A 144,179-nucleotide genomic window follows, 5' to 3' on the forward strand; every position below is an offset into this window, starting at 1 on the left:
GCGTGACCATAAAACAAAGGTGTGAACTATTACTTGGGGTGTACCGTTGCACCCTTAGCGATTAAACATGTACAGGGTTCCACTGTTAAAACTGCCCCCTGAGAGAACCCATAAATAGAACATAACTGCTTGTGCTGAAAGCAAGTTTGACGCCCCCTGCATGAAACTACTGAAAGTCACCATTTAACGCACAGCCCCGCTTCATACTCTACCAACCATTAGATCAAAAACTTCAACATTTATCACTTTGTGTTTGACCAGGTTAGCAGTTCAAACATTTATTACACCAAAATACAATATAGATTCAGCATCACATAGAATATAAAAGTTTGTTGTATTGCTACCAAGCGCCTAACATGAAAGTGTTTTTTTCTTAATCATATAATGAATTAAAATGTTATTTTCTGTACAGTAAATCTAAGGGCTATACTGTATATGGACATTTCTATACATGCATAAATAAGACAATGACACAAGAGAGATAAAAATATCCTATTGTTTAAATAAAGACCACAGGCTTTAAGCACTCTCAGTCAAATACTTTACTCTATGAGCTAGTTTCTTGCTGAGCTTTTAATATATTACAATATAGTGTATATTATGACAAATTATCCAAATGACAAGTTTGCTTGGTCGCTGCAAGACAATGCACACAATACTTGATTGACGAGTAAAATTCACTTATTCAGACATAGGTACACCAAAAGCCACAATATTAAGTACACCAGCACGGTTTCTAATATTCCAAGATTCCAATTGGCAATATTAGCAAGACCTTTTTGTGCAGGTCTTGCAAAGCACAAAAATAAATATACATAAAAGTAAATTATGTCAAATTATGACCATTGCAAAATCATTCTTTTTTAAAATTTATTTTCAAGCTATTCTACTGGAGATCTGTGAAGGTGTACCTAATGTTGTAGCCGCTTGGTATATTTGACTAATCTATTGAGTAGCAGTGATGAGATTATTTTTGAGCACTTAAACATTTTTTCCCCAACATGCAAGGGACTCGAGGACAACATCATCTTTTATATTATCATAATACAAGATCTTAAAATTGTTCCACATACTTGCACAAATGTTTACAGCATCCTCTTAAGCCACCATCTTCACGCTGAAAAATTTATATTAAAAAATACACCATATGGATGAATTAGACAACATTATTTAGTCATTTCATCACAATTATTATAACGATGTGTATAACGAATGGATCATAGTGGTTTTCATGCATAATACAGATAGTCTGTCTGTACAAATGATGGTCACAAGAGGGCGACCTTTGTTCACAGCTCAGTTTCTGACAGCCAGTCAAGTCGTAGCGGGAGGATAAACTGCAGGAGGGAGGGAGGGGGGGGGGGGGGCATGCATAGGGCAAACATTGCACTCAATCAAGTCTATTGCTTTTCAAAGAATGTGCATTTGTCCATCAGGGAGCGTCTCCTCCACAAAAACGCATACAATGCCCATCAGAAAGAGAAATGTGTGCCTTCTATCTTCCTCTGTTTACTTCTCCCTCCATCCTCCATCTTCATTTCAGGCATCAAGCTAAAGTCTCCGGATCTTCCTTTTGTCCTCCTCACTTCCTTCCTCGCTCTCTTGCACCTGCCTCACTTTTCATTTCTTCACTCCCTCCTCCTCTTCCTCCTCTCTGCAGGGCAGCCAGCGAGGGAGACTGGCATTTCTCTAACAGCGGGAGGGCAAATCTGTACCCAGCATTACTTCACGCAGTGAAAAGATGGGTGGGTGTGGCAAAATGAATTGCGTGTGTATACATGTATGTGTGTGTAAAAGTGTTTATTGGTAAGAACTGGATATTTGTGCATGCCAGACAACCGTTTACTAGTTCTATTTGATTCAATTGAATTATTATTATAATTTTCAATCCCACCCCACCCCCCAAAAAATAAAAAAATAACTTAAATAAATAAAAATAAGTGACCAAAGAAATTCATTAATTGAGGACTATATATTGCAGCATATCATAGAAAACTAGATAAATATGCTCTCCAGTGGATTTCAGCAAATGGCAATGCCAAGACCATTACTACCACATCCTGGCTTTTATTTTATGTCTTAGAAATGAATACAACGCAAAGTAGTTGTTAATTTTTGTTCACTTGTGAGAGCCAGTGACTTCACTGTTGGTCCTGGAGATGTGTCAAAAAGGAGGGCAGAGTTTTGGGTGGAGCGAGGCGGAGACGAGCGAGATCGCTTGGAGCGGTTACGGAGTCGGGGAGGAAGTGATGCCTGGCAGCGGTTCAATTCCTCGACTCTTCATGAAGGACAACAGTTGGTCGGGGATCTCGGCGAGGACGTCCTTGGCCAGCCGCGCCATACTGAGGACTTGGTTTCCAGATCTGTCCACGTAGTCTCGGAATGGAACAAACTGGAGTGGCGGGGAACAAAAGTCAACCAAGTTCAATTACTTGTTTGGATAATTAGGATTAAACAATGCTGCTGCACTTGCTTGTCTTTTTGATTAATAGACCAATTTAAGTGACAAGAGACACGATCAATCAACGACATCTCATCAATGCGTGACATGTCCCCCATAATCTATTTTAATCTTTAGGAAGTTTACACAATAATAATAATAAAAAAAGCTTCCTTCCTGACTTCAATCGCTTGCTTATGAATCCTGTTCCGCATGTACAGTACTTTCCCATAGAAGCTGATCTTTGTTCTGACGTTCTCTTTTATGAAGTCATTGAACTATACTATATTATTTATCAGTTATTGATTTGTCCTTCTCTGCTCAGAGCCAAAAATAGAAAAACAAAGTCGGTAAATAATCCAAGAATCACAGACTCAGGCACAACTTTTATCACCGATACCTGACTTCTAGTGACATTTCGAAATCTCATCAAAAACTTAAAGCTGCTTCAATTTATGGCTCATTGTTGCCAATCTTGGTTGCCTTATCCAGAAATAACCAAGATAGCCATCAAAATCGTCAAACTAATTTCTCAGGTTTTTTTAAACTCATTCACTGCCATTGACGGCTATAGACATCAAAAATTCATTTAAACTATTTCTATTAGTTTAACATTTTTTCCACTTTTGTTAACAAGAGTAATAAAACCTAGATTTTTTTTATTGTATATTTAGAACAAATATAAAATTTGTGATTAATCGTGAGTTTACTATTGAAATCATGCGATTAATTACAATTCAAAGTTTTAACCGCCTGACGCGATTGATCAATTAAAAATTAGGGGCGTCAGGCGATTAAAATTTCTAATCGTAATTAATCGCATGACTTCACTAGTCAAAATTTTGTATCTGTTCTAAATGAACAATAAAAAAAATCTAGGTTTTTATACTCTTGTTAACAAAAGTGGAAAAAAATGTTAAACTAACAGAAATAGTTCAAATGAATTTTTGACGTCTATAGCCGTCAATGGCAGTGAATGAGTTAATGTTGGGTAGCATGGCTCAAGTGGTAGACTGGTTGTAGGTTCGATCCTCCGCCCTTGTGACCATGTTGACGTGTCCTTGAGCAAGATACGGACCCCCCCAGGTGTTCCTGATGCTGCTTCATCAGGAGGTGAATGAGGAGGCAGAGTTGAAGCGTTTCGACTACTTTGAAGGTAGAAAAGCGCAATACAAGTGAAAGCCAATTTACCGGCTGATATTCAAAGAACACGTCCAGCTGAAATTAGACTTATCACTGTGCTTTTTTTCCATCATGAAAGTGCAAGCAAGGTAACGTGAAATGGATAGAACACTGTTTGTGGACTCAATGTTTGCTGGAACATGGAAAGTGCTGTATTGCTACAATGAAGTAGTTTCATACTGTATATACAGTTGTGCTTTTTTTTGTGTCATTAAGCAACGTTGATCTGATGTACATTTACAGTTGTGCTCATAAGTTTACATATGCCAAGGGTCTGTAAACTTTTAAGCACAACTGTCTGTAATCACCCACAGATGGCAATGAACTTTGAAAGCGGATGTAAAGGTTATAAGGAGTATACGCAGGTAGTGTATTTTGGACTGGCTACTGCAGTCTCACTTTAAAGGCATAAGGCAAGGTCTACTTTCTGCCAACCTACTTTCCAACCAACTGTTTTGTTGTTCCTGTAAACAAAATGCTTCCCACTGGTGCCATGTAGGAGAACCCTGGCCACAACATGACTGTTCTTCTCATGAGAACCATGTGACTTAGGGTGGGTGGGAATGTCAGCATTGCTGCCATGCAAAATAAACAACATTTTGGATCAATAACGCGTAGGCTGCAGTGAATGTGGAATGATCGATTGGTGTCACCCTCCTTCTCCACAATGTGTTTAAACTTCCTTATAGACTTATTGTCATTAAAAGGTGAAAGGTAATTGGAGGTTTACAGCATGCATGCAAATGTAGTTGTAAAACAAACTGCGGGCAGTAATGTAGAAGGGCGCCGATGCTAAAGCATGATGGCAATATCAATACAGCTTTGGCCTGAGAGCAGAAATCATGCAGTCAATAAGCAAGCATTAGATCAATGTAAATTGTCTTAGAATGTTTAGCAAACTCTATATCTGTGCAAGTGTTGGGTATAGGTCAGCAAGACTTTTACTAGTAGCCATACAAAATGACCTTTAATGTCTTTTTTTTCTTCTGGAGAGCTCAGTATTGTTCATTCGGTAATTTTATCGATTTGACATGTCATGACCTTTAATGTCTAATCTGATGCTAGATTAGCATTCTTTTTTTCATGCGTAGGCCTACGCCTCCTATCTTTACACTGTTTTAGTGTCTCACAGTTGTTCGTGCTATATAGCACGAACACTCCTAAACAATATTCTTTTAAAATTCACATACCTCATATAAATATTAATTACAGCAAAGAAGATGGTGCTATTTGTGATATATGTATGAATTTGTGTCAGAACAATTGCATGTCTTTAACGTTATTATATAAAAACAAGAGTGTAATGGATTTATTGAGTAGTTAGAGATAAGTGCATTTTATTATATCGGTAGAATTTGAAAGGCAAAACTGTCCGTCCGTCCGTCCGTCCATCTATCATTAATGTTTGTGTGCATGTAAATCAATAAAGTACACTTTTTGGAGATTGAGTTGATGTAAACATGTACACTACAAAAGGTACTTTTCCCCCCATTTCTTAGTATGTCCTTAAAAAGTTCATAAAGTGCAGATGAGTTAAGTTCAAGTGGAAGAAAGCAACCATTTTAGAGCCGGATAGAGACCTTTCATTATGCACTTCTGTGTTACTACTAAAATCTACCCAACCAAGTTGAATGGAATGGTGATGAGTACCTGCACAATGTCTCTCTCAGCGAGGCGCCCTCTGGAGGATACTCTCACCTCATCTCCATCCAGCTCTTCCATTGCTAAAAGCAGTGGAGAAAGAGTGAAAGAATGACTCAATAATAGGGCCACTGAGGGGGAAAATGAAAATGATTATTGTAATTACTGAAATGGAACGGCATGGGGAGAGAGGTATTGAGTGGACGTGGATAGAACATTTTATGTAACAAAAAATGTCATGGCTCCAGCAAAGATGATACAAATTTAAATCACAGGTCAGAAAATTGAGAAGCCAAATTGTTTAAATGTGAAGCTGCGGGAGAGCTGCAGAAGACATTTATGCTAACAATAAATAGGCACTTGTTGGAGAAATGTGTTTAGAAATCCTCATCTGCAGCATCACCAGTCATCACATATTTAATCTATTCTAGGAAACACCACATTGGAAATATGTCAAAGGTCATATACAGTTGTGCTCATAAGTTTGTACAACTGTACCCCTAAACTTATGAGCACAACTGTATGTGTCACCACTCACCACTACTACAACAGTTGTGCTGATAAGTTTACATACCCTACGACATAGGTGTCAAACTCGGGTTCTGGAGGGCCGTAGTCCTGCAAGTTTTGGATCTTTCCGTTCTCCATCACAGCTGATATATGATCAGCTCATAAGCAAGCTCTGCATAAGCCTGATAACGATCCTGATTATGCTGATTGGAATCAGCTTGTGTTGGAAGAGGGAAGCCTCCAAAACCTGCAGGATTGCGGCCCTCGAGGACCGGAGTTTGACACCTATGCCCTACGAGTACCCTAGGGTATGTAAACTTTTGAGCACCACTGTATGGCCATCGGCCACAACATTAGGTACACCCCAAAGAGCCACTTAACTCTTTCACTGCCATGGGCGTTAAAAGACGTCAAGTAAAAACCTACGGAGGGCTGCCAATGACGTTAAAAGACGTCATCCAATTTTTATTTTTTTTTTTTGAAACGGGTGGAGGAAAGCCTTGGCCAGCTGTGGTGAAAGTTTCAAGCAGATCTAGTTAGCCTAATGACTATTTTTGGCCCCTAGATGGCAGCAATGACTCTCTTTTGACAAGATTGGGTAGGCGTCAGTAGAAGACGTGAGGCGGAGCTAGAGGGGACAATGGCTGGGGAAGGGAAGAGAACATGGCGACCGGTTGCAAGCGGCTCACGCTTGAGCAGTTTTTTTCAAAGACGAAAAGCATCGACCAACGCTAAAGAGCACATTGATGATGATGATGATGGTGACTCCGAGGTTGGAAGCATTGACGCGGCAGTAGAAGACGTGAGGCGGAGCTAGATGGCCGAAGAAGCGAACAATGGCGACCAGTTGCAAGCAGCTCACACTTGGGAATTTTTTTCAAAGACGAAAGGCATCGACCAATGCTAAAGAGCACATTGATGACGACAATGATCATCATCGATGATGATGATGATGATGGTGACTCCGAGGTTGACGCCGAAGTTGGAAGCGCTGACGCGGCGGCTATGACGACGTCATAAAGGTTCACGGGCTAGCGATGCTAACACCGGAAAACGCGGAGCACAACCGAGCACGCTCAGGCGGACATTAAATCGGACGACGAAGAGTGCCCCGAGTCCAATGCATATTCATCGGAGTATTGGGTACAGTCTGCTACTTGCTATTCCCCGGAAAAAAAGGCCGTCAAGAAAGTGTAACGTCTGCACGCGAAACGGACAATCGAAGTGAAACGTATCTGTTGTGCAAATCCTGCTCCGTCTCCTTGCACGGCAGTGTTACAAAAAGAAAAACTGTATAAACATCCACATAATTGTAAATAGTACCACAGTTGCACACATTTGTAAATAGTTTGCGAAATTGTTTTGTCAAATTGTTACACTGTTGAATGGAAATAAACGTATTTTGCAATCTAAAAACACTTTTTCATTGTTGGTGAAAGCGTTTTACAGAAGTAAAGCACTATTTAGGTGTTTGTGGCATCATTCATGGACAAAAAGAAGTGTAGAAATCACTAGAGTGCATGAAATAACATCGTTTCACAAAAAGCTCTTTTTCTCCGCTTTCAAAACAGAGCATTTCGGTGAAACTAACCATTTTCTATTGTTGATTACTGAAGAACGGAATAAGGTAGAAACAAACTTTTTATTCTGATGAAAGATGAGAGTTCAATCTTTCATTTGGTAGTATGTGTGTTTCCATAGTCCAAACACAACATTTTCTGTGGACCTTGAAAGATCAGTCAAAATGCTTAAATCGGCTGGCACTGGCGACATCCCGTTTCTGAAAACGTCTGGCAGTCAAAGAGTTAATGCCTCTTTTGTCATGTTTTGTCTTACCAGTCAAAGGTTTGGTTTCTCCCGCAATAGAAGTTGAAAATGTCTCCAAACTTTTGACTGGTGTGTATTTGGTCCTGGTCTCGCACAGTGTATTGACATCCAATAATAATAATAATAATAATAATAATAATAATAATAATAATAATTTTATTCTGCCATTTATTTATGATTTATACTCTTGAAGTATGGTTGTTGTTTATTTCGACTTACGTTGACCCTAAATAGTAGTGTTTTTTTGTTGTTAAAATTTGAGACATTGTGAGTAAATATCTTCATCTACTTGCACATGTGTAATCAGTATTTTTTTTTATTACTTAACATTTTCCAGCTGACATTAACACTAAAAGAATAAGAAAGAAATGAACTCTATCAATTGCCTTGTTCTTTCTTGTCGACCGCGGATTGCAGAATCTGCTGTTCGTCACAATGTGCTACGACCAACAAACAAAACCATGGAAGAGCGCTAGAGGCGGTAGTTCTCATGCAATTGGAATTCAGTCCATTATGTAATAGGTAATTTGAAGTACAGTATATGACTATTGAAATAATATTTGTCGAGACGCGCACACACATGTGACCTTCAAACATGACTGATTGCATTCAATATTAATCCTGACATTGGATTTTGGAATTAGAAGAATGTAAAGGACAATCCAACCCAGGATGATCTTTAAATTGTCATGCATCCCTGAAGCAGAGCATCAGCTAAAGATTCAGAGCTGTTGGCAGACTGTGACATTAAACTACACTGGCTCAAGGCCGCTGGCAGGAATAAATTCAGCATGCGACTACCATATCAAGTGATGCCACCCTTGATTACAAATAAATGTATCGACATTGTCTGAAAATAAAACCTAGGTGAACCATGGAAAGGAATTTCTGGAGAAAGCCAACTCACCACGAAAAAAATAAAAATTACATTCCTCCCTTTTCTCTCTGACAAGATTGCCAATTATATCTTAGCAACCGTGACTAATCACTTCAGGTCAGTCCAGCATTGGATTCTTTTCTTCTGCTGTGGAATTTTACATGGATCGAGAGTGTGAAATGTTATCTTTTCTCTTCCGTTATCACCATTCTCAACACCGATTATCCTGGTTAGTGTTGTTGAGAGCTGGAGCCTATCCCGACTGACTTTGGATGAAAGGCAGGGTACCCTTTATATTGTTAAATGCAGTTACAGTATAAACCATTTACTCCATTTACTGAAACTAAACTAGTGACTGAAAAAAAGGTTCAGACATAAAAACACACTCTTGCTAGAAATCATGATTAGGAATTAACATGTAATTAATACAAAGCTATTGGACATATATTCAAAAAGAGATTATGGAGAGAAAAACAATGTGTCATATGTGTATATATAGTTTGATTTGATGTCATCCCATTACTGCACACCAATGACTGCATATTTAGTTCTGGAGATTGTTACGATACTAACCAGTAGATTAGTTCTTTTTTAAATAGCTACAAAAGTAGAAACAGAAATACATTTCAAAATGAATCGTTATTTGTCGTTCATTAGTTTTTGCCCAAACATATCCCAACCTAAAAAAATACAACTCACCATCAAACTCAGCGGGCCCGACACCTACGATGATTATAGACAGCGGAAGTGATGCTCCCTGTGCAGGAGACAAAAGAAAGAAGACGTAAACATTCAGAGCAGTGACAGCAGACAGACACATACATTGTGGCATAGTGAAAAGCATACTTGCAGGCCAAAATGCAAACAAAATTGATTTTTTTTCCCACTTCAACAGGGTGAAGCAATTAATCCGCGTTTGGAAATGCAGGCTAAGGTCAAATGAAGGACAAGACACTTTTGCTGCATGTAGACCAAGCAAGAAACGGACACCATAAGTGTCTTTCTCACTGATTATAAGGCAGTAGAAACAACGATAAAAAAACCTGAACGCTGCGATGAACGGGTCTTCACACCGTTGTCTAGGCAAATCCTCAAAATGATCACACTTTGACACTGTTCTCTATCCGTTAATTGGCATAGGCCTAAAACCGTGGAAATTTAGCATTTCCCATCTGTCTCGATAGGATATCTGGGGGATATTTCACAAAGCAGGTTTAGTGAGATCTCTGGGTCAAGAAACCCTGAAATGTGGGAAACTGCGTTTTCCATTTCAGAAAGGGAGGTATCTGAAACCAAAGAAAAAGAGGTAACTCTAGCCTGTTTCATAAAAAGAGGTCATTTAAGCTCTCGGTCAGTTACCATAGCAACATTAGCTGTGTTTCAATGACAGTTTTTGCCAAAAATAAAAGCGATATTGTACTATTTCGATAAAATATCATTTCGACTTGTCGGTGTTTCCATTTAAAGAGTGTTCTGAGGCGCAATTCTCGTAATGTCCCGTCTCGCGGGATCTCGCAGTTCTGTAGGAGGTGCTCACGATGTTTTAATATTACTTTAAAATTGTGCAGGTTCGGCCATTTGGTGTTGGTGTGTGTGCGCGCGCTTATAACTGGTGTTATGGTGCGGACGAATGGATTTTAACGACGACGTGCGCCGTATGTCGCTCGTTTGCTCGTTGCCAGGGGCAACAGCCATTTCTCATGCAACGATATGGGACGTGCGTTGAACGGCGGCGATAACTGAATCTCTTTGTGCTTAAAAAGACTTGTTATCCCCTCCGGAGGCAGCTTTGACACGAAAGCGAGTGGCCCCGTACTTCCTACTTCCTTTCCTCCGTGACCGGGCGGGGGTCACATGACTACAGGGAATGCGCAAAAAGTGTTACCATTACACTTTTGCGAAATACTTTTATTTTTCCACACGTCTCAAAAAACACCTTATGAGAGCGTAAAAACCTTTTGGCGATATTTGAGTTTTTTCGAAAATCATGTGTTTCCATTACCAGCTTGCTTTTACGCAACTTGCCTTTTGCGCAAAACTGAGGGTAATGGAAACGCACTTATTGTCCATGAATTAAACTTGGTCGGTTCACAATTAACCTCAAGGTTTTCTCTATCCCCACCTTCTTTCAGCAACACACATTTCATTTCCCCTAATAAAGTGAGCTGCGGCAAATTTTTGCGTAAATACGCCTATCGTCTATAACGTTAAGTCCACTTTTGTCACGAACATTGCCTATGCTTTTGACAATGACCCTATTGATGAAGGTGCCCCAATATTGCACAGGGAATTAAATATTCGTCGCAAGATTGTTATCAGATCACGCCTAGATATTCTGCCACCGAAACATGCTGTTTTCGTTCGTCCCTGCCAGGCTAAAACGGAACTCTGGGACCGAAACTAAAAAGGCCAAAAAAAGGCCGGCAGGTCGACTCCCAGGCCGTGAGGCTCCTCTGCAGACCCTGATGAACTCTCTCTCTCTCTCTCTCTCTCTCTCTCTCTCTCTCTCTCTCTCTCTCTAACTCTCTCCTGAACTGAACCTGTTTCATCAACGGCTTGGTGAACCTCCAATCCAGGACGCCGCTTCTTGGGCCAAACTGAGACCATCTGTCAGTGCAACTTTGCAAACATCAACCAGATTGTACAACTTGGTGCCTCCAAATGGGTTAAGCAATTAGGTTAAATGTTGGGTCCCATGTTGGCTTGATTAGAAAGTTCCATTACCTCTTTTATTGTTTGTTTGTTTTTCTGTGATTATTTTATCATTTTAGTTCTTGTTTTTATTTCCTATCACAGTAGTTAGAGTTTTGCATCTTTTAAGTTCCAAGTAAATTTTCCCAAATAGATTAGAAATTAAACGTGCACAAAACCGAAACCTGTTTGTGCACTGTGTGTGTTTTATCAATTTATATTAAACTTTAGGCTGAACAAAGAACTCACAAAATTGTTAAAGAGTACATATAACCTTCATTTTAATGACTGATTCAACGAGGTTCTCATCTGTTATCCTGATAAAATTATTAAAAATAGATGTGGTGCTCCGCAGATGCTCTCAAAATGTATTTAAATATTAAGTTTGAGTCTCCTTCAATTAATGAGTCAATTGATTATTAATTTAATAATTAACAATTATTAATTTAATAATTAATTGAACCGATTTACCCTACTAGGTTATCCTGAATGTATCAGAAAACGGAATTTTGTGATTCACCCAAATATTGATGACAGGTAAACGTAGTCTGTGGTAGCATTTAGTTTATGCAGCAGCAAGAGAGTGCCTGATTAAGAGCGGGTAGCATTGAGCGAATAATGGAGAAAAACTGAAGAAAAATTATATATGTATATGTATTTTATACATAAAATACAAATCTGAGTTCTTGAAAAAAAAAAAACACCACTTTCTTGTACGCTCAAAACATTCTAATGAAAGTTGATGCCAAAATCCCCAAGATGCCAAGCAGCATTATTTAAGTAGTTGCTAAGAGTTATTTTTTGTGTGTGTTAATATTAGATGATTCAGTTTATAATTATTATTGGTAGTAATAGGAGCATTTTGTTCATCCACCAATTTTATTGATTTATATTGTTCACTCACTGTTGGTGTATTAAATTTAGCACTATGACTCTCTTTTGTACTTAAAGTCAGTTGTATAAATGTCTGGCCAGACAGCACTGACTACTGTAAGCACAAGTTGAAGTGAGGCACATCTTTACCTGCTTTTGAGTTCAAGCGCTATATAAAAAGCCGTCCAGTCAAGTCCAGTCAAATCTCGCTAGCTTGTGCCTACCATTGCATATTTAACTAAAAATATAATATGCATTATTAAGTCAGGGGGGACCTAGTTCATTCATCATGAAGGTGTGGGGGACGTGTCCCCCCCCATGCCATCTGCGCCCATTCTATAAGGGTTTGATCAAGCTAAATATTGCGTATGGGATTGACATGGCTTGAATGATCAGTCATGTACGACCAATCTGTTGGAATTTATGCAAACTTAAGAAATATGTTGGAAACATGCCTGTGCTAACATGTGTGTTTACTCACATTGACCACGGCCTCTTTGGTTTGGACCATGTCAGATATGACTCCATCTGTGATCATCAACAGGACAAAGTACTGCGAGCCATCTGTTATCTCTGATGCACAGCTGGGACGCACACACACGCACACACACACATTTGGCTAAATGTAGACTATAAAGGAACATTGCACACAAGTCTACAATATTTCCACTGTCTTCAACAGTATTACATACATATGATCTAGGGTTTATTACAGAAACAACAAGCATTTGTCCTCTGCTTGTAATTTAGCCAACTGAATTTAATAGAGTTCAGATGAAGATTAACAAATGCAATTGCCGTTGTATTAAAAATGCAATTTATTCCCAAAGCCTTGACAAACACTCACTTTGCCACTTTGTTTATAACAGGTGCAAAGTTGGTAGGTCCATACAGCTGCACAGTTCTTAGGCTCTGGAAGTAGGCCTCCATGACCCCGTCAATGCCCACACAGTTTGGATTGTCACTGTTGCCACCCTGCAAAACAATGCAATGCATTATGACAGGCTGGCACTTGTTTAAATAACTAACTTTTTTTTTTTTTGGTTTAAATTCATCATTCCTCAACCCCCACATTCATATGTATTTTAAAGTTTTGCTCTCAAGCTGATGGCATCTTAAAAACGCAAACACATGTTAAGCATCTATAATAAATGCAAATTGTGTCTGTACACAAAAAACAAAAGTTATAGTCATCATTGTGACGGTCTATAATTGGGATTGCAAATTTGTGCACCATCCAGATTATTCTTAAACTGGTACTTTATAGTGCATGACACAAAGGCAGTAAAATTGTGAATTTGAGTAACATTTTCAGGAGAGAACAAGGACTTCAGCAATTCATCAGCGCAGTGGGCATCTAAAGCACACGTGTAAAACTCAAGGCCAGGGGACCAGTTTCAGCCTGCCACATCATTTTACAATATGTGGCCCACTAAAGCAAAAACAGCATGTCGACTTTATACTTCTTGATAAATCGATTTGTTCTTTTCTTTTTGGTAATAAATATCTTGTAAAATTGCTGTTTTTACTCTAACAATTTTGCAACTATATATTGTTAACAAACATTCAAATTAAATTTGTTGTTAAAAAAAGAAAACAATCAAAAGCAGAGACAATTGTGCAGATGTATGTAAGAAAAGATGAGGGGATTTTTGATTTATATGCTTTACACAGTCATACTGACCCTTTGTGATGTGGTCCGCAGGAAAATCGAGTTTGGCATCCCCGAATTGTAAAACATTAACTGTGTATGTGATGATGACTGGCAACCTGAATCCTGGAATGGAACTTCCTTACTACATATTGGGCCAAATCAACTAAGAATGCATTGTGTCAACATAAATTGCGCTTCATTCGCAACCGCGGTTTGCTCCCTCTTAACATCCTATTCACATTGCATATTGTTCTAATCATATATTAGCGCAAACACGCCCATAGTTTGCACCTGATTTACCACGCATGCCAGTGCTGGATAATAGAATAATAGCAGTTAGGAGATAGATTAAATTATCGGAACGTAAACTTGGACCGAGGAGGTGCGAATGGGACAGTTACAAAACAGTTCATAGACATAAGCGTTTTGCTTTGGAATGTCATGCCTTTAAAATCACCAGATATATGCATATTACCTCATATAAATACACACAAAAATCTCCGGTGCACATCTGGTTGGCAGCACAGTTAGTTATGAATTTCCCCATTTGTGTGTGCTTTGTGGATTAGACGCTCCTGGATTGCACATTTGCGCCATTTATACCGGTTAGCGGCGAGCAAAAGCCACGCAAACCATCAGCGGATTTGTCCCATTACCACTCCAGAAGAAAAAAAAAAAAAGATTTGGCCCATTGTTTCATATCTAGTCATGTATCCAGCTCGGTTTTATTTCCTGTTTGCCATATTATTTTCTGTCCACTCCACCCCAAAAGGTTATTCATGTATACATATAGATAAATCATACACTATAGGCAAAAGGCATTTTGGTGACAAAGTGGGGGCTGTCTGGAGAGCTGAGCGGAAGGACGCAAGTTGCAAGGTGGAGGGATGCTGGGAGATTCCTGCTGGCAAGCAGATGAGCACAACTTCTTTGCCAGCTGTTGTCGCAGCAACAACTCCTGGTCCTAACCACATCCTGCTACGGGTCTTCTGTGTGTGTGAGTGAGTGTGTATACGTGTGTGTTTGTCCTCCGCAGGTGATATGAAACGTCGGTGTGTTTCTTACCAGTGGGAACGCGTGGGAGATTTTGCCATCAGGGGGCAGCTTAGCGCCGAAGCCATAGGCAGGAAAGAGCTTGTCGCTGTCATAGTCTTGGATAATCTCACCCACTGCTTTCAGGGCCATGGCATATGCATTCATCTGGTAGGGACTCATATAGTGGAGTGAGGTTGGCTGAGATGGATTACCTTGCATGGAGGCAAACAAAGTAAAATAAAGGCAAAATGTACCCCCTGCCTTCTCACTCGCTGTTCTATACGAGGTAACTTTGCAAACGCATGGTTAATATGATATGATGTTTCTTATGTCTTATGTAGGTAATTAATGGATGTAGGCCAATTTTGAAACGCAAACTCCAAACCATTGGGGGGCACCACAACACCCCCTGCTGAAAAAACTTACACATGCAGTAATAACCAGATCATATAAAATATTAAAACTGAAATCATCACGCTCTAGTTAGCCAGTTCAACAGGGATGCTAGTTTACTGATGGAAGTCCATTCATGAGGGTGATCAATCACCGGGTACTCCGGTTTCCTCCCACATTCCAAAGACATGCATGGCAGGTTAATGGAACACTCCAAATTGTCCCTAGGTGTGATTGTGAGTGTGGTTGTTCGTCTCTGTGTGCCCTGCGATTGGCTGGCAACCAGTTCAGGGTGTACCCCGCCTACTGCCCGAAGCCAGCTGGGATAGGCTCCAGCACCCCCGCGACCCTTGTGAGGAAAAGCGGCCAAGAAAATGGATGGATGGATGGACTTTTAGAGGTTATTAAATATAAACAAACTGCACACTATTCACCCAGAACAGAAAGTAATTGAATTCACTTCTGGCAATCTATGCCCTATTTTAACTGATCAAAACTGCATAGACAGAAAAGGGACGGTGGTGGCATGGTTCAAGCTTGGTGGGAAAATAGCCCGGTGCCTTTACGTCCAAAGAAAGTGGTATGCAACTTGGAATAAGTATTCAACAAAAAGCACTGGCTTTGCTTCTAATAAGAAGGGCGGGATCTGGGGGCCTTTAGGCTCACCCATGAGCTACAGCTCCATATAGGCTACTTTGAGGTGTACTTCAGGGAACAGTTTCTTGCCTTCATCCTTTTTTCCTCTCCTTTTTTTTTTTTAACATCCTCAGCCTTGTGTTCCAGAGCTTTGGATAAGGTTCTTCAGATTCCTCCTTTTTTTCCTCCTATTTGACTGTAACAGTACCCCAAAATCTATTTTTATTTTACTGTGATATTACTCCACCACCATCTCTCTTATTGGTTGCACCAAAAAAATTGTCATAGCACGCTCACCAAAATGGATTATTTCTCAACTTTCAGCCTCCACTGCATGGCCCTGCACCCTCGCAACAAAGCAGCACACACACACAATGAATGGGTTGGTGCTAGGGGCAATGCGAAAGAAGAAGAATCTTACCATTTGATGCTGTAAAGTCTATGGCAACAGTGAAGTTTAGCTGCGTCCTGGTTTGCAAGAAATTCGCCCCAAAATTGAAAACAAAAAACATAAGTCAGTGTGCAGATGTGAAAATTCATAGATAACAATAATCATTACAGTATGTTTTAGCATTATAAATAAGATTTGGAAATAGAACCAGTAAAAATGAATGTATTAATTAATTAATAAACAGGTAACCGTGTTGTTATTTCAACCATTTGTGGCCTTACATTGGATTGTGGTCTAATAAAATTGCTAAGCATTGTAATTTAAGTAGTGCTGTCAAATTTTTTAACTAATTAATCTCACAATTTTCTTGAGTAAATGCGATTAATCACACTTTTCTACTTTTGCTTCTGCTTTTTTCTTCAAAGCTTGTAACAGATATTTACTTGAGTAAAATCTTGAAATTAATGTAAAATCATCAAATAGAAAGCATATTTAGAATCAAAGACTGTTCTAATAGCTTTTTAATAGCTCATCCTTGAATAGAATACTTTTAGATTTACGAGGCGATGCTATTTGAATTTGTTTTTGGAAAGTACACACATTTCTTGAGATTTCTCCAACAATCTTCAAGAAACACTGAAAATAAAACTATATAGTCAGTTTTTGTCCATCTTCGTGCCAGTGGCTAAGTATGGTTGCAGCTTATAGGTCATAGCAGGAAGTAAATAAAAATGAGTTAACTGAGTAAATTTTTTTAACGCTTCAAAGATTTTTAAATTAATCACCAGAGTTAACGCTTAAATTTTTCCAGCCCTAATATTAAGACAATACGATAGGCTGTGATGAAATCAGACTTAAGTTCACAAATTATTTAGCCTGGAAACCAGACTCCTCGCTGTAACCAGCGGACGAGTCTGGCCACTTTCCGCATCAAGTACATTTCCAATCAGCCAAGACTGGATATGACGTCATAAAAGCGGGACATATGTGTGGAAGGGTAGTGAATACATGGATGTACATATGAAATATATAATAGTCATTTGTAAATCCGTAAGTAAACAGCAGCGGTGCGGAAACTGAGAAAATTCACCATGGCTGGTCGAAGAGAGACAGTAGTGACTTAAGTCGTTGTTGCGGTAAAAACTTGATGATTTGTGTGATGATCCACTCCCGGCGCCAAAGAGCAACTTTGCTCACGATGAATACGTCACAGCAAATAAACAAATTTGATTTGCCCGCCCATTTCGAGCCAGGCCAAGTCGCAGCCAATGGCAGCCTTTCCAGACCCACTTCCTGTCTTTCAAGAAAGTGGGTGTGGCTTGCCAGGCTACTAATTAGTATGCTTTGGCAATATTCATGCTACCACTTTCTATTTAAGCAAAACAAATAAAATACTCAATTATAAGCGAATAAACTGAATACATACAGGTGTGTACATATGAGATTTAGCAGTGCAAAATTTCTCAGGTGCAATATTGTCAAAGTCAATAAGAATTCTGATGCTCACAAAGCCTTTGGAGTGTCAAAGCACACACAAGCATGCACGCATGCACACATACACACGCACACGGACACATGTGTACGCAACTGGGTGGCATTGACACAGTGAGAGCAGACTAATCATTATTCCACTCACCCTCCTCGGATGAAATCCACAAAGGTGTACTCGGAGTCCACTTTGAAGGACAGCAGAGTTACCTTGAGTTTGCACACACACGCACACACACGCACACACACGCACACACACGCACACACGCGTAGAGGTAAACAGCAAAGTGGAAGTGGAAAGGGAGCCAAATTCATGCCAATGGGAAGGGACAAAGACATACAGGTTGCCAGACGGCACAGCAGACATTGGGAGAGAAAGGCATAAGACATAATTGGCGTAGGTAACAACATTAAATACTAATAGGAAGCCAATAATTTAATTTCAATTTATTCTGCTTATTATAATGCCACGGGGTAAAATTCAACTTATGCTCTGCTGTGTATTTTTGTATCATACACAACACTCATAACCAAATCACACATGCAGGAAGGCAAGGAGAGATCCAGAATTTAAGATGTGTGCAATCAGCACTGCCCCAATTGAGCTTGGGTGGTGGTGAGGTTGCCCTGCTCAAGGGAATCTCAATAGCAAACCGACATCTCTCCAACAACTACTGTAGTTGCCATTACGTATTCTGTTTTTTACAAAAGCCGTAGCTTCAAAGCCCAAGTCCTCACAGAAGAGCGTCTGCAACCCCCAAAACAGGAACGTGTAGGGAAAGTGGAAAGACTCACCGTTCCTGAATTGACATACTTCTTCTTTTTGCCCTTTTTCTTGGGATTTAAAACCTGTCGGTGATGGGAGAAAGGAGTATATGAGGTGACTGTACACGAGTATCACACACTGCAAAATGATTTGAAATGAAAATGAATGCAGCAATCATCATTGTGACTGTCTATGAATGTAAACTGGAAGGATATCAATAGAGTTGATGAAGATGATTCATTTGTGGTATGCGTTAATAGTATCATCATCCATCATCAGCATTTTTTTTTTCTTAACGACATGCTGTAATTTAATCTATAGGGTAGACAAAAAAAGTAAGTGGACATTTACATTTTTTGTTGTTGTTGCATGAAACAAAAAACATGATTTTTCCAGCATTTCCAGATTGTGTCGCAGCATGTTACTAATTACTACTATAATGATTGTTAGTATGTCTTGCACTGGAAAATTGGAAATTGTGTTATTCCGCTAACATTTGAACATCATTGTTTTGGGTTTCACCTCATAGACGTTGAACTGGTTCTGTCCCCGTGACAGCTCTCTGTAGCTCGTGGTGAACTCGCCAATGAAGTCATGGCTGAAGACACACACCCACACATGAATCCAAATGTCATCATCCGAGACAAGCCTAGTGTCAAGCCTATTCACATCTCCTTCTGTGGGTCTGACAGATTAACAACAATGCCTTTGCTGCATTGTCACGGTGTGAGTTTTATGTTCCAGTCATAAGTACACACAAATACAAATTTGATAGGTTGGAATGAAAGTTTTAAAAGTTTAGAAGCTGAGATGTTGTGGGAATAGAAAACAGTTGCCCAAGTAATCACTAAATGCGCTAAATAAACACATCACCTTAAATGAATGCTGCCTTTTCTCGTTCAGAGGCGGCTGTTATTAGCTTACAGCATAGCGATACACTGTAACTAATGCCAACAAATTTCATTGCCACAATACACGCCACCCGCACAGCAGACATGGCATCTGTAAAATGGAGTTTAAAGAGAGGGTGCTGCTATATGAAACATTCTGGAACAAACGCTGATATAAAAAAAAAAAGGAGGCTTTGGAAGGGGAAAAAAAAGAAGCCTACGATCAAAAGCATATTCTCTACACTTTGCATAGGCAAGGTGGAAAAAGAGGAAAGTTCAAATGCTAATGAATGGCCTGTCTGCCGGCAGCCATGAATTGTTTCTAAATAGAAAATTAATGATTACGGTGACCTTTTGAAAAACACAAAATGCATGAAATTGTCTGGAGGGCAAAATTACAGCAGTGACGATTCATAACGCCTTTCATTTATGACATAAATAAAATAATTCTCATTCAGGACCAGGAAGCACACACATGTAGTCCCAGCAATAAATTACTGGAAATGATCTCAAATATAAAACAACTGTCACAATTTAAAACTGTTACAGGGCAAAGAGGTTGTTTTTTTAATAGCAAAGATACGTGACATTAACTTCTATTTGTTATGTTGTGCAATGAAAAATGACCTTTTAAAAAAAATCCCTCATCAATAACTCACACTGAAGTAACATGCCTTTACCTTCCATCTCGATCCCAGTCATAGACGTCTATTTTTACAGTCCTGAAATACAGAACATATTATTTATGAGAGTGACAGTGCAATTCAATGATTCAACAATGTTTTCCCCTGCCAGCAGAAATAAGGTTAAATATGAATTGCAACACTGTTAAATTTTAAAAAATGCAGCACCTGCTGGCACTACAAAGCAAACCGAGTGCTTCATTGAAATCTACTACAACACGACTGGCAGTGCAGAAAAATGGCTGCAACAATGCATTGTGAAAACAGTTGCTTTTTAATTTGTTTTAAATATTTTATCTTCAGAGATGTTTTGGCGCTCTCAGAAGAATCTGGGTGCAGGGAATGGGGATGATTTTTTATTTTATTGTATTTTTTTTTTATACAAAAATACAAAAAGGGAATGCACTGCACGCAGCAGCGACAGACAGAAGAGAAATCAAGTGGGAAAGAGCAGGTTACCACAGATGCTCTTATAAACACTGACTACAGGATGGAAATAAAGATGGAATTCATCAGGAGCACGGATGATGAAATAGAGCTCAGCATACAAAGGGCTCTCACATATTGTCGGTGGTGCAAAGAGAAAGTGACAATGACAATTCAGTGACAATTCAGTCTCCATTTTCATGAACACTTGTTAGTGTCATTGATGATCTAATTTTTGGGATATATTGGCATGTTCTGACTCCCACTCACTTCTTATAGGCAGCCGAATGGTACAGCTGTAATTTATGAAGGTGTTTTGAGTCCAGTACTCATCTTCGGGAGACATCCTGAGCCCAATATTTATCCTCTGGTGATATTTTGCTGTTGTGCGCCTCGATGTATTGTTTTCATTTCGGGTTATAAATGTTCTCATGCACTCCCTGCAGAAATATAGCCGAAAAACCACTGTAGTTCAAAACTTGACAGGGGGAGCATTCCAAAGGACACGTTTACATTTTCTTGTACACTGTGATGGCGCTGGGGTGAAACATCACCAGTCGCACTTCAATTGCAAAATGAATGTACCGGTACACACATACCTTTGGGGTATGTAAACTTTCAAGCACAACCGTAAAAACTAAAGGTCGTTTAATGACTCAAAATATGCGATGAATCTCTACTCATGTCAACTTCAACCTCTGAACATATCAAAACCATGTCCATAGTATTTCGGATTTTATGGGCATTAAACCCGTGTGCTCATACTTTCAAGCACAACTGTATAATGACATTCATGATCCTTATACATTTGGGTTTGAAGTTGTTTCTGGTGTCCTTGCGGAATTTGCCCTCTCTTTCATGTGTGGGGCAGTGCCTATGTTGCCTAGCAACTTGCGGCCAGGCAACCGTGTGAAAAAAAATGGGAGCCATTTTTGCTGCTGCTGCTGCTGCTAGCTACATGCATAGTTCAGCTGTATTAAATCACGCAGACTATTTGTTGTCCATTCCATTTAGGTGTCCATTTTTTACTGAATATGATAGACTTACCCAGCTCACCTATTAACATTCAATTTTATTCCCGCATGGAAAGCAGTGGTGTCTCATGAGGACACCAAATGTAAAATTATGCTGGTAATAGCCCCCAGTCATTCTGCTACTCACTGCTTTCATAGTTATAGCGGCTAGGGAAAAAAAGGCCAGCGTGATATCTGCACCCGGTTTATGTCACACGTTGAAAGATTTGCATCATCTGAGGATTGCTGTTTCATTTGACTGGTGCTGAGGAAAATCTCAAATGCCATGAAGCTTAATCCAATGTTCACACTTTTAGGTGTGTAATACTATGATTTTATTCCCACAAGGACACGTGCAGCTAGACAGGAGCCGTGAAAGGTTTTAAGTATATCCAGAGTGCACCTGGCTGCAAGTGGCTATCACATCTCCTCGGCACAGTCGGAATGTCAATGTAATGCAGAGTGCGCTGTGGAAACCAAAGCGATCTCAATAACACCAGCGCTGGTCCCCGGGACAAAATGACCGACTGCTGGCATTATTCTGACCGCCCCGGCAACAGGCGATGTCATCTACTCCCAAAGTCCGCCTCCGGTGTATTCAGGGTTCCTACATCGGTTTATATAGGGGGAATGGTTCACGCATAAAATGCATGCATGATCAAAACAGCCACCATTTTACGCTGCAGTTTTTGCATGCATTTATGTATGAATGTGGCAGCTGTTTTCTGACCTGTCATAGTCGCCGTTGCAGAGAGCTCGGACAGGGATGGTGAAGGGCTGCCACACCGGGTTCAGCGTGTTCTTGATCACCTCTGTTTTATGGCAGATGGTGAATCTGCCAGGAAAATGGCACAGACTTTGAGAAACAAAGAGACGGAACAAAACACGAGTTTGTTTGCTTTCTTGATGAGAATCACAAAGCATTTTATTTTCCGTATTGCCATGTGACTACGTCAGGATGTCTGGGGGACATGAGCAGATGGAGTTTTGCTCGGGCAAAGACGTTTGAGTTCAGTCTCGATGGCTTATTTGAATCAGAATTACAAACAAGTGAAACCGCATGGAATGGAAGTAATGTGAAAATTGTTTATACACACAGTTTTTCTTCATCACCAGAGTCCTCAGAGAATTTCTACAGGCTTTCTTTTGAGGATTTATGTATAATATTTTACTGATGATTATTTATTTAGATAGCGACAGATTTTTGTTAGTCACGAAAAAGCTAACTTTAAAATACCTCAACTCCACAATTTTAGCTTCCGTAAATAAAAATGTAAATTTTGCTTGCTTACACCAGAAACCTTGCTAAGCCTGATTTTGTAAGAGAAACGCTTAAAGCTGGCAGGAATTTCTGAAATTATGACTATTGTATGTTATTATATGACTTTTGTTAACGATACTTAAACCTAGTCTTACAAAAAGGCACAATCTTGAAATAAGGTTTTAACAAATACAAAAAAATACAACAAAAATAAATAATAAATAATAAATAATAAATAGTGTTCACAGTAGCTAAAAAAACGCAAGTCTTATTAGATGAATCAGATCTAAAATATCAAAATTAACAATCAGCATTAAAAATAACATAATGTTGCTGATAGATTGGATAGTTACAACACAGACAATATTTCAGGTTTCTTTTTTGTGCAATGTACTTGTACATTACTTGTTGTACTTGTACATTGCTCTATTTCCTGTATTCACTATTAACGTCTGCGGTGACGTTCCAACTTTATTTCCGGCCTTCCTCCATAAGCCCGGGGGATGTGTGTCAACTCTACATTATTTTCTTCCCGGTTGATTACTAAGTTGCTGTTCAAAGTTAGTTATTCGCCGCTATGACAAGTGCACTGCCAGAACAGTCTGGCGTCCCGCCAGGCCTATAAAGTACTAGGGGAAACCATGGTTACCATAAGTGGTTGTGATATAATGTGTGGCTCTCCATTACAACAAAATACATGAAAAAAATAGACTCGCACCAGTCGGAGGACAACAACGACGCACTACCAAGCAATGTTTTCTTACATTGTTGGGTCACTCATTATGCTAATAAAATGATCACAATTATTCGTAATTATTTATGAGATGAGCAAAAACTAAGAAAAAGCCCATTAGCCTACCTTCAATTTGACCTTCCTAGTTTACTGGAAGATATTCCAGACCGCCTACCTCTGGTCCAGAATGTATACAATATTTTTAATGGTCATCTTTTTGTACACACATTTTGTTCAAATATGAAACTGCAGGTTAAACTTGCTATGATTCTCCTACATTTCTGAATTAAATCTGTTCATGTGACTTTGAATGGTATACTCAAAGTCAAGATTACAACAACCGTTCCAAATCCCAGTGAATGAATAATCAAGTTCTTACACTGCTTAAAAATAAGGGACCATTTAAATAACACATCACACATCTCAACAAATGGTATAATGATTAATATAGACCCAAATTATTTGTTTTCATAGGCTGAAAGTAGCCTTTGAGGTTTCTCAGACTCACGTTCCATCTTCATTGCTGCGGTAGAAAACCAGGAAGGGGTCTGACTTGCCAAAAAAGTCTTTCTTATCCAGCTTGTTGGCACACAACTGCATAGTAGCAATATCCTGTGAGAGAAGATAAATAAGGCTGGATGAAAATCATTTCTAATCATTTATTAAGATAATTTGATTTCAAAGTCAGCAACCTGCTGTGTTGCACAACTTATTTTTCGAGACTACAGCTTTTTGCGACACAGACACAGCAATTTATAACTCAATGCCCCACCCGAATGCAAAGCAATTGTCGGAGTTAAACTTGTATAATGGAGATGCGAAATCCCAAGTCGGCAAGCAGTCGAACCACATCTTCATAATGACTGCATATATTACGCTGTGAATTCGACCCAGTGTTTCATTTGAAGTATACATTTTATCGGTGGGAAAAACATTTTTTTTTTTTATCACGGATCATCTGTAATATAGTCAAGCAGGAATGGGGAATAGCCTCATACATATTTATGAGTGGTTACGCCCATTAATGAGACACTGTTTTGTTAAGGCTGTTGTTTTCAGACGCTTGGTAGGCTTAGTAGAAGGATAGTTGGATAGATTGTCCTTGATGAAACCTCGTATTCATCGCATCCAGTAGTATTGCATCATTGGAAACTTATGAATTTGTCAGTGTGCACATATTAAATGGAACAGAACAGGTTTCATGTCACTTTCCACCTTTGTCACATGCAGTGCGTTTCATTGACAGAATATTTGCCACAAGCCCGCTTACACTGCAGTCACATTTATCAGATTTATGTTTATTGTTCAACCTTGTATGGTTGAGATGACATGTTTTTGGTCATGCGTTCAGTGTCATGACACACAAGGACAATGTAGTGCAAATCGAGCTTTATTCAAGTTTTATTACAGATGCAGAATTGAGTATCTATAATTAGTTGACAATGGTGGACGTTACAATACGAAAGTGTTTCATGGTTGGAAATAACACAAAAAATCATCAAAAGGCTTTTTGAAGTCATATTACAGATGTCCATGTTTTATACAGTATTTGGATTGTTATTTATTTACTTATTAATGTAATTATTATCATTATGGTTATTTTAATAATTATAGTAGTATCAGGAGATCATTCATGCCGTGTATCAACAGTATGCATGCACGTAAGTAAAAGTAAGTGTAAGTGGAGCAACACCATTGGGGATTGAACATTTATATTCCCATCATCGCGGGGGAAAGAAATATATACTTGAGCTCAGACTCAGTGATTCACATGCGGAACTCCAGCTCATTTGTCACATTTCATGCTCTCTTATAAAAAGTTGGACCATCATTAAAACTTTTCTGGAGTTGTGTGTGTACATCCTATTATTGGGGCACAGCTTACGTGTGTGCATATGGGTGTGTGAGCGGCGAGCGCTTGGCTACTGACCCTGCAGTTACTGAGCTCCTCAGCAGTTAAGATAATGACCCCACACTTCTTTCCTGGAATTCCGCTGCAAAAAAGATGATTGATGCATGAAATTAGTCATATAGTTGCATGTAGATATGTGGTACTCTATTCATAAATATCGTACTACTTTCTGTTTTATAGTGTTAGTCCATGTGCATGCTTTCTCTCCATTTCACCTTTATGCAAACACATTTTACTCTGGTTAATGCAAATCTCTGTCCACATCAACTTGCTAAGTTGTTAACCAACCAATAACCAAAAGAAAGCCATTTTGGTTAATCAAAATAATAAAGATGAATGTGGACTGATCACAAAATGTGGCATGCCAATAAATGGCTCTTATTTTACATTTTACACCACCTCATAAAAAGATTTAAAAAATGAATGGATGCTGACATAATAGTGATCTTGACTCATTTGACTCCCAAATTAACTTAATCGATGTTAAATGCAGGCCTGAAAGCTGATATACTCTCGGGAAGCCAGAATATATTCTGTGGTGTGAATAGCAACAGGCGGGCACGTTTATTGAACCATCTGCAGTCTAATAGTCGAGTGTTCAATTGTTCTGCCTCTGTCACCATATACTACTGGCATAGAGGGATAAACAAAAATATATTTGAAATACAATTCTTTTGGACAAATTAAATGTAATTGGATCATTTCCTGTGATACTTCTGATGATAATGCTGTATCTAATGGCAAGCAAGGGCCACCGGAACCCTGGTTGGGATTTACATCAGTCCTTGTTTAAAATGCATCTGAAGTCGAACCTTACAGTATATTACCGTTTTCCCCAGTTTGAAAGACCCATTTGCATGAAAACCTTTTAGAGGTCAAGCGTACAAACGATTTATTGAACTGTCGCAAGGGAGGGAGAAAAAAAAGTGAATAAAAATGAGAGTGGGAATGAGAGAGTTGATAGGTAAATTAGTGACAGGCGGTGCACAAAAAGGGCAAAGCGTTTTGCTGTTTGATCGATCAGTTTCCAAATTATGGGAAACAGCGCTGAAACATTAAATGAGGGAAAAGCTACGGCAGGGAGATGAGAAATCCTAATAGTCTTTGCTCATCCAAAAGCCAACCATATCCTAATTCAAGGTTTGTCACAGTATTACACCCAGGCGTGGGGAGTAACGGAATACATGTACCGCCGTTGCGTAATCAGATTGCTTTTTTCTTTTTCTTTTTTTACTGTATTCCATTACAGTTAGAGGGAAAAACGTGTAATCAGATTACAGGTACATTTATTAAAAATGGGGATTACTTTGAGGGATTACAATTTCTATGATGAGAGAGCGTGCAAAGGAGAGAGAGAGAGAAGGACAGAGAGAGAGAGAGAGCGCGACTGGGACCGTTGCCACATGTCGGGAAGGTGGGAACGAACAAACTGACTAGTCGTGTCCTCCAAACACGGGCAGTTTGAAAAAGCTTCACGGACGGGAGGAGGAAATGACGACTGGTATTCACTGGAACTTACTCGGAGCGAAAGTTTGAGCTAAAAGCTTCTTGCTAGCTAGCCCGCTAGCTACAACCATAATGTGAGTTACACCTTCCAAACAAATCTTCCTCCCACCAATTCACTATTTAAACATCATACCCAACATATACACAGCTAAACTTGTGACTGGGATAAAAGTGCTTTTAGCAGTTGATGTCACACATCGTTATTCTCATTGGATGACTATCTACTGTATGTATGTATGTATGTATGTATGTATGTATGTATGTATGTATGTATCTATCTATCTATCTATCTATCTATCTATCTATCTATCTATCAAACTGTGAGGTGTGGTTGCTTTCAGTGACAGTTCGAAAACAGCATTTGGCCTTCAATCAATCAATCAATCTATCTATCTATCAATCAATCAATCAATCAATCTATCAAATAGCAGGGGCACATTGTATAGAATATATATTGTGGTGATATTTATTTTTATTTTGTCTTCATGAGCATACTCAATATTGGAGTAATCCAAAAGTAATCCAGTTACATTACTTTAATATTATGGTACTTGGATTACGTTACTAACCACACTTTTTAGCAGGTAACTTGTAACTGTGATGGATTACATTTTAAAAGTAACCCTCAAGTCTAACCAACCCTGATTACACTATCTATATTGAATACTGTGTCGCACCTACTGTGTCCTTTACCTGCTTAGGAGAGGGGGAAATTATGTTCTAGCCTCAATACAGATAATTGATGTGACTTGAGTCACAACAATTTCAATAAAGCACTGTGACAATCCATCTGCTTTTAAATTTGCTATTGCAACATCAATGAGACAGCAAATTAATAAACATACAAATTCAATTTTAGGAGGCAACATGCGTGTAATGAGTACTGAGCTCAAAGTAGAAGCATTTAGACCTTTGAACGTGGAACAACATAACTGCATACTGTGATGTTCAAAGAAGGGATCTGTACACTGGAATACAGAATGAGAAGGACATCCTATCAGCCACACCACGCTATTTCCAAGGACTCAAGCTCTGGATGAAAAGGTTCAGCAGCAATATGATCTTTCCAAGCCTCATCTATACCTACCTTTATATGGCACATGTTATTGACTGTTAAGTAGCCTAATGTCCAGTTCTATAGTGCTAAAATACAACATTTTGACTTGTTCACTGTCACAATAACCAAGATACTGTTGACTCAATAAACATTACTATTGTGTATTCAACCAGTATTTAAGCAGGGTAGCATCAGATAGACAAGAAGAAACTGTAGCAGATTGCTTGAACGGAGCAATTGGACATGATCAGAAAACCTCTACAGAAGCATTGTGAGAATACCACCACCCTTAGAGCGTGACAATGATGACTACTCCTCCTCAACCTATTTTGAGAGGTCTGAGTTCTATAGAGTACCGCGAAGGCTTGAGGCCAGCGAGCCTGCGATGAACTCATTTCTTGCACCTGAGATCTTGCGCTTTCTGAGATGAAACAAGAACATTTGTTTTAATTGTGCCTTGAGGGGAAATTCCGTTTTTCAAAAGGTGCAGGTCATTACCCAAGGCTCATGACCAGGTGAGTGTTGAAATGTAAAGTGACTTGTAAATTGAAAGCTTTGCCTTTTGGATTCGCTGCACATGAAACTTGTGGTGAGAACAATGTAAAAAGTCAAGTGTTTCAAATTCTTTTGAATGTAGTCATGGTGATAAACGAAATAATGCCTTGCAGCACAATGCTAGCCATCTCTGTTTGACTCTGATGTTGTGTCACTATCAGCCATGTCAAGAAGTTATACTACTGTATTGATTATGTATGAATAAAAACTAAATGTAGCATACCTAAGACTTTTTGTTTCACAGGTGACTCACTGAGGTCACAGGGAGTCTGGGTGAAGGTTTGTTTAAAAAAATAAAATAAATCAAGCACTTATGTTTGAAAGTTGCATAAATATGTGTAGTGGTAGTTGTCGTTTTTTTTCTTTTTCTTAAACCTTTTGCACAGTTCACAGCCCCATTGAAATTAGACTTCAATGTATTTCATGGTGTATTTGAGCCTCAATACCGGTTTTCGGTTTTGAAACTCCCTGCTCTTAAGAATGCAGAGCCAAGATGGGCGAAAAGGACAGTGCATATTCTAGTTGAAGATACCATGTTCTGATGCTTTTTTAAATTTATTTATATATAACATTTTATATTAATGGGCATTTAACATGTAAATTATACCACGGTTATAGCCCCTAGCTAGCTTCTATCTGTAGTTCCTTGGCAGGTTGATGCAACATTTTGAGCAAAAATACAATAGCAGTATCGTACAAAAAGTACACACAACATACATCATCCATTCATTTAGCGGTATAGGCGACTAACAGAATAAGTGTGCAGTGCACAAGAATGATATGCTTTTTCAAGGAAAAGTCGACAAATGTGACACAGCTGTATTGCATTGTGGGTCAGCAGGCAAAGGAACCACATGAATGAGCCACCACATGCTCTCTGTGTGTGCAATGAGCATCGCTTGGTGTTTAATAACTGTGGGCGGGGGAGGTGGGGAGCAAGGGACTGTAGGAGTTGTATACAGTCTCCCCATTACTCTAGCGGGGACGCATGCAGTGAAGTGGGAGAAAATCGTACAGCGTCCTTGTGAAGTGTAAGAGCATACTTCATAAAGTGCATTTGTGTACCAGGATGTACAAATGAGTAGAATAACTACAAGTTAATATAAAAACTAAGTAAAATACAACTGCAAATACATTTTTACACACATAAAATAAAGAAGAAGAAAAAGAGGCATAGCTGTCGACCATGCATTTTCTTTATGTTGAGCTACGTGCCACCGGCTGGACCCAAAAGTGATTTTTCAGAAATAAGGACCTGAGACAGAGCCACTGTCCACAGACCATAAATATTTTATTAGAGCTCAGCTGTTGGATTTCATGATGAAGCAGCTTGCATAATAACAATCCTGTCACACTTTCCAGCTGCATTGGCTTTTTATTTGATAACCAAAAAGGAATAGGTGATCTGACAGAAGATGAAAATGAGTTCAAGGACACCCGGGGAAGAGCGTGAGGGCAACGAAAGAATACAAATTGGAATGTGAACATTACGATAGCAGTAGTAGCCCTTCATAAGTCCACATAAATCTACAATCGTGCAGCTGCTGATACATCATTTACAATATGCAGCCCCCCTACAGCAAGCACTGTGGATTATTATTTTTTTAATTGATCTGGTTGCAAAACTGCCAGGTGGGTCTCTTATGTACAGAATAATATATTCTGGTTCTAATAATATGTCCCTCAGTGACTGCTGGATAATAATAACTGGCTGTTCCATTGCATTTTTTTTAAACTTAGATATATAGCTATATTGCAGTTGGTCTATTTTCTTTTTTTAAGATAAAGCAGTCATCATGTTAGGTTAAGTATTTGAGTCTCTTGACATAATGCTGGTTGGTCTTAAGGGGCACTGGTGTTTTATGGTTGGCCAGTTACAGATACCTGGGACTCCGAGTTGGAAATGGTCTGTCAACAGCGGTTGTCTCTTTGTCAATATCAATAGAGACTTTTTACATTTGTGCTGGTCGCTAATTAAACTACAAGAATTGGGATGACTATCAATTGCATAAACAGGAGACACAGAAGAGCTAACGCAAGATGGGTGACAATTCCATCAACCAACGGACATGGATTATTACGTCAAGTCATCCGTATAAAACGTCAGCAAGTATTACTTGGCAAAAGTAACTGTCAGATGTTTTCAAACTCTGCAAATCTCAGAGTTTGCACATACTCTTGCTTCCTCCCACATGTCCAAAACAAGCCCTGTACAAAATACCTGACAGCAACACTGAGTAAAATGACAAGTATCTTAAATAAAAATAATTTGGTTAGTCACCTTAAATACTATTTGAGAGAAAGTCTTTAAGTAGTCTGGTCTGACATTTACTGTGCCAAAGTATCAAAGGCAATTTAAATAAATTAAATGTACTTACAGTTGTGCTTGAAAGTTTACATTACATTCCACTAGGGGTAAGGACTTGTTGATGTAAACTTATGAGCACTTGTGAGAAAAAGGCTTCATGCCCATAAAATATGAAGCTTCCACCAAAAAGTATTTATTTGGTTGAGAGTAGTTGAACGTGTATCCAAAACGTACTTCTGCATTTGTTAGCCATTTGCAAGTACAGTATCTAATTCCTTCATTATGGTCTTTAGATATTTCATACCAATGATTAAAAAACATAATTTTCACAGGTCTGGTAAATGACTTGCAAAGGGGAATTATATTGAGCTGACAAAGATACTCGTTCCCTCAAAATCTTTCATATTGGTGCTTGTCAGGGAGAGCCTTGGGGTTTTAATTAGCACCTCAAAATATGTTTCAACTATTTCAGCTTTGGGGTTATGTTCTCTTTAAAAAGCAATATGTGTTCAAAGAAACCTGGATGCATATGCATTCAAGTTGTTGCTGTTTAACTGCTGTAGTGGCTGACTGTGTCTTAAGAGAATCGAACTTGAAGCTAAAATAAACCCTATTTTTTGTGTGGGTGAGTTATTACATTTTTCAGCCCAAACACTTCTAAGTTCAGAAATATTGGACTTTTCCTGCAATGAGTTGGAAGGCAAGATAATTGCCAGGAAGAAATGATGCTGCAACGATATGAGGGAATTTCCTCAAAGCAATTATTAAGTGTACAGTATGATTGCTCTGTGATCCTTGTATTGCTCATGGTCTCTCTGGGGTATATTTGATTTTTTATCAGGGATATTACAGTACTGTTTGTGTTCCATTTATTACGATATGCTGTGAATCGCACAGAACAGTGGTACAGTGGTAGTTGGAGTGCTCCACTTTAAGAGTTTCTCCAGATATGAACCATTGCTTGACTGATTTTTTTGCCTTGACTTGAGTTACAAGTGAGATTTAGACTCTCCACAGCTTGAATAGATTAAAAAAAAAATTGGAGCAATTAATATGGAACCTCTTAACGGAACCTTGGTTCACTATTATGAAGTCAGTTTACAAACAATTTTAACATAAACATTATTGGCACCACGTGTCAGGTATTTGTTGTCTTTCCTAAGAAAGTGGAACGTGAAAGTGCCATTGAGCAATACTGAGGAGTGTTTGCGGCGCTCGCTGAGTTCTTGCTGGTTAGGTAGGCCCTCCTCTGTCCCGGCTGCCATGCAGCAGGGGGGAAAGAGAGAAATTATTATTATTAAAAGTTTATTTCTTATCTTTCTCATTATATGTTTTTATATTGATATTTTACAATATAGTGCCTTTTGTGGTGCTTTTTTGTGGGTGGGGTGACTGTAAAGGATTAATGGCATTTCCATTCATGCGGAACAAATGATAGTTTGAGTTTTACTAAGAACTGCCAATTCTGGGTCACAATTCTTATCTTCATGGACAAGCACACGCACACACACAATATAATGACAGTTATCAGAGAACATGTCTAAGGGGGTGTTGTTACACTTATTTTAAAGCTTTTGTGATTGAGAACATCAAACATGAACTTGAAGTTGCCTCTCTGACTCCAAGTACTGCTTCATAGTAGAGGTCCCAGATGGAGGTCATGTTATTGGCTGAGTTATTATGTTGGCCTGACGTTGGTACACATGAAACCATGGCAGGATAACAGCAAACAAAATTGCTCAGTTGGCCGCCCACAGATTGCAAAGTCATACCTCATGGAAGAAATCTAAGCCTGCCTTATCAGTATAATTTGTCTCGATGACTCTGAGCCTTTCGGTGGGAAACGCAAACACTTGTAGGCTTACATTTATAACTTTGCATTCCAATTGAGTCCAGTTGCACCTTGCAGCCATTTCACATTAATCAGTAATAGCTCCCATGCTCAGCACTGAACTCATTCCAATGATTTTGCTCCAACTAATCATTCAGACCCCAAGCATGAAAAATAGTTCATAAATCCAAATCAATATAAATAGAGCCAGACTAATATCCACTACTATTGTGCAGAAAATACTGTAGAATCAAACGGGTGATTTAGTATGAAAATTAAAATATACAAGAAACACACACAGTATATTGTAATAATAATAATAATGATAATATATGAGCAATTTTTTGTCCACTTTTTCCAAAAGTTAAACTACATCAGGTTTTACTAAGACTAAACTTCAAAGTTAAAGGCAACAAGTTATCAAATGAATGAATCCCCAGTCCCTAATTGGAACTGTTCCAATCTACATTCAAATTACAACAAGTAATGACATCGCCATTAAGAGTCTTTGCAAAGTCATTTTGCCTGCTATCACCGACCAACTAATGAAGCTTTGAAAGACACATCAGGAGTCAGGTCACCTTGGGAAACCTGCACTTGTGTTTAAATCGCTGCACTGTGCATAGACCATTTGTGTTTGTATCATCCGGTCACTAAGCAAAGTGCTGTAACATTCAATTAAGGTTATGTCTCTGTTTGCCTCTGTCTCCTCTACAACACTTTTAAGATGACACCATGCATCTCTTAGTTGTTACAATGCAAGTTCATCATGTACCCCAAAAACACAGTTTTTTCCCAGTTGTGTTTATTCATCTATCTTGTCCAAGAAATCGATACAGTTGTGTATTTCCTATTTCTTTTCCTTTGTTTATTTACCACAAAGGTGATGTTTTATGCCTTGTTTACTGAGGCCTGGTTTAATAATCAATAATCAGTAATAATCAATATGTGCTGTTTGCTACAATTTTAAAATGAAACTGTCTTCACTTTTAGAAAATGTGCAATGTTTCTATATATGAGTGATCTATTATGTTATGTTATGTTATCTGTTATATTTGATTACACCTTTTGGATATCAAACTGTCCCTGAATCTGGATAAAACATTACTTCCTGCCAATTAAGATTATTGACCATTAATCTTTTTTCACAGTTTTTTAATTGTTTGTTACCAATCAATCAGTGTCCCTTTGCTGCTTTTCCCCCCTTCTGTATTTTTGACCTATGCATCTTCTCTTCACCATCTGTGTATCAGGTAAAAGGTTCCATCTTCCGTCTGCTGGCTCTGTTGGACCACCCACCCTCACCACCTGCATATGGTCTCTAGTGGATTCCACCTAACCTCCAACTTCCTGGGGCCTACGTCAAATGAGGACACATTTTGTTGACAAAGTCTTCCAAGGTTACCTCTTTAATCCAAAGCTTTGCATTTTGTGCGCTATTTGTTTCACTCAATATCTTCTCTTTTAATATCACTTTATTTTTATTTTTTTACCCCAGTGTACCAATTTTCCAAACAAAACCAGATGTTAACAAAATATTTTCTATACTAAAATTAGCTAGCATGGGCAAACATCCCACCACACAACACAATGTATGCAATTAAATGCTATAATTGGATTTCCCCTTGTCTTTTTCCTTGCCTTGATTCATTCATCAAAAGCTAATTAATCTATCCTTGAGTCATACCAAAGCGAGACACAGAATGTCAAAGAAGACCTCGCACAACATTTTTAGTTATGTGATCTTGATCCATATTCTGAATCCAAATAATCTAAAACCAAACGATTTTACTCTAGGTCAGACTAATGCAATACACCGAATTTCATTGTGACCCATTTACAAACTACAGTACAACGACAATACAATGACAAAAATAACTTTCTCCATATAGGCAGGTGTCTTATATTATCTTCTTGGAACCCTAGTTGTGTGAACGTAAAGTATTATGGTACAAACATCCAGAAAAAGCATAAGAACAAACAACAAAAAAGATTATGACAAGATAACAAAATATTACCTACAACTAGATGAAAAGCAACCTATAAAAAAAAAAATGGGCCAAATGGGGGTGGGGAAGCAAAGTGGTTGTTAAATCAACAATGCTATGTCTCGTGCTTGGCCACAAGCAAACTTGAGGTGGAATGATGAGCTGGGACAGAGAAGCCAGAGGGCGAAACATCACCTTAACCTCAATCTCACTCATAAGGTCTACACGGTTCACTGTTACCTTTTGCCACTGCCAGTCGTGTTTTGTGCTTAGGCCTAGAGCGAATGGCTAGCTGAGCGATGCTCAGATGGTACATCTTGAGAAAAGCCTTTTAAAAACTCATTTTACATGGTTCAAGCAAGACAAACCAAGGACATTGACAACCCTGGTGGAAAATGGTGGCGTGAGCAGGATAAAGAATATGAGCTAGTAGCTACAACAAGCTTTCCATTGTTGCGTTATATGACGAATCACAAATTACTTTTATTTTCAGATAATGGATGGATTATTTAACACTGCCACTGTAATAGAACAGATGAAACAGTAGATTATACCTATTAAAACTATTTTTGTTTTTAGATACAGTACTGCCTTTTATTTATTTATTCATTTATTAAATTTCTGTAATTTCATTCAAGGTAGACACTCAAAAAAATTGAATTAAAAAAATAACAATAAAATAAAATAAAAAATGACAAATAAAAAATTAAAATAAATACATAAATAAATTAATAAATATAATTAACATCTTATTGAGACACTTTGAGCATTGTCATACAAGAGCGCCAATGTGCCTACCATGTGCATCTCTGCGCAAAACAACAACGATGCAACCTGCCTAGAATTGAAAGTTCAGTTGCAGTTGTTTTGTTTTACATACATTTTTAAGACCATAAAACAATTACACAAACTCTACAATTACATAATCATTTTTATATAGAATAAGAAAAACCCAAGACTAAACTACAGTGCTGTGAAAAAATGTAAATATCAGATAAAGGTAACCCAATTAAATTTAAAATTATTTGTTTAAGTGGTGATTAAGCTTAGAACTGGGGGTGTGCCCTCCGTATTTTTTGGTTAAGAGCAGAATTCAAGGTTCCATTGGTCAAAACAAGCTGTCCAGGTCTGGAAGGAGTAAAGCAGACCCTATAATGTTCTTTTCACTTTGGTCTAGTCAGCCATACTCCCAAACGTCAATCTATTTCATTTTTTTAAGTAAGAAGTGTGTTTATGTTCTTTTTGGACACCTGAGGCAAGGGAGGCCTGCAGTTCTTTAGATGTTGCCCTGGGTTCCTTTGTGGCCTCCTGGAAGATTTGTTGCTGTGCTCTTAGGGTATTTTTTTGGAGTGGAAAGGTTCACCACTGTTCCACATTTTCCCCATCTGTGAATAATGGCTCTCGCTGTGTTTCGGTGGAGTACCAAAGCTTGAGGAGCAGCTTTGTAACTTTGTAACTTTCCAGACTGATACATGTCAATTACTTTACTTACTGTATCATCCTTTGTTGAATTTATTTGGATCGTGGCATTTTCTTGCAACTTTTTTAACAAAAAAAAAAACAACCTCATTGACGGCTATAGACGTCAAAAATTAATTTCTTAGTTTCAATTTTTTTTCACTTTTGTTGACAAGAGTATATAAACCTAGATTTTTTTTTGTACGTTTAGAACAGATATAAAATTTGTCATGTGATTAATTACAATTAAAAATTAATCTCCCGACACCCCCAATAAAAAAAAAGAATAGATTATTAAAAATTTGGGGCGCCAGACGATTACATTTTTTTATTGTAATTAATCACAATTTTTTTGTTCGTTTGTTTGATATTAAACCTTAAAGTGTAAACAATGCAAAAAAAGTATGAATTTGAGAAGAGGCGAGTATGGTTTTTCAGAGGCATCAAAATTTGTTTCCCCAAAACACACATTTAAGGGAGAAGGTATGACGGGCCATTAGCTCTACCCTCAGCAGACCAGTAAATGTTGCCTTTAAATAAGTGCAAATATGATTTTGTTCCAACAAATATTAAACAAGGCCTTTGGAGAATGGTCTAAAAACTCTACACGTTATTAGTTATTTATAACATTAGCTTAATAAGTTTTGTGTTTTCATTGTGCCTTTTGAGGATAATAACTGAAAACTGTTCAAATGTGTGTTTGCTTCTCAATTGGTTTTACATTGAAGTAACTGTAGTAGAGGCCTTAGGGGTCACTGTATTGAACCACCTGTTATTTTGGCATGAGCTTGACCCCCCAAAAAGTGGAATGATTTTGAAAGAGCATCTTTAGTGGTTTTTGCGTGTAGAATGCATTTTATTACAAATCCCTTGTTGGTTCAACAAGTGGTGTGGTTGACAGATTAAGAGTGTCACAGAACAACACTGTCACATTATTTGCCAAGAAGCTTGAAGCTGGCAAGAAGGAATCACTAATTTCCACATTAAAGCGTGCCAACTGCTGACAGATCTGTGCTTTGCAAGCTAACAAATCATTCTTGCCAGTTGGAAAATACAAAAATGCATTACTTATTCTTATTCTGATTCTTCTGCTATGCAATATAAGTTTGGTCTTTGCGCAAATGTGGAAGTGAAAGACAGCTGGAATCATTGCTTTCGATTTACTCAGCAATAAGACTGCACACAGCACGCGGCAACAGTTTGGCATAGAGTAGATGATTTTTTTCTTTATAGATCTGCAACAGGTGTAAGATTAAAAGTCACTTATTTGCAATTTGTGTTAAACTGATCTAACAGGCTCATCAGAAGCCGCAAATGGTTTGTCTTCTGGCTCGTCTTAGCAGAGTAGGCCAGATGAGACCTCAACGACTGCACCAGCTGCCAGGTGATGCTTTGCTAGGGCATTGACCACAGGGGAGGGAAGTGTGTGTGTGTGTGTGTGTGTGTGTGTTTGTAAGCGGGTAGGTAGCTGGTTGCAGGGACCAATAAATGACTGAGTGTTAGTGTTCAGAGTGGCACAAAATGGAAACACTGCTGGGATTTCAGTCTTTATTTTTATTGGCTAGCTGGATAATAGATTGCTTCATTTGGAAACCAATAAATCATCAAAATTCTAATCAATTAGTGTGATTAAACATTGTTCTCGCTTTTGCTTCAAAGATCTTCCTACGGATAAATTACTTTCAACCCATTGTAGAAAATCCAAATGGGCAACCTTGGGACGCATGCATTTGCTATCGGATGGTTTCAAAACAAATGATTTAGGTTCATTTTGACATATCAATGGACCGGCACAGTGGCGCCGCACGTCTTGCCAGTGCAGCCTCCCATTTTTTTTCAGACACCTACTAATTGCTATGCCCCTCCTGCACAGTAGGTGCCGCTATGTACCACTATATGTAATATTATATTCAGATAGAATGTTTTGAACGGACATCAATAAGTTAACGTTGTTTTGCACAAGCTAAAAATAAATGCATGAGCTCTATGACGAACGAAGACGTGAAACAGGAAACAGAAGTACGGAGCGGCCTTCCAAATTAAAATCATAGATTTCAAAATAAGAGATTTAAACATCACACAAAACAGCTTGAAGAATACAGCTTATCACTTACTCACTTAGTATATATGCCCTAACGTTTTTAGTCTAGAAGTGGGGGCTTTAATAGCAGGATTTAATAACATTATTGTTAAATAATAACATTAGTAACACGATGCGGTTGTAAATAAAGTGCTAGGAGTAACACATTTCCTATTTTTTTTCATAAGGTGTGTGGAAAATTAAACAAGAAATTATAACTAGTTCCTTAAACGAAACAAATTTCTATTTTCAAACAAATTGCAACACTGTTAATTGTTCGATGTTTGAATATTGTACATTTTGTCCAGCACATTATGGGCAAAAATCTCCTGCGTGCTAGAATCCATCCATGCATTTCCTGAACCGTTTTCATGTGCTGTAATATGTACTTAAATATATTTCAACATTTAGAGACTGCGTTTGAAATTAATTGTTTATAAAACAAAAGTATTTGGCATAATCTTTGGATACGCATACTAAGTATCTTGGCCCCTCCCTGGCCCCGCCATTTATAAAAGTCTGGCTCCCCCACTGGCAAAACACTGAACGTTTATTTGCTTCCAGTGAGACCTGGCAGCGCCGTGCATGGCGGCAGTCGATCACTGGTTTATGAATGTGTGTATGAAAGGGTGAATGTGATGCACTGTAAAGATAGAATAAATTAGCGAATGATGTTTCCCTTGCCATAGACATGCCAATTCTGCTTTGTAGAAGACACACTGCACTTTATATTTGGTTTTTCAGTGGCAAATGATTCCAAACTTGGGATATTCTTTTATTTATTTATTTCTAACTGGGCTGTATTAACATCTGCACTAACATTAGCCTGTTTAAAAAAAAATTATCGCAAAGATGAAGCGAAAAAAAACAAAACACGATACAGAAAAAAATCTGCAATCTGAAATTAGATACAGTGAGAACAAGTTACATACAGTTAGGAAAAAAGGTCAAGAAGTGAATGATGACTTAAAATTTAAGACAAGATCTAAAGTTACAGAATTCCAACCTTACTCTAATGTATCATACATTCTGACAAAATCCACATTGGATAAAGGAATCTATTAAGTATTAAAAATGTACCAAGGACAATATGATTTATATATCAATTAATTTACAAAAACATTTACAGAATGATCAAAAGCTAAAGAAGCCAAGACAATGAATGTATGCATCTAACTAAAGTACAACCAATTAATCTAGCATGGAACCCCCCCCCCCCCCCAAAAAAAAAAACATCTGCCATGGCTAACTTTCATGGCGTTAGTGAGGGCTCTATTACTGGTCAATACTAATGTGATGGATAGATACTGTAGATGGATGACAGGAAGAAGCAAAATGGCAAAAATATTTCAGCTTTTAAATGGCTTCATTGGCAGGACTGATTAAATTTGAACTTCACCTTGACATTCAATGTTAGCTTAAGGAACCTTTGGCACCCTCCCAGAGATAATGAGAACTGGTCATTTTCCAATTCAGTGACAATTATAATCTTCAAACGTGGGAAATGGGGAAAAAAATGTAGGGCACTCTTGAGAGTTGTGTGATATATAATAAGATATTATAATTGAGAAAAAGGAGGATAAAACATGCAAGAAACTACTCAGCACTTGCTGCCAATGGTTCTTGACTATAGTGCAAATGTTTTACCATCAAAGCTTGGAGTGACCAAAGGAATGCAAACGAGGCGAGATTAGATGTCTTCTTAAGGGATTTTTTTGGTCTCTAGTGGAAAATCTCCAGACAAATTTTGAAATGCAATACTGTAGTTTAATACGAGGGATGTTGTAAAATTAACTTCCAAATGACATTGAAATGCTCATGATGACTTTTTTTTTTTCAACTCATTCACTGCCATTGACGGCTATAAACGTCAAAAATTCATTTAACTATTTTTATTAATTAAACATGTTGTTAACAATAGTATGAAAACCTAGAATCTTTTTTATTGTACACTTAGAACAGATATTAAATTTGTGATTAATCGTGAGTTAACTAATGAAGTCATGCGATTAATTACGATTAAAAACTTTAATCGCCTGACGCCCCGAATCTTGTAATAATCTTTTCTTCTTTCTTTTTTTTAATTGATTCACTGCCATTGACGGCTAGAAACGTCAAAAAATAATTTGAACTATTTCTATTAGTTTAACATCCCCCCCCTTTTGTTAACAAGACTATGAAAACCTAGATATTTTTTTCATTGTACATTTAGAACAGATGTAAAATTTTCGATTAATCGTGAGTTAACTAGTGAAGTCATGCGATTAATTACAATTAAAACATTAATCGCCTCTTGCCCCTAAATTTTAATAATCTTTTTTTAAAAATGAATTTATGGCAGTATTAATGAAACTTTAAACATGTGAAACCATCTGTCAGGTGAGTTTGTAATTTGTATGATATATTAACCAATAAATAATGTGTGGTGTGCTTTCTAGGGCTAGGCGATAAACCAGTGTAAAGGATATATTTTTGGGGGGTTATATTTATTTTTGTTACCAAAAAATAAAAATCATTGTTAACTCTTTTACTGCCAAAGACGTTAAATGACGTTCTGCAAAAACCTACGGAGGAGCGCCAAAGACGTTAAAAGACGTCCTCCCATTTTTTTTTTTTTTTTTTTTGAAACGGGTGCTGGGAAGGCTTGCGGAGCTCTCCTGAAAATTTTAAGCAGGTCTCGTGAGCCTAATGACTATTTTTGGCCCCTAGAGGGCAGCGATGACTCTCTTTTGACAAGATCGGGTGGGCGTCAGTAGAGGCGGAGCTAGAGCGTTGAGCAGGAGATCAGAATGGAAAACAAAGGAAAAATGGTGGCCGGTCGCGAGGAGCTAATGCCAGAGCCGTTTTTTTCAAAGACCAAAAGCATCGCTAAAAAAGCACATTGTTGATGACGATGATCATCATCGATGATGAAGATGATGGTGACTCCGTGGTTGGAAGTAGAAGACGTTAGATGGAGCTAGATGGAGGAGGGAACGGGCAATGGCGAGCGTTTGCAAGCAGCTCTACACTTACAAGACAAAAACCATCGACCAACGCTAAAAGAGTACATTGATGATGATGATGATGAAGGTAAATCCGAGCTTGACGGCGAAATTGGAACCGCTGATGCGGCGGCTATGACGGACGGTGTCGTAACGCGGAGCGCAACCGAGCACGCACAGGCGGACGTTCGATCGGACGACGGAGAGTGCCCCGAGTCCAATGCATATTCATCGGAGGAGTGTGTACAGTCTGCTACTTGCTTTTTATTCCCCGGAAAAAAAGGCCGTCAAGAAAGTGTAACGTTTGCACGCAAAACGGACCAATGTGAAAGTGAAAGTAAACTGTTGTGCGAGTCCTGGCGTCTCCTTGCACGCAGGAGAGCGTTACAAAAAGAAAAACTGTATTTGAAACATCCACATAATTGTAAGTAGTACCACAGTTGCACACATTTGTAAATAGTTTGTGAAATTGTTTTGTCAAATTGTTACACTGTTGAATGGAAATAAACGCATTTTGCAATCAAAAAACACTTTTTCATTGTTGGTGAAAGCGTTTTACAGAAGTAAAGCACTATTTAGGTGTTTGTGGCATCATTCATGGACAAAAAGAAGTGTAGAATTCACTAGAGTGCATGAAATAACATTGTTTCACAAAAAGCTCTTTTTCTCCGTTTTTTTGTTTCAAAACAGAGAATTTCGGTGAAAGTAACCATTTTCTATTGTTGATTACTGAAGAACGGAATAAGGTAGAAACAAACTTTTTTTTTCTGATGAAAGATGAGAGTCCAATCTTTCATTTGGTCGGATGTGTGTTTCCATAGTCCAAACACAACATTTTCTGTGGACCTTGAAAGATCACTCAAAATGCTTAAATCGGCTGGCACTGGCGACAACCCGTTTTTGAAAACGTCTGGCAGTCAAAGAGTTAAGAGGCTTTCATAGTGTTCTGATGCGCACTGTCTACACTGAAGATGTCATGATCTTTGTTTGTGTCCCTCTTTTCATGTCATGGCTACTCGTGTTTTCATTTCCACCTGTTCTTGTTAGCGCTACCGATCTGCTTCCTCCAGCCACTTAATTTATTGATGCGTAATTTGTCGAACATTTAACACTTTTATTGAACTGTATTAAAGGTGCCGTTTAAAATGGTAATATTAAAGCTTTTTCTACATCATGCATGCTCCACCAATGCCCATATGTATTGCACACGCACCATGAACGAGTCTGACACAGATGCTGCAGTTACGCTGTGTGCCAGAGGTGGCAATCACGAGTAAAAAAGTTACAAACTTCACAAAGATCCTTTAAGGTTTGTGTTTAACTCTTTTATCGCCCAAAACGTCAATTGACGTCAACTACGTTTTTTTTTCTCTCTCAATGGGCAGTGCAACGACTTGTGCAGCGCTCCTTTTGTGAACGGGTGCAAAAATCACAGAACAGCCACTAACTATGTCCAGCAGATGGCAGCATTGTATCTCTTTTCAATGGGCTCCCGGTAGTAACAAATTACATGGTGGATCTTAGGAAATAGAACATTTTCAAGGATCACGTGAATGATCAAAGCCTTTGTCACATTAAATCTAATTCACAGAGCGTCTCTAAACAAAAAAATAAAATAAAATCAAAGTCACTGTTGTGCAGAAAATGTGTATTTTCTCAAAAAGCTTGTTTTCTCCTTATGTTTTCCATTTTTGTTAGATGTCCCTCAAATTACCTATTTTCAAATGGTGATTACTAAAGAAAGTAATAAGGTAGAAACATACTTTTTTTTCTAATGAAAGAATGTAATGTGATTTTTCATGTGGTAGCCTATCCACCATGTTTATGTAGTCATAATATTCTGTTTGCCTTGGAGTGAACTGTCGGTTGGGATTGTTTTTTGGATAATATTTGGCAGTAAAAGAGTTAACGGGCCACTTCTATGGTACTTTTGAATAATGTCATTATTATTTGCTTTTTTTATGTTATGGAAGGAGAAAAAAATCATTTAAATAAATCAGAAATTCTATATTTTGGGGATAAAATGTGGATTGCATATTAAGTCCATATCACCCAGCCCTTTTGATTTATTTTTTTTTTCTGTATTGCTGCATGTACTTTATAGATGATAAACACTCCTCTGCATGAATCAACCCGGTAAAATCTATTTTTGGCCTGTCAAAGTGGTGAAAATATGGTACTTTTCCACGGCTGACAAAGTTATATTGCCCAGTGATTCTGGCATTTGTGCATTGGGTCACAGATCTGAAGTCATTCCACCAGCTGCCCACAATTACACACTCTGCCCTCCATCAACACACTTCGCCAACAGACTGACCAGCAGCTCATGTGCAGAATCCTGACTGTCATTGCTGCATGACACAGTCAGTTCGCCATCGCTATCTCACCAGAGGATGGGAACTTTTATAAACGCTTTTCATTCAACCTGCCTGTTTTGAACAAAACAAATAGCTCACACAATTACTGTTAAATGGAGTGGAGTGGGCGCCTTCCTGCTGAGTGTCTTCTCACATAAACATATGTCATACAAAAAAGTATGAGCTTAAGTGAATTTATTGGTAGAAAGTTGATTTTTAATTACTGTAATTAATATGAAGAGATATTAGGCTATAACATTCTAACTTTATATTAGAAGTAGGGCAAAATATACATACAGTATGTTTGTTATTTTTTACATTATATTAAAATACTTAATTTTCTTACGTTTTTTGGGTTAACAAAATGCATGCTCTCGCTTTATTTAATTGGAATGTATTAATTAAAATTGAATACACAACATTGACATAACTGGTCCCCACAGTAGATCATTGCATCCCTGCATATATGACTTAGAGTTATGGTGTCATATGCTTTTAATGGTGCATTGATTAAAAAAAACATTTTCCTGGCAAACAAGGTGTTACGGTGATGCATTTTTGGGCTGTCCACTAGAATCTTTCTCCCAGTGGAGTTGGGTTCTAGGAGAAGAGGGGAGGGGGGTGGGGGTGGGGGTATCATTTCATTATACATTCCAGATAGTCCACCCAAGATTTGGGGCTCCCACATCTATCTTGAAATTGGATTATGAGACAAAAATGTATCAGTGTATTGCAGAGACAAAGGCAATTTTCTAAAGTTAAATTGGAGTCAGGCTGCGAGAAGAGGAACGCCATTTTTCAAGGGGACAATACAAGGAGGCATAAAAGGAAAAACATTCATTTTAAACATTGCCGCACAATATTTTCAAAAGGCATTTAACGATCTATATAAGATTGTCATCTCATCGCTCCACGTTGATGGCCAGTGTTGTTCATTAAACTGACAGGATGTTTGGTTTTTGATCAATCTTTTGCTCTTTATTTCTACCTCAGGGCGGGTTCGGAGAAATGGGTCACACTTCAGTAACCTCCAAAGAAGGTTATTTCTTTCTAATGAGAAAAATATGTCTAGTGTGAGTGCCACAACTGGCTTCTGGGCAAGAAAAAAAGACCCTTCCTGTCTAATCCCAATCCACAAAGAGCTTGGCAGACAGTGGGATTATTAATAGATCGGCCTCATTTTTCCACCCTTACAAACGGGCAATTTCTTTTTCTTTTTCTTGCTTTTTCCTCACTTTTTAAAAATGTCAACGTTTCATATCATACTTGGCCCTGCCAAATCCTCATGTTAAAAAACCTAAACGGTGTGTGTCAGTGTGTGAGCATTCTTACAAGCACTTTCAGTTTAAAAATAACCTCTGGTATCTGCTGCTCCCACAGCACAGTATGCATATCCACACTGCACAGTATATCCCACGAAACCCCACATTTATCTGTTCAAAAGGGAGTGCATTTTGAATCATTATTATACATTTGCCGCCTCCGCTGATACCCCATATTTTGGTCACCATAGCAACACACAGGTAAGTGGAAAGTAGTGCTTAGCTTGCCACGCAGCATGGAGTCCGTTTCTAAAAGTGGTGACCCTTTAAAAGCAAACACCCACTGACATGAGGAGGCAACCAGAGCCATACATAATTTGGAAGTGCAGGGGAAAATCCGATAAATGTTGTACATTGTGGATTTTTATACGTTTTTGTTGTGTGTAGGCACCTGAAGTGCAGTCTTCTAACACAGCACATATAGCGAGGAGGAATCGGCTCAATCGGCCTTTCTGTTTCTCCCTCCTCTGCCTCTCATCCTCCTCTTCTATCAATTGCTTGTATCTCAGCATTGATATCCTCCCCCTCTCTCTGCTCTACTGGGTTGTCAACTTTCACACGCCTTCCCTTTCGTGCCTCTCTTCATGCCTACCTTGTTTCTTCCCCCGGGCTTTACTGCGTCTGGTTTACAAGAGACTCCTGACAGCTGTCTATCCCCTGCAGGTCGCCATCAGAGACACTGGCCGTATGGAAAGAATAGTAATCGTGATCGTTTGGCCTCCAAAAAGCAGAACAAAACAAAAAAGTCTGTTGCTTCAGGCTGCTCGGTTTGAATTCTTTCATTTGCTTTCCCCAATGCTCAGATTGTGGCGGAAAGGGGAATTTAATATCAAAGCCATCAAAATAAGGTGTGTTGTGGAATAAGCATCAGGGAAATAATACGACACTTTGATATTCTTTGGTATTCACTTGCTCGTTAGTGTGTATTGGCAGGATTACACACACACACACACAAAAACAGGATCCTGGCGTGATTGCAGGAATACATCAATCATGCTTTGTTGGCCTTGATTTGTTTAGCAGTTAGCAAATCAATTGGAATGCACATTACTGCCTCCTATGGGACTGGAGTAGAACACAATTAACTGCAACTCTCCACTAAATGCTCTGAGAACCAACAAGTATTGGATGTATTTCTTTTAAAATAACTACTTCTCTCTTTTTTAAGTGAGCTCTGGAAGAAGCATGCAACATTTTCTTTAAGTCTAATAATGACGTCAAACAGTCTCCATAAAAATATACACCATCCTAAAGACACACTGACAAATGCTTTCTTGCCAGTTTCAAATTTCCTTCATGACTACTTCTAGACGTTACCCCAAAAAAAAAGAAGAAGAAAAAAGTAAATGCTGTGAAAGTACATCTGTTTCTTCATTTACATACCATCTGTTTACACAACAACATTTCAGCATCTTTACCGGTAGTCACAAGTGTATACAAGCAAGTCAAACCTTGTTACAAAGCATTAAGCAAGACTATTGAATGGGATTGCTCTCATATTTATGATACAGGGCCAGAAACTATTAAAAAAAAAAACTTATATCAGATAGAATATTTTGTGGTTATTTAACTAAATAAATAAATTGGTAAATGACTACTGCAACGTTACAAAGGAGTCGCGTTCTTACAGTATCTGTGATGGGAAGATATAGCCTGTGAGAAAGGGACAGAACAAATAACAAATTGGACAGGACGGGGAGGACAGGCCAGGCTTAGTGAGACAGGCCGTGCTAAATGTGGTTGGAGGGAGTAGCTATATGCAGTGCTTAATCACCTCTGGGGACTTTAGAGCGCCAAAGAGAGAATAGTGCAGTTGACGTAATAATATAGGTTGTATGATTGTGAGTGGCCTGCCTACTGCCCAAAGCCAGCTGGGATAGGCTCCAGCAACCCCGCCACCCTTGTGAGGAATAAGCGGTTCAGGAAATGGATGGATGGATTGTGAGTGGCTCCTCATCAAGCAACTGAATGAGTGTCCACAGAGATACAGTACAATGGTGAATTAACACCATCAAACATGCATGCCATCTGGTTGTGTACAGCTACTGCTAGCAACAGCAAACGGCAGATTAGACTTGAACTTGGAGGGAAAACCTAGGCCACAGTGTGTGGTAGATGGCAAAATTGTGAGCAATAAATGCATCAAATTAACACAGCTCAAACAGCATCTACAACCAAGTACAAAACAATTTTAAGAAAATGTGATGGGTTTCCTTTTTTAATAGTTAAAACCAGTTTAAATGTTTAAACTGCCCAATATTTTACATTTTTTAATCCAGTAAAGTTTTTATTTTTTTTCTTATCATGCACAGTAGCACGGCAGGCTAAAATACAGTATAGTGTTGTAATTTTTTTTTTTAAAGTGATGTTCAGCTGAGTCAAACTTTTTAGCACACACATTTGCAGAGGTGGGTACTAGTAACGAGTTACATTTACTCCATTACATTTACTTGAGCAACTTTTTGAAAAAAGGGGCTCTCGAGGACCGAATTTGGGCACCACTGTGATAGAGTAACTCACAATAGTAAACGTACATTTTTAGGAAAAAACAAACAAACATTTGTCACGTTTTTGATGAACACTTACATGATGGTGGTACTTGAAGAACTTTTTTTGGTAGGTTGTTCCATGGAGTAAAAAAGTTTGAGGACCAATGTTATTTGCTAGACCAGGGGTGCTCAAGCTCGGTCCTCGAGAGCCCCTATCCAGCCTGTTTTCGATGTTTCTCCCCTCTAACACACCTGATTCATGATCAGGATCGTTATCAGGCTTCTGCAAAGCTTGCTGGTTAGCTAAACATTAGATTCAGCTGTGCTGCAGGAGGGAAACAGGCTGGATAGGGGCTCTCGAGGACCGAACTTGAGCACCCCTGTGCTAGACCTTCCACCGCTGTGTCATTTGTCCCAAGGTGTTATTTAAAAGTAAAGGTGCGCAAGCTAAGACACTGAACAGACTGTTATGAAGCACACAGCACAAGTTTTCTCATTTTACAAAAAAAACAGCTCATCAATATTTCATTTTACATCTGTTGGACCCAAAGGATATGAAGAGGGAATAAAGTAAAGCTGACTGTACACACCAATTTTGTTTTGTATTTCTAATGGAAGTCTACCTTCAAAGGACTCATGGCCTGAATTTCAAAAGGCGATTGACTGAAATGGGTTTGAGTGAGCATTCATTGTGTTCCTTATCATATGAACTATGTATAAGATAACGAAGGTTTGATAAAAACACCAGGTATGAGCATAGTTATTTATTTTTTTAGTAGGTGGTTCAGATAATGGATGAATTACACTTGTCACATATCATGACATCAACTTTGTCCAAATCTCTTAGCATTCAATTGAAGTAAAATCAGAGGCTTGTGTTTGCATTGTATTATGTTCTATTTCTGAGTTGGTAATAGTATGCGACTTTTCAACTATTCTATTATTATTCAGTATTCTCACATGAGGCCTTTATTTCGTTCACTTGCAAATTACAAAGATGTTTCAGCATGATCTTGCCTCTGACATTGTGATCTAATTGTTGAGGCGAAACACACTTCATCACCGAGATGGATTTTGCAGCTTAGATTTCATCAGGGGCCGGTCATCAATATTCATGAGCATACATTTTATTATCATTGAACACAATAGCAGAAATTGGGAATTAATTTGTCTTGAGTGATTATATTAGTATAAACAAGATTATGTTGCACGACTTACGAGAGCGATTTCTCCAGCCGCCCTCCCGTAGAACCGATGATTTCTCCAAGGGTGCAAAACGTCTGGCCCAAAAAATCCTGGGAAAAAAAAGAAGATAAAAATGCATGGCAGACGAAAGACATAATGGTGGAGCTGCAGTCAAGGCAATTCCGGAACACGAGTCGACCAGATAAAAAAAAAAAGTGTTTAAATCTCTAAAGGGTCAAACTGTCGCCATAATAAAAATGTGTATTATTATATATTATGCATTCAGCCATCGTCTACAGTGCTTACCCTCAACAGGTCTGCAGATGTGCTGTACCCTATCCTACTGATTTAATAGGAGGGCACATATAGACAAACAAACAACCATTCATACCTTAGGACAATTTAGAGATTTCAAATGACTTTCACAAAAATGTACATGCAAACTCCATATGGAAGGTCGGGTCCCAGATTCACACCCTAACCTCAGAACCATGTGTCAGATACGCTAAACATTTTACCACTGTGTGACATTTTATGTATCAATTGCATTCTAAGTTCAATTTTGAACAAAAAATTGTATTTTAACTCAAAAATTCCTATGAAAAAGTTACCAACTGTTAACAGTATTCCGTAACAGCAACACACGTCAATGCAATGACAATAAAAAAAATATCCTATTTTCAAAATTCTAAAATCTAGATTAAGAGAAATTATTGTTTCCTTCCGCGTGGGAATATTGAATTATTTGCATTTCTTGCAACTTGCTACTGAACAAGAACATGCACATAGAAATAAACGATGCACATTACAGTGGACATGTATTAATGGAAAGATGTCAGAGTGAGGTGGCAACACACAAACAACACTATTGGAAGTTGACGGATCTTTCACAAGGTGAATCAGGTCTAATATGTATGAATTTCAACTTGCATTTCATGATGGATAATGTAACTAATGGTGACAGGGTAAGGTTTAAATAACTTAGAACTTCTTGCTACTGCTTTTCACACAGGCAGTACACGGTGTTTCAGTATGGGATAATTGTATTGCTGAAGCCTACAGAACATTTTAATGCATGTTCAAAGTAAAAAGCTTAATCAGTCAATTGAAGGCAAAGGGTGGTCTAATGGCTAGTCATTCACAGGGCATTTGTGAATAGCAGATTGAGTGGGAATGGATCTCACGCCAGCTGTGTGACAACTAGCTACTGTATGTAATAGCCCAGCAAGCTAGCAACCAGTACTGATTTCTATACTTCGGTCTAATTGAATGGTCACTTATCATGCCCAATCCTTAAAGAGTAACAATTCTTCAAGTAAATTGTGACACACACTGTATTTTTGAGGGGTTTGTTATAGTTCTTATATGCATTTTATCACTGGACGGCCTTTTTCCCCCCTATTTATTTTATTTTTTTTAAGTTTACAACTTGCACCACTACTACCACTAAAATGTCTGAAAAAACAGCAGACAAGATGAAACATTACACATCGTGTGTTTTGTATGTTGTTTATGTGTAGGGACGATACTAGATGTGTTCAGCACCTGTAAATGTCCGGCTGACACAATATGGTGTAGCCTCAAACAACAACAGCTGCGTGTACATTTGAAGTCCAGCTGCAGAGAGACAACAGGAGGAAGGGGGCAAACTCTCCGTCTTGGAGCTGTTTGTCCTTGATGAAATGAGATGAAAGAATGGGACACAAAAAAGCAATGAAGCGGACCATTTGAGAACATAAATCATGGAATGAGTGAAAGAGGATGAGCGCAACAATCAAACGTAGTTTCATCATAAACCACTCACCTTCTGCGCTCCGGCAGGATTGATAGTTTGGTGAATAAAAAAAAGGAACAGTTGTCAATAGGAAGGCTCATGCTACATTGAGTTCTGAATGACACTTTATGCCCACTGAGTCACAACATGGCTGTTTTTTCCACTCTAACACTGCAAATGAGTTTACACTGCAAATGAGAGCTATCAGCACTGAGTCAAAACTGCCAGTTGACAATGACATACTGTACTTACGTGTTTGGAAATGTTACAGCTTCTGGAGTCTACATTATACCTGGCAGAAACAAAGATGTGATAAGATTGCATCAAAGCCTGTTGAGATTTACATTTTTGTTGCAAGGATCAATTGCAGCTGATTAGCAGTGATGTGTCGTTTACTAACAATGTGATCAGTTTTATTTCTTCGCTTCATTTTGACTAACTCCAATTACTCAAGAAAGAGGATGTTCCTCTTGTAAAATTTTATTTACGGTTGTTGGCCAATTTAATTTAGTGAGCTTTTAATTAAAACACCACTGTGAAAACACTGCAACCAATCTTCTCTTTTCATCATCACATCTACTCTCTAACTGTTATCAACAGTCAAGTTGTTTTTAGCAGTATTTACGCAGACCAATATGTTGGAGTACAGGTGACCAGAATGAATACTGAAGTTTTTTGGAACTGAAGACAATTTCTCAGAATCAGACTGAACTGTTTTTTTGCTGTTTAAACTGACAGCTACTACTTGGATATTGATTAATACGAAAGGCCTGCAATGAGATACACACTTCTGAAATCACACATTTTTCCAAATTATTTCAAAGGAAATCATTTCATCATAGTTATGCCGGTTGTTTCTTTCCACAAATACTATGGGTTGGACATGCGTTACAAGTATTGACCTTTGAACTTTAATTAGTGTTTTCTTTTAAATATGGTCATTTCTAATTTATACCAATCCGAGTGTGATTTGAAAAGAATAGCAACAAATTATAGGTGCAATTATCTGCAGTGTGTTTACTGTTTTTTTTTTTTGTTAAATAGAGACACAAAACACAGACGCATCTCACTTGTGAGATATTTTTAGAACAGTCCCGGGGGGTTACTAATGTGGTCCTTGTGGGCTACCTGCAGCCCGTGAGCACCATGTTGGTGGTCTCTGACACAGAAGGATTATCTCCACAAGTGTATTTTCATGTTTAGAACAGAGAAGAATGTTGTTAATATATATATATATACATATATATATATATATATATATATATATATATATATATATATATATATATATATATATATATATATAATTGTTATGACCTAATAAACTAAACTATATTTTGCATATATAGTGGGATGATGCAATGGTAAAGTTTAGGGTTTAGTTAATACACCCTTTTACTTATCTATTAGTTAGCCACTAAAGAGAAATTGTTCCTCTTTGTGTGTTAGTATTGCTTCTTGTGTGTAACAATAAAATCAATTCAACTTCATATGTGTCTAATTTCCATCACTACTTCAAAAAAGTCCACACACATGCCCCATTGACCTCCATTCATTATGTCTACAAACGTAGAAAGAATGTTGATTTTTTTTTTAAGGTTGATTTCTGAGAAATATACAAGTTCCCTCTCAGGGTAAACATAATAAATGAACTTTGATGACCCAAGAGAATATACTACTCTTAAAAACTGTACTGTATTCTACATTTCCCAGTGAACTTTGGACAATTAGTACACTAAAAATATCACTTTTTTTTTAATTCGCAAAAGTTTGTGTTCTTGGTGGCACCCCTAAATTTCAATAGATTTCTTCAAAATTTGGTTTTAGACATTTTTTGATAATTGGAACAAAATGCAATGCCAGCCAAATTCACATTTTCACATAAAAAAAATTACCATTCAAATTTGATGCACCCTCAAAATTAGTTTTGCTCAAAACTAATGGCAAAACCTAAAAGAGATATAATAAGAGATACAAAAATGTCTACCCTAGTCTTCAATGGAATTGGAATAGAATCGTAAAAGTTAATAAACAGTTAATTGTGTCCAATCATTTCATTGTTCTCATGTGGCAACACTTCTGCAAAATGCAACCACAATGATAAACATTAAAAACATTAATATTGCACTTTTTAGATAAGGCTTTTGTAATGGATCTAATTAAGTTGTTCAAGACTGAGCGTACAGCAAATAATATGAACATTTATGCGGTCCAATTTACTCACGTCACTATCTTCAGTTTAGTCAAGCAATTGGCACAATAATTACACATCTCATACACTGCAGATAAAGCTAAAGTGGAATGCGAGTGACCTTTGATATCTATTGATTAAGGATAAAATGGTAAGTGAAGTTAAGTGGGTATAAAAAAAATCTAATTTAATCAGTGAGGGCACCAAGTGACTCGAAGAGTGATTGAATTGAATTTGACATGAATGAGCCAGGTGATTGCTGTACCCGAGTGAATAAAGATTTGTTTTCACCAAATTGAGTTGTGATGCAACAGAGTCACCTGAGATTCATCTGGGGAATTTGAATAAAACATCAAGTTACTTACACGTCAAACCTTAGATTTTGTTTTTCCTCAAAGAAGAAATCCAAGACGAACTTTCGGACAAAATCAGGATTCCGGGTGTTATCGATCACCTCTGTCCGGCCAGACTACAACAATGGAAAAGTATATCAATACATGTAATTAAGCTTTCTCAAAAACAAAATAAAAAAACAACTGAACATCAGAGACTAGAACAGAGACTCTCTACCCCACCAAGTCCAGGTCCCAACCTTCTTTCTGGGCCAAGCCATCTTTTCATCTCCCTGACAATCACACCACCGCTAATTCCCCCAGCGGACTACCAACTTCGCCTCCGTGGTCTGGCCCGAAAGCACCATGTAATGAGCTATTGATTTCGGCACTGCCTTGCCATAGCTACAATACCTTGACTCGTGTCTTTAGTGCCCTGGACACATAGGCGATGCTATCAAGTGTGTCCTCACCCTATTCATTACCAAGGACTCGCACGGAAGTGCCCTGGACCTTAGAGTCCACCTGCCGCATCGACCCCACAGCAAATCCCTACTGGTTTCAAATTTCAATCGGTTGTGATTTTTTTTTTATAGCCACATTGTGAGGGAAACCTTTTTTTTTTTTAAATGACCTAAATAAATGATGTTTCACAATTTTGACATTTGCTATAAGAATCAAATCTAACAAAACATTACTTTATTGTCATAATGATTTTGACTGATTCTGACCTTTGTCACTGATTGGCTAAGAGAAACCACAGGATTCTACTGCCTTACAATTACGCATGTGTTTAAAACCAAAAATAGCTCAATAAAGGGGTACAGTACACTCTAAAAACACTTGGGTCAAAAATAACCCAAATATGGGTCAAAAATGGACCGATCCTCTACTTGGGTCAATTTTACCCAACTGTGAGTCAAGAAATGGGTCTTTTAGTGTAAATCAACTTGTAAATATTGATCACATCCTTTACTTGGGTAAAATTGGGTCATTTTGTCTAAAACAACCCAAAAAGTTGGGTCAAATTGACCCATAAAATGGATCGTATCATTTTTTGATCCATAATTGAGTTACCTTTTGACCCAACTGTTTTTAGAGTGTACATGCTTTTTCAAAGGGAAAATCACAATTGTGCATGTTTTTTTAATGGATCTTGAAATTATAATGTAAAGGGGGACCTGAACTTCATAAGATTTTTTATTTTTTTTTTAATGCTATTTTGATTAGGAATGGTGAGTACCAATACCAGGTACCGGTATCAGTTTCAAGTTATCAGTACTCACCATTGTGGATGATTTGCCATCTAAAAATTGAAAATGAGAACAACAGGAAAAGGAAAAATGCTGTATTGTGATACTTGGATCTTTCTTAAAATTATCTGTCATTGTTTTTTTTTTTGGGTGTTGGAAATTTGTATCAAAATACTAGTGATATCGGTACTTAATATTGGTATTGGTGACTACTTAAAAGTTGAGTTTCCGTACTTGTATCGGTCTGGAAAAAAAGTGTCATCAAACATTCTGAGATTGTATTCTTGTACTTACATTCAATAGTTCTTAGAATGAAAGGTAGTGATATTTCATCTCTGTACAAGACAACTATGTCACGGTCAAATCTTCGTGCTCTAATGGCTCACTGGCTTTTCTTCCCATCAAACTCAGACACGTTGACCTTTCAGCCCATCAATTTTGTTCTTGTCAGGTTTAAAAGTGTTTTCTCTTCGTCCGATGTCAGCTGTCATCATGGCACTGGGAAAAATCACTTCAACTGCATAGATCCTGCCACCAGAAACCCACTCTATGGACTGAATTTTCTTGTTGTGAAAGTGATGCAACCATCACCACGAGTTTCCAGGTTCCGGGAAAGAAGGTCACACACAGTGTTGCTTTTTCAATCAAATTTGTTTCTCGATTGGAAATGTCATTTCAAAAGCAAACAGGATTTGTCTGCTTTCAATTCATGCATGGTCATCTGCTCCTGGCATCAAAAATGTGTGCGCACTATTTGATGACTGTGTGTGTTTACTCTGTAGATTGCAATGCCTTCCAGTCCCTATATGACTAAATCCTGACACAAGTAATATGATCATTTCTGATGGCTGAAAGTTTATGCCAACCAAAGGTGGTCATTAAACATTGATTAGATTTTTTTTTTTTAAGAAAGTTTTTTTTGACCATGTGGAATCCCATTAGTCAAACATTCTGAATTATTAATGGTTATGTAACATTTCAGATTTTGGCAAGTTGGTATATGTAAATATGGGCTTGACTCATTTGCAAGTCACACAGCGGAAAGTGAGTTTTGGCGCAGACAAAGCAGGCCCATATTCCATTAAATATATATATATTTTTTATACATCTACAACTTAATGGTAACTTGGATCATCAGTGCAACATCTAGTATTTAGGGAGTTGGTGTTCTCAGTTGCTGGACTGAGTATCCCCAGGCTGTTAAAGTGTGATATACTTGGTATGTTTCATCAACATGAAGTGATGAGAGCAGCAAAATGAACTCATTGGGCCACAGAACATTTTTGATGTTTGATCAAATCAGATCATGAAGCTCTACTGTGTTGCAAAGTCATTTGTAAGTGACCAGGTCATACATATTTCATCCACATATCAGACCTCTACTGACCTGTCTGCATGCGTTGCGATGGTAACAAGGTAGGGTTCAGGATGTGCACTGGCAATGCCATGCCATATACAACCATGAAGTATGAGCAGTAAAAAGAAAAACAACTTTAAAACCATGACAACAAGTTCTACACTTGTTTTTACAGTTTATTGTAACACTTGCTGGGCATTGTGAACCCTTTTAATTAACCTGGATTTTTGTGGTTCTCCTGTAAACTGCAAAAATGGTGACTGCAAGAACGTAGCAAACATGTTCAACGAAGTGAAGAGAAATCCAAGTGTGTCGGCTGAGCCTGAAGACCAACAGAAATCTCTGGCAATGGTGACATCTCTGTTGATAAATTTATTATAAGTAAAACATTAAATAAGAGGGGATGTCATTAGAGGGCTGTCCGACAAAAACATTGCTGAAGGTTTAAACTTGGCAAAAGAGTGCCACTGGAAAATTATATTGTGCTGTCAGATGATACCAAAGTTGAATCATTTGGAACAATGGTTTAGTCCAGGGTATACACGGGTATACGGCGTATACCCACTTCTTTCCTTCCTTCTTTTCTTCTTTCCTGGATGTGCAGTTTTTTCGCACCATTCAGTCATGACCCACCCTCTGCTGCTTCTAAATGGCTGGCCTGCAATCGCTCTAAAGGCATGAAGACCGATGGCCAATCAGAGAATGAGTAGGGCGGGTCATGCTGAGGACTTTATTGCTAACGCGTGCGTGGGTGCCAACGCCACTCCAGTTGATTGACAGGTTGCTTCGTCTCCTGCCCGATGATCGTAAATGTGATCGAAGCAGAAATAAATAAACGTCTTTAAAGTTAAGTAAAGGTAAGTTTTAAAGTTGTTTCCAACTAAACCATTGTTTTAAACTAGTGGCAATATCACTGTACAGAGGAGGTTTTTGTCGCCAATACATTGTAGTTAAATTGTGCGTTTTGGCTAGGCTAATGTTATCAAATGTAACGTTATACTAATGTTAGCAATTTAGCCCTAAGCTAGCTAGATTAGGATCATGTAGGGCAGTTGTTCTCAACCTTTTTTCAGTGATGTACCCACTGTGAATTTTTTTTCAGCGCAAAACATTTTGGATGAACAAAGCAAAACAAAACAGTCCCACTATGTATCGGTGAAGAAAAAAAACAAAGAAGTAATTATTTTAAGGGTAAATAAATAATTGTGCAATATACATCAACATATCATGTCCTCCTTTGGGATCCTGGTACATGTTGGTTTACAAAACAAATAATTAACTGAAAAAAAATCCAGATGGTTTCTTGCATGTATGCTACTTTTTAAATATATTTTAAAATACATACCCCAATTTGAGAACCACTGATGTACGGAACCCACATAATTGTTTCAGTAATTGCATAAATAACCCAGTTTGCAAAGACTGTTATGCCAGACTGCAATGTTAGATGAATGGAACTGTAATAAATGCCTAGACCAGCGATTATCTCAGTGTCTGTGAAGCTTTCCCTCCCTCTCCTATTTTTGGTCTAAATAACGTTAACCACATTATTGTATACAATAACTTAAAGTATTATTTATAGCCCTAACTAACGTATGTGATGTAGTTTAATTTTTATAGTACATAACATATTATTCATGTTTACCTCACAACAAATACATTTTACATTACAAATTGCTCCTAATTGATTCATGATCATTGTATTATTGTTACAAATGACGGCTTTTCCCTCACGTCACCATTTTCTAGAAGCAAAAATATTAATAATATAATAATAAAAATGTATACCAACTGTATTGTGGAGGGGGCATCATGGTTTGTGACTACTTTGCTCCCTCAATGATTGGACACTTTGCTATCACTGATGGAAAGATGAATTCCCATGTTTTTAAATACATTTCAAGACCATCTATTGGGCAACTGAAGCTTAACACAGTGATGCAATAGTATAACGAACCAAAGGGCAGAAGTAAATCATCAACTGAATGGCTTCAACAGAAGGAAATACACCTTGTGGAGTGGCCCAGTCAGAGTCTTGACCTCATGCAATTGAGATACAGTTGAGAGCAATTGACACCAGACACCCCAAGAACATTGCTGAACTTAAACAGCTTTGTAAAGTGGAAAGGTCCAAATTCCTCTGAATGTTTGGTTGAGGTTATTGCTGGCAAAGGAGTTTAAAAAATGATTAAATCCAAAGGTTCACTTTTTTCACACTGCACTGTGATGTTTATGTTATGTTCAGTAAAGCGGTTAAGAAAACTGCCGAGTTAGAAAAGGATCAAACCATGTTTCTGACTAATTTATGCGGAAACCCAGGTCAGTCCAAATGGTTCACATACTTTTTCTAGCAACTATATATACATAGCGGTAGTTGTATATGTGTTTTGTGTGATGTGGCAACAATTTGATTGATTTTGATGTTTTGGGGTTTATTTGAGCAAGAAGTAGGGTTTACTTTGCGACATCCACAAAGTGGCATCAACAGGCTGTAAAACTGGTGCTGCTTTCTTACTTCTATGTCAATGTCATTAAAGTTGTTGTTAATCACCGTGGATGAGCTGAAGGTTTTTCTCCTTAATCTCTTTGTTGTTGTGCAACTGAGCAAACACCGCTCTACTATCACATTTGAGAGACCAGAGCTTCCACACTTCCCCCCAGGTTGTTTGGTGGTGTTTTGGGGATCCATTTTACTCCAGTCGAATTTCTTTTCATTTTTTATTTATTTTATTTTTGAGAGCTCAGTATTGTTCATTTGGAAATTTTACAGATTTGACATGTCATCATCATTGCTCTCTTTTTTTATTTATTTTTTATTTTGTATGTGCATGAGTGTGTGCATGTGCGTGTGTATGTGTGTGTGTGTGTGTGTGCACGTGTGCGTGCGTGTGAGTGTGTACTCATTAATTCACCTAAAACCTATTAAAAATCCCCGACCGTTCACCTAAACCGAATACTTCAGAATCCAGTCGAATTTCTAAAGATTTTTGTGGTTCAAGCCTTAATAAAGTCAAGACAGATCACACATCGATCTGGCAGAAATTGTCAAACGGTTAAGAAAATGGATGGATAGATGGATGAACGGATTTGGGGCTGACATTTAGAACGAGGTTTTTGTCTGTCATTTTAAAGAAAGATGCCACTAAAACGACCCAAAACACACAGCCAAAATAATATAGTTTTTGATTGGCAATAAGTGGAAGGTTTTAAAGTGACCAAATCAACCTCCAAGTACTGTTTCGAGCACCTACTATAAGGAAATCCCGAAAGGAGTAACCCACTAAAACAAACAATAACCAAAAGAGTTTGTTGTGAAAGCCTCACAGAAGAAGAAGGCTAATATTTGGTTGGTTACAATGGGTCATATGCTTGATGTAGTTAATGCCAGAAAAAGTGATTTTCAACTAAATAGGCCTACTATATTGAGTTTTATTTTTATTTAATCCAGGGGTAGGGAATCCTGGTCCTCCAGAGCCACTGTCTTGCCTGTTTTCGCTGTCGCCACTGAAAAAAAGTGATCCTTCTGACTAAACAAAAAAAAATGCTGTAATTTGTTACAACTATTTTTTTTTTTTGGTAGTTTTTCTCATTATATTAATGATTTGGTTGAAAATATAATTTTCAATTCAATATCCAATACATTTATTTTTTCCCAAGCCAAATAATTTTTTTTTTTACTTTGGAATAAACTAATTAAAGTCAATTTGAGCACTTTATCCCAAATGGAATTTCTGATTCAGTATGAACATTTACAAGGGTATTACCTGAGCTGGTTGCCAGACAACTGTATAAACAAATAAATAAACAAATAGAAAACACAACCACATGAAGGGACAATTTAGTGTTCAATTAACATATGTAGGCACAGGGAGAACATGGACACTTCAGAAAGGAAGGCTGGAGACTGTATTTGAACCCTGGACAACTGAACTGTGAGGCGGATGAGCTTAGCAGTGGGCCACCAAGCCTGCTAAGGTAACTAAAAGAAAACAAAAACGTATTTGCAGTCAAATAAACTGCCATTAAAAGAAAAAAATCCTTATAAAAAGTTAAGTTATTTTTATATATATAAAATATATATATATATATATATATATATATATATATATATATATATATATAAAAATTATATATATATATATATATATATATTAAAAAAAAATATATATATATATATATATATATATTTAAAAAAAAATATATATATATATATATATATATATAAAGAGCTAGAACTGTAAAAATGTATCAGTTTTTTCTTGGTAGTTTCTTTTTCGAATTATCATATGTATTAGTTAAAAATGTCAAATTTTACACACAAAGGGGAGCTAAAGGAAAAAAAATATGTCTGCAAAAAATGTGTTGTATGTGCCCCCACAGAGAGAGAAAAAAACAAAAACAGTGATTCATGTAATTTTACAAAAGATTGCACAAGTTTGCAAAATACTCACAATAAACAAGATCTTTAAGGGACAGTTTTCCTTCTGGCATTTTGTTATTTGAATAAAAATATGTTTTTGCTTTCGCTACTAACATAGTCAGCTTGATGGCCCACTGGTAAGTATGCCTACCTCACAACTCAGCAGTCCAGGGTTCAAATCAAACCTCCAGCCTTCCCGCGTGGAACCTCGATGTTCTACAGGTCCCTGCGTGGGCATTCTCCAGGTATTCCAGTCTTCTCCCAAATCTCAAAAACATGCATGGTCGGTTCAACAAGTCCCCCTGATGTGTATGTTTGTTCACCTATGTGTGCCCTACAATTGGCTGGCTGGTTGAAACCCCCAAATTTTGTTCATACTGAATCAGAAATTCGATTTGAGGTAAAGTAATGAAAGTTTATTCCAAAGTAAAAAGTTACTTGATTGTAACTTTATTATTTGGCTTGGGAAAAATAAAAATATTTGATTTATATTAAATTGAAAAAGATGCTTTTAACTTTTTTTAGTTTAGTCCAACGAATCACTTTTTACAGTGACCTGATTCAACGAACATGGCTTCTACAGAGCTTGCTGATGAGCTTATCATTTGAGTCAGCTGTGTTGATTCCCTGCATTTGGGTCCACCTTCCCTCAACCACTCCGTGAAATGTAACACACCTAATTTAATCTATTGTATGTTTTACTGTTCCAATACTTTTGCTTTCATGAAAAACATGTGGGTTCAAACAAAAGGTTCTGTCTTTAAATTGTGTACCAGAGACAGAAATAAACCCCTCAAAAAAAGAACTGAGATTTTGGTCTTGTCTGGTCTTTTGATGCCAAAAGGAATGTTTTCAGTCCACAGTTACTTACTTTCAAAAGGGAGTGTAAGAACGGGTCTTTCATCAAACAAGCCAATCAAAGCAAGATTAATCTAAGCATTAACAAAAACTGAAGCAAACTTATAAAGGGTACTGTACTTCTTAGAACATCCATTCTTATATAAAATTGCCCATTAAACATAAAAGTTGACTTGGAATTTTGAATTCATTATCAGCTGACAATGTCATGGCAGGGATGCGTGAGTTGTTGGATGCCATCGTACTTCTCATCTTTCACCTCTTGGGAAAAGGCAATGAATGCAACGTCATGTTCCTGCCATAACTAGTAAAGACAGAGAGCAATATACCAGGAGGAGTAGTGTAGTGCATATTTAATGAGAAACGATTAATCTCCCTTGTGCCTCTTCTTGTCCTCAGTCATGACTGGATGTTCTGTTTTTAATGTTGTTGTTTTTTTTGTTTGTTTGTTTTTTCACAGCTTGAGTAGTACTGTATTTTTTCAGACTGTGGTTACACTTTGGACCCGTGAAGAGGTTGACATTTTTTTTAATTTGTGTGCTGGCACTTTGTAAAGTCCCTCACACCCATTGTAAAAACAAAGATATTGGATGCTGGGTAGTAATAAAAAGGAATGTTTTTCTTACCTCTCTCCACTCTTTGGTTCCTATAGCCTGCAAATACAGAACCACCACTGAAAAGAAAAGAGTTGAACAATAATTAATTTTGACACAAAAATCATTGATTGAAAAAGGAACAAGGGGTGCAAAGACCTTTGCCAAACAAAGAGCTGTACTTTATACTTTAAATCTAAATCTTAAACTTTTCTCAACCCTCTCATGTACAATATTTACTAAATTTGACCACACAGTAACTTTTGTAATGTGTAAAGTACTCTTCGGACTGCAAATGAGTTCAAACTGAATCGACAACCTATCTACTAGGGGTGTGCCAAAAAATTGATTCTCATAAGAATCGCGATTCTCATTTGGTACGATTCTGAATCGATTTTAAATGTCCCCATTTAGAGAGACGCATGCGCGAGAGAGACGCATGTGCGAGAGAGACGCATGCGCGAGATGCTGTGATTATCGCGAGACCTACAGCGAGACCGGGACACCCCAACATGGCAGCGCCCTGCTGCTAAGATAGAACTAGCTCTATTATGCTAAACTAATTCGAGTTTAACCATCATATATCTTGGCTTTTCTCTTTTCTCTTTCATCCGACAGATTTGGAATACCATCCAACGTGGAGGACCTCGAACGCTTCATTGACGGTTATTTTTACAACTGCGCGATGGAGGACTCTTCCGTCGAGAAACCGTCTAAGAAACCCTCTAAAAAGAGAAAGAATGACTCAGCGACGGACACGGACGACCTAACCACTACGGAGGTCTCGGTCAGTATGCTGGAGTCCATAAATAAAAAATTAGAGGTCCTCTCCCTAATCTGCGAGGAGGTGAAAGGATTTAAGGTAAGTATGGAATTCCTCAGCCAACAAATAAATGATCTCCAACGCAACAATGCCGAGATACACGCTACACTCGTGACTGTTTCAGCCGAGTTAGAAACCATTAAAAAGGAAAATAAAATGCTAAAAGAAACTATTCTGGATGTTCAATCCCGTAGCATGCAGGATAATTGAATATTCTTAGGTATATCCGAGAACACCTCTGACAATCCAGAGGTTGAGATAAAAAAAATTATGACGACATCGTTAAAAATTCCTCAGGAGACGGTAAATAACATCTCCTTTCACCGGGTACATCGGCTTGGAGCCCGTAGGGGCAACAGACCCCGTCCTATTATCGCCAAATTTGAGCATTTTAAACAGAAAGTATTTGTTAAAAGTAAAGGACGGGAGCTTAAAGGGACCTCATTTGGAATGAATGACCAATTTCCTAGAGAGATTAATGAGCGGCGAAAGGTACTGTTTCCTATAATGAAACAAAATAGGCAGGAGGGTAAATGGACTATGATGGTCGTTGATAAACTATACATCGATGGCCAACTATTCCGGAACCCCAACTCCACTCCCTGGCTGTTCTAATTAGCATCGATGGAACTAAACTTTGTTTGATTATTAGATGTATACATATACATATAATGTATATGTGGTTATAAAACCTAAAATATGAATACTCATTATGTTTACGCTATATTATAAATATAATAATAATACATAACTATATCTAAAAGTAGATTTAAAAAAAATAATAATAATAATCTCGCTTGGGTTACCAGTTACTGGTGTATTATAATGTTGTTTAAATCCCCACTAACTTCCTTCACTTTCACATCCCTACCCGTTTTTTCACTGTTATATTTACTTACACATTTCCTTATATTTTACACAAATTATATAAATCACCTAACTACTTTGATTCTATCCTATAACATGCCAGTATTGACAAATGGCCTATGCAGATATTTACACAGGACTGAGCCTATATTGTTTGTATGCATAAATTAGTTCTGGTTTCCTGGAATGTTTGTGGCGCTCGCTCACAGGCAAAAAGAATAAAAACTTTAGACCATCTCTTAAAATTAAAAGCAGATATTTGCCTCCTGCAAGAAACCCACCTACAAAAATCTGAAGAAAAATGACTTATTGATAAGAATTTTAGCCAAGCATACTCTGCCCCTTATAACAGCAGACAAAGAGGAGTCTGTATACTCATACATAAGAATTTACTCTTTACTCTAAATAATATAATAACAGACCCAGAGGGCCGATACATTATTATTCAGGTAACTATATTTAATAAAATATATACATTTGGCAATTTATATGCCCCTAATAATGATGATACGGCCTTTCTCCATTAATTTTTCTCTCAGCTGTTTGATTTAGCAGCGAACTCTACTATTATTATTGGAGGAGACTTTAACACCGTCTTAAATCCATTAATAGACCGTTCTAATAACACAACATGTATAAGGCGATTACAATCTACTAAAGTAATAGGGGAATATATGGATGATTTTGGCCTCGTCGACAGCTGGAGACTTAAAAACCCAAATAAGAAGGAATTTACCTTATTTTCCGCTGTACACCAGTCTTTTTCAAGAATTGATTATTTTCTTACAAATAACTCTATTGCTGATAAAACTGTTACAAAAATACATCCTATTATTATTAGCGACCATGCACCAGTCTCACTTTCCCTACAAGTTGATTATACCTTTAAACCACCACCAACATGGCGTTTTAACATCTCACTGCTAAACGATGCAGAGTTTGATAAAATTATAAGGAAAGAGTGGGCAGACTTTTTGGAAATAAATGACTCTCCAGGCCTATCGCCATCTCTTCTCTGGGAAGCTGGGAAAGCAGTAATTAGAGGTAAAATTATATCATATTCATCTTATAAAAAGAAACAGGATCAAAAATTTGAAAATGACTTGGAAGATAAAATTAAACAACTGACGGATGAGTACGCAATAAACCCAAATGACCAAATATGGACTGACTTACAAAATACAAAAATACAGTTAGACGATATGCTAACTAAAAAGACAGAGTTTATAATACAACAATTGAGATACAACAACTTTGAATATAATAACAAATCAGGTAAATTTCTTGCAAACCAACTTCAACGCAATCGGGAAAAATCTCTTATAACGGCTATTAAAGGGACAACTGGTGAATGTACACAATCACCAGAAGAAATTAATCAAATTTTTTTATAACTATTATCGCAACCTATACTCAGAAACTAACAAACCTAACCCTGAGCATATTGAGGTATTCCTCAGTAGCTTAAATATGCCTCAGTTAACTACTGAATATAAAGATATGTTAGAAGCGCCACTTACTATAAACGAGTTGTACAGTGCTCTAGATAGTATGCCTAATGGCAAGGCACCTGGCCCAGATGGTTATCCGGCTATATTTTTTAAGCACTACTGGTTAATGCTTGCTCCGCTATTCTTAAGAGTAGTAACAGAAATTAAAACTAATGGTTACATACGTCCACACATGAATACAGCAGCAATTAAACTTTTATTAAAGCCAGAAAAAGACCCCACCCTTCCATCAAGTTACCGTCCGATTTCACTAATTAACACTGATATCAAAATCATTACTAAGGCTTTCACATCTAGACTAGAAACAGTAATCTCGACAATTATTCATAGCGACCAAACAGGCTTTATTAAAGATCGTCACTCTACTAATAATATTAGGAGGCTCTTTAACCTTATTAGCATGTCACAGCGGCATGATAAGAAGGCAGTTATTATATCGTTGGATGCAGAAAAAGCTTTTGACAAAGTTAACTGGTCCTTCCTCTTTGCTGTTTTAAATAAATTTGGCTTTGGGAAATCATTTATCCACTGGGTGTCAGTATTATATGATTCTCCCAAAGCTACAGTTACTACTAACGGGATTATATCTAAGAGCTTTATTTTACAGAGAGGCACAAGACAGGGATGCCCACTATCCCCTTTATTATTTGCAATATTTATCGAGCCACTTGCAATAGCCATACGCCAGGAAAGAAGGATTCAAGGAATTCACTCTGGGGTAACAGAACATAAAATTAATCTATATGCCGATGATATTTTACTTTATTTAGAAAACCCGGCGATTTCGTTAGGGGAAGTATTTAATTTAATAACTAAATTCTCACAGTTGTCAGATTATTCTATTAACTGGACAAAATCAACACTTCTACCTATTACAGAAAATTCATGGAACCCTGCAAGCCAGGACCCACACTACTCATTTCCTATAGGTAACTTAAAATACTTAGGCATAAAAATCTCACCTAAATTAACTGATTTAATTCATTTAAACTTTTCTCCACTTCTGGATAACATTCATAGTGACTTGGAACGCTGGAATAATCTTCCTATTTCTTTAATAGGACGAATAGCCACCGTTAAAATGAAAGTTTTACCTAAAATAAACTATTTTTTCTCAATGATTCCATTTAAACCTACGGCTAAATGGTTCCAGTTGTTGGACTCAAAAATTACAAAATTTTACTGGAAAAAAAAAAGAAGCAAAGATTAGTCTATCTACTCTTCAGAAAAGTAAATCCAAAGGTGGTCTAGAGGCACCAAATTTTATGTACTACTATATACGTAGCTAACCAGCTACAATATATCGTTCTATGGGCACAACCCAACAGAGATACTAACTGTTGGCTGGAACTAGAACAGAAGGATTGTAATAACCTCAGACTTCTAGATTTACTCTTTATTACAACATCGATTAAGCGACATAATTGTTTTAAAAACCCAATGATTTCCGCCACCCTGACTGCTTGGTGGAAGGCATTAGAAATTACAAAAGCCCAAATGGAGCCCTGTGGGCTTTCTCCCCTATGGCATAACCCTGACTTTCGAATTAACAACCAAACGTTTTATTTAGGTGTGTGGGAGCAGAAAGGAATCACACATCTCCACCATCTCTTCTCAGATAATATGTTTATATCATATACATCTTTGCTCCAAAAATACAAAATAACAAACGGAAATTTTTTACATTATCTGCAAGTTAAAAATATGATAAAGAAACAAATTCCAACACTTCAGGGTACGCTCCAACCGCCTGGCTTAGCTAAAGATATTACCAAGCTTTCTCCGACAACAACAAAAAAACTTTCAAAAATATATAAGTTACTTTCATATACGGATAAAATGTCTTTACCCATCTTAAAATGGGAGACAGACTTGTCTATAGCTCCGGAATCTAACTTTTGGATTCAAGTTTGTGAAGATGCATTTAAAATGACAAAACACACAAATTTACAACTTATCCAATACAAAATTATCCATAGAACATACATTACTCAATATATGATGAAGAAAATGGGGCTCTCCAACTCCGACATTTGTCTCCAGTGTTTACAAAACACTACAGACACTTATTTTCATGCTTTATGGTTATGCACTCCGGTTATGTATTTCTGGACTAAAGTCTTAGAAAAACTTTCCGCTATCTTGGACTATAGGATACCTTTATCTCCCCCCCATTAATTTCTTTTAATGCACCACATACGCTCATTGACATGCCTGAGGGGCGGGTGGATCGGAGCAGGGGGGGATATCATTTCCCTCTGCTCCGGTTCACCTGCCCCCAATTTTAATGCACCACACACACACACTTATGTATATACACTGGGTGGGGTCACACTCACGGTTTAGGGGTAGAGTTCGCCAGTCGGCGAGCTGGCGAACTTAGTAACAGGGTTAGTTTTTCACTTAGATCGTTGGGGTGACGACCGGGGCCTCTCCCCGCTGGGCCTGGGGTTCGGGGATGCCGCGCGTCCTCCGGTGCCCCCATCTCCCCTTCTGCCCCTGGTGTTCCGTCCCTCCGCGTGGTGGGGTGGGCGCGGGTGCCCTCTCCGCTCCGCTGCCCGGCCCCCTCTTCGGCGCAGATGCCTGGGTGCGGTGTGTCCCCGGGGTCTGGAGTCGGGGTCTGGGGGGCTGTCGGTTGGTGGGGGTGGGGGCGGGGGCGACTTGGTTGGTGGGGGGGTGGTGGTGGTAGTGCCGGGGTGGGGGGTGCTGGGGTGGGGAGGGTGTCTGGGGATTTGGGGACCTGGGGGCGGTTGGGGCTGGGTTGGGGTGGGTGGCAGGGGTGGGGGGTCGTGGGGGAGCGGGGGTTGTGGGCCGGTGGGGTGCCTGGTGGGCCTGCAGTGCCCCGTCCTGCTGCGTTGGGTTGGGGGCGCGGGCCGCGTTGGGGTGGGGGGCGCTCCGGCTCCGGGGTTTGCTCTCCGGCCGGTGGCCCCTGCGGGGCCCGGGGGTCGTCCTTTGGCGCGGCCGCGGCCTGGGGGGCCCTGAGGTGTTGCGCTTGCTCTGTCCTGGCGGGGGTCGACGGCTCCCCTCTTTGGTGGAGATTTTCATGCATGCTAGATCCACCACACCAGCATCTATCGAGACTCAGACACAATTTGTTTCTCCCTCAGGTCATTGATTCGGTGGAGGCTAGTGTCTGTGGATCTCACTCTGCTTCGTCTGTCCTTTCTACCTTTCCTCAGTTTCTCCTTTGGGCCCTTGAGGTTTCCCTGATTTGTTGGAGTTTAGATGTCTCTGGGGTTGGTGAAGGTTAGTGGCCCGGTGGGTGGTGTCTGGTCGGTGCTGGGCTTCGCTTTTCTTTCTTTTCTTTGGTCCCTCTTCGGGTCTCCTGGCGGCCCCACGACTCTGGCTGGATTTTGAAGTGTTCGGTTTAGGTGAACGGTATGGGAATTCTTATTTTTGTTTCTTTTTCACGCACGCACGCACGCACACACACACGCACGCATACACACACGCACAAACACACATACAAAAAAAAAAAAAAAAATGTCCCCATTTTATTTCAATTATTTTATACTGTCTTGCCTTTGTCTGTGTGTGCCTTTATTTGGAGCGCTGTTCATGTTGTACCCGGTCTGGCCACTGAGGGGCAGAGTGGATCCATGCGGTCCACTGTTAAATTGTAGCCACATTAGAGAGTAGAAGGAAAAAGTCACGATCAAGTTATTCCAATAAAAGTATTTTTTTCAGTGTTTTTTTCTTTTGAGTGATAAAAGTGCCGCGAGTAGCGGGCTAATTAGCATTAGCAAGTCAGACTGGAGTAGATCATTACAATTCCTTGCACATCTATAGATTGAAGCAAAAAATCATTGTCAATCAAATACTTTTGAATAAAAAATCGATCTTAACTCTTTGACCGCCAAAAACGTTTAAAAACGTTTAGTAAAATCCAAATGAGGGGACAATGGCTGGGGAAGGGAAGAGAACATGGCGACCGGTTGCAAGCAGCTCACGCTTGAGCATTTTTTTCAAAGACGAAAAGCATCGACCAATGCTAAAGAGCACATTGATGATGATGATGGTGACTCCGAGGTTGACGCCGAAGTTGGAAGCGTTGACGCGGCGGCTTCGATCCCGTCGTAAAGCCTCACCGGCTAGCGATGCTAAAGCCGGAAAGCGTGGTGCACAACCGAGCACTTCTTCACAGGCGGACGTTCAATCGGACGATGACGAGTAACCCGAGTCCAATGCATATTCATCGGAGGAGTGGGTACAGTCTGATCACGGAGAAGACACTGGTTCTGGACTACGATGCCACAATGAATGGAGTGGATAAGATGGATCAGAACATCTCTTGCCACCAGGTATAGGAACTGAAGGACATGAGGAAGCCAGACGTAACACCACCGTAACGTCACCGTATCATGATCCTGAGAGTAGACTTGATGACAACATGGCCAAACACACACTGCAGTATATACCTGCTACTCCCTGGAAAAAAAGGCCGGCAAGAAAGTGTAGGGTCTGCACGCGAAGGGGCAATCGCAGTGAAACTAATCTGTGGCGCAAATCCTGTTGTGTCCCCTTGCACGCAGGGGAGTGTTACACAATATACCACAGAAAAAGAAAAACTGTGTAGTTGAAACATCCACACAATTGTAAATAGTACCACAGTTGCACACATTTGTAAATAGTTTGCCAAATTGTTTTGTCAAATTGTTACACTGTTGAATGTAAATAAATGTATTTTGCTATAAAAAAACACATTTTTTATTGTTGGTGGTAGTGTTTTACAGAAGTAAAGCACTGTTTAGGTGTTTGTGGCATCATTCATGGAAAAAAAAGGTGTCAAATTCAACAGAGTGCATGAAATAACATCGTTTCATAAAAAGCTTTATTTCTCCGCATTTTGGTCCAAAACAGAGCATTTAGGTGAAACTAACCTATTTTCTATTGTTGATTACTGAAAAACTGAATAAAGTAGAAACAAACTTTTTTTTTCCGATGAAAGATGAGAGTTCAATCTTTCATTTGGTAGTATCTGTGTTTCCATAGTCTAAACACAACATTTTCTGTGGAACTTGAAAGATCAGTCAAAATGCTTAAATCAGCTGGCACCCACATGTTCTCTTTTCTGAAAATGCTTGGCAGTCAAATAGTTAATCAAAAATCGATTCTGAATCAAATCGCAGACCCAAAAATCGGAATCAAATCCAATCGTGAGATATTCAAAGATTCCTACCCCTACTATCTACTGGCTAACCCTAAGTAGTTCTAACACAATAAATCAACTATCAAGTCCACATTTTCAATTAAAAAACAACAAAAAAGGCATTTGAGGACTAAACATTTCAAAACATTTAGCAAGCAATTAACAAAATATTTCATTTTGTTTTTCATTGTTTGTATGTTTTTAATCCCTCTGGTATTCATATAAAGACACATCCGACTTGGAATTGACCATCATAATACCTGTTTATTGTATGAATACACCCACCCTGTATACTGTAAATATAGAAAGTATTAAAGTATGGTTTCCTTACACACCAGAGCTTTTGTTTCTGAGCTGCATTGAGCACAACTGCATAAATAAGCAATAATTCAGCAGCAAGCAAATTATAAACCCACAAATTTTTCACTTTGTCATGATAACATTAAACACAAAACACAAATGTGCTTGCCTAAGCATACAAACAACACTCACTAGAGGCTCTAATTGGACGTTTTAATAATCGGTCAAGTGTTGCTTTTTGTTTCTCGATGGGAACAATCAGCCACTGCATGTTTCTCTGAAATTCATTAGCTGGAATGAACTTCAGACAGTTTTGAACCAGCACACGATTAAAACCACATTTTCTCTCCTAATGAGCAATTAACTGAGGGGAGATAACGGAGAAAGAGCAGAAGGCAGAGAGCCTTTAGAGTAATGCATCTTTGGCGATAATCCTTCCTTTGTTAGATTGTTAGCCATATTTTTGTTTCCAATGAGTTTTGTTAAAGTATCATGAATGAACAAGAGGAAGAAGACATTGGAAGCAAAGAACATACTCAGGAGATTCAACCCTTAAATTGCATCCTGATTCCATCTCTTCTCCAACATGTGAAGTAATGATGTCCAAGCGACCAAAAGCATTTTGCCTGTAATCAAAGTCAGGGGACCTTCGTATCTCCCCAAGGTTGCAGAGTAACAGCACCAAAGCACGGCGGCGACATCACACTAATCCAATGGAGTGTCAGCCAAAGAACCTGACTGATTACCTCTTTTATGGAAAGTGACTGAGAGAGGAAAGTGCCCATCTGGTCAGCCTCAGAGCACCCAAATCACAAGGCTATTCATTGCCAGCACTCCAAGGCCTACTTCTAAATACGACTCCTGACAATATACTACAAGACGGGGCCCAAAAGACTCAAGTTGGGTGAAAGCACAAATCACATTAAGGTCTCGTGTATATGCAGTGCAACATAGTCAAGCAGTGGCACAGCAGAGGATGTCAGGAGAAATCACCTTTCAAACCGTTGCCCCTTTGGCTGGAAATGACTTCTTTCAGCTTTTCCAATTAGCACAATTAGAGTTGCTTGAAAAGAGGTGTGAACAAGATTGTATTTATTTTTTTGATGCAGCAACAATTTGCCCCTGAAACGGATTACGGTCTTGCCTTGACATACGAGTGTGTTAACGTGTACGTTTTTTTTTTTTAATACGAGCTGACACTTGACCAATTTGTAAAATTGTGTGTTTCAGACCCCCACCAATAGATGGCAGCAGCACACTTCATAACAGCCAGCCATCATCAATTCACATTGGGTTCCTCGAAGTGGCAGGACAATAACACATCTGTACGGGTAGATCATGACTGAACTAGAAATGAGCCTTTTTTTTTTTTAGGGGTAGCAGCGTCACTTTTAGAAATAGAAGGCCGATTTATTTTTATAGCGCATTTCATACGCAAGGTAACTCAATGTTATTTACTGCAGTGTACATGATTAAAAGTACAACATAACAACAAAGAGCAAAGAACATTTAAAAACAACAGAGAGAAAAAACCTTTTGTGAAAATAACCGGCTAAAATGATTTATAATGCTTTAAAAGAGCTCAATCACAAGCATGAAAAAGAAAAGGTTTTAACCTGGATTTAAAAATGCTCGCAGTTGGGGCTGACTTCATTTCGGTTGGGACCTCATTCAGTTTGTGTGTAGCATATGCTTGCTGCTTTACCATGGTTTGTTTGAACTCTCTAATTGAACAGAGTCTGCAAATCTCACAGCCTACTGGATTTATATTCATGAGCATTTCTTCAACCCAAAAATATATCTTTACTGTCGTATGTTCTATACGTGTACGCAGCCCCACGAGTCTGATCACGGTATTTGTAGAACATGAACATGAATTAAACAGCAAAATCCACCCGTTTTTTATCCATGTCAGGGGACGGCCATTTTGCCACTTGCTGTCGACTGAAAATGACGTTGTTGCTCAAGGCTCCAGTAACGACAAATTGCAGTTTGACCAAATTTAGAACAGGTGAGCTGTGATTGATCATTACCTGATCCCTGAGCAACTGTGATGTCATTTTCAGGCGACAGCAGTGAGATGGATGAAAATGGGCTGCTTCATTTATATTCCACAAACACAATTTTCATCAGAATGTTTTGTTTAGACCAGGGGGAGCGCATAGAACATATATAGAAAAGAAAATTTGGGGGTTGACTTCCCCTTTATTTCATGTATTCAGCACCTAAACCTAGTAGAACTTTAAAGTCTGTTCCATAGCTGACTGGGAACCAGTGATGTTAAAAAGACTTGGGAAAAAGTTGAAGTAAAATGCTGAGATTGCTTTGTTGTCAGAAACTAAGCTATAGCGTTCTGAATGAGAGGCAGCTGTTTTATGCTCTTTTGGGAGATTCCAGTCAGAAATTGTTGAGAAAATAAAAGCATGAATGAGGTTCTCCTGGTCTCCTTGGAACTCGAAACCCTTCAATCTGGATATGTTTTTCAAATGGTTAGAAGGCTATTTTATTATTAATGTCATATGAACATGACATTGGGCTTGGTTTTTAAGGACAGTGACTCCAGGTATTCACTAACAACAACCCTCTTGACTTTTTTTGTGGTATAACTGATCGGAAACGTTTGTTCACCACTACAGTTACACAATACCACCATTGAACTGTAGTCATCAATGGACATTGTAACTGTGGGTTACCTGCAAAGCTGCAATAATTAACATTAATATTTTGCAGACTTTGACCCAAAGGGATTCAAAACCTGATACGAAGAGCTCGATCAAGGAACAGAGAACAAAGTGCTTAACATAAATGAATACGGTGCACTCCAGCAAATATGTATTTATTCATTTATTCATCGATTTATTTATTCATTCATTCATTCATTTATTTATCTATCTATCTATTTATTTATTTATTTTACACAACCTTGAGATTCATTTATGCGGCATACTATGCATTAAAATACTCCCGCTAATATGGGCCATTGCTCTCAAATGAGTTCTGGCAATGTGTCCATGCAAACGTTTAATTTGTCGAACAAACAATTGCTCAATCGTGTTTTAAAAAAATTGGGTAAACATCTAAGAAGATGCATCAGCGTTCATTTTTAGATGAAAACATTCACAGGTGAGCCTAATCATCGTCAAAAGTTTAAACATTGATCTCACTGATCAATGGATAAAAGGTTTACTAAAAAGGCTGTACTCCTTTATGTTGAGCACAGTTTAGTTGAGAGTATACTCAGCCTCATCTGGTTTCAAAAGACTATCTCATATAGCATTATCTCTGAAGAAAATAACAGACATTTGCTTTTCCTTTAACTCAATCGCTTCATCGAGGTACTGCGGTTTCAAACGGAGAAGACTTCACAGGCTTGGGGAAACACACAAAGCCTTGTGTGACTCCTCAAGGGCAGCGACAAAGTAGTTGAGGTCATGCATGCCTGGAATATGTAAAAACCTCAACAAGATGGGACTAAATATGACCGTGTTAGACAGGTCAACACTGGTGTCTTACTACCAGCAAGAAAAAATGAGGGCATCTTCTTTAAAACACTGACTGACAGCATACATTTCAACAAGCCTTCATGAATAGAAAATGGCTTCATATGCCCTTGCAAAAAAGGATCTGAAATGCATTTGTGGTTTATTTGAATACCGATACTACTCGCTATGGCTCTTCTTATTCATGTTATTCAGATGTATTATTGATTATACATATACAGCGGAGACTAAAACATAATAAGTCAGCTGTCTTTTGAGGCATTTGAATGAAGATAAATAAATGAACAGTCAGATGACTTCTTTATTTTTGCATGAGATAGCTATCATTTTTATAAATCTAATGAAAATAGTAACTAACCACTTTTTCCTCCAATTTTACATGTAATCATCACTTAGTTACATTCAACAGCTGCAGGCAAACTGTAGTCTAGTGTTAAAAATTCCTAAAGGTGCTCATTTAATACCGTAAGACTACTGTAATATCAACGCAAACGTTAAACTGCAACTGAATTTGTTGTTGAACACTAACAAAATGACTAGTAACAAATTATACATTATCGGTTATTTGACTAATCCAAACATTCTTTCAAATGTTTGGCTAACTATTGTACTTTCTTCTTTACAAAGACAGCAAAGAACCAAGTAGCCGTGAGCCAGTCCCAGTGGCTTAACCCTTACATATGCAGCATGGCTGCATAATTGATTTGAACGTATAGTAAGAATTTTAATAATGCATAATGTGAAAAGTCATAGATATTATCTCCAAGAGCCAAGTACCCTTTCAAAAAATATTGCACAGATCGCCACCAAAATAAGAAAATATCTACGACTGAGTTATTGAAACTCTGATTTATTTTATTTTAATTTCATATTTTAACCTTTATGTAACTAGGTAAGGTGAGGTGAGAAAACATTCTCATTTGCAATGCCGACGTGGCTTCAAACCCCCTGAGTAAAAAAGAGACTTGGAACTAAAATAAATTACCTTAAGATAGTGTATGAAATTGCCTCCTCTATCAAAAATGTGATTCTCACGCTTTATCCCACATATTAGCTCAAAATAAACAAAATAATCAAATTTATGTATATCAAACAATGAACACCTAGCACACTAGCAAACAATAGTTAAAAAATAGATGGTCAGAGACAATGAGAATTTATGCCATATACTGTAATGGCAATATTATATACTGTAGGTGAATAGAGAATAGAATACAATAGAATAGAATCGTCATTTGCTAGTAGAGTACCATAAAAGTCGTTGAAAGAAACCCTTACTACCCAGTAAGGTTCTAAATGACACACTTCTGAATGAACCTATCTTCTCACTTCTACAAAATCGATGAAAGATAACATTTTTAGTCCATGATTACATTTCAAGCATGTACTGTTAGGAACTCACAAAACTTGAATATGAGCCAACTACAGCGATGACCTTTGTTCTGCACACAGAAAAATCTCTGGGCCAGGTTCTGCCAAAGGGAAACAACAAAGCAATTTAATTTGCTTGCAATATAAATTTCAAAGGAAACTAACAATAATTACCATTTAGATGAGACTACAGATAGTTTGAAAGGACAGAAGAACAGAAATAGCGAGGGGGAAAAAAAGTCTTGGGTATGTTGGACAACTTGAAGGGTAAATTTATAAACCGTACCAGCCCTGAAATTGAAGAGGTGATTGCTTCCTCCAACATCCCGTGCTTCCATTTATTGATATATGTCTTACTGTCTAAAGTCATCCAAGAAAAAAAAAACATCACTCTTCACTGGCAAGTTTCCTTGATCTTGCCTGCAGATGGAGAAACGAACATTGATCACACAGTTACTCCTCCATGTGTGGGCAAACACATGCAGGCATCAAGTAATTTGGTGGCGGAGAAGCACAAACTCTAATTTAATTTACACGATGACCAGGCAACGCGCTGTAACATCTCCAAGGACAAACTCTAAGTCATCAATAAATTAGATAAGGAGAGAGGTACTTTGCAGACTTTCTTTGCCATCTTGACATTTTGTTCTGCGAAACATCATTGCTCAAAATGGCTTTAAAAAAAACTGTCCATTTGCCAATGCATTCAGATTCAAGGATTCACTTATTCAAAAACGAAGTGCTAAATATCTTCTGCTGTATTATAGCACAGTTTAGCTCAATGAATTGCGACTCAACTATGAATAAATTGTGTCACTCATTTGGGCTGAGAAAACTATGACTTGACTCGTGCTGTCTTGAATGGGCCTCAAAGTTCACTGCTTTTCAAGAGAGACTTTGGGAGACAGTATCTCATCTCTTGATTTCAACCCAGTATAGACTACAAAGTGAGTAGATGGCAATCACTACATTTTCAATGGTCCATGTGCTCATTTCTAGACTCCTTCAATATCAAAGTATTTACCTAGCCTTACCTAAAAGGGACGGATAGGTGGTATTTTGGCTAGGTGACAAGTTCAGCATTCACCTGAATGTACCACAGTGACTTCAATAATCAAATAAAGGCGTCGACCACATTGCTAGCTTGATGAGCAGCAAGTGCCTCATGCTAAAGACAGCTGGGAAAAGAGTTATGTTATGAGTTATGAGTCATGTTTTCCAATTCTGATAAAACTACTGCTCTTCACTTATGGTGTCCATATTTTGATTTGCGAAAAAGAGGACACTTGGCCTGGTGTAACAGGACAGATTAACCCTCCCGACACTTTAACTAGAGGGTTAAAACGTCCTAGGACAGATTAATCCCCGGGGGTTAAGGAGTCCTATAGGACAGGTTTTACCCACTGTCAAATCGAGTCTAAAATCGTCAAATTCATGACTCGAGTCCGACTCGAGTCACAAGTCACATAACTTGAGTTCACACCTCTGCAGAGCGCAATCAGTGAGTTAAAGCTCTGTGCTGATCCAGCTCAGGACGTTATTTGAATGCTTGGGAAGTGAGCTATGCAAAATGCTAGCCTACTAAATCCCTAGGGATGCCCGGAAAGGATGTAAAAAAAAAAAAAGTAGGCATGTATGGGCAAAATGGGACGTTTGGTCACCCTATTTGCTGTCACTTTCATGACAAGTAAACCATCTGGCACTCACTATTTTGTGCCCACCACAATAGTATGTGGCTTGAGGCTTGGCAAGATGGCTTTGTGAAATTGTAGCGCGCATTCTCGCGATTCCATCTGCCTCACAATGCTAGCATCTGACTGCCTTGGGAGAGACAAAATAGTGATTCAACCCTGCATCGAAATAAGAGCGACTTTCTGTGGCTGGATTATGGGTATCATAAAGTATCATCTCATATGGAGAGCCATCAAAGTGTGGAAGCCTTTGAATCCTGACTCTGATGTTCCGTCCCCTTTGCCCGTGTGTGCGTATGAGTCAGCCACCCTCCTGAGCTCCTGTACAGAGGTACGGTCGAGTGTGTTATTATCGCTTCCCCCTGTTAAGTAGGTGGCACATCATTCACTTGAATGTCTCAAAAATCTTGAGAATTGCACGTTAAGTTTAGAAAACACTCCTCAGACTTTTGGTGTTGCATTTGATTCTGCATCTTACACTGATCTAGAGGAGATATGCTAATTGAGTTGAGGTCTGGATCAGTGAGTTCTTGGAATTGGAATAACCTTACCAAAGTACTTGAAATGCTTAACAGAATAACAAGGTGCCTAGAAAAAAGACTATTTCAGTTTATCAAGGTATCGCAAATTAACAAGGAAATTCACAGTGGAAGGGAATATCTTTAAAATGGCAAGCAAGAAAAGTGTACAGTAGAAGTTGTTATTAAAATCAGGAAAATATGGAGGTGCTACTTCTTGATTGATAAAAATTGATGGGAAAAAATAAAAATGAAATAAGATCTTCTTGGAAAGGTTATTACAAAAAAAAAAAAAGATTAACCAATCTCAAAGAGCAGAGCTGAGCAGAAATGCAATTCACAAACAACTATGGTGACGAACTGAATTATGTGCAATTCAAATTTTGTAGCCAACTCTAATTATTTAGTCTATCCTTCTACACCTTGAATTTTTTATCCCATTACTGTAATTTTTTCCCCCATTACTGTATATCTTTAAAAAGCAGCTGTGGTGCAGACATATTAAGGGCATACAGTGTATTTGGATCTTGCAAAACACAGTGCTAGGTTAAATGAGGAAATTATGAAAATCAGGCACGATTGATTTTTCTTTGTCACCTTGCTTGTTTCTAAAATTCCTTATAACATTCCCTGATAATTAATAATTCCCTAAAACACTCATATGATTCCACCTGGTTGTGCAAATTAAAAGTATGTCAGTTTACTGTATGTGGCATGTATATTGTGCACCTGAAAAAATTTAAAGTAAGAAATATATTTTTGTCACCATGGATTTCAACGTTGTCAAGGGTTATGAGTCAGATGATGAGGCAGTAGTTTCAGACTTAGTATCTCACTGACCCAGTTACTAATTGACGCTGATTAGCTCTGAATGATATGAATGAGCAGAAAAATGTAACCCTATATTTAGCATTTTACACAATCAGCGGTCTACAGGGATTACTTGTATCCCTGATTATGGCTGTGTGATTTAATTAAACCATTTACATCCCGTCAATCTCCTCTCTCCTGTATGGTGCCCACTCTGTTAATTACGTCTATCCTGTCACCTAAATTGCGCTCATATTAGTGTCATGGCATTTTAGTCTTATGCATAATTCCTGCCAAATAGCCACCAGATGAGACCGATGCAGAGTGTGCTTATGAAGGTAAATAGAGTGGTTGACTATGGTCATAAAAGAGGAATGGAATTATGTGGAAGCTATCATCCAATAAGGATCTGTTGGCACTATTATAAAAAGAGAGAAAAAAGCATGTCTCACTTCTAAGGTGATCTTACTGTTATGATGTACCACATCAACTGTGGTGTTTTTCACCTTTTTCAAAGAAACAAGAATCTGATCATTCTATCATCGTCGGTTCAAATCTGACACAGACTGCAGCAATGATTATTCAATAGGACCACCCATGTTGGGGCCCCGCTGTTATTGCATTTCCATGAAAGCGGTGAACATTTTGTGATTTAGGAGCAATTTTTCATACAAGCCAACTTTGATTGCTTCTTTAAAAAGGGAAGGGACGGTTATGCTGTAGGTGAAATCAGCAGTCATCTAGTCTTTAAGTTGAAAAATGAAATAGGATTCACATTTCTCAAATGTGTCCTTTGAGTATTTCATGTGTGAATTTTTTACAAGAAAAGGAAATGAAAGGAATGCTTTTAGCATGAGCTGTTGTTTGAGATTTGGTAAGGGGCAATAGAATTCACGACCAGCATCTAGAGCTGCCCACTTGTTTGGTTCAGAATTGCTTAACCAACAACATTGCACCTCTCCACCACCACCCACACGAAAAGGTCAGGTCAAATTAAGGACACCTGGACAGCCTTTCATACTGACCACGTCTCCCAGGAAACTCACAAATTAAAATAAAATCTTCCAACATTCTCCTAAGCACAAATAACGAGTCAGATTAGATTTTTTAGCATGCTAAATTACATTTTGGCATTCATGGCACAACGCAAAATGAATAACAGATTAACAAACTTCGTAACATGCTGTAAGGTGGACACGCTCCTGCAAGGAAAGATGTTTCTAGGATATTAAAATTTCCAACCACCTCATAAGTAATCAATCATTTTTGGTGTTTCCTGAAAAATCTGAAAAAAAATGACAAAGGCGATTATTTTAAGAAGGTATCGATATTTTTAAACTAGGGAGTTACTTTTCTATCATTTTGTAAAATGATAATCCTTAGGTTGTTTTCACTCTAGCACTTTTAATTTATTTATTTAGCATTACTTTGTTTTCCCCTTTGTTGTAGTTTGTTTGGCCAGACTGACCAATTCAACTGATATGATCTAAAAGTAGTAGTCTGGTAGATTATTGACCTTTTTATTGTTATTAATTGGTTGAAGAGCCCACTCAGTCTTCCATCACCAAGTGGCTGATTGGGGTTATTACTTGAGCATTGTAAGCAGAGAGTAAAGAGTCAGATGAAATGTGTACACTTTATTTAGAACTAAATGCTCTGTCCTGACAGTAACTCTGACATTGCTGTTGAACAAAGTTCCACGCATGTTTTAACCGTAAAGGCAAAACTTTAATGTATTATATTATAATCCAAATTCGGTAACACTGCAGTTAAAACTACCAGATGCAGCAATGATGCGCGCCCATGTAATTTTCTTTGAAAGGCCCTTTGGTCCTTTTTTGAGAGAACAAATGAGCCCACTTTGGGTTCCAAATAAAACACTATTCTGGGCTCTTTCAATGGCCTTGTCACTTTGATTATGTTCACAGACCATTTTTGTTTACTTATATTGGACACAGAGTCGATGAAACAAAACTTTGATAGTCACTCTGATCCTTCATACTGTCTCCCATCTCATTTAAAATAAGACAATTTTGTGCTTATTTTTGCTTTATAATGTGTCTAGTAGGAGCATTAACAAAAGGTAGACATGCACCAGGATTTGTTTAAATGGACATCTCTCATTCATCCTACAATGTAAAAGATAAAAAGCACGTTTGTCAGTGCCTTCTAAAAGCTGACCTTATCATTATTTAACTGTCCGATTAAATCAGGCCAACATGAAGTGGGTGCGGGTGAGATTGTAAAAATGGAAGCAAGAACACAACAATAGCTTCAGGACTTCACAATGACTTGAAGACTAGATTGCTGACCCTGAGAAATATATCTTGTTTTGGCTAGTGTGAACACTCTGCACTTTCAAAATTACAATTCTCCAGGTACTCACAAAATATTTGCGGCGTCTGGGTAAACGATAAACAAACCAGAGAGCAAGCGTGATATCACTGGATACACTTGGTGTCATTCCCAGTACATTTATTCACCCTCTTATCCTTTATCGTAAGCCCAAACCTTCAAACTGATGCTATCCCAGCAGCAAAATGGGAATATCATTATACTGTGCGAACACAGACGTACAGTGGCTACAGAAGAGGGAATTTTGGTCTAAAATCATCAGTTCTAAGCTCTATGGCACATATTCTTGTTATAAGGAGAATGGTCAATAAATTGCATCATTGTCATGGCAACCATGGGTAATCTATTTTAGTAATCTATAATATTTGTGGACCAGCTGAGACCTTCTAATGTTACTTTTGTACTTACGTTAACGTGTTCAGTTATTGCTTGTACCAACTTTGCTAAACATCATGCCTTGAAAACTACTTAATCACATTTTCAACGTATCTGCTCAGCATTGCTCTTTTGCAAATTGTTTCCTGGACTAATGATGTCACACAAAATAACTATTCACAGGTCTTACCAAGACTTGCCTGCACTGAATATGTATACTTTCATACATGCGCACAATGGATAATTGCAATAACCTAAGGTTCATTTAGTGAACTTGATATTAAAGTCATTTCTGAGAAGACAAGAAATTGCAATGCCAAATTTATGCGCATCTAGTCTGAAAGTTTATATATATACAGTATTTAACCCGTGGGCAGTATTTTATTTTGAAATGGCTTGGTCAGAACCAACAAAAAGCCAAAAAATGGTCACAATAACGCCTAGGGGATATATATATATATATAATGCTCTATTTTGGGCTTCATGTGTGCTGTACGACCGATGTCAGAGTCTGGTCCGCATTGCCGGCAGTAAGTCGAATTTGTTTCCGGTGAGGGTTGGACTCCGCCAAGGTTGCCCTTTGTCACCGATTCTGTTCATAACTTTTATGGACAGAATTTCTAGGCGTAGCCGAGGCGTTGAGGGGGTCCGGTTTGGTGGCCTCAGCATTGCATCTCTGCTTTTTGCAGATGATGTGGTGCTGTTGGCTTCTTCAAGCCGTGACCTCCAGCTCTCACTGGAGCGGTTCGCAGCCGAGTGTGAAGCGGTTGGGATGAGGATCAGCACCTCCAAATCCGAGACCATGGTCCTCAGTCGGAAAAGGGTGGAGTGCCCTCTCCGGGTCGGGGAGGAGGTCCTGCCCCAAGTGGAGGAGTTCAAGTATCTTGGGGTCTTGTTCACGAGTGAGGGTAGGTTAGAGCGGGAGATCGACAGGCGGATCGGTGCAGCGTCTGCAGTGATGCGGACGCTGTATCGGTCCGTTGTGGTGAAGAAGGAGCTGAGCCGAAAGGCAAAGCTCTCGATTTACCGGTCGATCTACGTTCCTACCCTCACCTATGGTCACGAGCTGTGGGTCGTGACCGAAAGAACAAGATCCCGGATACAAGCGGCCGAAATGAGTTTCCTCCGCAGGGTAGCCGGGCTCTCCCTTAGAGATAGGGTGAGAAGCTCGGTAATCCGAGAGGGACTCAGCGTCGAGTCGCTGCTCCTCCACGTTGAGAGGAACCAGTTGAGGTGGCTCGGGCATCTGGTTCGGATGCCTCCTGGACGCCTCCCTGGGGAGGTGTTCCGGGCATGTCCTACCGGCAGGAGGCCCCGGGGACGACCCAGGACACGCTGGAGAGACTATGTCTCTCGGCTGTCCTGGGAACGCCTTGGGGTCCCGTCGGATGAGCTGGCTGAAGTGGCTGGGGAGAGGGAAGTCTGGGCTTCCCTGCTAAAGCTGCTGCCCCCGCGACCCGACCCCGGATAAGCGGAAGAAGACGGACGGACGGACGGTGTGCTATTTTCTCACAATGAATGGCCTGATTGAGTCATGATGCACAGGCAATAATTTCAGGTATCTTCCAATTCTTGGGCTTTCGATGCGCTTGTGTATACATGTCCACACACTAATGGGATCTTAGGGTGACTATATTATGTCAGCTTGTCACTTTGACAAGAACATCTAGCAATCATTTTTGCATGCTTAGTGCAGTCCCTGCAACACATCTCATATCGCTGTAACGTTTCTGAGAAAAAAAATGACAAAAGGCTAAAGGTGAATTAAAACATTGGTGACATATTATGAGGGGCTTACTGCATAACATCAATACTGCAGCCGAAATACCAAAAATTGCTCATGCTCCCTTGAGTCTTAATTAACGAAAGAAGGGCCGCATGTTTTTATGGAATTTTTGATTAGGGTATCCAGGGAACATGCACTTTCATACCAAGGCGTTTTACTCTTCACAATATTATCCAACAATGACACTCATATATATGCCCTTTGTTTTTTTGGGGGGGATTTTTTTTTTGGACCTGTCGCTTTCGTTTGGTTCCACACTGCCGGTATCTTGACCTTCCTTCAACATTGACTCTATAATTCTGCTGTAAGGTTTTATTGTCCCCTGCATCGGCTGTGTGATGAACCACCATTAGCACTGACCTTTTTGGCTTGTTTACTAGTTTAAGAATAAAACTAATATATTGCCCTTTTTGGCATGGATGTGATGCAATGCTCCAGTCTTATTTTTGTCAGGTGTGAAATAAATCATACATACCAGGATCAGACTTGGAGAATGTATCCACATCCAGAAGATTCCTGTGGGGGGTTAAATGCAGTGAAAACAAATCTCTTCCATTACATTCTTTTCCATGCCTTGCAATTGCTTAAAGAACATATTGTATTCTGTATAATACAAGTTGTACTTTTTCTATCAAGACACCTATCTTAGACATCAGACAAATTATTATTTTTTTCAAAACAAGAACCCAAATTATTTTGTAGAATGTCTGATTCATGTTGGTTGCATGCTACAGTGTCTTAGGCGCAGCACCCAGTCAGCTTGCTATACGTTTTGGGACTCTGAAATTGCCATTTGACAAAGTCTCATTGGTGTACTGTTGGAAAAATAAACAATCAGTTAATTGATTGATTATTTCTACAGTATTACTGTCTTTGAATGTCTTTCAATGGAAAAATAAACAATCAGTTAATTAATTGATTATTTCGCCAGTAGTACTGTCTTTGAATGTCTTTCAAAGTATGAATCAATTATCTCGTTTGTATGTAAACATCTTTAAAATGTAACCATGTCCTTAGCTTTGAGGCAGAATGGCACTCCGCTAATTAAGCATTGCATTTTGGCGCAAATCCAGATAATGGGGTAGGTTTTTTTTTGTTTTGTTCTTTTCCACTTTTTATCAGTTTAATCTTGGACTGACTTCCTCATTCTGGTTTCTGATAGTATCTATAATATGAACCGCAGTGAACATATTACATGGGAATTTAGAAAGTCGGATGCCCTTATGGTGTTAATATTCCGATAATTCATTCCTAATTTTCAAATGTGACTTGAACAAACTTGAGTTAGATCTTTGTCACTGAAGTTAGATGGAGGGCTCTATTTTTGCGCCCAGTGCAATCTGGTGCAACTAGACCTGGTTCTGGTATTTTCACAGACACACGCAGCTGCGGGCAGTTGAAAATGTGCATTTTGTGCCGTTGTGAGTGTGAACACAGCTGGCTTCTCTCATACCCTTTAAAATTGGTTTGTGAGAGGCAAAGTCCTTGACATGTCAGAAGATGGAACTGATTTGCTCGAGTCCATGCAGGAGGTCAAAGTGTGCAAAGTACATTTATAAGGAGCTGCAATCAGAACTCCACGGGTGGATAATATAAAGTTGGCCAGGGCAATTGCGGATCTGCACTGTAAAGTGTACACTTGAAGACCGCCTGCCACAGCAATGATTGATGTCCGTGCGTTGACGCCCCAGCCGCCCGCATAGCTGTGCCACGGCCAGAGGTTTTTAAAAAATATATAATAAAGATGTTAATATTAATAATTAGTTTGATTAATTAATTTTGACAATGCTTCAGGGGGTTCGATGCACGTCATTCTGAATTAAATGTAACCAGAAACTGAATCTGTCTTCCTGTGGCCCGATCAAATTCATCAAAACCGCGTTAGACTATTTATGCCAATAGGTAGACGTGGTTCCAGTAGGCGTAAAGTTTAGACGACTATTATAGCAGAAAGCAGTTTTACAGCATTTGACTAGCAAACAGCTCAAGGTGTCAAATTGTCTGGGATGGCACCAGCTCACCTGTGACCCTAATGAAGACAAGCACTGTAGAAATTGAATGGATGGATAAGTTTTACCCTGGAACAAGTTTTTCCATTTTATTATTTCTTTGAGAATGTTATTTATTTATTCATTTATTTTTAAATATTTGCGAAATCTGAGGTCAATTAGTTTACTGTTATGAATGAACATCCGAATTCTGTTCATTTTTAGGCTACATTTAAGACATAGTTGAAGTTGGTTGTAACAAACGTTTTTGTTTCATGGGACTGAACCAAAATTCAAAGCCTATGTCCACTGAGATGTGTCACTATCGCAAGCAGGGCTGATCACAGGAGGGACTACACAGGAGCACCAGCCATTCATTATTCATTATTCAGGAGTGGACTGTAGAGACATTTAGCACACGCTAGGCTGATGGGTGCAACAAGGCTGATGAGGTTTTACAGCTCGGTTTAGTCGGCCTATGAGGTGACCTACCATTTATTCAGATGAGCCAGAATGGCACTAAACAGGATGCTAAGAGAAATTCCATTGTGTTTTTTTTTTTTATTATTATTTTTTTTTTATAATGGCCATGATAAGATATTTTCTGGCAGCGGGTCTCCCTTTCTGTGCCGAAATGCATCTTAATGCAAAAAAACCATAGGAAGAATCATAACATCAGGAAGGACTGTGAATATCAATGCTTATCTTCAAAGTCATGGCTGGAGCAGTATAGACTTTATAGAATGTCTTTAATAGCTCAAATGCAGGCACCTGCTGCTCAGATCAACCATTTCCCTGAGAGCAGGGGAATCAAAAGGTCACTGATTTGGTGGGGATGGGGGGAATGGGGGGTGGCGGAAATAAAAATAATTACAGTATGCACACAGGGGTCTGCTAAAGGCTTGTCAGTCCTAATGTTGTTATTGTAACACTAGATTTCAATGAGTACCATAGGAGACTGATGAATTGCAATTATAGATAGATAGATAGATAGATAGATAGATAGATTGATAGATAGATAGATAGATAGATAGATAGATAGCTAGATAGATAGATAGATAGATAGATAGATAGATAGATAGATAGATAGATAGATAGATAGATAGATAGATAGATAGATAGACAGTCAGAAATAAACTTTAGTAGATAATGGCAAATTATGTTTTACATATGTTCACTGTTAATGCTAACAACATGGGCACGTGGATGCGGAAGAGTTTGACCTTACCGGCACGAGACGGTAACTTCTATTTTAGTTGCGGGGACTCTCGTGTTGAGTGGGTCGAATTCCCCGATGGTTGCCATGATGCGCACACTGGAGGAGAAGCGACGCTAAACACCATCCGAGTAGAAAGAGAAAAATCTGACCATCTCAACTGGCTGATGACTACCGCTGTAAGTCCATGGTGGAGAACCTTCTTCGTCTTTTCCTGAGAGCCTGTGGAGGGACCGTGAAAGGAGCGCGCGCGGGAGTGAGAGAGAAAGAGAGAGAGAGAGAGAGAGAGAGAGAGCGAGAGCGAGAGAGAGAGAGAGAGCGCAGGTTGGGAACATGACCGACTAAACTTTACAGTTATTTCTTTATTCACGGTGCTCCCTTTTGTGTAGTAATTGAGATGCGTCAGCATGGAGTTGATTTATGAAAAAATAAAATGTTTACTGAAGCGGAGTAGTTTTTAGCTGTAAGAACAGTGTTCACCACTAGATGACAGACACCGCACAAGAACACAATCCCAAGACTGTGTGTTAGCTCCAAAGCTTTTGTAGTGTAATTGACCGTGGGTCTTTTATATTTGGGCATTAAAATATGTTAAGATTCTCTTCCGTACATTTGTTTAATTACAAAAAAAAAATGGTCATTGGTCTTTTTTTTTTTAATAGCATTTTTGTCGTAGCATTAACAAAAAATTAGGGCCCCTCCATTGTTGTTTAAGTTGCTCATCCCTGGTTTATACTGAAAAGAAGAAAACAATTGCATTGCATACAGTATGTCATGTCAATTGTTGCTTTTTTATAAACCAAGAGCTAGCTAGCATTGGCTCGCCTTTTATGCTTTCAAGACAACATGTTTGTATTTCTAACAGAAAAACAAATAGTACTTAAACTAGCTATTGATAACAACTGAAACAATATACTGTATTTACCTGCTTGTGTATAGTGATTAAAAAAATATATAACCTTAAGAAACTGGTGGTATTAAGGCTGGCACAAGACACAACACAATCACCATTAATCATTTGTAGTTGACAGCATCAAACATATTTCTTAAGTAAGGTTATGGACAGAGAATATCTTGCTTTTCTGAATCTGTTGTGTCATTGCTATTAATGCTCCCTGGATCACATTTCTGCATGACATGATTTCATACACAGTTGACTTAATTTACAGCTCTTTAATTACCAGTACAACTTTTTATATTATGTTGTTGTCATCTGCAGATGTTGAAAATGTAATGAGCCTATTTGAGTAGAAAGTACAGATATATGTTTTGATTTTATTTTTTTATAAGAAACAAATTATAAGCTGTTTGGGAAATGCATGGATGGATGAACTTAGCTGAAAAATAAACACCTAAGTACAGTTACAAAAGGAACAGTTATGTTGAGTGACTAACTACCATTGGGGTTGCAACACTACTTTTTGGGCCATCCATAAATAACTGATGAGCTCTGTGCAATTTTTTCCACCCATAAGCCCCATTTTCCAAAATAACTGATCTGTGATCATTCATCCAGTTTGCCAGGCATAGACCTTTCAGCCCATACCAACCAGTTAGTTGCATTCAGTGTCCAGAAAGGGTACCAATTTCAGTGCTTTGTAATGAATGACAGTCTGGCAAACTCTTGATGGGGGTACGAACGTTATGATAAACAAAACTTGGAGATAGTTTTACTGCAACACATGAGCTGAAAGTGTTTTTTCCCTAAACAAAATGTTTTTTGTTCTATTGAGCCACATCTGAGGGGCAATTACTGTTGTCCTTATTACTGTTATTGTGTTGTATAAACTGTATTATGCTCCTCTGCTAATTTTACAGCTGTTTTGCCAAATTAAAAATTAAAGATAGCAATCATCAAGGGATACAATCACTTTCTTATACAACATGCAAACGAATATAGTTTTTAGGTACTGAAAAATACCAGCATACACTTGTATTACAAAAAGTTGAAGCATCGTCTGCAGAGAGCAGAAGCTCTAACAACATTACTGTGATATTTTAAATGTTAAACATATCTGCTTCCAAATTTAATGAGCTCTTCCATGGCCCATGTTCCACCACTCTAGAATGCAGCTTTTGTGTAATCACACAGAAAGAGGTGCACTTACGAAGCACACACTGCACCTCAAACAAATCCAGCATTAAGAAATATAAATTTTTTATCGGCCCAGAATCAAATGGGCTCATCTATGGCAGAAAAGCAAAAAAAAGTATTTTTGGTTTAATTGTTGGTGCCTCTCAAATAAATTTCAATAAACAATTCACAGTTAACTGCACCATAATGCTTGATGATTCATGATGAGAATCTTTGTTTATAATTGGGTACCGACAAATGTTTTTTTAGTCAGACAAAAATGCAAAAAAAAAAATCACTTACATAACATCCTAGTCCTAACACGAACTATAATGGAAAATGAATGTTCCCATGCTTCCCCGGCAGTTATAGTCATAGCGATAAATAATGAAGACAGAAGCATTTCACAAAATGCTATTGGGTAGAACCAGTTCAGGGTGTACCCCATCGATTGCCCGAAGCCAGCTGGGATAGGCTCCAGCACCCCCCGCGACCCTTGTAAGGAAGCGGTTAGAAAATGGATGGATGGATGGATGGCTATTGGATAGTGTGTAATTGCTCTCTTAAAATCTTTATGGGAGGATATTCTGATATTCTGAACTTTGTAATAATGCTACCGAGATCATTTGTGCTATAGGAAGTCTGCATGGGTGTAGCTCAAAAATCCCATAGCCAATGTCATGTTTGTTTAGACAACAAATTATTTAGGATTGAATCAACAGCACCTATGCTGGTTGTGGCCAAGCAGTGAGTTTTTAGCCTCAATCACACCAAAACATAGTCAAAAGCAAACATCATCATCATCATCAACAACAATTCACTTGTTATAGAGTAAATTAATTGTACATAGTACAGGCCAAAAGTTTGGACTCACCTGCTCATTCAATACATTTGCTTTATTTTCATGACTATGACTATTCTCATTGAATGCATCAAAACTATGACATCTATGACAACTAACAAACACATGTGGAGTTATGTACTTAACAAAAAAAAAGGTGAAAATATATATATTTTTAAATACATACATAAATATTCACCCTTTTCTCTGATGACTTTTTTGCACATTCTTGGCATTCTCTCGATTAGCTTCAAAAGGTAGTCACCTGAAAGGTTTTTCCAACAGTCCTTAAGGAGGCAGGTAAGAATGCCAAGAGAAGGCTATGCAAAAAAGTAACCATAGCAAAGGATGGCTATTTGGAAGAATGTATACTATAAAACATGTTTTCAGTTATTTCACCTTTTTTTTTGTGTTAAGAACATAACTTCACATCAGTTCATACATTGTTTTGATGCCTTCAGTGAGAATCTACAAAGTAAACAGTCATGAGAATAAAGCAAAAGCAAATGGGTATATATATATATATATATATATATATATATATATATATCGGGGGGGGGAAAGCGAGAGAGTATCCTGAACTATCACGGTTAATGTGGTTGTACAAAAACTGTACACCATTTAAGCCAATGCACTATAATTCTTATATGATGTTTCTTTTTATTATGTCAAAACTACAATCTACTGTTTGGATGTGCAGTTAAGCCCATAATGTCATGTGCATGCATATTAGATTTGCATGTGACCGGCCTCACAGGCGTATGTGGGGGAGCAAGAGCAAGTGTCTCCCCAGCAGCCCCCTAAAAGTTTAATGTAGTCATGACAACATGGCAAGACGCAGGAAGCGCATTAAAATGATTGCCTGCTCTTTATTTGAGCACATCCAGAACTTTTACTTGAATCTTTGATTTTCTTATTCATGATTGCATCACAAAGTGTGTCATCTTTTCAGTGGAGCACTTAATCAAACTGCTCGTACAAGCGTGATCATTTATAGCTTAGAATGAGAGCAACAACTTGTCTTATTCGTCACCTCATGAGTGAGAGAACCTGTATGAAAGTATTGAAACAAAAATAACAAAAGGCCCTAATGAATACTTAAGCTGATGGATCGAACACATATTTGAATCATTATGAGTGTGAATAGACTTCTCCATGATTCGGTTCACTACTTATAGGCGGTAAAAGTGATTAGAGGATACTTTTTTTTTTATAACAGCCATTGTGCAAAAATTGATAAAAGAAAAATGGTGGCAGAATAGTAGACGAATAGAGTCTGTACCGGAGGACAAGATACAACTCTAGCTATTTTACCCTCTAAGTTTCTTTTGATCTATAATTTGAAATGGGATAATAAAGAGGACAGCGAAGATCAGAGTGGGAGAGTGTGGTTGTGGATTGACAGCTAATTATCCAAGGAGGAGAAATCCTGTTTGGTTTCCATTCAACTGTGTAGAAAATCAGTTACTGAAAGGTGGCTGTTTGAGCTTCTCCCTCCCATTATACATGGAACACAGTTCAATCCCATAAATAGCTGCCTGCAGTCTTTGGAATAATTATCTCGTTTGATTTATAGAGATTGATTGCTTTGGAAAATGCAGTAGAATCTTGAAAGAGGAAGGCCCCAAAAGTTATTTAAAAAAAACTTTTCAGGGAAAATGGGCCTCAAAAGCCGTACGAAGTGGCGTTACCGCCTCACAACAGCTTAGCACAGCCAATATCAAAACTCATTCACTGCCATTGACGGCTATAGACGTCAAAAATTAATTTCTTAGTTTCACATTTTTTCCCACTTTTGTTAACAAGAGTATGAAAAAATTATTGTAAGTTTAGAACAGATATAAAATTTGTGATTAGTCTTGAGTTAACTAGTGAAGTCATATGATTAATTACAATTAAAAAATTTAATCGCCTGATGCCCCTAATTAAAAAAAGAAAATATTATTAAAAATGAGGGGCGTCAGACAATTAAATGTTTTTATTGTAATTAATCACATAACTTCAATAGTTAACTCACAATTAATCACAAATGTTATATCTGTACAATAAAACATTCTAGGTTTTCATACTCTAGTTAACAAAAGTAGAGAAAAATGTGAAACTAATAGAAATAGTATTAATATTGAATTTTTGACGTCAATGGCAGTGAATGAGTTAAAGGTGGGGTCTTAAGTTTTCACTCAGAAATAAACACTTCATAAACACTGGATTTATACACATCAAATCTTTCTCAATCAACACCTCTGGGCTTCTCTTAGGGTTAGGTGATTGTGTGAGTGGTGATTTTGTCATCAACCAGTGGCCACCACCACCACCAGCCTGTTTTGCCATAAGAGGGACATTTCTGGGCAGAAAGTCAAGGTTTACCCCTTCAGCCAATCACAGAGCGGGGGGCATGTCGCTAAGGGCAGGCGCAATGTTGTCGAAAAGTGCGGGGTTAGGCCATGAAGGAGTCCATTTTGTTTACAAACACAAATGGTCAAAACTTAAGACCCCACCTTTAAAAGCATTAGCTGAAAACAGTAGCTGCCAGTGTGGGTGGTGTAGCGGTAATGCACACCAAATGTTGTGTGTTAACCGCTACTTAATGAGTTGAATGTACTGTACAGCATTATAGAAAATTTAAGTAATGATGAAACGTGAAAGCAGGAGTTCAGCGTTGGTAGCCACAGGTACGAGTGGACATTATCCAGAGAGTGGGGTGAACTGCTAACTGTTAGCCCATTGTGCTCGTTACCGGTAATCAACCTGCTGCTAGTTGTAAATCAAATATTTCTAGCAAAATTAGGGTGACCAAACGTCCTGTAATGGTGTCCGGTGTTTTTATAAACTAACTAATAGGAGGTGGACGGCATGATTTCGAGGCCGGGCCGAGTGCCCTCTTTTTTGGGATTTGAAAATATGGTCACCCTAAGCAAAATGTTTTATTGGTTTTATATTTTAAAGTCCAACATTTACACTTGTGTGGCAATTCGTGGACAAAGATTTCATAATATCTTTGCCATTAAGGTTAATGGAGAAACATTATGGGAAATGACTTGCTTGAGTTGAGTTTTTGTGAGACTAAACAATCCTTCTTAAACAGACAGTTACTTCTGTGGATAAATTGTGAACCTTGAGGTTGGAAAACGTCCAATATTAAAACATTATGAACTTAATAATGAGTGCAACCAATGGAATAATGAATATACAGTATTAGTATGGTGGATAAACAATGCAATTCTGAATACAGTGTACACTTAGTTGAGTCCCAGGAGTGCCTAACCACCGATCAATCAAACATACACAACCAGGTTAACTGCCTTTTTATGAAAATGTGTCTGTGAGACAGCCTTTAAGATCTGCCCACCGGACAAACAGCTACCATACTCCACGGAAGCACTAGTATGTCAAAGCCAAAAGGTAAGCAGAGCTGTGTTGTCACAAATTAGACTTAGCTATCAGCACTATCAACCACTATTTTGCTGCAGAAAGCTTCATGCACCACATAGACAGATCAGTAATTGGCAGCTTGGTGTGGAAGTGCTGCCTCAATTGAGTGGAAGTAAATACAATTTTTGAATGTAGCACTTTGACTTGCCTCGCAACACCCTTGCTCAGCCCCTGGTTGTCAAGGTAATGAAAGGCAAAGGCGACTTGGCATTTCCCCTACAGTAGAAGGCAGTAGGATGACCATGGGCTCATTTTCATGAAACAGCCTCAAACACCTTATTACCACTCTGAAGTGTGTTGTAAAATTAAACTAATTTATTTATTTATTAATAAAACGTTAAGTGTATATTAAAAATAATAATAAAAAACTCAATAATGTGAAAACATTTGTGGTTGCACAGCTTGTTCAATCACATTAATATTGCAAACCAAGTTGTTGCATTGAAGGTCACTGAGGCAGCCCATTCAATCAGAACTTATCAGCCCCAATGATTTGAATGTCACCTTCCTCATAATGAGTGAAAATATTTAGATAATGTATTCTCGTGGTATGAGCAGAATGGATGCGCCGTGAAAATGAAATTGACAAGAATAAGCCGCTCAGCATCCTACAGACAGTTTTAATTAAATGCTGCACTCTAGTGGTGAAAATACAGTATTGCAAGAAGATTCTTCTCATCCATGATGTCAGAGGCAAAAAAAACACAACAAAAAATAAACAAAAAAAAGTCTGGCAATATTTTAACTACTGCTGTATTGTACATCCAGTCCAATGAGGACAGTTAAATAAATCAATAGAAGAATGAATGGATTCTTGCTTTTCAGTTTTAGGCTACTTTTACTTTTTTTTTTTATCCAGTTGTTAGAACATTCATTGATGACAGCACAGCACTGTAAAATCACCCCCCCCCCCCCCCCTTATATATTTGTTTCTCTCTCTCTCCCTCTCTCTGGGTACTCCAATTTCCTCCCACAATCCAAAGACATGCATGGCAGTTTAATTGAACACTTCAAAATTGTGGATGGTTGTTCGATGTGTGCCCTGCGATTGGCTGGCAACCAGTTCAGGGTGTACTTTTTGCTACTGAATTGCACATAAAGTAAGGTTTTAAAATGTGCATTACAATACAAAATGCAATACAGTAAGGAGTGCAATTCATAATACAAACCATAATAAGAAAGGGTGGATGAGAATGAGGCAAACACCTCTCTCTATATGTATGAGGCTGGCATTATACTGTCCTCTGATCATTTGCCACTGCCTGACATTTCTCTCACTCTCTCTCTCTTACACACCCACACCCACACATGAATGCACGCACACGTGCACACTCGCACAAAACACACAGGGCCTTGCATCTCTTCCTCCATCACACACCTGAGTCCTCAAGAGGCATTCCCAGCTTGAACAGTCTATTTCCTCTCTCATGACATGTCCTCATTGTAGCAACTACATTGCACCTTTCGCTCTGCCAGTTTTAGCACACGCATTAACACGCTACACTTGGGCACATCAAATTCTTGCACATGTGCACACGGGAAACTACTACATACGTACACACGCACACAAATAGCCCTTCAAATCCCCTATTGCAGCCAACATATGACATGAGGCCTCAGGATGAAGAAATTCAGTCTGAGTGTTGTGGGAGGTGAGGTCAGACTTGCATGTTTGTTTAGACGCCATCCAGATGTGCCGTGCAGTGCAACCAGAAGATGCAACACAACGCATGAAGACATAAGAAGCATGTGAAAATAATGTAGAACGTTTCTTAGAAAAATAACATGAGAAATTATAATAAAGGAAAATTGCCATATATTCCTATTTTATGGAACAATGCTATAATGGAATATATAGCTTATATATATATATATATATATATAATCACATTAATCATGTATTAACACAGATAATAATCACACTATTAATTTTGACCGCAGACAGCAGATTACGTTAAAATGCAAAAAAAAAGCAGATACGCTAAAAGTAGCATCGATTGTGTTTGTGTCATGATTTGAGTTAGTTTTTAGTTTGCTTCTGCCATGGCTTGTGCTCAGTTTTGGTTTTGTTTGATTTTGTCCTCATGTTTCTTGAAGTTTCGTTCATGATCTGTGTTTTTGTCATATTGTCCATGGCTGTGTCATGTGCGCCCTACTGAGGGATCACGCCATTTTGTAGTGGTGTCCGAATGTCCAGGGAACGAAAATGTAGGGCACTCAAAATGACCCATAATGCACTCTGAAAAGTGGTGAACATCGATGTTTTTTATTTATTGTTTATTGAACATACTGTATAAACATGAAGAAAACGCAAAACACATTGCAAGTATAAAATAAAAGTTGACGTAAAAAGAAACACAAAAAAATAGGAAGAAAGAAAAGTTCATATGTTCAAAAGGGGAAAGAAGAAGTTAAAAACTTATCTAGTCCTACCCCTGATTCGTTTTATTTTCATAAAATAATAAGGTAATGTATTTCAACAAAAGGAAATGTATCAACCTAATCATATATACAAGTGCACATACGCACATTTGCCAGACACATATGCACACAAAATCAACAGACATATACCACAATACATCTATAAATCACATTCTCATACTCACATATACAATTTCATTACAATCATACCGATATATCCAAAGAAATTACAGCATATGTACATTTTAACAGCTCATGACTAATGTAAGTTTTTTTTTTTTTTTTACTTTGCTTTAAAAAAAAATTTTAATTCAGCAAGTGACTGACATTTTTTCAGGTCAGTTCCAAAATCATTCCACAAATTAACACCGTTTACAGAAACACACCTTTGCTTAATATTTGTTCTTGTTTTAATTTTTTTTTGTAGACACTTGTACCCCTTATGTTATGAGGACTCTCTCTAATTTCAAATAGCTTCTGAGTACTGTAGCAGAGCAGATTGTTGTGTACTTTATACATTATTTGTGCTATTTTAAACTCAAATAAGTCGTAAAATTTGATTGTATTTGATTTAATAAATAGAGAATAAGTTGGTTCTGTATATTTGATTGATTAATAATTCTTATATGGCTCTTTTTTGCAGTTTGAAAGGATCGGTATTGGTTTTATATGTGTTTCTTCAGATTTCCACACAATAGGTCAGATATGGTAATAATAATGAACAATATAATGTGTATAATGATTTCTTATTCAGGACAGCCTTAGTTTTAGAGAGTATCCCTATCATTTTTGACATTTTCCTTTTGACATAATCTATGTGTGATTTACAACATAATTTTTCATCAATAAAATAAATTTATTTTCATACACTCTTTTAATTTCAGTTGAATTTACCATAATTTTAACTTGCTGTGTGGTTTGTCTAGTACCAAAAACTATAAACGTTGTTTTATTTAAGTTTTGTGATAATTTGTTTAAGTCAAAGCCAGTTTTTTTGCATGTGTTCAATTCATTCTCCACGGTAGTCAGAAGCTGCTTCAGGTTCTCTCCTGAACAGTAGAGAGTTGTGTCATCGGCGAATCAGACACGTTTGAATATTTTTGAGACAACAGATATCATTTATATATATAATATACATAATTTGGGGTCTAGCACAGACCTTTAGGGGACTCCATGAATAATCTTCAAGTGTTTTGATTGTATATTGTTAAACTGTAAGTACTGATATCTATTATCCAAATAACTTTTCATCCATTTATACTGTATGCCAAACCTCTTATGCCATATTTTTCTAATTTATTCATTAGTATAGAATGATCTAAAGTATCACATACTTTTTTTTAAATCTAGAAAAATTCCAACAGTAATTTTTTTATTATCAATGTTAGTACAGTAGATATTGCTTCTACGAGTTCCATGACTGCCATTGAGGTGGTCCGTTTTTTTCTAAACCCATATTGATTTTCTCTTAAAAGCTTATGTTTCTCAATAAAATTGTCCAATCTATATGAAAATAATTTTTCTAGATTTTTTTTAGAACTGTGGCAGCAGTGATATTGGTCTATAATTAGTGAACATGTGTCTTTCTCCATTTTTATGAATAGGAATACATTTTGCTATTTTCATTTTTGATAGAAATATACCGGCTTTAAACGACAAATTACATACATATGTAAAAGGTTGCACAACATAATCTATAATACTTTTTTACTAATGTGATATCAATATTGAAGCAGTCAGTGGACTTTTTATTTTTTAATAGCATTTAATACTTCTGTATCATTAACAGCATTTAGCAACATAGAGGATGAATTATTTTTGATGTGCTTATCTATTCCATGTTTGTTTCTTGACTCAGGAAATTATTTTGCCAAATTACTGCCAACATTGTCAAAATACTCATTGTATTAATTCAACCGGGTTGATATAGGCCACAATGCATTGCGAGTATGAAAAGTGCGAGAATCAAAGCGATGCATTAATACATACTACGGAAATAATTACGTTATTTTAGTTGAAAATATGTACAACAAAGGAAATAAAGTACAGTTTTAAAACATTTTAATTCACAATAAATAGTCGGCTATTTATGCGCCGGTGCGTCGTAACAGTCACGGTGGTCACGTGATATGCGACCAGGAGAAAGTAGTGAGCTGCCTGTCCGAATTGCCAAACACAATGAGGGCACTATATATTTAGGCCACTGTATGGTGCGATGCTGTAGTGAATGAGGAGTTAGGGGATAAGGGTGGACATTCGGACACAGCTCTTGTGTGCTTCCCTAGTCTCGTCAAGCATTGTCTTGTCAACCTGTTTGCCTGTCCTTCCTCATGTGTCAACCAATCAGCACCCTCTGCCACTTGTGTCCTGCCCAGGTGCGTCTTGTTAGTGTGTGTGTATTTAGTTTTTTGTCTGCGTCGAACCATAGTTGTTTTCCCACGTCATGCTGCCGGTTTTTATCCTTGTTGTCCCCCCCACGTCTTTCATCTCTTGCCTATTGGAGTTTGCTTTTGTTTTGTTCAATTAAACTCCTTTTTTTTTTCTTCACCTCTGCCTCCTCGCCTTGCTTCCCTGCATTTGGGTCCCCAATCATACCCCACACCTGACAGTTTGAGCAATAAACATAACAACATGCATTAAAGTAAAGCATTTAATAAATGTTTGCATATGACATTCAGAACATTTGTTTTTGTCAAACTATTGGGGTCATTTTTTCCCCATTTTTAATTATGCAAATAATTAACTGTTTAGAAAAAGAGGATGAGGTGTGCAGTGGATAATTTTTCTTAAGACGTCCTCATGACATTAAATGTAAAAAAAAAGAAGAAAAAAAAGAACACATAACAGGTGCTCTTTAAATTTGGTGGGCAAAAAATGTTGATTAAAAAAAAAAAAAGCTTTTAATTAAGCCATTAATCGTAATTAATCAAAATTTTAAGATGTGATTAATCTGATTAAAAAATGCCAACGACATGCAGTCTTTGAAACCAAGTTACTATTTTACCCTATCAGATACTCTTGAAACATGAAGCTCAATTGCACCGCAGTAAAATTCTAAAACTTACTTCAGGTGACTACTACCGCATTGACTATTGTGTACAGACTTATATATGTATAATAATTGACAAGATCAATATCCACGCTGGGCAGTACTTTTGGCTCATCAAGACAGTTTTTCTGTTGTTGTATACAGGTTTCTCCCACATTCAGCATTGAGGGAGCGGTTACAGAACGTGTAGCATAGCAATGGAGGATAGCTTGATCGTCGCGGTTTGCAGACACTCGGAGCTGTACAACACGGCGAGCTACGTGTACCACGACCGGGCCTAAAAGGAGATTGCTTGGAGGAAGAAGCATGAATGTTGGCTTGCCTGGTGAGTTTTTTTGTTTAATTGTCAAAGTGTGAAGCAAGCTAGCAATGCTACAATAAAGTTAGCTACACCTACCGAAGCAGAACTCTACAGAAGCGTATTGCATTCACTTGAAAAACCCACAAAAACAACTCCTGTTTTTCTGACTATTTTTTTGGGAGAACTTTGTTTTTTTTGAGTACTTTTTTTATTTTCTGTTTTACTGAATATTTATTTTCTGTCATAAAAATATTCCCAAAAAAACGGCTGAAAAAAATACTCAGAAAAACAGGGGGGGGGGGGGTGGATTATCCAGAAAAACAGAGAAAAAAATATTCAAAAAAACTGAAAAAAAAATATTTGTATTTTATTTTTTTAAACCTCTGAACTCCAAGTGACTTGTTGCAGACTCGCTAATAGTGGAAGAGGACACTTTCCCGCATACCACCATATGCAGATGGTCATGTTTACTTACTGGCTCTCAATAAAGGCATGAATGTGTATACTGTAGTGGTTTGTTCTCTAATCTCTGAGGGAAAAGCCCTTTAAAAAAATATTCAGAAAAACTGAAAAAAATAATTCAGAAAAACAGAGTTTTTTTTTTTTAAACAATTTTTTTTTTTTTTTAAACAGGGAAACAAATATTCAATAAAACAGAAAAAAAAACACTCAAAAAAATAAAGCTCCCCCCAAAAATTAGTCAGAAAAACAGGACTTTTTTTTTTTCCAAGTGAATGCAATACGCTACCGTAGAAATCCCTCCATTTCCTTCATTGCGGCGCGGAGCGAAACAAAACCCATTTGAGAATCTAGCGAACAAACACGCGCGAGACTAGCGTAGCATCGCGATCATTTCGGATCAGTCTGAATGTAACATAATAAAAATAAGCAGTTTGGGATTAATAAAACAAAACAAATATTAATTGTTTTAAATAGATTTTCAGTTCAAAATGAAAGACCGTATGATACAATAATCTTTTGTGTACAAAGAAAAATTAAGTCTTTGATTCCTTGTATATTGAATCCAGCGATTAGGCTAATATCACAGTCCTTAATCACACTATTTCACTGGGTAAATGCACCATTGTCTTCATATATCCGATTTACAAACATTATAAGGAGCCCAAAAGGAGCAAACGTGCGTGGGAGCCTATATGCCTTGGTTCACCAATTCCGGTCTTCGAGGTCCGAGGTCCTGCAGGTTTGAGAGGTTTACGCCTACTAACACTCCTGATACTAAAGATCGGTTCGTTATCAGGCATCCTGATGAGCTGATTACTGTATATGAATCAGGTCTGGAAACATCTAAAACCTTCAGGACCCTGGACCTCGAGGACTAGAACTGGTGAACCTTTATATGCTCTCACTTCCTTGATATTTAACCTCCCTAGTAGTACCCTAGCCCCACCCCCACCCCTTTTGGTAAATCAGGCGGGTTTGACGGTGGTGACAACTGACAACCTCCAATCTTAATTCAAAATGAAACCAGTAGTGGCGCGCTTTGACGCGAACGCCCCCCGCCCCTCTAGCCCCCCCCCCACCCTCTGTGGCCGCGCACGTGAACGCGCCCCCTCGCTGTCGTCAGTATAAACATCAGCGTCTTCCCGGGGTGCGCGCAGAGGAGCGCGAGGAGGAGGAGGACGTAGGAGAGAGAGCGAGAGAGAAATAGGCTACGGAGAGAAAAGAGAGCGGGGCTAGACGTTGTGGATAAAGGCTGTCCGACGAGGAACATGATGATGATGGAGCCGAGGCGGTGGAGAATTGTGGATTTACAAGAGAGGACTGCTCACATTTGACAGAGGAGGCTTTTTCAAGATTACGCCTCTTCTCGGTCTCCTTCATCCTCCTCTTTTTTTAATTTCCTCTTCTTCGACTTCATTTGCAAATCCTGCGTGGCCATCTAGGCGAGACACAGAGGGGGAGAAGGCTACCCCACGGATGCATGGGAAGGGACGAAACAACACAGCCTATCAATCCATACATCCACTCCACTTGGATGATCGTAATGTACACCATGAAAACATCTATTGGGCACGGAGGGCAGCTTTAAATGAAAACATCGAGCCGAATACTGTGAAATAAAGAAAATCCCCTTCTTGATGGATTTTTTAAATCATTCATGGTGTAGCCCCAAGGAAAACGAGCAATGTTGAATCACTTGTCGTGGTGAATTATTCATTTGTAGTATAGGCTATGATTTTTGTATTTTCTCCACGTAGCATTTTTCCCTTCATGCAAGGCCTATATAGGTAAATAGCCACATCCAGCTTTGCCATTAAGTGGATGGTGAACAGTGTCTTTTTGTGTGCATTTTATTTACATTTTTGGAAGGTGTACAGGGGCAGAGGACGGGGGCGTGCAGGGAGATTTGTCTTTCTTTATTTCTTGTTTTCTCTCTCTCTCTCTCTTTTTTTTTAATTTAAGAAGAGGAACAAACATGTTGCCTTCCCAAGAAGCCTCCAAGATCTATCACGGCAATTACAACTACAACTACAACCCGCGGGCCGTCGGGGTGCTGTGGGCCATCTTCACCATCTGCTTTGCCATCGTCAACGTGGTGGTCTTCATCCAGCCCTACTGGATCGGCGACAGCGTCAACACGCAGCAGGCCGGCTACTTCGGCCTCTTCCACTACTGCGTGGGCACCGGGCCGTCGCCCAGCCGGGAGCTCACCTGCGTGGGCAGCTTCTCCGACTTCAGCTCCATCCCATCAGGAGCCTTCAAAGCGGCCTCGGTCTTCGTGCTGCTCGCAATGGTGCTCATCATCGGCTGCATCGCCTGCATGGCACTGTTCTTCTTCTGCAACACCTCCACAGTGTACAAGACCTGCGCCTGGATGCAGCTGCTGTGCGGTAAGCGCACGAACGCACGCACCCACGCACATGCACATATACGCACGGGGAAGACCATCTTTTCTTTGTTGCACGATCCAGTCGTTTTGTGTGTGTGTGTGTTTGGAAGGGGGGGGGGGTCTTCATTATTATCTCTACAGTGCAAAGTGTATTCTGTTGCGGAATCCCCGCTCAAAAAAGGGAGTGCGGGGTTTAGGGATTCCTTTACTCCCCTCCCCTCCCATTCACATTATAATCAGTAATTTTTTTCAAAGATAGCATAGTTAAATGAGTTTTATTTATTTATTTATTTATTTAAAAAAAGAACATAGGCCTACCATTTATAATCGCAGTTCAGCTGCCTGTTTATCTTTTTGTATAACATCTTACATCCTAAATCCTGGAGGCAATTTGGCATCATGCATCAAAAGACACTCTAGAAACCTTATGACAGACATTAAAATTACTTGACTATAATCTTAAAACGAGTAGGGGTTTTACAGTTGTTGGCGTATTCATTTGAAATATTTCAACTGTCTTATTGAACAAACGCTTAGGCTACTGTAAGCAAAGATTTTCATAAGCTTTCCTTTTGGGTATTAATAGATCCTGAAAGTGGAAACAAGGTTTAGTGTTGAGTCTGTAAAGTTTGTGTTCCAAAGGGCATTAAGATAACATTAATTACCGTATGTAGGCCCACTTGTTTGTGTTAACTGCGTGGCCATAGGCACACATCATGACATATTTTCAAAAAAGGTACATAAAGTACATTGGATTCATTAATCAAAATATTTGTCATAAAAAGCCAAAATATTTCAGTTTTGAGCAAGTACTGTGCATATAATCATTTACAAAGTTTTACTACAAATGACTGCTAAGCATAAATGTGTTTAGGAGAACTAAGGCTATTATTGTGTATAATAAGACTTAAGGCGTTAAGGGGTTAGCTTTAGGGTTGGGGCACATTTTCTTTACAATTACTTAGGAAAAAAAACTGTGCCTTGAATGTAAAGGCATCAAACTTTTTATTTTTTCTGGCGTGTGGTTTACATCCTAGAAACGTATTGGTCAAATTGACCAAAAATAGGTTACATTTGACCAATCTAGCTGGTAGTTATGTGTCTGACAGATTATTTGGTTAAAACAACCCGTCTAGAATGGTAGGTGTTTCCAACCGATACAAATTGGTCATTCTGACCAAGAGATTGGCTAATCTGTTTTTAAAGGCTGACATTTCTTCGGGAATCCCGCAAGTCACGGGATTCACGGGAAAAAAAAAGCACCACTGATTGTCACACCCACCTAAGTGGGGCTAAATTCGTTCTCCATTTGACACATATAAAAAGGAAGCGGTGAGCGGGGGTTGCGCTCAGGAATCATTTGGTGATCTAACCTCCCAATTCTAACCCATAATGCCGAGTCTCAAGCAGGGAGGCAAGTGGGACCCATTCTTATAGGCTTTGTTCTGACCCGGTCAGGGATTGAACCCACAACCTCCGAGTCTTAGAGTAGACACTCTACCACTAGCCCACTGAGCTGGTCTCACTTAGGGATCTATCAAGATACACATTTCCATTTCTAAACACTATCTATCTATCTATCTATTTATCTATCTATATATATAGTAATCACTTATAAAAAATAATAAATACATTTGGAATACAATAGATAGATCACTTGGAAATATATATATTGTATCAATCTCGATTTACGTTCTAACGTAACCAATGTCATTGGTTGTTTAGCTAACCAATAAAATGGTATGCCCGGAACTACCCAGAATGGTCAATGTTTGACCAATCTATTGGTTAATCAAGCCAATATGAGTTTAACCTACTAGATTGGTATTTTTTTTTAATCAATCCATTCCACTACAGGCTTGTCGTGGTTCAAGTTCTAGTATAGAAATAAATTACTGTGTAAAGTATGTAATCCAAGGCTTCTGGACGCCGTTGTTCGAATTTCTAATCTCTGATTCAAGAGAATTGAGACACTGGGAATACGAGCTCCCCTATAGCCATTGATATTGCAGTGTGTAAACTGTAAAGAATAAAAGAAGAAATTCCTGCCAACATCCATCCATCCATCCATCCATCTCAGCGTGTTCATGATGTGGTGTGACATAAAACAGAGTTTTGGATTCATGGGTTTTATTTTTTTATGATCTGTACTGCTATTTTGAGAGATGATTCCAGGTCGATAGGATTACGGTTCTCAGGGCAGGTTATGCTTTCTCTCCTTGTTGGCGTGTTCGGATTACAGTTTGCAGAGCTGAGTGAGCATAAAGTGTTAATGCAATCCATGGACACAAGAGTATCTGTGAACCAGGAGGGAAGACAATGTATGACATTTACAAATGGCTGTAGGGCAAATCTATTATCATAATGTGAGATGCTGTTTAGATTTATGAAGGTGGCTATAGGAAATTGTTAAGATTGGTTGTTTTTACTATTATGATCTGTTTTAAATCATCAATAATTTTTTGAAAATAGGACTTAAAGCATTATTGTTCCAGCACGGTCACATTTATGTGACTTATGACATGTAAAACTCAATTGATACAAAGAATTATGATTTTTGAGAGGGGAATGAAAAATAAACATCTAATAGTGCTGATACGCATGCACCCTCTTTACAGATGGGGTTGTGGTTGTGGTTGTGCTCAGGGGGAAAAAAAATCACATTTTAATATATCAAATGTTTACAGTCATGTTAATTGGGAGTCAGCATACAACAATATTTAAGGTACCTCAGATTAACCCCCTATAAAGTTCTGGGCCCAGTTGTTCAAAACTCGGTTATGTCTTTAACCACTGGTTAAGTAGATTTAAGCGACTGTTAACGGCACTTTTATCTTATTGTTCAAAAATCTGTTAACTTTAACCGGCTGTTAACTTGCTGTATAAAGTTAACACACATAGGGACCGTCGCTAACTTTTTAACAGTTTGGTTAACTCTGTGTTCGTTGCTAATGCTGCCTTCTTAAGCGCAAGAAAAAGAGTCTATTGAGGGCTTGACTTTGACATTGGTGATTATTCTGATGAAGAGTTACACGCACACTACCGCTTAGCAGTAATACAATGCCAAGTCTCATGCCGAGTTAAAAGAGAAAGAATAAAAATGTGTTTTTTAAAATGAGTTCTAAAAATGGACAAAGAGGGGGCTTGCCCAACATTTAGTGGGAGGTCATTCCAAAGAGAGGTTACCTGTAATGTTTCTTGTTTGCTTTCACGTCAATAATCAAACATACAACAACACTGTGAATAGCGGCTAATTATTTTTGTTAAATTAATTTAAATTTAATATTATTTAATTAATTTTAATTTAAAACCGTAAAAACAAATATTAGTAATCACTGGTAGTATTAGATAAAAATTACACACATATTAGAAGTATGTAAATACAGCAAGACAAATAAAAGCAATTCTATCAAAAATACAAATCAGTCAAAAATACAATTACGGTAGACAAAAAATGGACAAAAATATGACAAACAAAAACATTCAATATTCTATGCTACAAAAATATTGAAAAAACAAAACAAAAATATTACACACAATATTCACTGAAAATACACACAGTAGAAAAAAATAAATTATAATGAATAAAAATAAATGAATTATTTTACAAAAACTTGCTTCAATCATTGATTGAATAATGTTTGTTTGGTTGGTCATTTGGGTAGTATCCATTCCTTTCACCGACTCGGACGAAAACAAAAAGAGGAATTGTGCGAAATATCTGCGCTAACCAGTGCCGTAAACGTCACGGTTAACTTTATCAGTGCTGTTAACTAACAGCATGACTAACCAGGTTTTGAACAACGCATATTTAACGGTTCGTTAGTTAACGGTGGGTTAAGAATTGAACAACCAGGCCCTGGTATTTGTGCAGAATTTTCCTGACATTTTTGCAGCGTAATTTCATATTTCAAGGCCTAGTCCACAGAGAATTTGTTTGTTTGCTGGAAAACGGGGCGAGTAAGAGAAGATCAGCACTTTTTTTTTCCTCTTGTACTGTCGTTTTGTCCTGTTTGATCTCACACTCATGTCCCCTGATCGCTTCATGAAATGTGTGTTGCTCTCAGGCAGGCAAGAATCAAACATTGTTGGCATTTTTCTCTTACGTGGCCTTCAATTATTGGACCAGATTAAGGCCCCATTCAGACGCAATCAAAGCCGGCTTCGTTCCTCAAACAAATCTCGTTCACACAGAAGCATTTCAAGAAGATGCTGAGGACGTTTAACGGCTGTAATGTATATGCCAAGTCTGGAGTGGCGCTGTAGCGCAGCCACAGGGAGTTAACGGAAAGCGTGGAAGAAGAATCAACGATGAAGACGGACACTTTTTTTTGCATGTATCAAAACAACATGAAAAAGACGAACGAACACAGGAGAAGTGACAATGGCGGGTGATTCAAGTACAACACCGCTTGTTGAACGTGGGAATAAAGAAGCAAAATATTTTGCTGCAAAAGCATAAGCAAGCTAAAGAGGCTGAGCAAAACGACCACGACACAGCTATCCGCCATTGTTGTTTGACAGATTGACGGTCCGCGCGTAGTCAATATATGTAGAGTGCTAAAGCTACAATAATCAATACAGTAATACTGTCGCACAGGGATGTGCTTAATAGGCAAACAAGTGCCACTATGGAATTTTGAGTCAATTGTTTAGGTAATTTATGGAAAGAGGGAAGAAGTGATTGGAATGTCTGCTGGTTTTAATGTGCATAGTTACATAGCGCCTACCTGAGGGAGCAGCTGGAAGAGGTAGTGACCCAGGTGTTAGTGGGTCAGAGAGGATTTTTGCCTGCTTTTGTCTTGGTTCAAGTCTTCAAAAGTGGGTAGGGGGAAACTGATGACTTTTTGTGTCCTTTTTTTGTGGAAACACCAAACCAGAATGTCATGGAGGAACACAGGACTGATTCAACTGAGTGATTGCTGAGTCTCAACAGCTCCTCTGCCTTGCTTCCTCAGCAGCCTTTTTCAGGATGGAGTTAATGTAGATCTCCTCATAGGTCTTGATGGTTGACACAGGGCAGTTGGACATGAGGGGCAGCTGCGGCGGAGGCCCACAATAATCGCTACAGTCTTGAGTGTGTTTAGCTTCAAGTTGTGTTGGCCGCACCAGACCACCAGCTACTCCACTTCCTGTCGATATGCAGCGTGGTGTCATCGGTAAACTTTACGACTTTGACAGAAGGGTGTGTTGAGTTCCAGTCATCCGAGTAGAGGGAGAAGAGAAGCGAAGAGAGGACGCATCCTAAAAAGCCCCGGTGCCGTTGTTGCATGTTAATGATGTTGTCCACACCAGCCTCACCTCATATGGATGATGTAGATGTACTGTGCATGTTTTTATTGTGATTGTTGAGTAGATAGTGATTTAATATTAATATGTGGAGATTTTGATGTGACTGAATATATTTTGTCACCAGTTTTTATTAATTATTTTTTTTCCTCAAAAGAGGCAACTTATTAACCTGGCAATAGCTAGATTGATAATTGTGATTCACTCAAAGGAGTTCTTCACATAATCAATCTGGGCCTGCTCCACAGTGATTTTCTCGGAAAAGGCGGGACATTCTGTATGTAATACTTCAAGCTGATTGGACGATTCGGCATCTTGTGCGCATTTGTTTAGACCAATCACGGCAACTGATGAAAATGTCGTCTTCAGTCTCGTATTAGGGGAAAAAAAGCATGAACATCTTTGCACGAAGCGCCTCTTCCTGTTCAACATTCAACAAGGAAACAGTGAGTGAAATATGAAAATAAAACTGAATGGAAATGCAAGAAATTCGAAAAAGGGCCCAAAATTCGCAAAAATGTTTTTTATTTTGGCTATGCAAATAGGTTTTGCAAATAAACGCTGGCGAGACTGGATATACGTTGCACGTTTTGACTGGATATTACGTCACATCTACGTTTGTAGTCACAAAGCAATGGCGGGCGATATAGTAAGGTATATTTGGTGGAACGACGAAAAAGAAATCTTTTTGGAATTAATTAAAGAAGCAAATATTAATGCAATTTTAGATGGAAAACAGAAAAGAAATGCGACGGTTTATTAACAATTACAAAAGCAAACTCATACGATGTCATTGCACGGTGCAGTCGCTTACTTACTAGTTCTTCGTCTACTTTTAAATTAATGGTGGATCACATCTCTATGGTGTATACTGCCATCTACAGAGTCCCTCTCATTATTCGCAAAAGAAGAACAGAAGGAAACGGGCACAAGTCGCATGTCCATTTTGCGAATTTTTAGTAAATTTGCAAAAAAAAAAATTAACATTTGGATGGAAACCCGACTTATGTTAGGTTTGTTCGTTTCCCCCAGCATCAGCGCTTTCTGTTTTTTCTCACATGCTGCATGTCCCGCCCTAAACAACGCCTGATTGGGCCGACCTAAAAAAGGTTGATTGCGGAAGGATCAACGAGAGAAGTACAAGATGGATTCTCGTAGTATTTGTGAACAAATACTGCCAGAATTCAGCTTGCTGGCAAGGATAGCAGCTTATTAAAATAATGCAATTTTAGTGGTCCATAAAAATACATTTAACACAATTGAGTTAGCATGTTGGTGTGAGATTATGGCAAAATGCTTCCATTTTTATGGCCCTAATCGTTTTTTGCAGCTAAGACTGCTTTCACGTAATGACACATTTTGACTGACCGTAGAAGTCATGGCGTAATGAGACTGAGATGTTGGTGTCCCCGCGTTCGGCCACTGCCGCCACCTCTCGAGTCTGGCAGCCGTTTATGTGAAAACCAGCAAGACAGTCAAGACCCATTTCATTAGAATATGCAACACGCTTGTTGTTTTGTTTTAATTCGTACAGCTACAAGTTAAAAACAAAACAAAAACTGTATGCATTGGAACTTAAACAATGCATTTAATATATTAAAATATTTTACCAAATTATTATTAGTTAAAAACAACGACGGTTCAGTTTTCTTCCCATGTTCCGCACACAATCTAAGGCAACATTACATATTCAAAAGGGTTAATGGAATGATACATTTCATATTTGCAATTCAGTCCATGTTTGTTGTCCTACTAGTGGACGTGTATGATGTGTAGCAGAGGTAAGTTGTCTAATATGCTTGGCGAACTGCCTAATGCTGTTCACCACCTTGAAAATGAGCATTTAATCCCCCACTCCAGCCTGCTCGCGGTAGCAGCTTGTCCCCTGGCACAGCCCACTGACCAGCTATGCCACTGCGAATACATTGATGGCCAATTTGAACTGACCGTGGCCTCAATTTAGGCCAAATAGACCAAACACGTCGATTCCGGAGCAGTTAGGGTGCGGATCAGGATGGCTGTGCATGCAATTCCACTTCGGAGGGCGAAAGAGAACCATTCACCCAATGAAAATGCCATTATCAACTTAGCTTTATGGCAGCTAAAACGACAGTAAAGCTCTGAACACCCACACTTTTTTTATGTCAAATTTGTGGGTGTGCGATTCTTTGAAATTGAATAATTACTGGAGAGAACTTAGGGGAGTTCTGGTTAAGGTTAAACTAAAAATGATGATGAAAAAAAGAATCAATGCCAGATCACTGGGTCGCAGGCTTCTTGGCCGAGCAAAGTGACATTGTGTCTTGGCATCTCTAATCTGAAAGTGGGCCAACAGTGGCTCCTTGTTATACTGAACGGACCAAATTCAAACAAGGTTAATGCAGTCGGAGATAAAGTGTGCTGCTCACCTCTGAACAACCTGGAAAAACTGAACCAAATTCTATTGGCTTTGTGAGATTTTGTTGCATAGTGATAGTGGTCACACGTGATATCAACTAGACATGCAAAAGTTTTATATAGGCAAAATGAGGAATGGAAATTGATAAAAATTTAATTATTCCATTTCCATTATCAATTATATTTATCTATCCAATTCTTTCTCGGTTTTTACTGGGTAAGTGAATGAAGTAATGATAAACAGTATGATATGATGTCATATATATTGGGGTTATGCACAAATTGGTTTGGACTCAAATTGAGATGCGAATTGGGCATTACAAAACGAAAGCCGAATCAGAATTTTCAGATTCAAGTGACAATCAATCATACCCTATTATCTTGTGTAGCCTAACAGGAATGATTGAATGGCAAAGTTAATGACGAATGTACATATGTGAGGAGTGCACAGCACCGTGAGATGCGCTGTTGGGGACCCGACACCCAGAAATGTTTAATTGTGTCAGGCTATGTTTAGCCGGCTACTGAGCATTATATTAAACTGTTACACTATCAGCCTATAAAGCCTGTCTAGGCAGTGTATCAATGCCCTCGTCGTTTCCTCACTGTTGGCCTTTAACAATGTCTTAACCTGAAAGGAAAGGAAAATTTGGATGCTGGACTGGAGAGACAAACCCTCACAGAGGTTAGCTTAGCACTTGCTAGCTCCTACGGCAGACACAACACAGATGCATTTGAAACTTTTCCAAAGTGAAAAAACACCCTGGCTTTGTGCTGTTGTCCAGTTTATATCGAGGGATCCTGGAGGCTAAAGTAAGTTATTTTAAACTAAAAATGAAAACCTTTGCGTAGGTTGACGTGGCTGCATTAGCACATTAGGCGCAGTCTTGGTACACTCCGATAAGCTTCCAAAAAACTGCTATATAAGTGCACTCGATTTACCATCATCATCAACATAGATTTTTAAAAAAATTGGACTATGATGTGTTTTTCGGCAAAAGTACAATTAGTAACCCTTTCGAATAGATTCGGGATTCGGTGGTTAAGGTAAATGAATGTGAATGTGGATTTGGTGTACGAGTCCAGGCTGTCATGATAATATAGTGCTATGGATAAACGCAAATTGACAAAAATATATATACATATATATATGATGATGATGGTGACTCCGTGGATGGAAAGCATTGACGCGGCAGTAGAATACGTTAGGCGGGCGGAGCTAGATAGCCGAGGAGGCGAGCGGTTGCAAGCAGCGAGCGGTTGTAAGCAGCTCTACACTTACAAGACGAAAGGCATCGACCAACGCTAAAAGAGCACATTGATGACGACGATTATCATCATCGATGAGGATGAAGGTGAATCCGAGCTTGACGGCGAAATTGGAACCGCTGATGCGGCGGCTATGACGGCGTCGTAACGCGGAGCACAACCGAGCACGCACAGGCGGACGTTCGATCGGACGACGAAGAGTGCCCCGAGTCCAATGCATATTCATCGGAGGAGTGTGTACAGTCTGCTACTTGCTATTTATTCCCCGGAAAAAAAGGCAGTCAAGAACGTGTAACGTTTGCACGCGAAACGGACAAAGTGAAAGTAAACTGTTGTGCGAGTCCAGCGGCGTCTCCTTGCACGCAGGGGAGCGTTATAAAAAGAAAAACTGTATTTGAAACATCCACATAATTGTAAGTAGTACCACAGTTGCACACATTTGTAAATAGTTTGCGAAATTGTTTTGTCAAATTGTTACACTGTTGAATGGAAATAAACGTATTTTGCAATCAAAAAACACTTTTTCATTGTTGGTGAAAGCGTTTTACAGAATTAAAGCACTATTTAGGTGTTTGTGGCAACATTCATGGACAAAAAGAAGTGTAGAATTCACTAAAGTGCATGAAATAACATCGTTTCACAAAAAGCTTGTTTTCTCCGCTTTTTGTTTCAAAACAGAGAATTTCGGTGAAAGTAACCATTTTCTATTGTTGGTTACTGAAGAACGGAATAAGGTAGAAACAAACTTTTTTTTCTGATGAAAGATGAGAGTCCAATCTTTCATTTGGTAGTATGTGTTTTTCCATAGTCCAAACACAACATTTTCTGTGGACCTTGAAAGATCAGTCAAAATGCTTAAATCGGCTGGCACTGGGGACAACCCGTTTCTGAAAACGTCTGGCAGTGAAAGAGTTAAATGAAGTAAACATACAATGGAGTACAGATTGGGTTAAATAGGAATCAGAAAGTCCGTTTGGTAGCTACCTAAGTTATGCCATACTTTCACAGACCATGAATAATGGAGACATGTTAAATTTAAGAGTCTAGACTAAGCCGCATGCTTCCTCAAACGAAAAGAACAAGTGCAGGGCAAGATTTCCCAAAAGACCTTGAGGTCTGTGAGGATCTTTGCCGCTTGCGCCTTGACATGAATTTTCATTCATTCAGGCTAAATTCTCTCTAGTGAAGTTAGTTTGAGTTCATGTTGCTTTTCTTTTTTTGGTGAACTAAAATTCACTTTGGTGGGACAAGCAAGATCTGTGAGATTGATTTGTGAGATTGATATGGGGAATTTCTTGGGCAATTCCCATCTATTCCCTTTTCCACTCTAACTCCTGTTGCCTTTCCTCATTTAAGGGAGCTGAATGACTTTTATTTAAGATTCGAAACCTAGGACTTCTCCTCTGAATGTGGGGAGGTCCTGAGGTCCATTTCAGTGAAAGAGCAGGACTCAAGGCTGGTGATTCATCCCCATGATGTCCAATCTGCTTTTAGGTCTGTCTGCACAAAAAAGGCCTCAGGACCGGATGGGATATCTGCCCTTCTGCTAAAATCCTGTGCAGAGGAGCTCACAGCGGCATGGCAGCCCATCTTCCAGAGATCTGTGGACTCACACTCCATTCCCAGTCTCTGGAAAAATCAGTAATCACCCCGGTTCCTAAAAAACAATGTCCTGTGGTCAATAATGACTTCAGGCCTGTGGCTCTAACTTCCATTGTCATGAAGTGTTTCGAGAGGCTGATGGTGACTCGGCTCAGGGGGGAGGTGGATGCACACTTAGACTCCCTTCAGTTTGCCTACAAGCGGGGTTGCGGTACTGACGATGCTATCAACAGCATCACACATCTGGTCAGCAAACATCTAGACGGCCCTAAAGCTTATGCATGTGTGTTGTTCGTTGACTTTAGCTCAGCGTTCAACACAATGCAGCCGCATCTGCTTTTGGGTAAACTGAAGGAGATTGATAAGCACAGGCGCCCCACAGGGCTGCGGCAGCTCCCCGGTCCTCTTCACGTTGTACACAAATGATTGTGTGACATCACACCCAGAGAATTTCATCATTAAGTTCTCTGATGACACAGCTATCGTCAGTTTGCTGCAGGCCGGCGGTAGCCCACTGGACTATTTCTCAGAAATAGAGAAATTTGTCCAGTGGTGTGGCCAGAATCATCTTGTGCTCAATGTGGGGGAAGACAGAGGAGGTGATATTTGATCCAAAAACTGTTGGTGACCACAGGCCAGTCGTCATTAAAAACAATCACATCAGCCAGGTGGGTTCATACAGGTATCTGGGGGTCCACATTGACAACACACTCAGCTGGAGGGTACATGTTGGAAGTCTCTGCTCCAAACTCCATCAGCGTCTCTATTTCTTACGCAGACTTAGGGTCTATGGAGTGGAGCACAGGATCATGCTGTTGTTCTACCGGGCTGCATTGGAAAGTATCATCAGATACGGCATTGCGGCCTGGTACGGCAACCTGACTGTGCAGTCAAGGTCACAGATTGCCGGTCTGGTGCGGACTGCCATGAAGATCATGGGGGTCAGGAATCATCCTTCCCTACAGATGCTTTATGAGCGGTCCGTCACCGGACTGGCACAGAAAATTGTTACTGGCCAGACTCACATTTTGCATCATGAGTTCCAGCTACTGCCTTCCGGCAGGAGATTCAGGGCCCCCAGAACCAGGCTGAACCGCTACAAAAACTCATTCCTGCCGACATCCATCAAACTGCTTAACAACCGACATTAACTCAGTGCAATAAGATATATGGTGCAATGTTGTGTACATACTCATGTGTGTGTGTGTATATATATATATATATATATATATATATATATATATATATATATATATATATATATATATATATATATAGAGAGAAGTGTGTATATGTGTGTGTGTATATGGGTGTGTGCAATGTACTTCTCTACACATGTATACTCCTTCTACTTATTGCTGCACTTCTTATTTATTTAATTTTAATTTTATCTCTTTCTATTCTGTTGTTTTCTCTTTACTGTAAACTGCAGCTGGACGGAGTCCAGGAAAAAGTTCCCCACGGGGAAAATAAAAGTATATCGTATCGTATCGTATCGTATTCCAGAAGTAATTAGTTCCTATCAGAATGCCTGTAGCCCATCAGTCATTGCGGCCCCTCCTCTCATCCATCAGCACATACATCCATCTCCTCTTTACGTCTGACCTCGTCTGTTGCAATATTAAACAGAACTAAGCAGGACATGGGCCTTGGCACAGGGGACGAGCTGTCCTGGTAGAAATGAACTGTCAGCTCCTGCTCGGTCAAAGTGTTTGTGTGTGCGTGCACGTGTGTAATTGATGTTAGATGTGTAGGAAAGTGGATGATGTTGTTCCTATCACCAACAAGTAAATACATTATTATCTTTTTTAGATAGCTGCTTGATTCTTGAGTCAATCACATCTATATTGCTAAGATTTCAACAGATTACGGATTATAACATTGCAGTGTTGTACACGTTTTTTTTTTGTTTGTCAGTTTTTGTTTTTTTACAGCTTTTTCACTAAAGTATAACAGCAAATCGTAAGAGTTACAATTGGTAGAATTATGCAGTTTAAAAAATAATACTAATGATAAAACAAATCTCCATAAAACTTTGTTGAGGGGTTGTGCAAAAATATCTGGATAAAAGCATGCGGATTTGTTGTCATCTTCCATAAACCCAGAAGAAGATTGCTGATAAACAAAGAACTATAAGAAACTCCACAATTTTCATTTTTCACTTTTGTTGCCGCGGCTGCAAGTTAATGAGTTGCATTCAATACTGTACATGGTGATTATAGTGTTGTTAAAACAATATCCAAATGTTGGCCCAATGCTACTACTGTAAATGGCGGCTAGGAGTGACATTTAAATTGGTCAATGTTATCATTGACAAGAATGCAATCTGTGACTACACTTATTCATGTGTTCGAAAGATCACAAAACTTATGACCCAATTTCTGTCAAACTCATCATCCAGTTTTGATGTGGAACCAGGATTTTCTTCTGCATTACCCTTGTTAAATAATAATAATATCTTTTCACTTACTTGGCAGTTGGCTAGCAGTATGTAAAAATATATCAATGCCCCTTGCAGGTCTGGAATGGAATATAGTCAACAGCAGTTTGGGTCCGATTGAGTTTATGACCGTGATGTATTTTTTTATGTTTACAAATATTTTACCTCAGTGCAGCTTTTGTAGCTGCTGCGCTAGGATGGTATCCACCCCTGCCTGGCATTATTGTTCGGACTGTGTACTGAGATCCATTGTAGTTTAATTGAGATCCATTGTAGTTTAATTGTGGTTAGGGATCGTGAATATTCCATTTATATTACCCGTAAGTGTGTTTTAAATCAAGCCAATAATTTGTCTATGTCCACATTGCGCAATGTTTTGGATGAATTTATGCTAATTAATTAATTAATGGTTGGTTAGGTCGGCACACGTTTCAGTATAGCTGATTTAGGATATATGAAAAAATTTAGTGAAATTAAAGCTTATGGAAGGCTGTTTAAAAATATGACTGTTTGCCTTGAATGAATTAAATACTTGAATGCTTCAGGAATGAAACAATTAAAATTTGTGATGGATAACTTTAGGTTATATGGATACCAGTACCATCTCTTATGTTGAGTTGACCTTGGTGGTGGCATGTCCCCTGTGGATTACCTGTCAAATATCCTAGTAATGATTTATCGTGCTCTCTGAATCACTTCACACAGCATATCGTCACCCTCCTAAAATAATTGCATAGTCATTTGTTTTGCCTTAATGATCCCCTCATGATGCAAATGGTTATTTTTTTGTGTGTTTCCTGAAAAATCAAAAAAAAAAACGTAGGTGATTATTTTAAGGTGTCGATATATTGTATTTCTTTTTCAACACTTAGACTTGTTACGTCCTGCGATTGCACTTTGAATTTCATGTTTTCATCACATACTGTACGTGCACACACAAATTGACTCCAATTGTTTGTGTAGAATAAGAACGCCGTTAACCTTTAGCCCAAGCAGAAATGGTAGACTTCTGGGAGGGGGGAACATTTTTTAAATTCAGGACATGTTTACATTAATATTCATATCCATATGTCCCATTATAAGCTAACACACTCAGCCACTCGATCCCCAGGAGTAGTTCTGTGCCCAAGACTACATTAGTTGTGCTCTGCTTCAATTTCCTTCCATGGAATTAAACTTACATGGTTGCCATTTTAATTAGAAGTAACCAAAATTAAAAGAATTATGCAATGACATACATTACATTTAGATGGTTACACTTTTATATAACACTGGCAGTTATTCAGTTCCGTGTCTCATTTTGATCCCAAGCCAGAAATACGAAATTCTTGCAAATCCCTATTTTCTAATTTATATTTGGGGATTTCAGTGTTTCAATTTCCTGCAACATCTGTGACACGTTATGGTAACAGAAATCCAAATTGAAATGAAAGGGTGTGCTATTCATAAATACTTTTTTCATTGACGAATTTTGGGGTCACTTTTTGGCAAGACAATCCAGTCTTAAAGAGGAAGTCAACACAGAAAAAAACCCATTATTTTTTAATATAAAATATTCTATCCAAAGTCACTAGTCAAAGCATGGTATTATGTTTAATATTGTGTTTGTGGAATATTAATTAAGTAGCAAAATCTACCCAGTTTTATCCATCTCAGAGGCGGCCATTTTGCCACTTGCTGTCAACTGAAAATGACATCACAGTTGCGCAGGGTTCAAGTAGTGACCAATCGCGGCTCAGGCGTCGTCTTCTTCACTGAGCTATCATGTTGAAGGTTTTTTTGTTTGTTTTTTTGCAGTTATTGGTGTATGTACAGCTTTGATTCTCAGGCGGTTGGCTAATAATATTTTACTGTTTGCTTTCAGTTTGAATTGTCATGTGGTGGCAAAGTGGCACAAGATAACCATTTTCAATTACTGACTCACTTAATGTATTTAAATTGATTGTTATGTATTTACTGTATTTCCTACAAGAATATTTAGTCATTTTTATAACTTCTGAATGCTAGACTACACAAAATTCCGATAAATGTGTGATACTTTGCCACAGTAGCAAGTAAGCAAAAAATAAATAAATCCCTGCTGGGTCAAAAATATACACACAGCAATATGAATTGGCAATTTTGGTGATGTAGAAAGTCTGTCAATGAAATGAGCTTCATACCATTGCCTCTTAACTTCTTGTGTGTGATTTTGAGTGCCTGCAACTTCACTGAGGCCATTGAAATAGAGCTCAATGGATACCAATGCCCACAAACGCTACAATGGACAGTCAAAGGAGCTCAGCAGTGTCAAAATGGATCTGAAAACGCAAATCATTGACTTGAACAAGTGAGGAAAGTTGCTTGGAGCCATTTCAAAGAAGCTGCAGATCCCAAAACCAAACAGTGCAAGCAATTGTTTGCAAGTATAAAGTGCTTGGCACTGTTTATCACTGCCATGATCAGGAAGAAAATGCAAGCTATCACCTGCTACTGAAAGAAAATTGGTTAGGAGGGTGAAGAGTCAACCGAGAACAACCAAAAGCAGATTTGCCGAGAACTAGAAGCTGCTAGAATACAACTGTCAGTGTCCACAGTCAAGCGTGTTTTGCATCGCCACGGACTGGGAGGCTGCCGTGCAAGAAAGCTCTTGCTCCAAATGTGGCACCTTAAAGCTCGACTGAAGATTGCTGCTGATTATATAGACAAGGATAAGACCTTCTGGAGGAAAGTTCTGTTGTCAGACAAAACAAAAATTGAGATGGTTGGCCACAATGCCTAGCAATAAGTTGTGAGGAAAAAAGGTGAGCCCAACAACACCATGCCTGGCTACCATCAAGCACGGCGGGGGGAGTATTATGCCGTGGGGCTGTTTTGCTGCCCATAGAACTGGTGCTTTACACAGAGTAAATGGGATGTTGAAGAAGGAGGATTAATAGAATTAAGGTTTTAGAATGGCCTTCCCCGAGTTCTGACTTATTAAACCCCATTGAGAACATGTGGAAAATGCTAAAGAAAGTCCCTGTCATCAAGCCAACAAATTTAACTGAACTGCACCAATTCAGTCAAGAGGAGTGTTCAAAGATTCAACCAGAAGCTAACCAGAATCTTGTGGATGGCTACCAAAAACGCCTAATTGAAGTGAACATGGCCAAGACACATGTAACCAAAAACTTGCTGTATGTGCGTTTTTTATATTTTTGAAACAGATTTGCTCACTTTTTCTGTTAAACACGAATAAAGTCCTAGAAGAACAAAAATGAATGAATCTTTTTTGTGACAAGAAAGTATCCGTTCCAATTACTCTATCAGAGAAAAATCTGAGTTATAGAAATAACTGGAGAGAGAAAGAGAAAGAGAAAGAGAAGGGAGGCGAGGGAGATTCCTAAGGGATAACCCTGCCCCCCCCCCACCCCTTCCCTTTCTCTCTATCTGTGAGATTTCTGGATGGCTTTTCCCAACCAAACGTACATGTTTTAATAATCAGGCGCTTAATAAATAATTCTAAAGTCACTAGGGTGGTTCTAAATATAGCCTGACGTTTGAATAATGGATTCCTTTGACCCTTCTCTGCATTGTCTGTCCTGTGTGTGTGTGTGTGTGTGTGTGTGTGTGTGTGTGTGTGTGTGTGTGTGTTATACAAAAAAAAATACTGTATGTTAATGTTATAAGAAGCATAACACCAGATAAATATATGTCCTTTCAACCAATCCATAAAATGTGTATACTTTCATTAATTAATTTTTGTGGCAGCTTGTTCCATACTCGTTAACAATGTTTTCCGTTAATTTAGTAATGGGGCTGAAATTATGAAGCAACAATATGCAATTATGATGGGAAAAAAACACATATGTTGCTTGCACTTGTACTAAGGAGAACAGTTTCACAGTTGTTGCCGTGGCAACTATTGGTCACCTCCAGTATTGTTTACTGTATTGTTGGACCAGCCGGGACATTCATCAAGTTGTTTTAGCATCGGTGGTGAACACGTCACCCTCAGTTGTTTTTGTTTATTCATGAACCCTGCATCAACATGCACACAAAAAAATCCAACCTTAGACAATGTATGACATCATTAGAGCCATATCATTTGGTCCAGTCATATTCAAGAGTGGAATGTACACCAAATTCTATGTGGAATGGTTTCCGTGCTGCTGCTCTGTGATAGCGCCTCTAATTATTAATTAGAGGTCTTGCTAGAGGAACGCAATCACGGATCCCTCACTATATCACTTAAGTGCTGTGCCTGTGCCTATGCGATGACATATTATCTTTCTGTACCACTGCCAATCCTTTTTCCAGATTTGGGACAGTTGCCAGCAACATCCTCCGCGGGAAGTGTAGGACATGGGCGACAGTAAGAAAAGATGACAAAAGAGAAAGAGAACCTAATGGAAAGGAGAATGGCGAAAACACATTTAGACCCGTGAGTGACTGTAGGTCCCTCCATGTTGACAAGATCCCAGCCGGGATGGGGAAAAAAATACACGTAAACGGTCATTATAGGCGTGTTTAAAGAAAAAATATCTATATACAAACCAGTGTTGAAATGTGTGGGATTGGCATTAGAAAATAATAATAATGGCTTGTGAAAAGGAATATCTTATCTAATCAGGACAAATCTGACATTGCCTTGGAACCCCCAGATCATCCTTAAATATGCATAAAACACGGTTGTGTCCGGTCTAGTGTTTGTCATTGCATCAATGTTCAGAGACATGTTTTAACACAGAAGTATTACGTGTAGTAAATACATACTACAAACATCTGTGGATGTCTTTCTTACTCTTAAAAATGTTTTTTTACCATCTGAAGGGGTTTAGCTACAGGGCCCTCATACTATAGCTATAGTTAAATTTCACTACTACATTCACTTCTAGAGAAAAAAAATACCAAAGTAGACAATAGTGGTTTTACGCAAGCACCATTAAATCTTAAATGACAACTTGAGAACTTCGCAAAAATAAATAAGTAAAACTTAACTAGTCAGCGGTGGCTTTGTGCAAGCAGCACTCATTTGCAGTTTGGACGTGGAGTGGTGTACATATTATTCTTTGAAAGGAGTCTCAGTCTCCAAAAGTCACAAAATGTTGCTGGATTTGTTGCTTGTCGCTGAGCAGGGGTCAAAAAAGTAGCTTAACAGTGGACAACTGAGTAGCCACTTGTCACGTGCCATAACTCCGCCCCGAGTTGTCATGATAACTCCGCTCCATGTTCTGCATGTGCGTGTAACACACTCACCAAAACGTCTGATTTAACACATTCGCTTACGTGCCCTGTTGTGATATCATACTTAATTTACATATAGTAGCTGAGGCAGCCATCTGCTCTGGAAAATCATGTCATTTCGGAACTGTACCACGGTAAGATGAACTGAACCTCACCAGTTGGTAAAAACGTGGCTTTACAATGAAGCCGAGGCAAGTCTTTCATGCGGGGAATCGGTCAGTCAACCCTGGAGGCAGTAAGAATGTGTAAAGTGCCACCCTCAGCATAGCGCATGCGCGCACGCACACACACACACACACACACACACACACACACACACACACACACACACACACGGGCGACACGCTTGATCCCAAGTCCAATAAAAGCCGTGCGTATCACTGAGGAGGCCATCCATTAGATGGATGGAGGACAGCAGGCCAAGGTCTAGACAACAGTAGCAAAGGGAGGGCACAGTCCAGACAGCTTTATTGCATTACTGCCTGGACACGGTGATGCCTTTATGTTCACATTTTCGCAGCTTTGTGCTTGGATGCTCCAATGCTGGGAACTTCCACAGGCCACAGTTCAATTCTGAATGAGGGCTAATACGTGAAAATGCTTCACTTCTTTATATGGCTGAACTGTATCAAATACCAAAATACAGTAGGACGGGTATTTTGAAAGAATTACATCCATATCTCAGCAGACCAAGTCACACTGCTCAGGAGAAATGTTGTAGCACTCCGAGTTGCTCACACACACACACACACTTAAATTTAGTACGCTGAAAATATATTTAGATCTCTTATATAATCACTTTGGTCTGTTTAACCAGAATTAGAATGCCATGTGGAAAAGAAAAGAAAGAATTGTTACGTAATAGCTCTAGAAATATCTTTGAAGTGCTATAAATAGATTGGTGTGCAGCATATTTAACTAGTTGGATCACAACTCTGCCTTAGTAACATTTTCTTTTTTTCAAATGCTCTCATTAGCGGGCTTGTCTTTGAAGCCCGGTTCCAAACAGCTGACAGCATGTGAAAAGATTGGAGGCGATGAAGTGAGATGAAAAAGGCACAACAGCAGAGGGCGTCCAGCTCGTCCCGATTTTCCTACCACTTGCTGTTCGATCCCCTCGCTTGACAACTTTCATGTCTCTGGGCTCCGAGTTCAGAAAGCAGGAAGGGGAGGAAGCGGGAAAACCCCAACCCACTTCAAAGGGCTTTCCTCGCGTTTTATTTTTATCTCGCTGGTGCCCACTTTTAAACGCTTGAGTTGGAAATAGAAGACAAGGCTGTCCTGTCACACACTCCTTTTATTTTGTGTAAATAAGCACATAAAATACAGTATATGCAAGTACAACTAGCTGCTAGGGTTTGGTTGCTTGCTCAGTGGCTCTTTGGCAGTGCACTGGCATTAGTTTATATGTTGGAATTTCAGCTGTTCGATTCTTATTTTAGTGATTGACTAATAAATGCTACACTTTTGCTCTGTTACTGTTTACTTTGGGTCAGTCCTTTTCAAATAGTTGGGGTGGGGTCTCCTTGGGGGGCCGCGGTGCGATGCCGGATTGTGTGGGGTGATTTGGGTGGGGGGGTTCCCGTATTAGAATGAAGTGTAATCGTATATCCACAACAGTAGGTGGCAGTGGCATTCTCATTTAATTTTATTTTTCAATTTCAGGTAATTTAATTTTTGCTGTTAAAAACTAAAAAGTAATAGTAATGTGATTACAATAGAAATTAAATTTTGTGTTTTCTCTAATGTTAGAGATCTACTTACAACAAGTATATATTTAAATGGCTATTTCTAGTCATGGGAGAGAGTTGAGGGGTTGAAATGTTTTCTTCTTCTTGCAGGGTGTAACAAAAAAAATGAGAAGCACATGTTTTTGATTAATGTAAATGGATTATACTGATTTATTACCAATGAACCTGCTGCTCAATTCTTATTGTGTACTGTTTAACTAATTAGTTAATGGGTATCGGTATTGCTCAATTCTTATTGTGTACTGTTTAGCTAATTATTGTAGTTAAGGATGGGCAAGTACAAATACCAGGTATCGGTATCGGGCCGATACCCGGCCTTATTTCAAGATATTGGTACTCGCAACAGCGGCCGATACCAATATCAGCCAACCTCTTGAGGCCGTTTTACAATCAGGAACTAAATGAGAAATTTGAAGAATGGAAAATTGCCATTAATTTCATGCAATTTGAAGGAATAATATTATACTGGGATATATAGGTCTTTGCCATTGTTTTTTTGGGGGAAGTTTTTGTATCAAAAGTACTAATGGTACCAGTACTTGGCATTGGTATTGGAGTTGAGTTCTCATACTGCTATCGGTCTGAAAGAAGTGATATTGAACATCCCTAACAATAATAATAACAATAATTCATGCAATTTTAAGGAATACTCTTATACCAGGATGGTGTGGCTCAGAGGTACAGGAGAGTGGTTGACAACCCAGAGATTGTGGGTTCGATCCCATGCCATTGTGACCACATCGCAGTATCCTTGAGCAAGATATTGAACTCCCAGTTGCTCCTGATGCTGTGTCATCAGTAGGTGAATGTAAAGCTCTTTGAAGGCCTTGTAAAGTGAAAAAGCGCTATATAAATAAAGTACCATTTACTAGTAATAATAACACTCTACTTTTTCTTTTTTTTTGCTATTTAGGCAAGGGTCATGCCTCAGTGTGAGATGTACTCTATAATTGTGCTGCATTATATTTATATTTTTAATTTGAATTCTGAGCTAGACTGGCAGCCAGTCCAGTGTTCCTTGCCTCTGGCCCAAAGTCAGTTGGGATAGGCACCAGCTCACTCGTGAGCCTAATGAGGACAAATTTGATTTCCTTACAGCACACTGAGATACAAGAACACTCCTTACGGGACCACTCAGTGTTTTTATAATATCATGTGTTGTTGTTTTTAAAAAAAATTGTAAATAACCAGACAGATGTCTACAACAAGAACAAAAAAAGTGTGTTATAACTGTAGTTCATGTTCCGTAGCGACAAAGTCAAATGTGACAGCCTCCCAAATACCGTACTGTACGAAGTTAACCTTTAACAGTGCATGGACACACCTGTGTGTGTTTGTTAAGGTGTGAGCATTGGTGTGTATTTAGCAGCAGATGCACAAAGCTGCTTGTTTTGGAACAGAAACAGTAGGTAAACAAAGCGAAGCGGTTGGTAAATGAGCTGCCCTGAGGCGGATACGTTTGGTCCCTCCAGATTCTTCAACTACATCCTCGCACTCTCCAAAAACTCCAAGGGACTCCGGAGGATTTTCATATAGCACACGTTCATCAAAACCCCATAAAACATGTTACCTGATGCTCATTACTCTGTAAATGATTTTTCTCATTGCCCGTCTATGTTTCTATCTTGCACGGAGGTCATAAAGAGAAGCTAATAATGTGCTGATTTCCCAGGATGATGGCTCGTATTGGTCCTCTTTTCTCTCATTACTTACTGTAATACCGTCATTATATCCCTTCTCATTACATTCCCTCATTACGCCTGCAATGATTTGGAGTGGGGAGCAGTCACACTTTGAGTGTATCCTTGCTCGAGATGTGTGCTGACTAATCTCGTATGCTCCCTCATCTGTTGCCACGAGTGCACCGCCCACCATTGACTTGTGATTGATGGTGGAGGTGAAGCAGGGGGTCTTCACAGGGAATCGTTAATGTTACACGACTCCACCACGTAACTAATAGACTTCCATTTTTTTACACTTGTGTCTAAAACTTTCAAGCCTCTAAAAATCTAAAACTCCAAGAGTCTTAAAGTTCAACATTTGAACAAAAAGATACCTTGGGGTTCATTTCAGCGAGTCATCTTTAAATCAAAGGATTAACATACGTTTTGCTTATCCCCCTCTGGGAATTAAGTCAGTTGTGTGACTTTGTTTTTTGTTATTGTACTGCAACATACAGAAATTCCATGCCCTTGAGCCCATTTTATTTTAAATTTGGGTGACCGCAAGTGTTGAGGCAAAGCATGTAAGACAGGCTGAATACGTTATTAGGAGGGAACATATAAACCAGCGGATTGAATCGCTTGTGAGCAAACTGCATGACCTGCAGAAGCATCAACCTGACACAGAGCAAAATAAAGTCCACCACCAAGAAGCATCTAAAGTTGCAAAACACAGATACAAAGATTCTTAAATATTAATGTACATCACCTCAAATGCTCCCGAATACGCATGAACTGGCAGCTGCAGGTATAATGTACTCAACTAATTTCAAATTCTTCCTCTGCTGTACACTTTGTTTAAAAAAAGAAAAAAGAAAGAAAGCCTACATCTGTTTAAAGCAACAATAGGGAATTGTATTGTTGCTGTTGAATGCTGGAAGTGTAATTTATTAATTTCTCCGTAAAATAAAGCCTCCATAAAGAGGCCATAGCCCATATATTTCATAACATTCATTTAAGGGAAAGGCAACCCAAAAATGTTTTTTTAATCATATGTTCTACTACACCACTAGTCTAAACACAGAATTCTGATTAGTGTTCCATTTGTGAAACATGAACAAAGCAACAAAATCCACCAGGTTTTTTTTCTTTTTAATCCATCTCAGGGGGAGGTATTTTTGCCACTTGCATTGACCAATCATGGCTCACCTGTTTTATGAAGCTGAGCCGTGATTGGTTGTTACTTGAGCTCTGAGCAACTGTAGTTGCGTTTCCATTACCCTCAGTTTTGCGCAAAAGCAAGCTGGTAATGGAAACACGTGATTTTCGGGAAAAAACTCTCAAATATCGCAAAAAAGTTTTGACGCTCTCATGAGGTCGTTTTTGAGACGTATCGAAATAGAAGTATTTCGCAAAAGTGTAAAGGAAACACTTTTTGTGATTTCCCTGTAGTCATGTGACACCCGCCCGGTCACGGAGGAAAGGAAGTAGGAAATACGGGGCCACTCGCTTTCGTATCGAAGCTGCTTTTTAAGCACAAAGCGATTCAGTTATGGAGCCAATATGCCGCCATTCATCGCACGTCCCATATAGTTACCCCGGGCAACGAGCGACATACAGCGCGAGTTATAAGCGCGCGCGCACACACCAACACCAAATGGCCGAACCTGCCCGATGAGGGAAGGGAGATGTTTTTAAAATAATATTAAAAACTCAAGAGCGTCTGTCTTCCGTAAACATTATGAGCACCTCCTACAGAACTGCAAAATCTCGCGAGACGGGACATTATGAGAATTCAATGGAAACACCAGCAAGTCGAAATTGTACTTTATCAAAATAGTACAATATTGCTTTTATTTTTGCGAAAAACTGTAATGGCAATGTAAACGCAGCTTGTGATGTCATTTTCAGCTGAGAGTAACTGGCAAAATGATATGGATAAAACCAGCAGATTTTGCCACTTAACTCATATTCCACAAATGCAATATTAAACAACATACCATGTTTAGACTAGTTAGGGCGTATACACTATATTATTGTGGAGTTGGGTTGACTTCCTGTTTTAGCAACACTCACATAGCATGAATGATGTCCTGGCTGGTCCACCAATATTATATAGTTACATCTCATGTATTGGTGATTTAAAGGATCATTGTGCAGTTTGTCACTTAATTACTCACGACTGCCACCTCTGGCCTAAAGCGTAACTGCAACATCTGTGTCAGGCTCGTTCATGGTGCGCGTGCGAGTACATGCACGATCTTAAAGCGACAGCCTCAGCTGACAAACAAAGACATGACTTCAAATGATCAAATGATGATTAAATATGTTCCTCCGTCATGCCACTATTGGCTTTAGCAGCCATCCTGTAATCACTAAATCTGTCAGCAGGTGTTGCTGTTGCTACCGGTAAGCCTTAATTACATAGTCTGGTCTTAAAATACTCACCAAGTAAGTTCTGTGGACGTTAAGTCTGTCGTACATTGAGTAGCATTTAATAATCATGAGCTCGATCAAATCAGATCCTCTCTTTTATGAGTAGTGCTGGTGACGTCAACTGTGAAAAAGACGTGCCGCGGCCTGTATGAAGATTGAGTGTGACGGCTGCCATGTATGTTCACCATCTCCCACTGGAGCCCATTGCTTTACTTACAAAGCCCCAGGCAGGCACAGGCTGAATGCTATTTAAACAGAGCTGGTGAGCGTGGGACGTGGTCCAATCAGCTCCCCCGGTGATGCTCACTTTGATGAATGAGCATAGGTGCAAAGTATGGATTACCATTTCAGTTGCGCTGTTTGATTTTGCTGTGCGTGGGACTCTTATTTGTGTTTATATTTGTTTGCATGAAAACACCCTTGGTTGTGGATGCAAGTGCAAAACAGTTGAAGCAGCTTTCTTTTAATATTATTACTCTGAGTGAATTGTCCATTAGTGTAAAAGTGAGTGTGAGTGGTTGTCTGCCTTGTGTGTGCCCTGCAATTGACCAGCGAAGAGTCCAGAGTGTACCCCAGATGGATAATTCCTCTTTAACTCTTTGACTGCCAGACGTTTTCAGAAACGGGATGTCGCCAGTGCCAGCCGATTTAAGCATTTTGACTGATCTTTCAAGGTCCACAGAAAATGTTGTGTTTGGACTATGGAAACACACATACTACCAAATGAAAGATTGAACTCTCAACTTTCATCAGAAAAAAAAGTTTGTTTCTACCTTATTCCGTTCTTCTGTAATCAACAATAGAAAATGGTTAGTTTCACCGAAATGCTCTGTTTTGAAACAAAAAGCGGAGAAAAAGAGCTTTTTGTGAAACGATGTTATTTCATGCACTCTAGTGAATTCTACACTTCTTTTTGTCCATGAATGATGCCACAAACACCTAAATAGTGCTTTACTTCTGTAAAACGCTTTCACCAACAATGAAAAAGTGTTTTTTGATTGCAAAATACGTTTATTTCCATTCAACAGTGTAACAATTTGACAAAACAATTTCGCAAACTATTTACAAATGTGTGCAACTGTGGTACTATTTACAATTATGTGGATATTTCAAATACAGTTTTTCTTTTTGTAACACTGCCCTGCGTGCAAGGAGACGGAGCAGGATTTGCACAACAGATACGTTTCACTTCGATTGTTCGTTTCGCGTGCAGACGTTACACTTTCTTGACGGCCTTTTTTTCCGGGGAATAGCAAGTAGCAGACTGTACCCACTCCTCCGATGAATATGCATTGGACTCGGGGTACTCTTCGTCGTCCGATTGAACGTCCGCCTGAGCGTGCTCGGTTGTGCTCCGCGTTTTCCGGTGTTAGCATCGCTAGCCCGTGAACCTTTATCATAGCCGCCGCCGCGTCAGCGCTTCCAACTTCGGCGTCAACCTCGGAGTCACCATCATCATCATCATCGATGATGATCATCGTCGTCATCAATGTGCTCTTTAGCTTTGGTCGATGCTTTTCGTCTTTGAAAAAGACTGCTCAAGCGTGAGCTGCTTGCAACCGGTCGCCATGTTCTCTTCCCTTTCCCAGCCATTGTCCCCTCTAGCGCCGCCTCACGTCTTCTATTGACGCCTACCCAATCTTGTCAAAAGAGAGTCATTGCTGCCATCTAGGGGCCAAACATAGTCATTAGGATAACTAGATCTGCTTGAAACTTTCACCACAGCTGGCCAAGGCTTTCCTCCACCCGTTTCCCCCCCCCAAAAAAAATAAAAATTGGAGAACGTCTTTTAACGTCCTTGGCGGCCCTCCGTAGGTTTTTACTAAACGTCATTTAACGTTTTTGGCAGTCAAAGAGTTAAAGTTTGGATATTTAAGGTGATTATTGTTGCCCGTTCATCCAAAGCTTCTAAGCAATATAGATTCAGATGATCTTTAATGGTTCACATGCTGCCTCCGATTGATTCATTAATGGATCAAGGGTGTGTCTGACTACTTTGTTCCATATGCCTAAAGGCATTGCCAAAGTTACAGCAAGCACTCAAAAGAGAAAGCTGACAGGGTTATTGTTGCATTTGTTTGCCGTCCATAATCACATTCTAATGCATGAATATTGCACCTCAGCAGCATTTAGGCTTACTAACACAGAAATGTTGAGAGCATTACAAGCAGTGTTCTTGCAGCCCGGTGAACAGTAAGTGGTAAGTGAGGTATCACTGCAGCTAAGACGTATAAGAGTACCAAGGCCAAGTTAACCTGAATAAGTCAGTTATGTTTTCATGTTTTTCCTGTGAGTACATCCACTCATCCATATTCTATACTGCTTATGCTGCTCAGAGTCACGCCAGCTGCATACCTTGCAGATATGGGAACCACTACACAACCAACGGACCATTAGCCGGGTTCTATGGAGACTTTTTAGTCATTCCGATGAAGATCTCTGGTCACCTGTTTACATGGGACGTGATCCATTCCAATCTGCCATTTATATGCTCCCCCATTTAATCGGATCAGCCCCGCAACAGCCGCGGGATGCACGGACATCGATCACGTGATTTATTAAAATGTCTATTCAGTTCATTCGTCATTAAGCACAGTAGTTGTGATAGTGTTAACACTTTTATTGAAGCAAAAACAAGTTTCAAGTACTTAAAAACAAATTCTCCCCTCTCAGACAAGCTCTGGGGAGATACCGCCATTTTAGTGGGTGGAAACGATGACGTCAAGACGCACTTACGTCAAGACAGAGCATGCGCATGCCGGATGCAGCCTCGCCATTCCGAATGAAGTGTATACATGACGCTCGTTCGGATTGACGAAAGGAATATACCACTCCTGTGATTCCGAATTAAATTCAAATCGGATTCAACCTTTTCATTCCGATTGAGGTGTTTATATGGAGCATTTTCATTACGTTTGGGCGTTCGTATTCTTTCTAATCGGAATACATGGCTCCATGTAAACCAAGCTTTTGATGGCACGTTATTATCTTGAAAAATAATTAGAAAAATCACACTTCGGATATGAGTGGTTAAAATCATTGTGGTGTCTTGTCTGTGGGCACAGAGTTGGCTAAAGTAGGGGAGAGCGGGGCTATTTGTATCACTTGTTATACTTGTATATATTTCTTGGAATCAATACGTCACAATTAAACAAAATGTGTACCAGATGAAAGACAAAACTATATTTTTTTGTAAGTAAGATGTAAGATGGTAAGAAGGTAAGATGTCACACTGGTTTTTGCAACTAATAAACAAGGACAAAATTATCCTTGTTTTTTTGTTTGTTTTTATTGTTGTTGTTTTTGTCAGAAAAAAATGCTTATTGTTGATCTTGAAAATTTACCATAATCATTGAGCAAACTTTAACATAAAATATTATGAAATTGATTAAAGTCCTTAAGAAATGCTGGCATGTAGGTCATAGCTCTCATGCCTCAAATTGCCCGTTTTGCTTTCCTTAAACTAGAAATTTGAGTTAAAATTGAATTTAAAAAAAAAAGAAAGCATTTCGATTAATGGATGGATGGTTCATCATGAAACTTAAACCAGTCCTGAAATGTGGACATAACGTTCCAATAAAAATTGGAAAATCCCTTTTTAAAGGGATACTTGATTCATTGAACCATTTTCAGGAGTAAAAAGTTGATATTTTGTCCAGAATTACTTTGATAACTTCATTATTTTTCATGGCTGAGTTTTCCTGACCAAACCTAGAAAACAGGTGAGCCATGATTCCTCAGCACAGGTGATGTCATCTTCAGTCGATAGCAAGTGAAAAAAAATGAATTTGTAAATGTATTAATTGTACATGCAAAATAATGAAGTTATCAAATTAATTCTGGACAAAATATTACCCTTTACTGCTGAAATAGCTCAATGAGTCAAGTATCCCTTTGAACAATGAAACAAAACCTGGCAAACTAATTTCCTCACTCTTCAGACTCATCATCTGAAGAACAGTTCTGCCATACGTAAACAGAGTTGCCAGAGGTGCATTTTTCATTGGATCATTCTTTGCATATGTGACAACAAACCCCAAAATGGCAGACAAGTTGCTGCAAACAACCATGTTGGCTAATACTTGCTCTTGTTTAAAGTTAGCTTAAAACAAATCAGTGACTGAAGCAAAGCAATATGCCTGAATATCTCTTTTAACAAGTGATTTGCTGCTAGAATTTGTCTATGTACGCCTGTTTTAAAATATATGAATTTCAAAGATTTTACTTTGAGTTGTATCTTCCAGTTAAATTGCAAGATTACAAGTGTTTTGTTACTGCCAGTTCCCACCTCTGTTACTCCTTCCGTCCCGTCCTCCCCTAAATGCATCTCCTCCTTCTCCTTGTCCTCATCCAGGAGTATGCCTGGTCCTGGGCTGCATGATCTTTCCGGATGGCTGGGATGCCGAGGTCATCCGGGATATGTGCGGGGAGCATACAGGGAAGTACTCCCTGGGCGACTGTTCCGTACGCTGGGCCTACATGTTGGCCATTATGGGCATCCTCAACGCCCTGGTCCTGTCCTTAATGGCCTTCGTCCTGGGCAACCGGCAAAACGATTTCTACCTGGACGACCTGCAGACTGACAACAAAGGTTGAAACAAATGTTACTTGCATTCACATTGTTGAATATGTTCCCAAACATGGAATCAAGTGTATTTTATTTCACTACCTCCACCATTCAACAGTGGCAGTTGCCCCCATTTGCTTTTGGGAAGGATTACCCCATAACAGACTTCCATGAAACTTTGTGAAGGCGTGCCACATGTCTTGGAGAAAAGCGTATTAAAATTTAAGGCAAATCCGGATAAAAATTTTAAATACCACAGGCCCCTTTATTAAAATAACAGTTGCTCCTTTTCCTTCTGTAAAAAGAAATACAGCTCAGCATATACAGTACTACAGTTAACTAAATAAAATGTGTGATAAAATAGAAGAAAACACAATTATGTAGTGTATCTTCTCTGAAAATACAAATGCCATGAGCGTAAAGATAAGAAGTATTATACACTATTACATCGGTCGTGGTTGGTTTTGTTGTGGGGATGCTGTGAGTTTCAGCATTTATGTTTCCTGGAGATTCATGTAATGTGTTGAACAAAATGATTTCAAGTGTGTACAGTCAGGGTTGGGAGGGTTACTTTTAAAATGTAATTACCTAAGTTACCTGCTAAAAAGTATAGTTAGTAACGTAATCCAAGTACCATAATATTAAAGTAATGTCACTGGATTACTTTTGGATTACTCCAATATTGAGTATGCTCATGAAGACAAAATAAAAATAAATATCACCACAATATATATTCTATACAATGTGCCCCTGCTATTTGCGGGTGATAGCGACCCGGGCAGCCTACAAATAGCAAAAATCCTTGTGTAATTAAAAAGCATGTAGGCTATTGATTGATTGATTGACAGACAGACAGACAGACAGACAGACAGATAGCTAGCTAGTCATCCAATGAGGAAGACAATGTGTGACATCAACTGCAAAAATAACGTTTATCCCAGTCACAAGTTTAGCCGTGTGTGTGTGATGTTTAAATAGTGACTTGGTGGGAGGAAGATTTGTTTGGAAGGTGTAACTCACATTATGGTTGTAGGCTAGCGGGCGCGGGCTAGCTAGCTAGCAAGAAACTACAGCGCGTAGCATGCCTGGACTCTCAGCTCAAACTTTCGCTCCGAGTAAGTTCCAGTGAATACCGGTCGTCATTTCCTCCTCCCGTCCGTGAAGCTTTTTCAAACTGCCTGTGTGTGGAGGACACGACTAGTCAGTTCGTCCGTTCCCACCTCCCCTACCTCCACCCTCCACCTTCCACCTCTCTCTCTCTCTCTCTCTCTCTCTCTCTCTCTCTCTCTCTCTCTCTCTCTCTCTCTCTCTCTCTCTCTCTCTCTCTCTCTCTCTCTCTCTCTCTCTCTCTCTCTCTCTCTCTCTCTCTCATCGTAGAAATTGTAATCCCCATTTTTAATAAATGTACCTGTAATCTGATTACATGTTTTTTCCTGTAACTGTAATGGAATACAGTTACAAATGTTTGCAATCTAATTACATACATGTATTCCGTTACCCCGCCAAACACCAGGTTTTCAGCACACAGGTGACAAATGTGACAGTGACAAACCGTCAACATCAAGAAATGTTCTCATTAATTATATATTTTCCTGTGACAACAGTGGAAATGCCACTTTGACACGAAGTAAAAGTAGTCAGTGTGCAGCAAACAGTACGAGTGTACATTTATTGTTCCTCAAAATACATATATTAATACAGTAGCTATAGGCAGTGAGTACACCAGTTAGTTAGCTAGTTAATCATGATTTTCTATCTAGAGTTTGAAAAAAAAAAAGCATAAGAGTAAAGCATTGAATGTAATTTTTCCACATCTTGTTAAAATGTTGGCGTTTTGGTTTCCATTTGGAGGATTTAGGATTTGTGTGACTTAAGGGATGTTCCACTTTAGAGATTCCACTATTTGAAAATGGCTGCAGTGTAGGCTATATGATCAGATTTACAATTTAAATAATAACAAATGTAATGTAGATGTGAGAAATACAGTATAGTATAGCATTAGCCGTGTGTTTCCAAATGTGAAACAATGACAAGAATACACTAATTTTTCCATTTTAGTTTGAGCGCAGCATTCAAAAGCTGGAGAGGCTCCCTCGGTGCAGCTCCAACAGTTTGCACAAAGTTGCATCAGGATGCTTGAATCCTTCTTGTTAAGCTGTGTGAAAGCAGGCAATTGGAGGAAACGAATGAAAGAAGGAATGAGGATGATGTTGAATAGGACACTAAAAGAAAGAGAGTTAATCAGCTGTAGACGAGGCAAGCCGAGTGACGTCATGACATAATGGTGAGCATGATAGATATCGCAATAGATAGGCAGCAAGATGGCGTAAAAGCAGAAAAGAGGAAGAGACTGCGAGATAAAGAGAAAGAATTGTGACATAAGATGTCTCATTTCTCCGATGGATCTCTGATGGTTTCCATGGTAACTGGAGATATTCCAGCGCGTGGGCGTGTCTTTCTGTTTTTATCTGATTAACCCTACCGACTGTCTTTTTTTTTTTTTACACACACACTGAATGGATCTATTGCTTCATCAGCTGTGCGAACTTCCTTTTCCTCCCCTCCTGTTTTTACATTCAAATAGAAATTGAACTAGTTCTCTGGCTCAGCAGCAGCCAATAATGAGGAAACTGTAACGCGATTCATATTAATAGAAATACAGAAATGGAAGCACTTGAAGAGGAAATGAAAAAGAAATACATACAAGCTGACACATGCAGCCAAGGAATGTCTTCGTTCAGCCGCAAACAATGACTTTCATGCTAAACTCCGACTTACATAAGCATATTAATGTTTTGCACAAATATGCACTTTCTTCCACTTTTTTTTTGTTGTTGCCTACATGCTAACACTGTTGTCCCGCTTGTGTCTTTTCAGATTTTGCTGTGTCCAGGGTAAGTAAGGAATTTTTATTCGTCAGTTGCACGTGTATTATACACAATCACACACACACAAATGTATCACAGTCTAAGTATGGGGCACATACAAGCAAAATTAGATTATGGATGTAGAAAGTGAACACACCCCTTAATAAAAAAAAAGAGTCAGACCGTGATGAATAATTTATAATAATATAAAGGGGTGGTTTAACAGAGGTGTGTTTACTTTCTATCACCACTGCAAGCCGTATAAAAAGTTAAATGTTATATTGTATTCATATTGGTCATTTTCAAACCCAGTCATAGAGCTCAAGATACAAACCAAACACATAATTGACACAAACATTATTTTATCAAAACTTGATAAAATACATAAATAAATTGTAAATAAAAAAAAGAAGAAGCTTATTCAGGTTCTTCCCGTTTTCAGCTTAATTAGAGACAGCATAGGATGGAAGTGTGTAGGATGACTCTGGTGGTGAGAAAGACAAAGACGGCAAAGGCAGAGCAGAGAACGAAATGGTGGAAGCTGAAAAAGGAAGAGTGTTGTATGACTTTCATGAAGGAGTTGAGACGGGCTCTGGATGGTCAGGTGGTGCTTCCAGATGACTGGACAACTACAGCAAATGTGATCAGGGAGACAGGTAGGACAGTCCTTGGTGTGTCATCTGGAAGGAAAGGGGATAAGGAGACGTGGTGGTGGAATGAGGAGGTGCTGAAGTGGATCCAGAGAAATAGGTTAGCTAAGAAGATGTGGGACACTGAGAGGACTGGAGAAAGTAGAAAGGAGTACAGGTAAATGCAGCATAAGGTTAAAGTAGAAGTGGCAAAGACCAAACAAGGGGCTTATGATGACTTATATGCTAGGTTGGACAGGTCTATACAGGTTGGCAAGGCAAAGAGACAGAGATAGGAAGGACATGCAACAGGTTAGGGCAATAAAGGATAGGGATGGAAGTGTGTTGACAGATGCCAAGAGTGTGATGGGAAGATGAAAAGGGTACTTTGAAGAGTTGATGAATGAGGAAAATGAAAGAGAATAAAGCGTAGAAGAGGTGGCTGTTGTGGACCAGGAAGTAGCAAAGATTAGTAAGGATGAAGTGAGAAGAGCATTGAAGAGGAAGAAGTGTGGAAAGGCACTTGGTCCTGATGATATACCTGTGGAGGTATGGAAGTTTCTAGGAGAGGTAGCAGAATTTCTGACTGGGTTGTTCAGATGCCTGAGGAATGGAAGAGAAGTGTGCTGGTGCCCATTTTTAAGAACAAGGGAGACGTGCGGGAGAATTGTGGCAACTACAGAGGAATAAAGCTGATGAGCCACACAATGAAGCTATGGGAAAGAGTAGATGGAGCTAGACTGAGGGCAGAGGTGAACATTTGTGAGCAGTAGTATGGTTTCATGCCAAAAAAAGAGTACCACAGATGCAGTATTTGCTTTGAGGATGTTGATAGAGAAGTACAGAGAAGGTCAGAAGGAGCTGCAAGGTGCCCAGAGAGGAACTGTGGTTTTGTATGAGGAAGTCTCGAATGGCAGAACAGCATGTTCAAGTGGTGCAGGACATGTATGAAGACTGTAAGACAGTGGGAGGTGTGCTGTAGGTGTGACGGAGGAGTTCAAAGTGGAAGTGGGTGTACATCAGGGATCAGCTCTGAGCCCCTTCTTGTTTGCTATGGTAATGGGCAGGATGACAGACGAGGTTAGACAGGAATCTCCATGGACTATGATGTTTGCTGATGACATTGTGATCTGTAGTGAGAGCAGGAAACAGGTGGAGGAGAAGCTAGAGGTGTGGAGGTTTGTCCTGGAAAGGAGGGGATGAATGAAGGTTAGCCAAAGCAAGACGGAGTATCTGTGTGTGAATGGGAGGGACCCAAGTGGAAGAGTGAAGTTACAGGGAGAAGAGACCAAGAAGGTGGAGGAGTTTAAGTATTTAGGGTCAACAGTCCAGAGCAATGGAGAGTGTGGAAAAGAAGTAGAGAAGTGTTTGCAGGCAGGCTGGAACGGGTGTAGAAAAGTGTCAGGTGTGATGTGTGATAGAAAAGTTTCAGCTAAAATGAGAGGAAAGGTTTATAAAACTGTGCTGAGACCAGCGATGTTGTTTGGTCTGGAGACAGTGCCACTGAGGAAAAGACAGGAGGCGGGGCTGGAGGTGGCAGAGATGAAGATGCTCAGGTTCTCTTTGGGAGTAACCAGGATGGATAGAATCAGGAATGAGTACATCAGAGGGACATCACATGATAGAGGCTTTGGAGATAAAGCCAAAGATGCCAGACTGAGATGGTTTGGACATGTCCAGAGGAGAGATAGTGAGTATATTGGCAGGAGGATGCTGAGTTTCCAAATGCCAGGCAGGAGGTTTAGAGGAAGACCAAAGAGGAGGTTTATGGATGTAGTTAAAGAGGACATTAAGGTAGTTGGTGTGAGAGCAGAGGATGCAGAGGACAGGGTTAGATGGAGTCAACTGATTCGCTGTGGTGACCCCTGAAGGGAAAAGCCGAAAGGAAAAGAAGAAGAGTATGAAATCTAAAAAAAAAAAAAGGCTTTCTCGTGAGAACAGGTGTTGCTGTGATATTGCGATTTGTCATTTCCCTTCTCTGCATAATGCCAGTGTGTGTGTGTGCGCGTGTGTGTGGGTAGGGCGACTTATTGAAGTGGGTTTAATACAGGTATTTCCCTGGCTCCAAAATAATGAATTGTCTGAATTCCAAAGAGTTTAATTTCATGGCAAATTAAGCAGATAAGAGGACTGGAGCAAGTTGTGAATTTGCCTTTGGTAGCTATTCACGGGAAGGCTCAGTAGGCGGTCCCAAGAGGAGCCAATGCAGGGATGGGGGGGGAACACGACAAATGTTGAGTAGAATTTCCTAGAGTCGCCAAATCTACCATCTGGTAAATTCTTTTAAAAGGATGCATTGCACAAGTCAGCTCATGATAGATTTACATAATGTTCCGGGCGGCCACAGCAGCCATTTCAGGCAACCTTGAAAAAAACGGGATTGGTTTGAGACAGGCCGTGATTGCCATGGATGCCCGGCAAGAACTGTACATTATCAAAATATTTTGGCAGTGGCGGTGTGGCGGCTGACAACTGCAAATTAATTGCAGTACTATATTATGACAAGCGATTGCATAAAGAGTTCAATCATTTGTTGACTACCTTGTGTTGTGTGTGTTTTTAGATTGAGGTTCGAGATAGAAGAGAGCCAAGGTACGGGGTGCAACGTCTTCACTGAGGACGTCGATCGCACTGGACATCTTCTCTTCTTCGCCTATTCCTCTCTGTTTCTCTTCTTCTTCCTCTTCTCTGTTTCTCTTCTTCTTTCCAACGATCAGGATATCACCCAATGTCAATACAGACACCAAGTGTACAGGATTATGTAAAATAAATTCAAAACAACAACAACAAAGTCATTGGGATAAACTATATTTTGGAAAAAAGAAAAAAATGTAGACATCTGTACAGTGGATTGAACACTTGACTTTCTAAACAAATACATTTAAAGTCTTGATTTATGTGAGAAACTCTTAATAGGAAGAACCATCTTGTCTGTCTATGATTTATTTGGGACCATCATTTTGCAACTTCATCAATGTGTGTTTTGTATACATCTTCATAAGCGAATAATGAGAGTCCCCTGTATAGCGGTTGGATTTCAAATGGCAATATGGCCGCACGTGATCAAACATCAAGAGTAGGTGGCTCTTTGTCTAATGTGACATTTCAAGGAGTACCCCGTGGCAGCATTAATAACATCTCTGGAAGATTCTCTGCTGTACATACCAAACAGTGTAAATAACATTAACATTAATGATTGCTCACCCACACACATACAGACATTATATATATATATATATATATATATATATATATATATATATATACATATATATTAGGGGTGGGAATCTTTGAATGTCTCACGATTTGATTCGATTCCCATTTTTGGGCCTGCGATTCGATTCAGAATCCATTTTCAACTAAGAAAGATTTTTGATTCAAAATGATTTGATTGACAATGATTTTTGCTTCAATCTATTGATGTGAAAGGAACTATAATGATCTACTCCAGTCTGACTCGCTAATGCAAATTAGCGCGCTACTCGCTGCACTTTTATAACTCAAAAGAACGGCTCCACACTGCAAAAAAAACAACTTTTATTGGAATAACTTGATCGTGACTCTTTCCTTCTACTCTCTAATGTTTCTACAACTTAATAGTGTATTTGACCATGTGGAACCACACTGCCCCTAAGTGGCCAAATCAGGTACAACATGAAGAGCGCTCCCAATAAAGGCACACACAAACAAGCAAGGACAGGCAAGACAGTATAAAATAATTTAAATAAAATCAATTTTGGGACATTTTAAAATCGATTCTGAATCGTACTAAATGAGGATTGCTATTCTATATATATATAAAGATGGAGGTGAAATTCTGAGTTCTCATGATGATGCCCAAGTTTGTTTGTTTTTTTACCACAAATGCTGCAGTGTTATGGAATTATAAACCACAATTATGCTGTAGTCCTGATGGTACAGTCGGGTTTAACATAAATGGATCACATGTGATCCATTTATTTTTACATCTCTAAGCAGTGGGAGGCTAAAAGCTCTCACTGGACAAGAAAGTGTGCCTGCAGTAGTCCCAGGTCTCATTGATGAACGCCAAAAGCTGCTTGAGTCAGCACAACATAAACATACTGCACCATTGTTTATAAAGGCAGTAAGAAATTGTAGATTTTAGGGTAATATTTTCTCAAATAGGTATCCTTGTTGAGGCTTTAATAAATGGTTTATAAAATGGTTATTGATTAGGTAGCTGATGTTTACTTAACTGCTTTAAGTCATCAGATAACCCATTTATTCCACTTTCCCTCTTGGCTTGTTATAAATGGTATTAAAAACATGTCAAGTTTTTACAAAACACTTCACAATAAGGCTCCAATTTTGCCAGTTATAACTGGAAACATTAGTCAAGATCAACTTTGAAGGGTAGCAGCACTTCAATACAGTATTGTCAAATAGCGAGCCTACACTCATCGTGGAAAGCAATTTATAATAATTAATTTATGTTTTAATAATACTGTATAACCCCTCGATTGCACATTTATAATAATTTCAAAGGAACTAATATGCGATTAAGATGTGGAAAACACAATTTTTGAAAATAGTTCACACATCAAAAATAACAAATTCACAGATTTAGTTGACTTATTTGAAAAGGGACTTCTTTATGTTCTACGCACACAAACGTCCTTAGTTAATGATGTCTCCCTCCCTCACCTCACCATACAAAAGGTCACGGGTCACTCATGAGAGTTGGATTTTCTTCTAAACGTCATGCGCTGTAATTAGAAGAAATACTGTAATGCATTTTGTTTCAAGTTAAATATATTTTTGATTCTAATTGCTTCAAAACATTTTGACAGTATTTTGCTATTTTTTAAGCAAAATGCATCCAGGCGTGTGTGATTTTGTTTGTCGCAGCACAATTTATATTATTTGGTTTTATTTTGTCACTGGTGGTATTTGTGCATGCTAATGTATGGACACTCGTTTCTCTGTACAACAAAATTAGATAACGTATTATTCAAGTTTCCACTAAATTCCAATAGGCATATTTTTTTCTGAAGAAATCTGACCAATATGTGTTGAATCATCAAGTTACTTTCTCTTATTAATAATATTTTCTTACTCGATCATACATGGCCAACACTGCTGTCACATGGCAACAGAACAGGAGTAAGATAGAAATTGATCCCAGTGTCTTTTAGCGATTTTGTCATTAAGGTTCATGCATTATGCATGGGGACAAATCTTAGATTTGCACCTTTACCAGGATCTAGAGTAGAAAAAAAAGAAAGAAGACGTCACTTGGTGAAAAGGTATTCCTACAATTTCAACCTCTAATGACGACGTGGCTACATTGCTGCTCCAATAAACATGTAGCTCCTGTTTTTGCTGCACCAGCAACGTGTGAACGCCACAGGACATTTCAGACATGTGATTGGCAGGTCGTATTGTGTATAATGGATTGCTTGTAGGAACCATGGCGACAGTAGGGCTTTGTCAAATACAGTGGAGCCTTGGAGCTTGGATGGTTGAACGCAAATTGAGCTAAAATCTCTTGGAAGAAGGAAACAATGCAAACCATCAGTAGCTTTACTTTACTTTTTCTTTCTTTCTCTTTCTTTCTTTATTTATTTTTCTTTATTTTATTTTTCTTTCTTTTTCCCTTCTTCCCCCCCTCTTTCTTCCTTTATTTTAATTAATTTATTTATTTTTTCCCTTCCTTTTTTCTTTCTTTCCTTCTTTCTCCCTTTATTTTTCTTTCTTCCTTTTTCCTTTCTTTCTTTCTTTCTCCCTTCTTTCCTTTTTTCTTTCCTTCCTTCTTAAAAATGGAACCAATTGCATCAAGAGGATATGATTTAGGCAAATAATAATAATTTTTGCAAAAAAAATAACAGGCAATTATTTGAAGAGGGTGACAATATGGAAGCCCATTCCCACCAGTAAAATAAACAAACAAATGATTATTTATTGTACTTTATTTATTTTTACAGTAAGAAACCAGTTCCCACCATTATTTTTTTTCTCTTCGGTAAGACATTTTCTAACCTGGCAAGAGCCGCATTGTTAATGTGAATCACTCAAATGAGTTCTCCAATCACAATCTGGGACTGCTCGGAAAAGGCGGGACATACTGTACAATACTTTTAGCACGCTGGAAACTTACATAACTTCATTAATTACGCTACTGATAATTAACATTTTCCTCCATTCATTCATTTGGCAAAAATGAAACCAACGCAACAAAGGTTGAACAACCTCCTGGAGGCAATTGTGTTCAATTAAGTTCTGAAGGTCCACTGTATTGCGTAGCATACAACAATATAGTGGACAACTTTGGGTTGGTATTTTCTAGCCGGTGACACCTGATGGATTGTCTGACAAGGCATGTTTACTTGGTACATGCTTATTGTAAATGAATCAAGACACCAACTTCGAACACGAGTCACACTCAAGCCTACTCTGCAGGAACAGCCTGTGTGCATCCTTTGACCTTACTTTCTATAAACAGTCCAGGTACAGTCATGAGCAGATAGCTAGATGTACTCCTAGATGTGTGCTTATTTTTGGATGCTTGCTAGCTAACTCTCAGGAAGCTGCATACACATGCAGCACTGTATTAATGGCTCATAATGGAAATGCTCAGTGTGTCTTGCAGACGCGCTGATGTGGTTGAGTCCTTTGTTGGTTCCTTTCGACACGTTTCGTTTGGATTGACTACTCTGGGTTTACAAGCTGGGCCAAGCAGGCAATATTAAAATAGCCCTTATGCTGAATCTAATGATGCTGTCACACTCACGATTTTCGCCTCATCGACCATCGCAGTGCCAAGCCTTGATTTGAAACCACCGATGAACTGTGTGCAAATTATTGTTAGAATATGAAAAAAGGCAGGTTGACGTTGTCGAAAAATGTGGGGCTCTTTTACTTTTTAGAGAAATAGTCCACATGCTGACACCCAAGCATGGACATTTTCCCATCTCTATACTTTGCATAAAGGTGGTAGTAATGTGTCTTGATAGGGAATATATCAGGATTTTCTTACCCTCTTCTCATTTGGGAATACTTTTAAGGCTCCAGGTCGTCTTTCACAAAACAAACGGGAAAAAAAAAATCTTCTAAGGGAGTGAATGAAAACTTGAAAGAGGCTTCTATAGTCCTGTTTGGACTTGCAAGCGTCGTTGGCCACACGTTGGCCGGTCCGGGCTCCATTTTTTCCAATCCCGAGGAGTCGACGCAAGGAACTGACGCTATCTTAACCCCGATGAGCACATCTTTCTACTACTCCAGGTGCCTCTAAGAACTCTTGATCCAGATGTGGTGCAGAACCAGCAAAACAAGTAGTGACACTGTAGGGATTTTTTTTTCTACTAAAAGACTCCGACACTCCGACTGAGCGCTCAAGCGACGTGAAATGGATCTGATGCGAATTTGAGGTCCATTCAGTTTGGAGTCGCGCAAACAAACTGAATAATCAAGATGTCCCACCTGATTTACTTTGATTTGGGTGAAATACCGTATGTTTCACTACTTTGAATTAAACAACTTCATCTTCAATTCAAAGACAGAAAGAAGTGTCGGGGGGAGGAAAAGATATTTCACATTTCCCCAAAATGTTTGCTGACCATGTAAATGTCTTTGAACCGTTTTGTCATGCAATACCATGTATAAAGATATATTGATGGGCGGGGAAAGGGGTGGGTGGGGGCTTGGGGGACGGTGGTGATGGTAATGATGACTAACGTCCAGTGATTTTTATGTTTGGATTCTCGTTGACTTTTCTGTTCATTTTTGAAATGTTGCCAAAAGATCATGTGTTACATGAGAAGAAGAAGAAATGTTTTGTTTTACTTTTCTACGATTTGGTCGGTTTGCTTTGTGTTGCAAAATGATTCTGTGAGCATATTTGTCTGAAACTTTGTTTGATTACTGTGTTACTCTATCCTTAGCTTTATGTTAAGGTTCCCATTTGCTGTATTTTCATATGATGGTTGTCGGTCGTTCTGTCGCAAGAAAAATTCTCTCAATTAATTTCAACTCACTGAGCAATGATTTTCAGTTGGAATCGCAACACCCCTCAAATTTATTTATTTACAAAAAAAAGAGAAAGAAGTCAATTTATGAATTGACTTTATAGTTGACAAAAGTCTGAAATGAGTTTTGTTGATTTTCATGGTTTATGCTGACATAATGCTGATGTTGATTTTGAAGTTATATAGTCTATTTAATTCCTATATGTGAATAGTATTACAACCCACTATGACATTTTCTGTTACTCAAACACATTTTGAGAGGGTCTAATAAAAATATTTTACATTCAAAACAGCAGCTTTTTTGTGTAATGGTGGAAGCAGCCCTTTTACAGGGCATTTTGCTCAATCACAAAAGAAAAGTGTAGTTTAATGTAAATAAATACATACATTAACAAACAAAAAGCTATAATTAAATAGAGTTAAATAATATGTTATGAACATTGCCAGAAGTGTTGAGAATTATTATTTACTAAAGGTAAAAAAAAAATATATATATATATATATATATATATACTGTACTTGAATATTTTAGTGTTGTCATTTCTAAGCACGCCTATCAATGTCTTACGAAGGGAATATCAATATGTTCCTCCAAAATCAGCATTAAACAACAAAGCAACTTTGATTTTATAAGCATATTGAATATTGAATGTCATATTATAAGTCAAACTTTTCTGCTTTTTGTAGTGGATTGCTTTTGATTGCATAACTAATGAAGAGACTAGCAAGTGTGCATCAAGAACAATATTAAGTTCATGACTGTTTATTCATCTTGAAAATTGAGGTTCATTCAAACAAGAGACTGTTTATCCCATTAACATACACAGCAGAGCATCCAGTTCTGTGGGTGTGAGTCACACAACCAAAAATATCTCAACACACACACACGCACACACACGCAGGCACGCACGCATGCACACACACAGGGAAAAGAGCCACTGATGATTAAGAAACGTTTAACTGGACAACAGGATTCTCAGCCAATGCCACCCTGTGTGAGTGCAGGGTTTTTCCTGCGTTCAAAATTCGGAGGCGACCGCCTCCACTGCTATTTTGTGTGCCGCCTCCAGCCTGAGCGACTGATATCGCTCAACACAGCGCTGCAGCTGTGTTGATTGAGCTCGGCAGTAACGTATTTTAACTGCAGTTGCAATGTTGTGCCACTATAGAGGCGCTATGTCAAAAGCAGGGCACCGGAAAGACCTGAATCAACTAACGAAGAAGAAAGGGCTCATATTTCTTTCCTGAGGCGCCCTGTCATAAACATAATAGTTTTACATTAGCGCTGAACTATAGTTACAATTTTACATGTACTAGTGAATTAATTTTTAACTCATTCACTGCCATTGACGGCTATAAACGTAAAAAATTCATCTGAAGTATTTATATTAGTTTAACATTTTTTTCCACTTTTGTTAACAAGAGTATGAAACCCTAGAAAAAAATATATTTTACATTTAGAACAGATATAACATTTGTGATTAATCGTGAGTTAGCTATTGAAGTCAAGCGATTAATTAATATAGAAAAAAATTAATCGCCTGACGCGATTTAAAAAAACAAAAGAAAAAATTATTACAAATTAGGGGCATCAGGCGATTAAAATTTGTAATCGTAATTGATCGCATGACTTCGGTAGTTAACTCACGATTAATCACTGTTCTAAATGTACAGTAAAAAAATTCTAGGCTTTCATACACTAGTTGATAAAAGTGGGGAAAACATTTTTAAACTAATAGAAATAATTCAAATGAATTTTTGACGTATATCGCCATCATTGGCAGTGAATGAGTTAATGACTAGTAAAAAATAATAATAATAATAATAATTGCAAGTGCGCACACAGCTGCCAGGTCACTGCGGGGCCATCCACTTCCAGCCAGCGTTTCAGCCAGCTGCAGCTCGGATACTCTTCGCTTGCCCAGCCCATGGTTATGGCTCCAGTCGAGAATGGCCAAGACTGCGGCTTTGGTGGCCACCGGAGCGCTTTGGTCGGACGCCCGGTGAGTGAAGACGACTGGGAGACGCGGCCAAATAAATGGGACTGATGGTACGTTCCATTTGAGCTCTCCATTCAGAATGAATGAGCGCTTGTGGCGAGCATCGCGTGCGGATAGCGAAATCATGACGCAATTTTTGTCATGACGCTGGCCGGCTGACGGCCGCTTGGTTGAGTCTTCCTGGTTTAAACCAGGTGTTGTGCCACAGTGCTTACCACCATAAAAAAATAATAATAATTGTATACCGCCCGCTTTGGGTACAACACATGTTTTTCAATAAATACATGAAGAACACACATGTGTTTCAGTTTTAAAAACAAGGTTTTCTAACTTTTGTTCCAGATGTTTGAAGTTTAAATACCTGTTTACAAGAACCTTTTCGAATAATCTCCACGTTTCTGTGGTAAAAGTTATAAGGTCCCGTGTCAGTGGATATAGATTTTTTTTTCTTTTTAGAGAGAGCTCAGTATTGTTTATTCGTTAATCTTACTGATTCAACATGTCGGATATAGAATTTTTAAAAGTACTTTGGCACAACACCGTTACAGTTACCGATATCAAAAACAATACAAATAGTACAAAACATTCCCTTCCCAAAAATAACAGATTATTAAAAAAATAATAATAATTTTAATTAAAAAAAAAAAAATAATAATTAATTTAATTAAATTTTTATATAAATAGATAGATAGATAGATAGATAGATAGATAGATAGATAGATAGATAGATAGATAGATAGATAGATAGATAGATAGATAAAATACATACTGTACAGGCCAAAAGTTTGGACACACCTTCTCATGCAATACATTTTCTTTAGTTTCATGATTATTTAAATTGGGGATTCTCACTGAAGGCATCAAAATTATGAATGAACACATTTGGAGTTATGTGATTAACAAAAAAAGATGAAGTCATTGAAAATATGTTTTTTTTCTTTTTCAAAATAGTCACTCTTTGCTTTGATTACTGCTTTGCATACTCTTGGCATTCTCACCTCCGGGAACTCCTTCAATACTGTTGGAAAACCATTTCAGGTGAGTACTCTTGAAGCTCATCGAGGGAATGCCAAGACTGTGCAAAAAAAAAAATCATCAGAGCAAAGAGTGACCATTTTGAAGAAACTAAAATATTAAACATGTTTTTAGTTATTTCGATCTTTTTTAAGTACATAACTCCACACATGTTCAGTGAGAATTTACAATGTAAATAGTCATGAAAGTAAAGAAAATGCGTTGCATGGGAAGGTGTGTCCAAACTTTTGTCCTGTACTGTATATCTCAATATATTATTTTCCCTTTAAATTGCATGAAATTAATGGCAACTTTCTATTAATATAATTTCATATTTCTAGTCCCTGATTATAAAACGGCTGCAGGAGGGTGACCGATACTGTGTGTGTGTGTGTGTGTGTGTGTGTGTGTGTGTGTGTGTGTGTGTGTGTGTGTGCGTGTGTGTGTGTGTGTGTGTGTGTGTGATCTCATTAACAGTCCAGCTGTATGATCATGAAACATGATCTATCACAATAAAATGCATCACTTTATTAATGTACAGTAAGCATAATAAATATATGAAGGATCCAAACCATCGCCTTATCAGCTCCAGCCTCACCTTAATGAGGAAGTGCT

At 38.6% G+C, this 144,179-nt stretch overlaps 2 protein-coding genes across 4 annotated transcripts; one reads left to right on the forward strand and one right to left on the reverse strand.

Moving 5' to 3' along the window:
* Positions 1-262: 262 nt before the first annotated feature.
* Positions 263-85,727, reverse strand: cpne9 (copine family member IX). Its single transcript, XM_077543399.1, has 20 exons — positions 85,493-85,727; positions 82,752-82,792; positions 61,254-61,300; positions 52,773-52,876; positions 50,469-50,508; positions 48,476-48,552; positions 25,341-25,404; positions 23,919-24,022; positions 22,147-22,251; positions 19,975-20,016; positions 18,927-19,002; positions 18,434-18,487; positions 17,787-17,848; positions 16,181-16,227; positions 14,761-14,942; positions 12,889-13,016; positions 12,523-12,625; positions 9,177-9,234; positions 5,273-5,346; positions 263-2,392 (listed from the first exon to the last, which is right to left on the reverse strand). The coding sequence occupies exons 1-20, from the start codon at positions 85,567-85,569 to the stop codon at positions 2,228-2,230; spliced, it is 1,650 nt and encodes a 549-aa protein (XP_077399525.1). The 5' UTR covers positions 85,570-85,727; the 3' UTR covers positions 263-2,227.
* Positions 85,728-96,416: 10,689 nt separating this feature from the next.
* LOC144034566 (LHFPL tetraspan subfamily member 4 protein-like) lies at positions 96,417-140,840 on the forward strand. 3 transcript variants are annotated; one of them, XM_077543420.1, is made up of 6 exons: positions 96,417-96,623; positions 97,442-97,622; positions 100,023-100,450; positions 128,857-129,093; positions 131,947-131,963; positions 135,129-140,840. In XM_077543420.1, the coding sequence occupies exons 3-6, from the start codon at positions 100,036-100,038 to the stop codon at positions 135,180-135,182; spliced, it is 723 nt and encodes a 240-aa protein (XP_077399546.1). In that variant the 5' UTR covers positions 96,417-96,623; positions 97,442-97,622; positions 100,023-100,035; the 3' UTR covers positions 135,183-140,840. The 3 variants fall into 3 exon arrangements, with proteins under 3 accessions (XP_077399546.1, XP_077399554.1, XP_077399537.1); XM_077543428.1 differs by lacking the exon at positions 96,417-96,623 and having other exon boundaries at positions 97,429-97,622; XM_077543411.1 differs by lacking the exons at positions 96,417-96,623; positions 97,442-97,622 and adding an exon at positions 99,219-99,847.
* The last annotated feature ends 3,339 nt before the right edge of the window (positions 140,841-144,179 follow it).

The sequence above is a fragment of the Vanacampus margaritifer genome, chromosome 1, assembly GCF_051991255.1.
Source record: "Vanacampus margaritifer isolate UIUO_Vmar chromosome 1, RoL_Vmar_1.0, whole genome shotgun sequence".
In the NCBI taxonomy this organism is placed as follows: Eukaryota; Metazoa; Chordata; class Actinopteri; order Syngnathiformes; family Syngnathidae; genus Vanacampus; species Vanacampus margaritifer.

Coding starts and splice junctions, on each gene's coding strand:
- cpne9 (XM_077543399.1), bottom strand. CDS start 85,569: ATGGCAACCATCGGGGAATTCGACCCACTCAACACGAGAGTCCCCGCA. Junction 48,553..50,468: donor GCTGTAACATTTCCAAACAC/GTAAGTACAGTA, acceptor TTTTTTTCCCAG/GATTTTTTGGGCCAGACGTT. Junction 19,003..19,974: donor GACTGGGATCGAGATGGAAG/GTAAAGGCATGT, acceptor GTGTGTCTTCAG/CCATGACTTCATTGGCGAGT.
- LOC144034566 (XM_077543411.1), top strand. CDS start 99,792: ATGATTTTTGTATTTTCTCCACGTAGCATTTTTCCCTTCATGCAAGGC. Junction 99,848..100,022: donor TTCATGCAAGGCCTATATAG/GTAAATAGCCAC, acceptor TTTTAATTTAAG/AAGAGGAACAAACATGTTGC. Junction 100,451..128,856: donor CTGGATGCAGCTGCTGTGCG/GTAAGCGCACGA, acceptor GTCCTCATCCAG/GAGTATGCCTGGTCCTGGGC.